At 39.2% G+C, this 144,179-nt stretch overlaps 2 protein-coding genes and 2 non-coding genes across 9 annotated transcripts; 2 read left to right on the plus strand and 2 right to left on the minus strand.

Moving 5' to 3' along the window:
• The first annotated feature begins 12,396 nt into the window (after positions 1 to 12,396).
• On the plus strand, positions 12,397 to 12,504 carry LOC131250203 (small nucleolar RNA R71). Its single transcript, XR_009173132.1, has one exon. It is a non-coding gene; the product is annotated as a small nucleolar RNA R71 (small nucleolar RNA).
• Positions 12,505 to 17,579: 5,075 nt separating this feature from the next.
• Positions 17,580 to 17,687, minus strand: LOC131250188 (small nucleolar RNA R71). Its single transcript, XR_009173117.1, has one exon. It is a non-coding gene; the product is annotated as a small nucleolar RNA R71 (small nucleolar RNA).
• A 24,275-nt stretch (positions 17,688 to 41,962) lies between these two features.
• On the plus strand, positions 41,963 to 101,895 carry LOC131248831 (nuclear transcription factor Y subunit A-10-like). Of its 4 annotated transcripts, none has more exons than XM_058249308.1 (6): positions 41,969 to 42,217; positions 43,011 to 43,449; positions 73,466 to 73,608; positions 74,006 to 74,074; positions 98,264 to 98,338; positions 100,894 to 101,895. In XM_058249308.1, exons 2-6 carry the CDS (start codon positions 43,173 to 43,175, stop codon positions 101,299 to 101,301), a joined length of 972 nt encoding a protein of 323 aa, XP_058105291.1. In that variant the 5' UTR covers positions 41,969 to 42,217; positions 43,011 to 43,172; the 3' UTR covers positions 101,302 to 101,895. The 4 variants fall into 4 exon arrangements, with proteins under 4 accessions (XP_058105292.1, XP_058105291.1, XP_058105289.1 ...); XM_058249306.1 differs by having other exon boundaries at positions 41,974 to 42,217; positions 98,198 to 98,338; XM_058249307.1 differs by having other exon boundaries at positions 41,983 to 42,217; positions 73,490 to 73,608; positions 98,198 to 98,338.
• A 3,982-nt stretch (positions 101,896 to 105,877) lies between these two features.
• On the minus strand, positions 105,878 to 140,028 carry LOC131248832 (outer envelope protein 39, chloroplastic). 3 transcript variants are annotated; one of them, XM_058249310.1, is made up of 11 exons: positions 139,795 to 140,026; positions 139,618 to 139,687; positions 126,801 to 126,836; positions 126,567 to 126,711; positions 125,311 to 125,469; positions 124,501 to 124,571; positions 124,282 to 124,360; positions 124,050 to 124,165; positions 123,820 to 123,967; positions 115,181 to 115,250; positions 105,878 to 106,136 (listed from the first exon to the last, which is right to left on the minus strand). In XM_058249310.1, the coding sequence occupies exons 1-11, from the start codon at positions 139,826 to 139,828 to the stop codon at positions 105,979 to 105,981; spliced, it is 1,086 nt and encodes a 361-aa protein (XP_058105293.1). In that variant the 5' UTR covers positions 139,829 to 140,026; the 3' UTR covers positions 105,878 to 105,978. The 3 variants fall into 3 exon arrangements, with proteins under 3 accessions (XP_058105293.1, XP_058105295.1, XP_058105294.1); XM_058249312.1 differs by lacking the exon at positions 125,311 to 125,469 and having other exon boundaries at positions 139,795 to 140,028; XM_058249311.1 differs by lacking the exon at positions 115,181 to 115,250 and having other exon boundaries at positions 139,795 to 140,028.
• Between the last annotated feature and the right edge of the window lie 4,151 nt (positions 140,029 to 144,179).

Raw genomic sequence — 144,179 nt, forward strand, 5'->3', positions numbered from 1 at the left:
GTAGTCCAATATGTCGGCCTAAAACCTGTGGCAAGATAATTTGCAATGTCAACAAACCAAGGTAATTGGGAGAGTTTAAATAAAGTTCGTCAGGGAACATGTCGTTTATCTGTGTCAGCTCAAGGGAATCAAGAAAATCAAGCCTAGAGAGATGGTCAACCACTACGTTCTCTACTCCCTTTTTGTCTTGTATTTCTATGTCGAACTCTTGGAGTAGAAGGATCCATCTTATCAAGTGAGGCTTTGCATCGTTCTTAGAAAGAAGGTACTTAAGCGCCACATGATTAGTGTAAATGATGATTTTAGATCCGAACAAGTAGGACCTAAATTTGTCCAAAGCAAACATTATGGTTAAGAGTTCCTTCTCCTTAGTAGAGTAATTTACTTGGGTAAAATTTAAAGTTCTACTCGCATAGCGAATCATATAGGGCTTCTCTTTTCTCTGGCCTAACACTACCCCAATAGCATAGACAGACGCGTCGCACATAATCTCAAAAGGGATGCTCCAATCAGGTGGCTGCATGATAGGTGCGGTAGTCAACATATCCTTGAGCTTAATGAAAGCTTCCTGGCTTTGCTCAGTCCACTCGTATGGTACATCCTTTTGAAGGAGATTACATAAAGGATGAGAGAGGTGGCTAAAGTCCTTTATCAATCATCTATAAAATCTGGCATGTCCTAAGAAGGATCGCACGTCACGTATACTCTTGGGTGGAGGTAGGTTAGAGATAAGGTCAATTTTATCCTTGTCTACCTCAATTCCCTTGGACGAAATTATATGTCCAAGCCCTATCCCCTTGGGAACCATAAAATGGCACTTCTCCCAATTCAAAACTAAATTCTTTTCTTCACATCGCTGTTGAGACATAAAAATAACAATAAATATAAATGTGATGATGATCAAGATATTATGAAGAAAAGCAAGTTGAAAGAAAAATATTAAAATAGTTGTGTTGCGCAAAACCGCGCAAAGGAAGTTGGTTGCGTGCACTCGCGAAACACCGGTTAGACTATAAAAGTTTGGATAATTAAGATGTTGTGCGAAGTGGGTCCCATGGCATGGAGATCGAGGATTCACACATGTGGAGGCCTATAAATACCCCACTCCCTCTCTCATTTGCACACAAGAATAGCAACGACGAAGAAGATCAGAGAAGAAGAAGAAGGCAAAGACTCCAAAGGTATTACAAAGAAGAAGAAGAAGAAGAAGAGGAAGAGGAAGTGGATTTTTATCCATTGTGCTGGACCGCGCAACAACATGTTATTGTGTGGGGATCGATACAAAGGAGCAGAGATGTTACCGGAATCCTTAAATTCCTTCAAATATACAAGTTTTTCTTCAAGAATACAAGCTTTTTCTACAATTCTAGCTCATATTTTAAACAAATAGAAGAAGAAGATGAAAGATGTTCATATCTGTGCAATATTCCTCTTACTGAGATGAACAAATCACAACTCAAAATGCTGTTGAAATCATCATTAAACTCATTCAATACCTGTATTCTTTTATCATAAGTATTTTATCTTGGAATAAAAGGATAAAAGGATGTAAATGAATTCAAAATAATACTTCATGATGATTGTTTTCTCCTTCTTTCTTTATTATTATTGAATGATAATTCCCCTATCGAAATACTTTTGTTTCTTGTTGAAACAAAATGGTGACTCTGCTGGGGAATTATTTATCTTACTTAATATTAACTTCAAAACTATTTAGAGAACTTCATCATTGTTTAGCGTCATATTTGATGCAAAAATGGCGACTCTCGACGGGAACATCCTCCCTTTAATCTCTAAGATAAAGTACATTTTTATTAAATACTAATCGATATCATTTTACGACCTCTGACAGAACTACAATATAACACATGTACTACAGGTACAATTAATGACAACCATTAAAAGTAGAACAATTTTCTACTTCACTCCAAATGGATTTGAAGTAGAATATGCTTATGATCAATCTCAGAACCCGAAGAACCAACTGATCAAAAAGGAGATGATTCTCATTAAGAACATTGCTCCACAAGTTGTCGCTAGAGTGATCTAGCATCACCACTTGCATAAAATAGAAAAGACGAATGGATCATCATTTCCAAAAGGAAGTCAAAGGTTTAATCTCATTCGGCCATCAAACTAACTCCACCACAAAGGATTGGAGTCTGGTAACAAGAAATGCAGCTAAGAAGAATCCTGCACTTGCTCTTCTAACACTTTACCCATGGAAATCTTCCTGCTCCCTAACGTCGCATGATTTTCCAGCATTGCCTGTCGTAAATGTCCGATGGACAAGGAAAGAAAAGGGCAAATCACTTATATATGGAAGAGTTACCATCCTGTGTATCTTCGCAAGCAAAGCCTTTGTAAGTTACATCGCAATCAGTCAAATCCTATGGAAACAAGGTAGAACTTGATAAAACTTCTCTCTTATCAAGCCCTACCACTCCAATACGTTTATACTCCACCCCGACAATAGCTTCGTTAAGGAGTAGAGAAGCCACTATGTATATGGCAGGAGCCAGTCAAGCTCGACCACCAAGTGTTGATGAGTGCATGGCCGAGATGGTACAAGCTCAAAGAACTTTAATGGAGGAGTGTCGAAGTCTCTGAGAAGCTTTGGCTACTCTTACTCACAACGTAGCCCAAGTGGCGACTCCGCCTGTGATGAATGCTATGAATGGACATGAACAATGACCCAAAAGCTTACAGCCCACCTAGAGTAGGATCACATGAGTCTTCTCCGGCTACCAGAACAACGATACAAGAAGAAATGTGACAAATGGTCGTAGAAGTTGTCGGAGAACGTGAACATACTAAGAGATTCTATTAAAGAACGCCGTATCCAAAGGAAGTGGAGGATGTGCCATTCCTAGCCAACTTCAAACATCCAGATTTCCAAAAGTTTAATGGAGATGGATCTCTAGAAGAACATCTTGTGCACTTCATCATGACAATGGGTAACTTCTCCACTATTTCACAATACTGTTTGTGAATATTCGACTCTTCCTTTACAGGTAAAGCATTTCAGCGGTACTCTAATCTGGCGCCAGAATCGATACGAACTTAGGAGCAGATGCAAGACGCGTTTATATCCAATTTCTTTTCATTAGATCGTGATGTCAGTATTGCGGAATTGGCTTCTGTGAGACAGAGAGAAAATGAACCTGTAGAAAAATTTATCAATAGATGGAAAACTTTGGGGGCTTCATGCAGACAGTTACCAAAGAAAAAGAACAAGTAAATATGTACCTAAACTCCATGGAACCAGGGCTTGCTTTTGGTCTCACAAGTGCTAATATAAGAACCTTCCGAGATCTTGCAACAAAGGTACATTCACTAGAGTTGATGGCTAAGAAAATGTCAGTATTTCAAAATAGAATAGAAAGAAGAGGATCAAATAGATCAATGGTAAGTGTTGTTGATCGGGAAAAGAAAAGAGATACCTTTTACAATAAGCGAGAAACGAGGAAAAGAGAAGATTCAAACCATTACAAAGACTGTGTGAATGATAAACGACCTCGATCATATGACTATCACAAAGAATACGATTTCAAAAAAGAAGATGTTTTGCTGATGATGGAATAATTATTGGCTGACGGAACCATCCAACTACCTCAGCCCAGACGCCCAGAAGAAGTTGAGATGACAAAAGAAAATAAATATTGTCGTTATCATCGTTATTTGGACATCCCATAGAAAATTGCTTTACACTGAAGGATATGTTACAAAGAATGATATAACAACATGAGATAGTAATGAAAAAGATGAAAAACGAGAAAAGAAAGTGACTGTAAATGCAACATCTGCAAAAGATCCGTTAAAGAGCTGGAAAGATAAAGGGAAAACTGTTATGACTAGAGAATTGCCATTTACGATACCTCCTATAGCAGATTTCATCAAAAAGATTCGCTATCATTCGCAACTTCCTGGGTCATCCTTTGAAGAAATCAGTTTAAATGACCTAGTTTCCATTTTCCAAGGAGAAGACAAATCGGTCAATGAATTCATCAATCGATGGAGAATACTGGAGGCATTATGTCTACAACTTGCAAAAGAAGAAGAACAAATCAAGCTGTGTATAGAATGTATAAGACCAGATATTGCATTGGGTCTTGTTGGCCCAAATATACAGACCTTTCAAGATCTAATTGTAAGAGCTTGCAATCTAGAAAAGCTCAGTATGAAAGTGTTCAATTTCTATATGAACCGGTTGTTTCAAGATTTTAAAAAGACTTTGACTGGTAATGTCAAGGAAGAAAGAGAAATGAAGAACTATCAAGTTATACAAAGGAACTTCGATGAAGGAAATATGAGCAGTTCTATAGTGGAGAAAGTAAAGAAAAGAGTTGGACAATTCAAGAACTGTGAAAAGTGTACATTTGAAGAAGCTGATATACTTCCCATGATGAATTAATTATTGGCTACAGGCAAAATCAAACTGCTATGGCCAAAACGTCCAAAGGAAATGAAGAAAATGAGAGAAAATGATTACTGTTACTATCATTGTTTTCTTGGACATTAAACTGAGAGTTGCTTCGTCTTGAAGAAAATTTTACAAGAAATGATGGACAATGGTGAAATAGTTATAAGGAAAACATACATTATAAGAGAACAAGTAATAGCACGTAATCCAGATTGAAGATAATTATGGTCATTGGAAATAAAAGCCATATTCTAATATGGACACGACTCTTCATATCTTTGAGATTAAAGTGTGGAACTACAAGTATGCATGACAATGCTCATTTCATCAAAATATATTATCCTTAAAGATCGTTGCAGTTTTGATTACGAAGATTATCAGTATAATACTTCCTAATCAAAAGGGGGCAAGACAACTAGAATGGTGAAAAAGCCTCAAAAGGCAATGCAATGTATTCTTCTTCATATATGAATGAATAAAAGGCAAATCCTCAAGTACATCAAAGTTATCTCAAGCAGAACAATATTATCACCAACCATCACCGAGTGTTGATGATATTATTGAAAAATCAATATTATTGCTGATGATTATCGGCAAAATATATCAAATTTATCGTCGATTATCGTCAAGCACCGAGGATTATTGCCAAATTGATATTATCACCATCGCTAATCGTCGCTGACTATTACTACAAAAGCCATTATCATTAGACTAATATTATCGCCAAGTTGATACACTATTTTAAACATAAATATTATTATCGGCAGTGGCGATTTATCAGTTACGGTAGCAGAATGTTACGCATAAGTCCTATAATAGTGATGGCGATTTATCACTTATGGCAGTGGAGTGGGCCTATACGGCCAATCACGTATAAGACCTATCACAATCGATGATACATCAAATATTATGCGGGTGGTAGTGAGAAGCCACTGGCCCTAAAAAGCCTACGAATTCCATCACATGCTTAGACCCATGCAGCCAGCAGAGTGCGCCTATACGGCCAACTATGTATGAGACCAATGTCGTCTGTATAGCTTCCGACAGCGCCACAGGGGAAGGTGAGAGAAAATGCCCTCCCATGAATGGGTCTAACCTTGCAAATGAAGAAAAAGAGAGCTACAGTGTGCGCTCTTTGGCTCGTTCATAGATAGGTCGACAATGCATAAGACCCCCTAGATTCTCGGCTTGATTTCAGTAGAAACTCATGGGGACGGGTCCTTTAAACGAGCTACCCCCTCATCGATGAACTGGCAGCCTTAGATTTAGTACTCTTAAGGTAGCCTTGCGAGCCTCATAAACTCTAGAGAGTTACTGTGGCCAACTTGAGTGTAAAACTTACTAAGTTCACTACCCTGGTAGCTTCACTAGACCCCTTTAATGGATCGTGGTTTGTGAACTCCCCAGTTGCAATAGTTTAGCGAACTCATAAGAGTTACAAAGACCACTTGCATAAGACCCAACTCCAACTACTTAAGAGTTTGAAAAATTGTGATTGCTCCACTTCTCAAGAGCTTAAACTGTGTGTGAAAGTTTCAGTTAAGTCAAGTCGAGTCGAGCCGAGTCGAGTCGAGTCGAGTCGAGTCAAGTCAAGTCCAATCAAGTCAAGTCAAATCAAGTTAAGTCCAGTCAAAAGTATGTTCAGTCAAACGTATATTAGCTCTACTACTCAAGAGCTTAAACTACTTATAGTATCAAAATGCTACAAATGCATATGTTCGCCTATTTTACTTAAGATATGCTCAAATATGCAATTGCCTGATATGATAAAATAAATCATGAAAATCTCAAACATTGATTAAACAACATACAGAAATGTGTTTCTCTTAAATTAGGTTTAAATTACAGTAATAGTAAGTTTGTTCAAAATACTTGTTACTTTCTATTCTAAAGTCAAAATTCTTTAAGATCGATTACGAGTCTTCAATTATAATATGCATATCCTTCCGAAGAGAACGACGATGTCTTCCTGTCTCTTACTTTTCTAGTGATGAAGGAAGGTTATTTCGTAAAATTCAAAAGGTGGAGGAGGATGGAATTACAAAGAATTATCACTCTCTTCTAGACAATCTGAAGATTCAGGTGTGCTCTCTGAATTCTTCAAAGGAGTACCAAAGGTTATCCATCCTTCAAGAGTATTAGCAGGTTTTACTTCACAAATATTATTTTTTGAAAAAATCTTTATGCAAAATTGGCTTAGAGAGGGGGCATGATTTGTTTCTTCAAAGTAACTAATGCCTTGGTCTTTCTGGTAATTTCTTACGTGAGGTGGAGGAATCCATGTGGCATGATCTACTGGATAATAATTTTGTATTAAATAATACTGATGAGCCCACCAACACATCCAGCAATAAGAAGCATGAATAGGATAGTTATAACCGAGAATTATGAAGCGTGATACAGTATGAACACTCAAAAGTTGCTTCCATATCAAGGCCCAGGCCCAGTTATATGGCCCAATGCCATAACTTCTCATCGATCTCATAACGATATCGCAGGTCTCTGGCATAGTCTAATCAAATCCAAATTGATGAGCAAATCTACTTGGATAATATGGTTCACGCAATAATGTGCTACCTTCCCTCAAAGGAAGAGTGTCAAACCTGATAGAAACGAGGAATGAATGCTCACCAGAAGAGATGGAATCATCATCAGTCACTTCGATATCTTCTAGATAGCTAGTAAATGGAAATTAAAAGAAGTCGATATGATCACTGTTCTCTATTTTTCTGGTAACCCAACCATTTGATTCTTTGATCACTTTCCTCAATTAATAATGCTAAAGCGGAAGCCGATGAGGATTTGAATAGGCTCTTTTAGAATCAGCAAAGGTCCAAGGAAAATACACTCCTACCCACCCTATGAAGAAATGTCAAGGAGCACAAACTGGAAAAGATCTGGCCATTGAACCTCTAGGGTCAGAAATAACATCTCCGAAAGTACGATATAATAAGCAAAGAACTGGAGGAGCTAACGAGTACTTCTGACCCTCTACCATTGCACCTATGACTATAAAGAGAGATGGTCTGATGATATCTATTTGTTTCGAGTCAGAAAATATCACCAAGCTCAATTAGTAAGCCAAGAAAGCGGCTAATTCGCAAGAAGAACTATATTCGGTGGTGCTCTTAAGATTCTCCCGAATAATCTTGAGGTCTCGATGATTATGGCCTGCAAAGCTATCAAGATGAGGATACAATTATTAAAACGAGATGATACGAATGTATAAAAGATGAAGACTCAGAAAATGAAAGTAGAAAGAGAGAAATATATCGTAGTTTTTAGGAGAAATGAGCCAACCAGTAAAGGGAACTAATTTCTTCAGGCTGTGGAAAATTAACCATTTCTCTGAAGAGTTCGAGAGTGGTCTTTAAAATCTCAGATCTATTATTTCCTATAGAAATGAGAGTAAATTCCTCATTCGAAGGAATATATGCATCGAAGATATTGCCCATGATAGGAAGGCCTACTATGTAAATAAGATCCCACAAGGTGATGTTAATCTCACCTAAAGGAAAGTGAAATGAATTGGTAATTAGAGACCAGTGGTTGAGGAAGCCTCTGAAGATAGCTGTATCTCCGCAAAAATGTTCTGATGTGGCTATAATCGCATCAAAAAGGTTAATCTGCTCCAGAACGGCAGTATATTTTTGAGTAATGGTTCGAGCCCAAGCACTATAGAAATTTTGAGGAGACAAAAGACCTATTGACAAGAATCTTTCTATATTCCAAGACGATCTTTCAGTAAAGAAGTGTTGTTGAGTAGTTTCAAAGTAATGAGCAGGAAATGATTACTAAGGGTCATAACATAGGCGTAAGAATCGCATCTTATGAATTCTACCGACTCTTTAATGGGATCCATTCTCTTCCAGATATCTTTCTAAAATCCTTGACTCTCTCATGATCTGGTTATCCATAGAAACTAAACTGTTTCAAGTCATTTAATTAAATGGTTCGCTACGTGAAATCGACTTATGATATCGCAAATTGATAGGGATGATAGTTATATCATTCTCTGAAGGGTCATGAAACTCCAAGACTTCTTCATTAATCTCTTTACAGTACCAAGTGTTCTGAAAAGTTTGTTTACATCCTAAAGAAGATGGGTGATTCTTTCTTCTTGAAGATAAAGTCTTTGAGTGCTGCATATTTATAAATCGATAGTTATCAGGCCAAATAGAAAGTCTTGAAAAGTAAAGGAAGCATTCAAGACTTAGAAGATTTTGAAACTTCTAAAGTTCTTTGCACAGAAGGGAAAATGAATGCGCGAGAGCGCACAACAAATGATTGTTGCACGGAGGCACGCAGAATGAAGAATTTTGTTAAACGGAAGATAATCGTTGCGCGAAGTATGCACGCAAAGATAGTGTGTTGTGTGGAGAAAGTCTGTTTTGCAAGAATTTAGACAAGAGAGTGAGAATGAAAAAGAATAAGTCAAGTCCAGTATTTATAGAGAGAATGGACCCGACAGTGATTGAGTGGGACCCGATTGAGTGTCACGCGGGTCTACATAATGACATATGAGCACGGAAAAATAGTAAGTTGATCGTATTTCTTTGTTCTAAAGGAGAATAACAAACAAAAGGATCAAGAGGGCATTTATAGAGACATAAAAATAACAATAAATATAAATGTGATGATGATCAAGATACTATGAAGAAAAGAAAGTTGAAAGAAAAATGTTAAAATAGTTGTGTTGCGCAAAACCTCGCAAAGGATGTTGGTTGCGCGCACTCGTGCAACACCAGTTAGACTATAAAAGTCTGGATAACTAAGATGTTGTGTGAAGTGGGTCCCATCACATGGAGATCGAGGATTCGCACGTGTGGAAGCCTATAAATACCTCACTCCCTCTCTCATTTGCACACAACAACAGCGACGATAAAGAAGATCAGAGCTCTAGAGAAGAAGAAGGAAGACTCCAAAGGTACTACAGAGAAGAAGTAGAAGAAGAGGAAGTGGATTTTAATCCATTGCACCGGACTGCGCAACAATATTTTGTTGTGCTGGCCCGCGCAACAACATGTTATTGTGCGGGGTTCGATACAAAGGAGCAAAGATGCTACCAGAATCCTTAAATTCCTTCAAATAGACAAGTTTTTCTTCAAGCATACAAGCATTTTTTACAATTCTGGCTCATATTCCAAATAAATAGAAGAAGAAGATGAAAGATGTTCATATCTATACAATATTCCTCTTGCTAAGATGAACAAATCACAACGCGAAATGCTATCGAAATCATTATTAAACTCATTCAATACTTGTATTCTTTTATCATAAGTATTTTATCTTGGAATCAAAGGATAAAAGGATGTAAATGAATTCAGAATGAATACTTCATGATGATTGTTCTCTCATTCTTTCTTTGTTATTATTGAATGATAATTCCCCTATTGAAATACTTTTGTTTCTTGTCGAAACAATAGCTTTAGCACATTTTTAAGATTTTCCAGACATTCACTAAAGGATGGCCCAAAGGCAGAGAAGTTGTCCATGAAGACCTCTAAATATTACCCTACCATGTCAGAAAATATACTCAACATGCATCGCTGAAAGGTAGCGGGGGCATTACATAGTCTAAATGGCATCCTCTAGTAAGCAAATGTGCCAAAGGGACATGTGAACGTTGTCTTCTCTTGATCTTCAAGGGCTATCTCAATCTAATTGTACCTCGAATAGTCGTCAAGGAAGCAATAGTAAGAGAGACCAGCTAGTCTTTCCAAAATTTAATCAAAGAAGGGCAAAGGAAAGTGGTCCTTTCTTGTGACAGTATTCAACTTTTTGTAGTCAATGCACATTCTCCAACCAGTAGTAACTCTAGTCGGCATAAGTTCATTGTCAGCATTGGCTACGATAGTGATTCCGAACTTCTTAGGGACCACCAGAGTTGGACTCACCCATTGACTGTCGAATATAGGGTATATGATACCCACATCCAACAACTTAAGTACCTCAGCCATAACCACTTCTTTCATATTTAGATTGAGTGAACGTTGTGGTTGTCGGGAGGTTTTTGCATTATCCAAGGGGTCCTTTATGCTCAATGAGAGTGGAAATAAGCACACTCTCCTGTTGTTTTCAAGGTGGGAAGAAATCACCACCAGGTATATCTCATCTTAACCTAAATAGACATATTTAAGATTAGCGGGCAAAGGTTTTAGGTCAAGCTTCAGTGCTTTGAAGCTAGACGATAGAGGCACTACATCAGTTTGGGGCAATTTCTCAAATTATAGCCTTCACCAGTTAACTTCAAGTACCGGCACAGCATCAAGCATGGTATCCATCTCCCTAATCGTGTCATCATCCAAATCAGGAAAATGGGCCAAGCATGTCTCTAGAGTGTCAGAGATAAAGTCAGAAGTGCTCTATCTTTCACGAAAGAATCGATCATATTAATGTTGTGGCTATCGTCCTCATCCTCTAGCTATTTTCTTATGTTGAAAAAGATTTTGAGGTCCAATGTCATATTTCTAAAACATAAATTCATAATTCCATTCCTACAATTAATAATGGTATTGGATGTAGTAAGGAATGGGCGACCAAGGATGACGAGGATCTGAATGCTTATATCTATGATGGGTTGAGTATCTAAAATGATAAAATCTATTAGATAGTAGAATTTGTCAACCTGGACCAACACATCTTCGATCATCACTCTCAATACATGGACTAAACGATCAGCAAGTTGTAATGTGGTCCAGGTGGATTTTAATTCACCTAAACCCAATTGTTCGTATACTAAGAAAGGAATCAAATTAACTCTCGCTCCTAAGTCAAGAAGTGCATGCTCAATCTGGTAATTTTCGATTATACAGGTGATGGTTGGGCTACAAGGATCTTTATATTTTTGTGGCACATCTTGCTTGAGGATGGCACTCACCTTTTCTGTTAGAAAAAATTTCTTTTAAATACTTTGTTGTCTCATAGTTGTACATAAATCTTTCAGAAATTTGGTGTAAGAGGGGATTTTTTTCACAGCATCCAGTAGAGGGATGTTGACTTTTACTTGCTTAAGCACCTCTATAATATCCTGAGAGTTAGTTAGAGGTTTTGGTGCAATCAACCATTGGGGGAATGGTGCAATCGGCTTACTCACTTTTTTTTATTCTTCCTCGTGTGGGGCATTGTTAGGTCTATCATTCTCAATTTCTTCCAGGTCCTTGGGTTTTTCAGCCCTCGTTGAAATCGTTTAAAGAGCTTGGGTCCCTTATTTCATATTACAGTTTTGGGTTGGGGAGTGGCTGGGCCAGAAGGATCCCTTTCTCCCCAATCAAATTTTTTGTCTCAAGCCTTTATATGGCCTTTATAAGGTCTTGAAAGGCTTGCAGCATACCCTAATTAAAGAGCTCTTGGTTTTGTATATGTTTTAAGAACGGATCCTCTTGAGGTTTCCTTTGATTTGGAAATTGGTTAAGGATCCCTTAGGAGTAGCAGTTTGTCCATTCCTCCAACTGAAATTTGGATGGTTCCTTCAACTTAAGTTATATGTATTTGAGGTGGGTCCACTAAAAGATCATTGGTAGTTGTTTACGGCATTTGATTGCTCATTCAATATCTCTTAAAAGGCAAGAATTGTTAGACAATTTTCAGTTGTATGTATGTTACGAGCACAAATACCACAAACAACTTTTGCACCCTTTCTGGGTTCTGCCTTCTTAAGTTCCATGGCCTCGACTTTTCTTGTGAGTTTGGCCAATCTTGTATTTATATAATCAGCATCTTTTAAGATATAAATTCCTCCCCTTTCCTTTGATTGAGTAGGCTTAGAAGTGGTAGTTCTTGACGAGGTATCCCATGATTGCACATTTTCAGCGAGTTTATCAAAATAATCCCACGCATCATTGGCTTCCTTGTTCATGAATTCCCCATTACACATCATCTCCACAAATTAGCACATGGATGAAGTCAATCCTTCATATATATATATATATATATATATAAAGAAAAAAAAGCTTGTTATCTGTCATGTTTTGTAGCCATGATGTGGACATGAATTTATTAGATCTTTAAATCGCTCCCAACATTGGAAGAAGGTTTCATTTTCTTTTTGTTCAAAATTCATGATTGCTTTCCTTAAGGTATTCATTTTATGATATGAGAAGAACTTTTTAAGGAACTTCCTTGTCATCTCAGCCCATGTGCTAATGGACTATGGTCTTAAGGAATGTAACCATGACTTAGCCTTTTCTTTCAAAGAGAAGGGAAATAATTTCAGTCTTACTATGTCCTCAGACAATTTGGGAAGTGAAATGTAGATATTATCTCATTAAACTCTTTCATATGCAAGTATGGACTTTTGGATTCTAGTCCATGAAACTTAGGAAGGAGATGAATCACCCTCGATTTAACATCCATAGTTCCTGCATTCAATGGGAATATCATGCAGGAAGGTGTACTCACCCCCGCCAGTTGTAAATAATCACGTAGAGTACGAGGTGTGGGTGCATGATGCACCTCATTCTCATCCTGGGCCTCCTCAACTGGGTGTTGAGGTTGATGTGCAGCCATCACTTCTACTGACTAAGAGGATCTTAAGTGGTGTCTAATCTGGTGATGGGTAGGCAACCCTTCAACTAATCCTCCTTCACTTAAGAGACAGAGAGTGTTATTACGAACCTACTTAGGCATGAAACACTCGCAGCCCTCAAATAACTAAACAACTAAAATCTAAGAGAAAGGAAAACTAAAAACTATGGTAAATAAGATACCTAAAGAGATAAGAGAGAGTTTGAGAGAAGTTACAATAGGGTTGCTATGTTAGGATTCTCAAAAAATAAAAAAAAGTTAGTTTCTAAAAACAATTTCAGAAAATCCTAACCTAAAAACAAAGCAGAAATTAACCCTAATCTTAACCTAATTCTAATACTAATTAACCTTTTAAAAAAACACAACCGTAGTCCTCGGCAATGGCGCCAAAAACTTATTCTCAACCCCCAGTGTAGGGTCGCGATGTAGTAATAACTCGGTGAGACCGAGGTCGAACTACAAGCGGATTAAACTTGTATGTATTCTGAAAATAACTAGAACTAGAACTAGAAGAAGATGTAAATCTAAATCTAGAATAGTTGAGAGTAATTGTGAATAAAGTATCAAATATCAAAGGAAACTAGAGCCCCAAGGATCCACTTATAACTATCAGGTTGCTACCTTACTTGATTCAAGAAACACAACTGCAATTAGAGTCCTATCTTATCCAATTAGAAGATGTAGCAATTAAACCAAATCTGAACTTTTCATTGACCTAGTCACACATGAAGGAGTATTGTGATTATTAGAAGGGATTCCATCATCATACCATGCCTAGGAGACGATGGTGAACAACAGGATTTACTGATCTCACAATCTCAGGATGGAAAAAGAAGATATTCAAAGCTATTATAGCATCTATTGTAATTTGAGTTATAATAAATCATAGAAAATTAAAAATATTCCTTAAATTCAAACTAAAAATCAATGAGGTTTAAGAAAAATAAGAATTAAAGTAAGAAAATCATCCCAACATGTTATAAGCTTCACCTCTTAGCCCTAGCTAAGAGGTTTAGTTAACCATATATATGATTGAAACTAAAACCCTTAAATAAAATATTAAAAATAAATAAGGAAAGAAGAAAAACTCTTGGGAGTCTACTCCACCCTTTGACTCTACTTTTGAAAACCTAATTCATGCTTAGAACTCCTTAAAGAACCCATATTTAAGCCTTTATCCGATCGTCTTTGAAAACCACCTCACATTTACGCACTCTGTGTAACGCCTTCGATGTCATCGAACAGCATTCGATGTCATCAAATGTAAATCGACTCTGGAAGTCATGCCTTTTCACACCATATGACGCCTTTCACACTGCGTAACTCTTCATGTCGTTGAACATACCTTCGATGTCATCGAACAGTCATTTGATGTCATCGAAGTGTGTTCGAGCAATCGAGAATATATCTAGAGTGTTCTAGCGAGTTGCTCCAAAAATCCACAAAAATCTCGACGTCATCGAACTGCCTTCGATGTTATCGAGCAGGTCTTCGAGCAATCGAACAAGGCTTTGATATCATCGAGAACTACATCTAATTTATCCAGCAACCAAACTTGATTTTTCATGTAATTCTTTGAAGTCATCGACCCGTGCTTGATGTCATCGAACACTGGCTTCGATGTCATCAACCGGTGGTCGATGACATAGATAGTGAAGTTCAAATTTTGTGAATTTCTGCACTTTGCACTTTCGACTTCATTCCCTCTCCACTTGGTTTCCTTGAATCTTGGGGTCTTGAAATCTTTAATCTTTGTCTCCTAAGATCCATCCCTTTGCCTTGGTGATTCTTGAGCATTAAATCCATGCTTTTAACATTCTTTTCAATACAAGGTCTCAAATTCAGCTTATAATACAAACATATATAAAATATACCCATTAAGCATTATCATGTTCATAAAACCAAGATATAAATAGGGAGAAATATGCAATATTTGACACTCAACAGGGGACATTCTAAAAGGAGTCTTGTAAGCTATATGGTAAGCCCATAATGCATTGGTCAATCAATTGACCAATCCTTACGATCGAGGTTAACCGTTTTCTCCAAAAAAATGATCTCCCAATTTAAAAATTTTGCTTAAATGCCTGTCTGTGGGTGATAGGGAGTACTCACTTTATGTGAAGTGCCATATTTCTTCATTAATGCCTTGAATGGCCTATTGCAAAAGTGAGATCCTTCATCACTTATGATGGCTCGAAGAGTTCTAAATTGGGATAAGATATTTTCTTTTAAGAATCTAATGACCGTGTGATGGTCATTATTCCAACACGAGATCACCTCGACCCATTTGGTGACTGTTAAGTGTCAAATATTGCATATTTTCCCCCATTTATATCTTGGTTTTATGAATATGATAATGCTTAATGGGTATATTTTGTACATGTTTGTATTACAAGGTGAATCTGAGAGCTTAGATTGAAAAGAATGACAAAAGCATGGATTTGATGCTTAAGAATCACCAAGGCAAGGGATGGATCTTAGAAGACCAAGATTAAATATTTCAAGACCCCAAGATTCAAGAAAACCAAATGGAGAAGAAAGTCGAAAGTGCAAAGTGCATAAATTCATAGAATTTGAACTTCACTATTTATGTCATCGACCACCGTTCGATGACATCGAAGCCAGTGTTCGATGACATCGAACATGGGTAGATGACATCGAAGAGTTACATGAAAATCGAGTTTGGTCACTGGAAAAATTGGAATCATTTCTCGATGACATCGAAGCAATGATTCGATTACTCGAAGACCTGATCGATGACATTGATATTTTTGTGAATTTTTAGAGCAAATCGCTAGAACACTCTGTACACAACATTGAAGGTATGTTCAATGACTAGAGGAGTTACGCAGTACGAAAGGTGTTACACAGTGCGAAAAGGCATGACGTTCGGATTCCAGTTACGTTCGATGACATCGATGGCTGTTCGATGACATCGAAGGCGTTATGCAGAGTTATGCGGAGTGATTAAATGTGAGGCAGTTTTCTGAAATTAGACGGACAAGGCTATAAATATAGATTTTTCAAGGACTTCTAAACATGAATTAGGTTTTAAGAAGCAAAGCCAAAGGGTAGAGCAGCCTTCCAAGAGTTTTTCTCCTTTCCTTTTCTATTTTTAATGCTTTCTTTTAGGGTTTTAGATCCAATCATGTCTATAGTTGGCTAAAACTCTTAGCTAGGGCTAAAAGGTGAAGCTTGTAGCGTGTTAAGATGATTTTCTTACTTTGATTCTTATTTTTCTTGAACATCATTGACTTCTAGTTTGAATTTAAGGAATATTTTTAGTTTTCTATGATTTATTGTGACTCAAATTATAATAGATGTTATGATGGCTTTGAATATCTTCTTTTCCTATTTTGAGATTGTGAGATTGGTAAATCTTGTTGTTCATCATCGTCTTCTGGGCATGGTAGGGTGATGGAATCCCTTCCAATCATCACAACACTCCTTCATTGAGGGCTAGGTCAATGAAAAGTTCAGACATTTGATTTAAATTGGATAAGATAGGACTCCAATTCCAATTGTGTTTCTTGAATCAAGGAAGGTAACATCCTGTTAGCTACAAGTGGATCCTTGGAACCCTAGTTCTCACCTTTCAATTAATAGATTTAATCAACACTATTCACAATTTCTCCATTATATTCCAGATTTAGATTTAGATCTTCTTCTAGTTCTAGTTCTAATTATTTTCAGAATACGTACAAGTTTAGTACTTGTGGATTCGACCTCGGTCTGATCGAGTGATTACTACATCATGACCCTACACTTGGGGTTGTGAACAAGTTTTTAGCACCGTTGTCGGGGACTATGGCTACGTTTTTCAAAGATTAATTAACATTAGAATTAGGTTAAGATTAGGGTTTATTTTTCTAATATGCTTTTAGGTTAGGATTTTTCTAATTATTTCTAGAAACTAATTTTGTTTTCTGTTTTGTAGAATCCTAACATAACAACCCTAATCAGGTAACTTCTCTCTAACTCTCTCTTATCTTTTCTAGATTGCTTATTTACTTTATATTATTTAGTTTTTTTCTTTTTAGGTTTAGTTTTGTTTAGTTGTTTGGGGTTTATGAGTGTTTCATGCCCAACTGGGCTCGTAATAACACTCTTCGTCTCTTCAGTGAAGGAGGATTAGTTGAAGGCTTACTTATCCATCACCGGATTAGACACCACCTGAGATCTTCTGAGTCAGTAGAAGTGATGGTTGCACATCAACCTCAACACTCAATTGAGGAGGCCCAGGATGAGAATGAGGTACATCATGCACCCCCGCCTCGTACTCTATAAGATTATTTACAACCGGCGGGGGTGACTACACCTTCCTGCATGATATTTCCATTGAATTTAAGAACTATGGATGTTAAACCGGGAGTGATCCAACTCCTTCCTAAGTTTCATAGACTATAATCTGAAAGTCTATACCTACATATGAAAGAGTTTGATGAGATAATATCTACATTACACTTCCCAAACGTGTTTGAGGACACAGTAAGAATAAAATTGTTTCCTTTCTCTTTGAAAGAAAAGACTAAGTTGTGGTTACATTCCTTAAGACCACAGTCCATTGGCACATGGACTGAGATGACAAGGGAGTTCCTTAAAAAGCTCTTCCATATCATAAAACGAATACCTTAAGGAAAGCAATCATGAATTTTGTACAAAAAGAAGATGAGACCTTCTTCCAATGTTGGGAGCGATTTAAGGATCTCATAAATTCATGTCCACAACATGGCTATGAAATATGGTAGATAATGAGCTTTTTCTATGAAGGATTGACCTCATTCATGCACCAATTTGTGGAGATTATGTGTAATGGGGAATTCATGAATAGGGAAGTCGATGATGCGTGGGATTATTTTGATAAACTCGCTGAAAATGTGCAATCATGGGATACCTCGTCAAGAACTATCACTTCTAAGCCTACTCAATCAATGGAAAGGGGAAGAATTTATGTCTAAAAAGATGAAGGTTATATAAATGCAAGATTGGCCAAACTCACAAGAAAAGTCGAGGCTATGGAACTTAAGAAGGCAGAACCCGAAAAGGCTGCGAAAGTTGTATGTGGTATTTATGCTCATAACATACATACAACTGAAAATTGTCCAACAATTCCTTATTTTTAAGAGATACTGAATGAGCAATCAAATGCCGTAAACAACTACTAAAGACCTTTTAGTGGACCCACCTCAAATACATATAACTCAAGTTGGAGGAACCATCTAAATTTCAGTTGGAGGAACGGACAAACTGCTACTCCTCAAGGGATCCTTAACCAATTTCTAAATTAAAGGAAACCTCAAGAGGATCCGGTCTTAAAATATATGAAAAACCAAGAGCTCTTTAATCAGGGTATGCTGCAAGCCTTTCAAGACCTTACAAAGGCCATATAAGGGCTTAAGATAAAAAAATCAATTGGGGAGAAATGGATCCTTCCGACCTAGCCTCTCCCCAACCCAAAACCGCAATATGAAATAAGTGACCCAAGCTCTTCAAATTAGATGGAGCAGGCTAAGTCTATCACCACTCTTAGGAGTGGGAAGATTATTAACAAAACCATTCCGGCAAGGGCTGAAGAGCCTAAGGACTTGGAAGAAATTAAGAATGATAGACCTAGCAATGCCCCACATAAGGAAAAACCGAAAAAGTGAGTAAGTCGATTGTGCCATTCCCCTAGCAATTGAATGCACCAAAACCTCTAACTAACTCTCAGGATATTATAGCGGTGCTTAAGCAAGTGAAAGTCAACATCCCTCTGTCAAACACTGTGAAACAAATCCCCTCTTATGCCAAATTTCTGAAATATTTATGTACAACCAAGAGATGACAGAGTATTCAAAAGAAATTTTTTCTAACAGAAAAGGTGAGTGTCATCCTCAAGCAAGATGCACCGTAAAAGTATAAAGATCCTGGTAGCCCAACCATCACCTATATAATCAGAAATCACCAGATTAAGCATGCACTTCTTAACTTAGGAGCGAGTGTTAATTTGATTCCTTTCTCGATATACGAACAATTGGGTCTAGGTGAATTAAAACCCACCTAGACCACATAACAACTTGCCGATTGCTCAGTTCGTATACCGAGAGGGATGATTGAGGATGTGTTGGTTTAAGTTGATAAATTCTATTATCCAATAGACTTTATCATCTTGGATACTCAACCCATCATATATATGAGCACTCAAATTCCCATCTTCTTGGTCGTTCATTGCTTATTATGTCAAATGCAATCATTAATTGTAGGAATGAAATTTTGAATTTATCTTTCAAAAATATGACATTGGAGCTCAATATCTTTTTCAGTATGAGAAAACAGTCAGAGGATGTTGTTGATATCCACGACATTAACTTAATAGATTCTTTCGTAGAATATGAAGCATTTTTTACTCTATACTCTGACCCTCTAGAGACATGCTTGGCCCACTCTCCTGATTTAGACGATGACACAATTAGGGAGATGGATGACATGCTTGATGCTACTCCAGTATTTGAACTTAACTAGTCGAGGCGACAATTTGAGAAATTGCCCCAAATCGATGTAGTGCCTCTACCGTCTAGCCTCAAAGCACTAAAGCTTAACTTAAAACCTTGGCCCATTGATCTCAAATATGTTTATTTAGGTCAAGATAAGACATAAGCGATGGTGATTTCTTTCCACCTTGAGAAAGAACAAGAGAGTGTGCTTATTTCCACCCTCATTGAGCATAAAGGAGCCCTTAGATGGTCGATTATGGACCTCAAGGGAATTGACCATTTGATTTGTACTAATCGCATTCATCTTGAGGATAATACGAAAACCTCTCGGCAACCACAACGTCGATTAAATCCAAATATGAAAGAAGCGGTTAATGCTAAGGTAATTAAGTTGTTAGACGTGGCTACAAAATACCCTATATCCGATAGTCAATGGGTGAGTTTAACTCAGGTGGTTCCTAAGAAGTCTGGAATCACCATCGTAGCCAATGCCAACAATGAACTCATGCCTACTAGAGTTACTACTGGTTGGAGAATGTACATTGACTATAGGAAATTGAATATCGTCACAAGAAAAGACCACTTTCCTTTGCCCTTCATTAATTAAATTTTGGAAAGGATAGCTAGTCACTCTTACTATTGTTTCCTTGACGAGTATTCGAGCTACAATTAGATAGAGATAGCCCTTGAAGATTAAGAAAAGACAACATTCACATATCCTTTTGGCACCTTTGTTTACCGAAAGATGTCATTTGAACTAATAATGCCCCCGCCACATTTCAGTGATTCGTGTTGAGCATATTTTCTGTCATGGTGGGGCAATATTTAGAGGTCTTCATAGACAACTTCTCTGTCTTTGGTCCATCCTTCAGCGAGTGTTTGGAAATTTTGAAAAATGTACTGAATTAATGCGAAGAAAAGAATTTGGTATTGAATTGGGAGAAATGTCATTTCATGGTTCCCAAGGGAATTGTTCTTGGACACATAATTTCGTCCATGGGAATTGAGGTAAAAAAGGTTAAAATTGACCTTATTTCTAACTTACCTCCACCCAAGAGCATACGTGATGTGCGATCCTTCCTAGGACTCACCAATTTTATAGACAATTCATAAAGGACTTTAGCCATCTCTCTCATCCTTTATGTAATCTCCTTCAAAAGGATATATCATACGAGTGGACTGAGCAATGCTAAGAAGCTTTCACTAAGCTCAAGTGCATGCTTACAACCGCACCTATCATGCAACCGCCCGATTGGAGCATCCCTTTTAAGATTATGTGCGATGCGTCTGACTATGCTATTGGGGCGGTGTTAGGCCAGAGAAAAGAGAATAAGCCCTATGTGATTCACTATGTAAGTAAAACTCTAGGTTTTTTCCAAGTGAACTACCCTACAACAGAGGAGCTCTTAGCCATGGTGTTTGCTTTGGACAAATTTAGGTCCTACTTGATCGGAGGTCTTACTTGATCAAATCCAAGATCATCATTTACACTGATCATGTGGCACTAAAATAACTTCTTTCTAAGAATGATGCTAAGCCCCTCTTGATAAGATGGATCCTTTTACTCTAAAAGTTCGATATAGAAATACAAGACAAAAAAGGAGTAAAGAACGTAGTGGCTAACCATATCTCTAGGCTTGATCTTCCCGATTCTCTTGAACCAACACCGATAAACAACATGTTCCCTTATGAACAATTGTTTAAACTCTCCCAATTACCATAATTTGCTGATATTGCAAATTATCTTGCCACAGGTTTCACGCTGGCATATTGGACTGCGCAAGATAAGAAAAAATTCTTCACGAAGTTACGTAAGTTTTTCTGGGATGATCCTTATCTATTTAAATATTGCCTAGGCCAAATTCTAAGGAGATGTGTACCAGACAATAAACATCAGAGTGTTATCTCATTTTGTCACTCTCAGGCCTATGGTGGTCACTTATCTGCTAAAAAGACTATGACCAAAATTCTTCAGTGCGGCTTTTACTAGCCCACTATGTTTAAAGATACTCATGAGTTTTGCAAAGCTTTTGAGCGTTATCAGAAATTAGGAGGATTGTCCCGTCAAAATATGATGCCACTAAACCCAGTTCTTATCATTGAAGCATTTTATTACTAGGGCATTGATTTCATGGGGTCATTCCCCCAATCCTTTGAAAATATTTACATATTATTGGCAGTAGACTATGTCACTAAGTGGGTTGAAGTGATCCTGTGCCAAAATAATGCTCATAGAATGGTCATTAGATTCTTAAAAGAAAATATCTTTTTCCGGTTCGAAACGCCTCGAGCCATCATTAGTGATAGAGGTTTACACTTTTATAATAGGCCATTTGAGAACTTAATAAAGAAATATGGCATCTCTCATAAGGTGAGCACTCCATACCACTCACAAACAAGCGGACAAGCCGAGATTTCCAACGGGAAAATTAAACAAATTTTGGAAAAAAAATGATTAACCCTGACCGTAAGGATTGGTCAATTTGCTTAACCGATGCTTTATAGGCTTACCGTACATCCTTTAAGACCCTCATTGGAATGTCTCCCTTTAGACTCGTCTATAGGAAAGCTTGCCACTTGCCTGTGGAGCTGGAACATAGAGCCTACTGGGCTATCAAAAATCTAAATTTTAACTTGGACAACGCTAGCTCGCTACACAAACTTCAATTAAATGAACTCGAAGAAATCTGAAATGACGCTTATGAGAACGCGAGAATCTACAAGGACAGGGTGAAGGTGTTTCATGACTGGAACATCCTTCGGAAATCATTCCCACCTGGTCAAAAAGTCCTTCTGTACAATTCTTGGTTACATCTTTTTTCCAGGAAAACTTCGATCTCGTTGGACTGACCCATTCACTGTTACTAATGTCTATCCTCATGAGGCTGTCGAGATAAAGAATCTGACGAATGGCAATGTTTTCAAGGTAAACAGACATCATCTCAAGCCATTTGTTGAGAAGTTCGATTCAGAGGATATGTCCATACCTCTGATTGATCTTGTGTATCAGGATTGACCTAGTCTGATAGAGGTGTAGTTAGGTTTATTGCTTTCATAGGAGTTAGGATTAGGATAGTTTATTTTTCAATAAGTTTAGTCTTCATGCTAACCTATCTACATGTTGAGAACTTTGGAAAAGCTTCAATTCTCCTTCTTCAGGTACTACCTTTCCATCACTTCTCCTTTCTTTTCGTTATCTCATGTGCATTGTATGCTCATATCTTTTACATTGAGGACAATGTAGATTTAAGGTTAGGGTGTGGATTAGGTAAACTAATCAATATTTTCTTAAGTCTATGAGTAAAAATTATTGAAAATCTTCAATTTCTCAAGTAAAAGAACTATTTAAAAAACAAAAGTTTACTTAATTAAGAATGACCTGAGTATGATGTAAGATAGAGATTGAATTTTAAATTGTTGGAGTTTGATCAACTAAGTAGACTGTCACTTAAGTTCCCTCATCTAATGGACTAAGAGGAAGTTTGAATATCATGTCGATCTAAATCACAAGACACCTTCAATCTATTTTCTGTGAATTGTGCTAGAATTTCTTATTATTAGTATGTGAATCATTGATAGATGTTGAGAATTAAGTCTGGAGAATTCCATCCACCTTAAAAAGATGAAAAGAACCAGTTAAAAAGCAGAGAGATCGACAAAAATGTCATATATGATGAAAAGATTGGAGAAGAATGAAAAGTCTGAAACGAATGAAGATGAAAAGAATGAATAAATAAAAGTGACCATCGATATAAAATCAAAAACTGGAAAAAGAAGAAAAGGGGGATAAGTTCGGCATCAGCACTTGATTATTCAATTAATCTTGAGGTGATGAGCATGGCTACCATTATGAAACGATAGTATTTTTATGGAAAGTAAGTTGGATTCACTAAGCATAGTGGAAAAAATGTGATATATGAACTCCTAACAGATTGATAAAGAACCTTTTTAATTGATTGCTCATGTGATTCAGCTCTAAGTTTTCTAATTTTCACTCTTGCTTCTTTGAATTATACTCATTCATACTTAATTGCACAAAATTTTGTTTTTTGAAAAAGGTTTGAACTTTGAGAATTGAAGATTATGTCACGCATGTTTTGCTCTGGACTAGAAAAATGCTTGTTGGGGGTGTGTTGAGTATCAAATATTGTATATTTCTCCCTGTTTATATCTTGGTTTTATGAACGTGATAATGTTTAATGCGTATATTTTATACATGTTTGTATTGTAAGGTGAATCTGAGAGCTTGGATTGAAAAGAATGTTAAAAGCATGGATTTGATGCTGAAGAATCATCAAGGAAAGGGATGGATCTTAGGAGACCAAGATTAAAAATTTCAAGACCCCAGATTCAAGGAAACCAAGTGGAGAAGGAAGGAAGTCGAAAGTGCAAAATGCAGAAATTCACAGAATCTGAACTTCACTGTCTATGTCATTGACCATCATTCAATGACATCGAAGCTAGTGTTCGATGACATTGAACACAGGTAGATGACATCAAAGAATTACATGAAAATCGAGTTTGGTCGCTGGAAAAATTGGATTCATTTCTTGATGACATCAAAGCCATGATTTGATTGCTCAAAGACCTGCTCAATGACATCAAAGACAGTTTGATGACATCAATATTTTTGTGGATTTTTAGAGCAACTCACTAGAACACTCTGTACACATTCTCGATTACTCGAAGGCAGTTCGATGACATCAAAGGTATGTTCGATGACATGAGGAGTTACGCAATGTGAAAGGTGTTACGCAATGCGAAAAGGTGCGACTTCCGGATTCAAGTTACATTCGATGACATCGAAGGCTATTCAATGACATCGAAGGCGTTATGTAGAGTTATGCGGAGTGCATAAATTTGAGGCGATTTTTTGAAATTAGACGGACAAGGCTATAAATATGGATTTTGAAAGGACTTCTAAGCATGAATTACGCTTTAAGAAGCAAAGCCAAAGGGTGGAGTAGCCTCCCAAGAGTTTTACTTCTTTCCTTTTCTATTTTTAATGCTTTCTTTTAGGGTTTTAGATCCAATTTATTGTTGGCTAAACCTCTTAGCTAGGGCTAAGAGGTGAAGCTTATAGCATGTTGGGATGATTTTCTAGCTTTGATTCTTAATTTTCTTAAATATCATTGACTTCTAGTTTGAATTTAAGGAATATTTTCAATTTTCTATGATTTATTGTGACTCAAATTACAATAGATGTTGTGATGGCTTTGAATATCTTCTTTTCCTGTTTTGATATTGTGAGATTGGTAAATTTTGTTGTTCACCATCGTCTCTTGGGCATGGTAAGGTGATGGAATCCCTTCCAATCATCACAATACTCCTTCATTGAGGGCTAGGTCAATGAAAAGTTCAGACATTTGATTTAAATTGGATAGGATAGGACTCTAATTCCAATTGTGTTTCTTGAATCAAGTAAGGTAGCATCCTAATAGCTTGTAACGCCCTGAAATTCGGGGGTCGAGCATAACTCAGCTCCCGAGTTCCAAAACATCACTTATGCAACACATTTAATGATAGATGTATGTTGACTGTATTAGTGCATAAAACATGGAATAGATTAAGCCAAAACACAGATATGATTCAGGGATAAGTGAATAAAGCAAGCGGAAGACTTATAGGAAAATATGTGTACAAGTGTAAATCCCTGAAGTACATATACAAGCCAGATCGTATGGAAGTGTTATTTAACAAAATTATAAGTATCAATTACATCATTTCAGTTTCCAAAATAATCCCAGAGATCCCGCGCATCAGACCGAGGCTCGCTAGAACCCGTCTGAAAACTGCATATAAGAGAAGGCAGCCTCGTCGTCATCCAGCTCCCGCTCTGCCTCAGACGTCGCATCCACATCTACAACATCAGGGCCTAAGACAGAGTCTGGTGGGTGTTTAACACCGCCCCAAGAACGTGGGAGTGAGTGATCAACTCAGTGGAACAATAAGGCACTGGTTAACATGTTATCAGTTCAATCAAACAGTAATGATAAAGCAGGACAATTAAATAAATCCTAAGTACTCTTGTTAATGCAAGGATGTATGCAATATGATGCGTGCCCTCACGCGTACACCCTCAGCGTCTTCATCTTACGTTACGCATGACATCGCCTCAAAGTGCGCCACATCTACAAAGCACATGCAAATGCAGTGCATGGATATGATTACCAAGTTGTTATTAGTCCATTTCACACAGCAGGATTGGGAAGCTAAGATACCTTCCTCATATCACCAGCCAAACAGTGATCCATACTAGGGTCGTCAATCCTAGACATCTCATACGATCATATATTTGAGGTCGTAGCAAAGGGCTCGTCACCAATCAATGCACGCCTTTGATGCCCTTACTACCACAGATCGGCTCGTCACCTCCTTGCGGTATCTAGGTATGCTCGAGGTCACTACAAAGGGCTCGTCACCAATCAATGTAGGCCGACAGCACGAATATAGTGTCCCATACCACCATAATCAGCTCACGAGTTTAATTGCTCATTGGTCACTACGGGGAGGCTCGTCACCCCAACATAGGCTGACAGCTCGACCACGGTATCCTATACCACCATGTCCAGCTCATGAGTCTTAGCGGATCAAGTACCATAGTTAATAGGATTTCACTGGTAAGTTCGGTACCCTAGATTCAAGCAATAGCGTCCATACATGGTAAACATACATTGGACAATCGGGTTACTTGACGAACTCGGCTAGCACGAGCGCACGTTGAATTGAGCGACATAGAGTGTGCAAACACTCCGCGTGACCAAACCACTGCCGACAACTCTAATACGACTCGGGTTCGTCTAATACGTCCTACATGGCGTAAGCAATCTCAACCACGAATATAGGGTCAATTACCGATTTCCTAGACTAAGGCATAGTCCCAAACACCTTACACTACTACAGATACTCATATGGAATGTAGAACAGTAATGGAACAACAACTCAAATCATGGTACATACGCATATGAAGAATATCAACTTAACATAAATGTAAGCATAGGTAATGCTTGAATTTAAATAACTTGGAATGTAACTGCATAAAGGAAATCATGCGCATCAATAGGAGTATTGAGAATCACTTCTCAACGCCCACAATAAGTGTAATAAGTTACACTTTAGATCATTCATGCATTTCTACAAACACTTAGCATACATAGAACAACATACATGGCGTATGTTGAAATACATGCATTTAGACAATTCCTTTTACCAAGGAGTTGTCATACATGCATCTAGCATACATACATGACAAATAATCATGGCAAACACAAGTGCATAATTTATACGTATACGGTACTTTATAAATACACTTAGAATACACAAATCTCAATATAACACATGCATATCAGGAAAGCAATGTAAACACAACATTTGGCATGTGAAATCTCATCCATAACAAGAATAAATCACTAACTGGCGTTGAAAGCCTTGAAAACCATAACCTATACACTTAAAGTCCGTACCTTAAGCGAAGAAAGAACCACCGAACTGATTTAGACGAGTTGTCTTCGTCAACGGCGCTAGAATACCCTAAAACAAGGATAGAAATGAGATACAACAACACCAAAACTAATCTAAGCTCTAACACAGGTTAGGGTTAGATTAACTTACCCCAAAATGAACTCAGAACCGTTAGAAGAACGATCCAAAGTGAAGGTTCAAAGATAAAGAAGAACAAGGAAGAATCCAAGATGATTCACCAACTTATCTCTCTCACTTTCTCTCTCTTTTCCACTCTCTTTCCAAGCTAGGGTTAGAGAAAATCGTATGGAAAAGAGGGCTAGGGTTTAAGGACTATAAATAGGCCTATTCTTGATGAAAATAACCCTAGGGACAAGGTATACTTAAGTTATAACCAAAGTAAGCCTCACTCGATCCAACGAAGCACTTCTGGTGGGCCTATAACCACGAAAGGTCGGACTTAAGCTCACTGACCATGGATCTAGGTCAGGCTGAGTTTTCATACCGACCGGCTCTTCAGATCAGCCGTGGCGGACCACACTCAATTCAACAGTCACGGAATCTCGATCAGGTCCACAAGCACTAGGATATGCCTAGGCCAACCATCCTGATCAGAGGGTGAAATTGGGTCAAAATCCAACGGTCAGATAGCTTAAAATCGTCGCGCAAGCAACACGACTCAGATTTCATAAAAGCTTATTAAATTCCAACCGTTCTCACACTCTTCACTCCGAGCTCAAACAAATCGACCCAGAACATCACATGGACTTGATTTTCGAGGTGATAGTCAAGCCCAACTCGGTGACCGCAACAGCCTAAGATCATCGCTATCGGACTTTCGACGCGCGGTCTAGGTCCGATTTAGATCTTCCAAAAATTCTCCAGAACAACTGGATTTAGCAATGGATCCTAGGTTTCAGAGTAACGTAGCGCTCATTAATCTACACGTTTAGAGCCATGCAGATACAATTTAAAGTGATTGATGCGAATTTCACAAGCAATTGAGTAAAGCGCTAATTACCCCAAAACAACTACTTAAGGAAAGATTAGCACAAAAAATTCCAAGGTCGTTACATAGCTACAAGTGGATCCTTGGCACCCTAGTTTCCACCTTTCAATTAATATATTTAATCAACACTATTGACAATTACTCCATTGTATTCCAGGTTTAGATTTAGATATTCTTCTTGTTCTAGTTCTAATTATTTTTAAAATACGTACAAGTTTAGTCCCTGTGGATTTTGACCTCGGTCTCACCGAGTTATTACTACATCGTGACCCTACACTTGGGGTTGTGAACAGTGACATAGTCTACCGCAAGCAATATATAGATATTTTCGAAAGATTGGAAGAATGGTCTCATGAAATCGATGCCCCAGCAATCAAATGCTTCAATTATGAGAATGGGGTTTAGCGGCATCATATTTCGATGAGACAATCCTCCAAATTTCTTACAATGTTCATAAGCTTTATAAAATTCATGAGTGTCTTTGAACATAGTGGGCCAATAAAAGTCACACTGCAAAATTTTCGTTGTGGTTTTCTTTGCTAAGAAGTAGCTACCACAAACGTGAGTGTGACAAAAGGAAATGACACTTTGTTGTTCATTATCAAGGACACATCTCCTAATGATTTTATCTGGGCAATATTTGAATAGGTACGGATCATCCTAAATAAACTTGCGCACTTCAGTGTAGAACTTCTTTTTATCTTGCACAGTCTAATGAATCGACATGATACCTGTAATAAGATAATTAATGTTTGCAAGCCAAGGTAATTAGGAGACTTTAAAAAGTTATTCTTTAGGGAACATGTCATTTATCGGTGTCTTCTCAATGGAATCCGATAAGACAAGCCACGAGATATGGTCATCTATTACATCATCTACTCCTTTCTTGTCTCTTATTTCAATGTCAAATTCTTGGAGTAAAAGGATCCATCTTAATAAACGAGGCTTAACATCCTTCTTAGGAAGAAAGTACTTCAGTGTCGCATGGTTGGTATAAATGATAATCTTGGATCCTATCAAGTAGGACTTAAACTTGTCAAAGGCAAATACTACAACTAGGAGTTCCTTTTCCATAGTAGAGTAGTTTACTTGGATCAAGTTTAGAGTTCTACTTGCATAGTAAATCACGTATAGCTTCTTCTCTTTTCTCTGGCCTAATACCGCACTAGTAGCATAGTCGCTCGCATCACACATTATCTCAAAAGGAAAACTCCAATCGGGTGGTTGCATAATGGTGAAAGGTTTAAGGCATTCTTCACTCCACTCGAATGTAGTGTCCTTTTCAAGTATATTACACAAAGGACGAGAGATAAGACTAAAGTCCTTGATGAATCTTCTGTAAAAAAATTTGTGCCCTAAAAAGGATCTCACATCTCGTATGCTTTTGGATAGAGGTAGGTTAGAGATCAAATCAATTTTAGTTTTGTCTATCTCAATTCCATTGGACGATATGATGTGTCCAAGGACTATTCCCTTTCAAACCATAAAATGGTACTTCTCCCAATTAAACACAAGGTTCTTCTCTTCACATCTTTTCAGCACAAGTTTGAGATTATTAAGGCATTCGTTGAAAGACGTACCAAACACAAAGAGGTCATCCATGAAGAAGACCTCTAAAAATTATCCCTCCATGTTTGAGAAAATACTCAACATGCATAACTAAAAAGTGGTGGGAACATTACATAATCCAAATGGCATCCTTCAGTAAGTAAAAGTTCCAAAAGGGCATGCAAACGTTGTCTTTTCTTAATCTTCAAGGGATATCTCTATTTGGTTGTAACCGAATACCCATCCAGAAAGTAATAATAGGAATGACCGACTAACATTTCTAAGATTTAGTCAACAAAAGGTAAAGGGAAGTGGTATTTCCTAGTGACGGTATTCAATTTTTGATAATCAATGCACATTCCCTAACTAGTAGTGACTCTAATTGGCACTAATTCATTATTGGGATTGGCTACGATGTTAATCCCGAATTTCTTAGGAACCACCTGAGTTGTACTCACTTATTGGTTATTAGATATAGGGTATATAACACCCACATCTAACAACTTAAGCACCTTCGCTTTAACCACTTCTTTCATATTTAGATTTAATCGACGTTATGGTATCTTGAAGTTTTCGCATTGTCCTCAAGGTGAATGCGATGAGTACAAATCACAGGATCAACTCCCTTGAGGTCCGCGATTGTCCACCCAAGGGCTCATTTATGTTCTTTGAGAGTAGAAATGAGCATATTCTCTTGTTCTTCATCCAGGTGGAAAGAAATCACCACTGGATATGTCTCATCTTGACCCAAATAAGCATATTTAAGATCAGTAGGCAATAGTTTTAGGTTAATCTTCGGTGCCTTAACACTAGATAGTAGAGGCTTTGTCTTAGTTTGGGGCAAAATTTCATTTTTTGGCCTCCACCGATTAGTTTCAAGTACCGATGCAGCATCAAGCAAGGTGTTTATTTCCTTAATCATCTCATCATCTAAATCAGGAGAGTGGGCCAAGCATGTCTCCAAAGTATCAGAGTATAGAGTCAAAAGTGTTATATCTTCCACGAATGAATCGATCATGTTTATTTCGTGGGCATCATCAACATCATCGGACTGTTTGCACATATTGAAGATATTAAGCTCTAATGTCATGTTCCCAAAAGATAATTTCATAACCCCATTCCAACAATTGATGATGGCATTTGATGTAGCTAAGAATGGTCGACTAAGGATGATAGGAATTTAAGCGCTTGTGTCAATGATGGGTTGTGTGTCCAAGACAATAAAATCTACTAGATAGTAGAATTTATCTACTTGCACAAGCACGTCCTCTATCACCCCCCTTAGTGTATGAACCGAATGATCATCTAGTTGAAGTGTGGTCCAGGTGGGTTTTAATTCACTAAGACCAAGCTGCTCATGAACCAAGTATGGGATCAGATTTATGTTTGCCCCCAATTCAAGAAGTGCATGCTCAATCCTATGGTTCCCAATCACACAGGAGATGGTTGGGCTACTAGGATCTTTGTATTTATGGGGCACATCTTGCTTAAGGATGGCACTCACTTTCTCTGTCAAGAAGATTTTCTTTTATATGTTTTGTCTCCTTTTTGTCGTACAAAGATCTTTCAAAAACATAGCTTATAAAGGTATTTATTTAATGGCATCCAACAAAGGAATATTGATTTTCACCTGTTTAAGCACCTCCAAGATATCCTGAGTGTTAGTCAAAGGCTTTGGTGAAATCAACCTTTGAGGAAACGGGGCAACCGACTTATATTGTGTTTCCATTTCTTTCTCATGTGAAGCATCGCTAAGCCCATCATTCCTCTTAGATTCTTCCGAGTCCTAAGGCTTCTCAGCCCTCATCGGGATGGTTTTGTCGATTATTTTCCCTTTCTAAGAGTGGTGATAAATTTAGCTTGTTCCACATGCCAATTGCTTCTTTAAGCTTCAACTGCTTGATTTCTCGCCGATGAAGAGCAACTTTGGTTTTAGCTTTACAAAGCGCAATCTCACCAATCAATGTGGTGTGTTCTTGTATGAAGAGAACCATTTGGTTAATTTCAGCCCTCTGACCTTGTCTATGCTCGATCAGAGATTTTCGCTCTTCCTTCACCAATTCAGTTTATCCTCCATAACTAAGATTTGAGAATCTAAATCGGTCAACGAAGCGTTTGACTCCTTTAGGTTGTTGTAGGCTACAACAAGTTGTTCCCTAGCATCTATGATTATCATCCTAATAGAGGAGGGGCGGTCAAATACTCAGCTTGAAGTCTATCTACCGTAGTGATTGTATTCCTGAATTAAACCTAGGAATTCATACAGTGCAGGTAGCTTGACCGATAAAGTTTCATCTGATTGAGTGAGACTTCAATATCGTTGAATGAGGCAGTTCAGTCTTTCGATCGATCCTGATGTCAGCATGTCAGTAGCACTAGATTGAATGAGAATTTGTAATTCCTCTCGTAGTTGTTGAATTTTCGTTAAAGGTACAGGAGACTCAACCACTAGGATGTCATGAGGAAAGGCTTAGTCAAATGAAGATAATATGTCTTTCTATAGGGATCGGGTACTCTAAAGAAGACAATGCATGAGAATCATTGGTTGATAGGAGCAAAGGAGGGAAGATGTCGACCATCACAATATTTGTACCTCAACCAGGAATAGTTCGGAGAGTTAAGTTATCTCTTTTTCAAGTGTTTCTGCTTCATCTGAAGTAATCCGATGCTCATCGACCATAATAATTGATTGATCAATCGGTTTTGAGGAAGAAGCAGGCTGAATGGAAGGTAAGGTCGTTGGTGTAGCAGACTTTATAATTTCTTGATCCTGAGTGGATGCAGGATTGCACAAAGATAATGAAGGACTGCATAGGCTAGTATACTATTACCTCCTCTTAGCCTTCAATTTGACCTGTGGGTTGCTAACTATCAGTCGTTGTTTTCTTTGAGTTGTAAACATCAACTGTCTCGGCTTGAGTTTGTACAGGGTCAATAGGAATGTTTGAAGTAAAAACCTTAGCCTAAGATGTTGATGTAGTAATTAACTTGTCAGCTGTAACATCCCGAATTTTTATGACTAAAGTTTATACTCGTGCCCGAGGAAATCAAGTGTTAATAACATAAGAATTTGGATGCCTCAAAGTCTTGCCTTGATTTTCCTTTCATCTAGATCACATCCAATTACATTCGTAAAGGTAATCATCCATAAAAATGAAATTAATTGTATATATCATTCCATAATAAGAGAATTGAATAGATTTGTCAAATGCTCTCTCAATGGGAGCTTATTACAATATCTGAGTTTGCAGCGGAAATATGAATGAAACCAAATTGTAAAACTCTTTTCTTTATTCAATTAGTGTAGTCCTTCGTTAGAGGATGGTCTGCTGGGTCTTCAACCTATATATCACCTGCATCATCTGTACGGTTAGAGAGGGTCAACATCCTACTCATAGTGAAGGTTATCCTTTAAGATTATTCATAGTTCAGGAGGTTCATAAAAGTAAAGTAATGGTTTTGATACATCTCGTATTCCACTACTACAATAGTTATCATTGTGCATAAGGAACCTACATGAGATGCATGTCTAGCAAAGTATACATGGTTTATCACACTTAGCGATCGTCACAATTTGGAAAATATTTGGAGTTATCCGGCTCGCCCCGCATCCCATTCTATGGAGATTCACCGGCGTGTCCCACATTTATGTGGATTTACGCCGGTATCCCAAGACGGCGACAATGCATGACTTGGATGACTTACGTGACATAATCTATTCATATAGTAACTATTTGCGACATCCAATCCCGGAGGTGATGTAACACGCATTGCAAATTACTTGCATCAATTTGTGCACCACTTCCCAAAATTCATGGAATTACATGTCAACCTAGTGGCCGCTACTCGAACCATATTATGTCCACGATATTCATTTGATTGCTAGAAGTGGGATTTCCACTATAATACTTGCGTGCAAGATGATGACATAGTGTTTTGAATTATGCATCAATATTTGTAGTAAATTTAGAGATTTGAAGTATATAAGATAGGTGCAAGTAATTTAAGTCAAAATTTAAAGGAAAGTAACCCTTACATGAATACAGAAAGGTCATGCATATCTATCATCACATCTTAACCATTATTTCCAAAGGATAAATAACTGATAGTGGTAAAAACATTTGAAGGAAGGATTCAAAACACATGAGGAACAAAATCAAATCAAGTTAATACAAGCTTAAAGGAATTCCTCACCTTTGGTTATTTGATCGGCCTATGGAAATTGTGTGATCGACCCTGTTTATCCTAATCCACATGGTTGAAGTATTAGGATTAGAGTTATGTTTAGTGATTCTATCAAAGGCATGGTTTAAGTGTACATTCTATCTTAGAATTTTCTGGGATTTTTGGCGGATGATTCCACCAAGTTAGCTTAGCTCATCACGGTGGAATCCTCTACCTCCCTTGTTGTGAAGAGGAAAGAAAAGTTCGGAAGGGAGGAGAAGGGAGGATTGGGTTTTGGACCTGAACTGAGTTCGGCAACAGCTCGGGAGTTGACATACGCAACCCGTCCGTTCTCCTTCTTCTGCATTATCGGCGACTTGCCGGAATAACTCCAACTTCCTCTACTTTCTCATCTCTTTTTCGTTCGTATTTCTCTCTCCCTTTCTTCTCCCTATTTTTCTTTTCTTTAGTTTTATAGTGTCTAGCCCCAGCGAGAGAGGAGTTGTAGTCAGATGCTGACTCTCCTTTAGCATTCCATTTATGCAAAAGCTTCCGCTACGAGTTGCGTGTGGGCCCATATTTGTGGGGTTTGTAGCAGCAATCGTCCCATTTGGTCTATGGGTGAGATTTCTTTGAAACAAGGTCATCCAACGGACATCTCTGATTGAATCTCGATCATTCGTGGTTGGTTCTGATGTTCTGCGTGTGATCGGACAGACAGGCATCGATCTTGCTGGCGGATTGCTTTTCTGCTCTCCTTGATTTGAGGTGATCCTTTCGAACAGCTTGATTTCGTTATCCGACGACCCCTAGCCCGTCGAATTCTTAATCTGGTCGTGTGGTCTTCTTATGCACGGGATTTTCGAAAGCTTTGCGGATGAAATTTTCGGAAGTGCAGCTAGTGTGAGGAAAAATGGTGGAATGCCGTGTTTATCTCTTCTTTGCGCTTCTTTCAAGCAGCTTGGATTGGATCAGAACTCCATTCCTCAGGCTTTGGATGGCTCAGATGTGTAAAGTTGCTAGCTTAGGAAGGATGGAAGTGGTTTTATCTTTGGATCTTGGGTTTGTGCAGCACTTCATTCGAGCGAGCTGTTTTGCACCATTTCATCTTTGTGCATGGATAGTTTATAGGGTTCTCTGATCATGGGGATCGGTTTATCCGATGGACGGTTTGGATCATCCCATGGGTGATGATGGTGGCCCATCATTTGATAAAACAGATGGTAGTCCGTCGTGGGTAGACGTAGGAGAGAGGATTCTCTTCTCTCACTCTTTTGTTTTTGATATATCTAGTCAGCATTGGGTTTGACCCTTTCCTGGTTCTGGTGGACTGAGGGAGCGTACACGTCCTGTGCACACTCACCATGAGTGTGGGGCCCATAGTGACGGTTAATGAGATCCGCACCATACATCATATTTTTATGAGTTCCATTGTATTATTTGACAATGGGTGGTGCCATTTCAAAACTATGGTGAGCTATGCTAACAAAATTATCCGTCGGTCTGATTTACGGGTTGTTCATCAACGGCCGAGAGTTCTCTGGTCACGAAGAAAAGAAGAGTGTAACTTAGTTTAAGGGACTACGTAATCACTGCAAGAAAAGAAAGGGTGTATTGTTGAAATAACATCCACTTATATCTAATTGATCAACAACGGTAATGAATTGATTGTCCGCTGGTGAAAGTTTGGTAGGGTCGATGACTAAAGCCAAAGCTCGGGTGGAGTGAGGAAAAAGAGGGGGATTAAGACGATATAGTTTGAGATATCGGTCAAAACGAAGATTGAGATCATTTAATCTTCTCTTTTTATGCTGTCATTTATTAAATGCCCCATTAAAACAAGCACCTTTATGTCTCTTATACGCCTCTTCCATCTCCCAAGAGTATTTAGCAGTAGAGACACCCAGCTAGAATTTAGTTTTATAATATTTCTCAAAATCTGCAATTGCTTTGGCCAAAGGAGGAATACTTGAAGCAGTTTGACTAGGCTCTATAGGTAGAGTAGGTTGAGGCATTATGAGGGGACTAAGTTCTGTAATCTCTAAAATAGTTGAAGGGATTGTGAGCATTGGAATTGGAGCAGTAGTCAGAGCCATTTTGACTAGGCCTACTATAGTGGCTTTATATCGCTTCAGCTCAGGTTGAGCTACTTTGTCTATTTTTATTAAAGAGAATGGAGTGACCATCTTTATTGGTGTTGGAGAAAGGTCGGGCAATGTGAATGAGGGTGCTTTCCTTGAGCATGTTTTTCTCTAGACAGGGGAAGGCATGACCGATGGAGCGGTTGACTTCTTGGTGCTTTCTTTATTTTTCTTCTTCTCAATCATATGTTTCTCCATCTTTAATGAAGAAGAATGCCAACTAATAATCATTTCATGAGATCCGCTGATTAGAGTCCCATAGTAATTCTGCCACTAGGAGCGGAATGACTCTATTTGTTGTTGGTGAATGGTGAAGAGAGGAAGTATAAAGGATGAACTGAGAGACTCAAATCCTTTATAGAGAGTCTAAAAGATGGTAACCAAATCTATAATCGGTCAATGAGGCGGTGGTTGGTTACAAGTTCAAAGCGAGAAATGAAAAGGAATACCTTGAGCCAAACCAAATTGGTGTGAAAGGAGATTGGTGCAATATTATTCAATGTCAGCCTTGGCATTAATGCCAGTATCGATGGTGCCACCATATGGTAAGTCTCTGCAGATTATGTAGCTTTTTCAGGCCGCATCTATGAGATCTTCCATATTGGTATCGGTCGATTCGAAATCTTCGCTAAACCAGATTGGGTTAAATTCCTTATACTTGAAAGGGCAGAAGGTATGGCTAGATTTATTTAGGAAAGAAAGAAATTCATACACTAAGCAAAAGAATAATTGAATTTGGAGCAAAAAGTGTTGTGTTTGGCGAAAGAAGTGAATTCAATATCCTTTGGGGCAGATTTGATGAGTTTTATTCCAAAATATTCATAAAACAACATCTACACAAGCCAGATAAGCCCACCAAATTGGTAGAATCTCTTAGTAGTTGCTTCATATATACTACGATAGAGATGGCTGAGTACAAAATAGGCAAAGGCAAGTTAATGACCTTGAGCAAGCGCCTCAATTAGGTGAATGTATTTTTTATTAATTTGCAGAGAACTCACACATAACAGAAAACAATATATTCACATCAACAGAAAATATTGTGTGTTCTTGTTCATTTACTTCATCTTGAGACTTGCATTGATGCGCCATGAAAGTAGAATACGCTCTATTGGTCTTACTTGGGAGAATGAAGGGATGCAGATTTTTCAGAGTGAAATGTAGATAGACATGCTCGCCAAAAGGAAAAAAGTGAGTAAATGCACATATATCCATGATCAATGGACCCATGGGGCCGTATCCAAAATGGAATGTTGTTCACAACCCCAAGTGCAGGGCTGCGCTGTAGTAATAATCTTGGTGAGACCGAGGTCAAATCCACAGGGACTTTCTACATGTGGGCTTTCTGAAATAAACTAGAACGATAACTATAATATAAACTATACTAGAATCTGGAGTAAATAGAGATTGATTGTTAATAAACTATCAATGATAATGGAAAACTAGAGCGCCAAGGATCCACTTGTAGCCATCTTAATGCTACTTTACTTAATTCAATAATAACACAACTAGAATTGTCCTATCCTATCCAATCGAATGATAAAGCGATTAAAGCATCATAGATATATCAAAACAAATTCTGAACTTTCATTGTTATGGTTCCCTTATGAAGCATCAATGTAATGCATGGAATTCAAAGCATCTATCGTGCCCGAAGTCAATGATAGATCAAGGAATTTTACGGATCACACAATTGTAAAATAGGTAAGAACATATCAACAAGTCTTCCTAAGCATCCACTGTGATTGGAGTCAACAATGGATTAATGTAAACCGAAAATACTTCTTCATTCAAACCAAAAATCAATGAATAATTTAACATGTAAACTAATAAACTTGAATCAAAGTAAGATAAACATCAAAATAAACTACAAGCTTCGCCATTTAGCTCAGGTAAGAGATTAGTTAACCATAAACATGATTAAACTAAAACTCTTAAAGAAAAATATAAATACCAACTAGAAAAGAAAGATTGGAGAAGAAGAAAGGACTTCTTTAAGTACCACCACTCCTTGCTCTACTCTTCCTACCCTAATTCATGCCTAGAAGAACTCAGGGAGCTTCGATAGCATCGAAGTCCGATCAAAGAGTTCGATTTGAATTTGGAAACTGTCAACAACCGTTTAATGAAATTTGTGTAAGTCCTTCGATGGGATCACCCGAGCTTCGATGGCATCGAACTGGCTTCAATATCATCGATCTTATCTTCGATGGGATTGAAAAACATCCCAAAGTGTCCAGCAACTAAACTTTGAAATTCATGATTTTTCCGATGTCATTGAACTGACTTCGATGGCATCGAACTGGTCTTCGATGAGAACGAACAGGTCCTCGATGGCATTAAGAATTGCACCCATATGTCCAGCAACCAAACTTGATTTTTTCTGATTTTTTCGATGGAATCGATCATCCTTCGATGGCATCGAACACGTACTTCGATGACATCGAACCCATGTTCGATAGCATCGAGCTATCAAGTTTGGTACTCCCAATTTTTGCACTTTACAACTTCGAATTTCTTCCTTCTTCACTTGGTTTCCTTTGATCTTAGACTCTTGAATTCTTCAATCTTTATCTCTAAAGATGCAATCCTTACTTTCGTAATTATTGAGCATCAAATCCATGCTTTTAGCATCCTTTTCACCTTAAGCTCTCAAAATCACCTTGTAAGAGAAAAAATATATAAATAGATCTATTAAGCACTATCATGTTCATAAAACCAAGGTATAACTAGCGGAAAATATGCAATATTTCATACTTAACAAATGTATTGGTTGATCAAATCCAAAAGGTAGAAGTCACTGTAAGAAGGAACTGACTGGACGGGAACTCATGCAAAGAAAGTAATACATTCATAAATTCATGCTTGCTTTAATGTATCGTTATGTTGTGCTTCCACATAAGAAAACCACTCAGCCTAGCCATTCATCGGTTTTGGCTAATGCTTGTGGAGACTTGAACATATTAAAGAGATTTGGAAAGTGATCTGATTGAACAATCAAAACTTTATCGGGAATCTATGTTCAATTTTGCAAAGGTGTTCATAAGTAACTACTGAATGGAAAGCAGGACTGAGTGTTAATACTGAAATGTCTGGATTATTTGGGGTTGTGAAGAGGAGATCGTTCATCACACCAAATGATAAAACGTTGAAATCCCTAATTAAAGATTTTAAATGAAAAGCGGGAACAAAAGAAGAAGATGCAACCATGGTGATGATTTGAAGAAGAGAAGCCGGGAAATATGTATAACAGTGAAAGAAGGAGATAAGCAAGTTGAGGCATGTCGCATGGACATCCTAGAGACATGAGGCGAAGAATATCTCTTGATTTAACATCGATCGGGTAAAACTCAATTGGTAAGCAACATGTAGATCAACAACTGATTGCATTTATGTTATCAGACAAAGGAACAATGTCGCAGTCACCTTTTTACCAAAGGCAAAGCAACGTGGGGGCAATGTTGTACCCTAATTCTAACAATTATGGGAAAGCCGATAGGGGAATGACATGTGACATTATATGAGAGATAGGAAGTGGATAAAAAAATCTTCAAAGATTTGGAGCACTTTTTGTGGGTTTACAGTTGGCGTAACTTTACACATCGGAGGATGGTCGACAAAATATTGTGATCGATATACAAGAAGCGCAATCGAGTTGTTTAAGTTATGAAGGGTAATCAAGGATATTAAAGACAAAAGATAAAACCTTAGCTGACAAAAGTGAAGCAAGTGGCCGAGAGGCATTTGGAAGAGGAATGATCGTAAAAGAGAAACATAACAAGAGAATGATCTACAAAGATGATTTTCAACTACTGTAACCATTGCAATAGTGGAAAAAGGATCTGGAGGAATAAGCTACAACAAAGCTCTATAAATAGTAGAGGAATATGATAGAGTAAGATATCCCAATTAAATCTCAAAACCAACAAATCAACAATCAAAATTATATTATCAATTTCCTTTATCTCAGCTTATTCTAGGAGTAGCAATAATTCAATAATAGTAATTCTTAGCTATAATATTTAGTTGTAATCCAAGTCTACACTCATACAATAGATTTGTTCTCTATCCAATATTAAACAGTTCTTTCAAGAGACGATTCTTGCAGTCGCTCCTAGTGATCGATTGTGAGTTTTTCTTTTTATTCGATTGTACTAGTATTCTAAAAGTCATTTCTTGTGGAAAGCATAAAGCAACCCATTTTTAGAGGAAAAACCCCACCCCCCAATTATCGCCTGATCTTTACCAAATTCTGCTAGCGGCTGAGTAAGCGATCGATCTTCTCAGAATCTAGTCATATATGGACGTATTTGCTAATTTTGGCACTTGGGGTCAAAGTTAATCGGTTTAGATCAAGCCACTATATCGATTCTAGCATGCCTACATAATAAGAAACAAACAAAGAGCTAACACCTATGATTCAAGTGACCTACATCATGGGAAACAATTAAGAGTGAGAAGTCTACACTTAATTTTTTTCCAGGGCCCATAATGATGATTATATAAAATCTACTCCAACCATTAGATGAAATACAAGTTACAAAATTTAGGCTCATCCGTGATTCAAGCGAGCCACGCCAAGGAAAATAGTTTGAAGGATGAGCTTTATCCTATACACTGTTTTAAATTGTGTGGTCCACCTAAATCACTATGAGCTAATTTTTGAGCCCTAAGTTTAACATGGGGTGATGCACCTGCTCGTTGGGCTAGGTCTAACATGGGTTGATGCATCTGTTGTAGTATATTTAACATTAAAATGTTAATGTCGTGGCGGGGCTCACCTGAGCGTCAACCCCTTTGTCCAAAGTGACTTGAAATAACTGGTATAATTGTTGACTTGATCGGGCGGGGGTTGTTTGGACAAGTTAGGCAGATAACTTCAATCTTCCATATGATTAAGGCATCCAATCTGTTCAATAGGTTAGGTTCACCGTGAATATTGCCGAATGCAAAAATCAAGTGTACCCACTCATTAAGTTGACCACACATATATTGTTTATCTATCAATGGTCAGATATTGATTTGTATGATTTGGCCCACCCGATCAGTAGAGAGGGATGATTTTTGTACCCTAAGCTCCTCATGGTGAGGCCAACTTATTAAAAGGGTGGGATGTTACATTCACTTAATAAGCTGGAAGTAAACCCCTGAATTATGGTCCATTCAAGTTGAGAGACCTCTCACACCACTATGCGTGTGCGCACGTACACATGTAATCCAGTGCAAACGTTTTTACTATATTGTGGTGCAAGTGGTTTGTCGCAGGTTCCGACATCATATGTTGATAAAAATCTACTCTGGCCATGAGATATGCATTCACTTGATTGACTAAGCACCTACAAATTAGGTCAACCCATGATTGTAATGTACCACACCAGCAAGAATAGTTGAGAGTGGATGCCTACCCTAGATTTTTATAAAGGGCTCTCTATGTTGTATATATGCCATCCAATTCATTGATATCAAACATCTGACACAGATGATGCACAACTCAAAATCAACCTATTTTGAGACTTGGGTAGAGCACAACAAGAATCAAGGATGGACATCCCTTCCCAACCGTTCCTACTCATGTGGCCCGCCCCCGAGTCATTGATTAGCCTGATTTTTTAACCCATGGCCAAATGAGGATGCCGTGCATGATGGTCAGAGCGAATATTATCAACACACATAAAAGTGTTCACAACAACCGTTTGCACCTGATTAGGAAGATTTTTATTTTATTTTTTGTTGAGAAAACTTTTTCACTAAATAAATTTTCACACGCATACATGTATATATTTACACAAAAGGTGGACGGTTACCGGATTGCAAATGGTTGGCCACACTCAGAACTGATCGCCCACAGTCCGCTTTGTGCTGACGTTGGAATTCAACCCCATCATTCTGGCCAGCACGTCATCTTCCAGGTACATCTGAGCTGTGAAATTGGTGGGCCCCAAAATGAAGATAAGCTAGCGCAAAAATCACTGTGGCCCACTCATCATCTGGGCCACAGTGTTGAAATCAGTGGATGGCCGACTGTCCGGCCCCAAATAGAAGCATAGGCCACAAAAGGCGTGCAGTGGCTTGATTTTGAAAAGAGATGACACACATGGTGAGGCGGGCCTAGTTGAAGGGGTCTGATGTGGTAGACGGAAGTTAGAAAGCAGACGGCTGTAGGGGGACAGTTGTAACTTAAGATGCTTTGGTACGCCTAGGCTGGGTTCGGTGGGTGTTTATACTGCGCTTGTATTAAAGTTTAGGAAGAGAAAAAGAAGAGGCCAGCATGGATTAAATAAATGAAAGGAGGATAAGCCACTCGCATTAGGAAATTACAAAGCTTTACGCATGAAAACCACATCCCATTGGCTGCTCCCCTTGTATTTCACTACCCCATGCCATACACTTCCCTCTCTCTCTCTCTCTCTCTCTCTCTCTGCTTCTTGCTCGTCTGAGTCTGGCAAAGGAGGGCCGCCTCTCTTGATGGGTAAGATTCCAAGCAACTTCTCTACAACTGAATTGTGTCCTCTCTCTTTCTCTATAACACTTAAATTTCATGAAGGATAGTCATGTTAGAGTCTTTAATAATTGACTTTGTTGGGTTCTTTCTTCTTCCTCTTCTTCTCTCTCTATCTCTAGTTTGTGCGTGTGTATGTTTATTTTTATTTTTGTTTACTGTATTGGGTTGTGGTTAGTTGATATTTCCCTCTTGCACTATGAAATGTGTGAATTTAATGGCATTTACTTAATTAATTAATTAATGAAGTGGCGAGTGAAATAGGTTGTTTCTTTCAACTGATAAGGTTATGTGGAGTGTAGAATTTTGTTTTGTTTTTGCAATTTCTTTCTTGTTGTTGAAAACGGTCAGTTATCTTATAAATTTGCAAGGATAATATATCTGGGTGTTAAGATTTCTCTCTTTTTTACTCTCTCTTCCTCTTTTTTATTTTTTCTTAATTTAGATGTTGTTGTTTGGGATTAGGACATTGGTTTATTTTTCTTTTGTTATCAATTAAAGCAAATTTTGTATAAGAAAGCAAAGCACTTCTACAGTGTGAATTGGTTGAGTGGGACTCTTGATTGCTAGAATCCTTTTTCTTTTAATGATTACTCTATCACGAAAAATTGGGTGACTGTAGGATTATCTTTTTATGTATATGAATTTTAGTAATTCATGGCTGAATAACTGTCTATTGTGATGTGTTTCATTTTGCAACATGGGTCTTGGTTGAATTCAAAGCCCATTAGATGATATTCTACTGAGATATTTGAAATTTCAGGTAATTCATTGTTGCTGTGGTGTTCCATTGGTTCGGCGCACTTGGGGGCAAAGCATAATTGATGAAGTGGTTGGGTATGTGTTAATATTGAAATAAGTGGTAATCGTGAAACAGAAATAACCTCGCAAACTGTAATTTGGGTCTTTTTGGAGGGTATTTATAATGCAAACTGCATGCTTCAAAGATCATGGAGGCATTCTCCAGAATCCAATTCCTCAGTCCACGGTTCCTTTCATGCCTTGGTGGACCACAGCTGGGTCCCAACAGATATTTGGTGAATCCTTCAGCCAGTTGAAGTCTATAGCCAGGGACCACCCAAATGGAGAAGATCATTCGTCAGCCACTCCACGACAAGGACATCAGGCTACAGATCATGGACCAATCCTGGCGATCCCAGAAAAAGAGGGTTATGATGCTGCTAAATTCTCTATATTTCCTGGTAATCATCTCCTTTCTTTCCCTTGAAGTCGTTATGATTGCTCGTTACTCATGAACTAGAAAGATTGCCCTCTTTGTGATGTAATTTTTCTTCCTTTCTTTCCCTTGAAATTGTTATGATTGCTCGCTACTCATGAACTAGAAAGATTGCCCTCTTTGTGATGTAATTTTTCTTTCTTCAGATTGTGGGTGCAGTATCGAGTTTCTATGTCAATGGTCATTGGTTAACACCTTTTTTAGGCATTATTTTAAGATTTTTTAACGACATTACTTCCACCAACCTATTTTACACGTACAAGTTTCTCATCACCACAACTAAGAAACACTTTTCTAACATTTTGTTCAACAAGAACTCTAAATTGTGGCTCTTGGAAGAAAAAATTTGTTTTTCCCCCCCACCTTCATAAAGAAAATAAATTAGAGGCTGTTGGTCAAGAAGATTGGTTAACGGAAATCATCTCCCAGTAACTCCTACTTCGGCTAGGACTCTGTAAAATTGTAAACATGAGAAGCCAGATAGTGGGAAATGATTATGAACCTAGTCTAGAATTGTTTACCTGGAAAATGGAACGTGAATTACTTCAGAATCTCTATTTCTCTTCAGGTGAATTGGAGATGTCAAGGTCTTTTGTGGATCCTTTGAGATCCAAGTAATCATTTGGAAAAGATTGCACTGTATAAAGTTGTATAACATGTTGTGTCAGCCTAAGACGTCCTATCAAAGGACCTGCTAAGGTCATAAAAGAGTTGTCTCTCAATAAAGAAAGAAGCTTGGTTTATGGATAGTTGCAATCACTATGCATCCTCATTCTAAACTTCTGCTCCTCCTTAATGCCTGGTAGTTTGCCCATGATGACGGTTGACAAGTTATGACATTATCAAAAGGCAAGAGTGGATCTACCAGTCAAGTGTCTTTGATGGGTTGTAAACATCAAAAGTTTATTCAAAGGTGTGAGTAGCGGACCGGAAAGGAGAAGATCAATGATGAAAGGAGTGTGTTGCAAAGACAACTTATTCATCATCATCCAACCCTCATCCCAATTAATTGGGGTCAGCTACATGAATTCTATTATGCTATTCCACTCCATTGAGGGCCATACCTTCAGTTAGATCATAGGTCATCGAGTCTCTTATTGCTACGTCCATCCACATTCTTTTGGGCCTTCCCCTTTCCTTTTAGAGCCTTCAACTTGGTGGTGTGTGTTTGTGTAACTTATTATTGAGATTTGAGATCATAAATTAGCTGTTTGTTTCTGTAACTTATCACTGAGATCATAAATCAGGTGTATTTGAGTTTGTGTTGCAAATACTTAAACTTGTTATTGAGATCATAAATCAGGTGTTTGCGCGTAAGCATGACTTATTTGTGTGGGCACATGTGCATGTATGCATTTGTGTGCACGTGCTTCACATGCATGTGTGCATATGCATACACACAGATGTTTGTGTGCAAGTGAGTGTGCATGCTTGTGTGTGTGTGCACATTGTGCATGTGTGCGCGCACACTCGTGTGGAGGCAACACAATCTATGATTGAAGGATACTGGGACTTTTTTCGTCACTCAATGAACCAGAAAAACTACCTCTGAAGAATCCATCACAACTGGAATGCATTAAGTGCAATGAGTTTAGTTACATTGCGTCTCATTGCAGAAAGAAGTTTGCATTTTTTGCAACTGTGCAAGACATCATCTGGATCTGTCCTGAAAAAAGGAACTCCTCAAGACAACAATTTGCCTTATCAAAACAGATCCACTATTAAGGCATATCAGGCCATTGACGATATTGCTAAAGCCATGTTCGGAAACATGGATTTCTATGCAAAACAATAGAAAATTGTTTTTCTTTGATGTACAATTTGTGTTGTTTGGATAGCAAAGAAAGAGTGGATTCCAGCAAGCAATCATTAAACTTTTACATAATTTGGATTTTTGGCGCAAGAAACTAGGTGCTTTTGTGAGAGGAATATGAGACTTCCACTTTCTATCCAAACAAGAGCTCTAAAATTGGAATCCATGTTTTAATAGTTCTCATGGAACTCATCATTGAGTATTATTATTATTTCCTTTTCCTTGGATTCCATGTATCCAAATATGTCCCAACACTGCACATGAAGTTCAACAAAACACCGTCAATCTCACTTCATGGATCAATTGCTACTAGTTCGCAAACAAATGCCATTTCTGAAGATATTTGACAATTGGTACAAAAATTCGTTTCCCCAATTATATCTTTTGCATGTTTTGCTATGGGATTTTCTGGTAAGAATTGCCATCTCTTTCAGTCTATTAGTCCGCTTTGGTTTATTTGACTCAGGTGCTTCCAATCACATGACTGGAGTGCACACTAATCACTCTTCTTTCAAACCATGTCCAAGTGATAGATAGATTCTCATGGCTAAGGGTGAGAAACTAGATATTACTAGAATTCAAACCTTTCACCATCTTTTGGAGTCCCCTTTCCACTGTCAAATCTTTTCTTACTTATGGATCTTACTAGATCAAATGTTCACTTTTCTTAGTCCCTTTTTCCATGCAAGTGTTAGAGGAGCTTTAGTATGAAAGTACTTGAAAACTATATTGGTTGTCCAGATTCCTTTTTGGGTTTGATGTATAACTTAGCTTTTACATTACAATACATGATAGCACAGACACCAATATAACAATGCATGATTGACTATGCCGTGTCTCCAATGATATGAGCAGTTGATGTATGGTGTGAGGACTTGTGGGCTCTACCAAAATAATCCCACACTTCTTTTTGATAAGAGACCAGTAATTTGGATCTTTCTCCTAATATGGTGACACTCGCAGAAGTTACATCCACGATAAAATGATAAAATATAATAAAGGATCAGTATTGGATGTGGGATGTGCCTGATTAGCCAAAAGTGGAAAAATCATCATTGGAGAAGGACGATAAGATGTTTGATTAACCTAGTTCTGCTTGTTGGTTGCTATTTATTGGTTCCATTTCATCCTTTACAAGCGAGGGTTATTTTTTCAATGGTAGTTAAGAAATTGTTGTTTTGTGTTGCTAGGAGGAGGAAACTTATGAAAATTGTGTGCTAGGGAGCCCAAAACCTATTTTATTGATAAGAGAATATAGAATAATATGGTGTCCCAAGGGAGCACAAGAATCAAAGAAAATGTTGTCTCAACACTCCCCCTCAAATTGTAGCATAGATATAACACATGCCTAGCTTGCCCAACAGATCACAAAAATGAGAAGAGTCAGATTTGGTAAGAATATCAGTGAGTTGATGCTTTGGATTGAACATGAGTCGTGGAAAGAAGATTTGAGATATTTATGCAAATGAAATAACAATCTACCTTGATATGCTTTGTTTGTTCATGGAATACTGGATTGAAGGTAATAAATAGCAGTTTGATTGTCACAATATAGTTGGACAAGCAGTGAAACTACAACTCTAGGATCTTAAAGAAGGGAATGAAGCTGAATGATTCCACATGTAGCATGACCCATATGGTGGTATTCAACTTCAATGGAGGAACGAGCGATGATAATTTGTTTCTTGCTCTCTAGGAAAGTAACCCTCGACGAAGGGACAATATCTGTTGTGGATGTTTGATCATTAGATGATCTTGCCCAGTCTACATCAAAATGTGTTAATATGGTGATGACCATGATTTGGGTACAAAAGGCCCTTTCCATGCAAACATTTTAAGTAGCAAAGTTCTGATGGAGAGCTTTGAGTTGATGACTACAAGGAGCTTGCATGAATTGCCTCACAACACTAACAATATACGCAATATATGGATGAGTGATGCATAAATAAATGAGTTTTGCCACCGAGTGGCGATACATGCTTGGGTTCGTGAGCCCTTTTGATTCTCTAGAATGCACGTGATGATTCACTTCTATTGGTGTCTCACTAGGACATGTACTTAGCACTTCTAGTCTCTCGAAGAAGGTTAAGGGAATATTTATGTTGTAATAGAAATATCCCATTCTTAGACCAAACACCCTTTATTTTAAGAAAATATTTCAATGACCCTAGGTCTTTAACATCAAAAGTGTCTGTAAGGAACTTTATCACAGTGGTAGTATCATTGGCATTTTCATAGATATGATGATATCATCAATGTTTATTGCCAACACGGTCATGGAGAATCTTCACAAATAAAGAATGTTCACACAAATTACACTGGAAGCTAATTTGAGAAATGGCTTTGCTAAATCACTCGAATTGGACTTGAGGAGATTGTTTAAACCCATATATGTTCTTGAGTGAGAGATAAGGGTGAAATAGCCTCTCACGACCCTAGCCGCTCTATTTTATTGTTAGGGCTTTCATAATAAAAGCACAATTACAAAAATACCCCACACATAAGTTATTACATAAGCAAAGCTCATGGGCCTAAACTCTATTCTAACTTGTAACACATTTTTTTTTCTATGTGTAACACATATGTCAACCCAATAATAATTAGAAATCACATGTGAGATCATCATAGTCCACTAGTGAGATTATCACTGTCCAGCAACACTCCTCATGAAGCTAGAGCATATATCTCATGATTGCCCAGCTTGATGTAGAGACGATCCAAATGAGTGCAACTAAGAGTCTTAGTGAACACATCCGCCAACTGATCTTAAGACTTGAGGGACGCCATGCAAATTTCCGTACTTGCAATGCTCTCTAATGAAGTAACAATGAATTTTGATGTGCTTGGTTCTCTCATGATAAACCGGATTGTTGGCAATATGAGAGACAACTTGATTATCACAATATTGCCTTATGGGAATATCAATATTAAACCCCAACTCACACATTAACGTCTTTAACCAAACAAGTTCACATGTAGCCAATGTTTGAATATCAGTTTCTCGTTATGTATCACATCCTTGGGATACAAATGCGTATCAGTTATCGCATAGGATATATCGTTTGTATTAGGTAATTTATCGCACTTTTTGGTAAACATGGAGAAACTTTGGGAAAATGGTTGAATTTTTCAATGAACCTTCATGAATTGTTAAAAAAAAAAAACCTTAATACACACTTTTAAATCATAACATCTCAAAAAAGAAGTGCACATAATATGTTTCCTTTGTATAGGGTCGTAAGTTGTGCGTTGTCTGACTGAACTAATGCAACTATATTCAAATTGATTGCATAACATTTAGTATATATGATGATCATTTCATCAAACACTCGTAAATACTTCGAAATTAGTCTCGATTGATAGCTAGATGAAGGGAAATTTCAAGAAAAAATATTTTAATAATTTTTAATTAAAAATGTTTATTATTTTCCAAAAATTGACAAGGACTTAACAAATCAGTAAATCAGCCCTCATACATGCTTGATTTCATGTTTGGAGTGCAACATTGCAAGCAATTTGGAGAAATTGGGGAAATTTCGATTTTTCCCCAAATCGGACCACCTACACTCAAATTTCGAAATTAGAGTGTATGTGATGATCATTTCATCAAATACTCCTAAATACTTTGAAATTAGTCTTAATTGACAGCTGGTTGAAGGAAAATTTTGAAAAAACCATGGAGAACATGAAGAACCAATGGATATCGAAATGAAAGCTCCAACTCCATGATTTTTCATGCAAAACATGAATAACCAATGGATTTGTAACCATTTGACACTAATTTAACATAATTTCAAAAAAAAAAAAAAAGTGATCAGAAATTGAAAATGCTCACTGGATCAAACATATGGATATATCAGCACTACCTGTACGTTTCGTCTCGCACAGGTGGAATACAAGATATATCGTGAGATATATCAGCCGATATTGTTAATATTTAAAAATTAAAACATTGCATGTAGCATAATCCATCTCCCTGTACTCTGGCTCTTTGCTTGAATGGGGCACCACACTTTGCTTCTTACTCCATGTAACCAAGTTACCTGCTTCAAAGGTACAATAACCTATAGTAGGTCACTTATCAAATGGATAACCAACCGAGTCCACATTTGAATACTCTTCTATTTGAAGATGGCCATTACGCTTGTAGAGAATACCACGACCATGAGCTCCCTTCAAGTACTTGAGTAGATGAAACACAGTTTCCATATGAGGAACCTGCATAAACTAATCACACATAGGAAAAGTGATATTAAGTTGAGTGATTGTTAAGTGGATTGGCTTTCCAAGTCGACGATATCTTCTCGGATCATCAATCAATTCTCTTTGCTCTACACTAATCTTCTGATTTGGTCAATAGGAGTTTCGACTGGCTTGGCTCTCAGAAGACCCTTCTCAACAAACAAATCTACCACATATTTTTATAGTGACAAATTAATGGCCACCTTAGATCTTGCTACTTCAATATCCAAGAGGTATCAAAGATGACCCAAGTCCTTTGTATGGAAGTGTTGCTGTAAAAATCTCTTCAACTTATTAAGACTCTCAGTGACAATGATATAAGCTACATACATGACCAACACAATGACACACGTCTCACTTCTCTTCACAAAGACAGAGTGATAAGCCCGACCACATTTCATCCAATATTAAACATCACTTTGCTACATTTGTTGAACAAAGTGTTTGGAGATTGTTTTAGGCCATAAATTGACTTCTTAAGACAACACACTTTGTTTGACTCTCCCAAGCAACAAAGTCAAGTGATTGCTCTATATTGACTTATTTAATAAGATCCTCATAAAGAAACACATTCTTCACATCAAGCTAGTATGGGGGCCAATTCAAAATTACGCAACGGAAACAACAACCTACATAAAGTTAAGCTTTGCCATAGAAGAAATGTCTTTGAATAGTCAACTCTTAGGGTATGAGAGTATCATTTAGCAATCAATCAAGCTTTTAACTGATCAACTAAATCATCTGGGTTGTACTTCATTGTATACACCCATTGACAACCAACCACACGTTTTCTAGCAGGTAATCCAGCCCGAGTCCAAGTTTGAGTTTAATATAGAGCAACCATCTCTTCTTCTATAGCTCGTTTTCATCTATCATGACTAAGAGCTTCTTGGAAAGAATGGGGAATAGACATGATCAACAAGGACAAGGAAATTTTTCGATAGGAAGGAGATAGACCAACAAAGGAAACAAATTGAAATAGGATGTTGAGTGCAAGAACGTATACCCTTGCGAAGAGCAATTGTTAAATCATCTTCATTAGATGTTAAAGACGAAGATTTAGGAGGACACTGATCTTCTGGCATTGCAGGAGGATTGTTGGGAAGCATGATGGTATGAACTTCATTAACATGCTTGGATTGTCTGGAGTAGACTTGCAAAGGTATAACTAAATGTTTAACATTGAATGTTGTGTTAGGTACAATGGGAAGAATAACAGAAATCTCTCTGAATTGTAGTGACTTACCAATTACCACCTTCAGAAAAAATGAGTGTGTTCAAAGAATGTTACATTAGTTAGATATATAACGTTTACGAGAGATTGAATTATTGTATTTGTATCCTCGTTGAGTAAATGAGTATCCAAGGAAGATGCACTTAATAGCCTCCAGTTCAAACTTGTCAAGAATAGGATCCAACTGAGTACAAAACACACAACCAAACACTTTAGGAGGAATAGAAAGCCTCGTAATACCAGGACAAAAAAAGTGGATTTACTATCTAAATAGATGAAGGCATCCGATTTATTAAATGACATGCAGTTAAGACTGCATCACTGCCAAACATTTTTGAAACCTTCATATTCAATAACCACGCCCTAGCAACCTCAAGTAAATATTGATTCTTATGTTCGTCTACACTATTTTATTGTAGTGTGTGTGCACATGAGGTTTGATGAATAGTGCCTTGAGATAAGAGATGAATTAAATTCATGAGATACATTTTCCCTAGCATTATTCCAATGTAGAGTACACACTTTAGCATTGAATTGTGTTTGCACTTCCATATAAAATTCGTTAAAGCAAGCAGACACTTTAGAGCGATAATAATCATCCTTTTTTTTTTTTAAGATAACAAACTAATTTATTAAGACGCTCACCAAAGGCAAGAAAAGAATACAAATTAACACTAAAACAAAGGGACGAGCAAGGGAATAGTTGCCTTAGCTTCTTTTACAATTGAGGCCCACTCGAGAACAAGGTCCTTGTTGTTACCCACCACCCTCTCAACTAGAGAGCTCTCATTCCTGAAGCGCTGCCCATTCCATTCTTTCCAAATGGCCTAGAGGATAGCCATGATGAGAAGCCTCCAAATTGCTTTAGGCTCTTTTCCCCCTCCTTTACGCTGTCACGCCCACAAGAGAGCCTCCAGAGATTTTGGCATCACCCAAGGTGTATTAGCCGCCTTACGTAAATAACCCCACACCTCATGAGCAAAAGGGCAATGAATAAATAAGTGATTGATCGTTTCAGCGCTCTCTATGCACAGAAGGTAGACATTTGAAAGAATGAGAGACCTACACTGCAAGTTATCAACTGTCAGCACTCTCTTTCTGGCCACCAACCACACAAACACTGCCACTCGAGGAGGAGCCCTGTAAACCTAGTGGTGAAAAGGGTGAGGAGGTGAGGGATTATGAGGGTCCATAAACAAAACAAAGTAGAAAGAGCGAATCTACTAGAGCAATGAGCGGACCAAATCATTAAGTCTTCTTCTTGAAACGAGGGGCCTATGTTCTTGAGAATGTTCAGAAGGCGCAATAACTCCACAATCTTGTCCTCCAACATATTCCGACAGAAAGAAAGGCTCCACACAATTGAATTGCCACATAGAGACAATGCTGAACAGGGATGAAATAGTCCGAGGCCAACACTTCAATTTTAGGGAACAAATCTTAAAGTGGCTTATCACTACACCAAATGTCAGCCCAAATACGTATGCGCTTTCTGTTACCGAGATTGAATGCAACACTTTGACGAAAGAGATGATCAGTCGCCACTATTGCCTTCCATACAGTAGAAGCCTGATACAGGGATGAGGACTTGACCATCCAACCTACCCCCTTCAAACCATACTTGCTCACCATGATATCTTTCCAAAGCCCGTTCGAGGTGGTTCCCAATTTCCGAAGCCACTTGCTAAGAAGTGCAGTATTAGTTAGACCAAAATTTTTAAGCCCCGCTCCCCCTTCTATTATAGGCTTGCAAACCTCATCCCATTTGGGGTGGAACTTGTGACCATCACTAGCCCCTCTCCAAATGAAGTCTCTCCTCATTTTTTCAATTATGTCCAACACCAATTTAGGGCACTTAAAAAGAGACATGAAGTACACCGCATATTGGAGAAAGTTGCTTTAATGAGGATTAGATGACCATGTAAGAGAGGAATCGACACTCCTTCCTCTCAATTCTTTCAAGAACCATATCCCAAAGATGCTTGGCTGGCTTTCCTATAGAAAGAGGAAGACCCAAAAACGAGGAGGGGAAAGAGCCTGATTTACAACAAAAAACATTCGCAAGTCGGACTAATTCATCATTAAGAACACATGGATTCCAAGCATCTCACTTTTTACCACGTTGATCGTAAGCCCCGATAGAGCTTTAAAACAAACCAAAATCTTGCGTAAATTGTCCACACACCTTTTATCCGCATCACAAAATAGTGAAGTTTTGTCTGCATATTGAAGATGACTTACTTGAATGTCATTTTCAGCCACTTTGAAACTTGTAATATGACCCCCTAAACAACCCCCCCATAGAGCATTCTGCTTAAAGCCTCCCCCATAATGATGAAAAGGTAAGGTGAAAGGGGGTCTCCTTGCCTTAATCACCTCGAGGCCCTAAAGAAACCTTGAGGTGTCCCATTGACCATAATAGAGAAGCGAGCGGATTGCATGCACGCCGTCATCCAACCCCTCCACTTGTGGCCACACCCACCCGATCTAACACATAGTCTAGGAACTTCCAGCCGACATGATCGTATGCCTTTTCCAAGTTTAGTTTGCAAACCACCCCGCTATACTTTTGTTTATGATAGGAATCAGTGCATTCGTGCGCGATCAAGGCAATATCGAGAATCTGTCTCCCTAAAACAAAGCCCCCCCTACTTACTAGCAATGATGCTAGAAAGGACTCCCCTGAACTGCAATGCTAGGACCTTGGACAAGATCTTGTATGGGCCCCCAATTAGACTTATAGGATGGAAATCTTTCAGTTACTCCACGCCTTCCAACTTCGGAATAAGAAAAAACAAACAAAGCCCCCAAATCTTTCAATAGATGACTCCGCTTGTAAAATTCAAATATGAACTCCATAACATCTTTCTTGATTGTTTGCCAATTTTTTTGGAAAAATGTCATAGGGAATTCCTCAAGACCAGGAGCTTTGTCACCACCTTAGGAATCAATGGCACATTTAACATCATCTTCTGAGAAAGGTGCCTTAAGCAAAGAGGATGAGTCCTCGGAGATCATAATGAAGTCCAAATTGTCAAGCCGCGGCCTATTCCGTTACTCCCGAAAATAGGTTCTCATAGAAGGAAACAATCGACTCGTTAACCTTACCCTTGTCCTATATTTTGTTAGCACCCACTAGCAAGCTGCCAACACAATTGCATCTAGCCCAAGCGCTAGCAATACTATGAAAGTATCGAGTATTTGTCTCACTCCATTAGCCCTCCATTAGCCAAACGTGTTTAGAGCATTGTCGATTCATCCTCTTTCGAGTGATTAGCGTATTTGATGTATAAATCTTCTCGTTTGTCCCTATTCTCGTCTGATAGTTCGCCTTGTTCTTCTAATAGGTCCAAATCATGAAACTCTAAAGCCATACTATCAAACTCTGCCTCCCGTGTTTCAAGAACATCCTTTTCCACCCTTTTCATTTTTTTCTTTTAGCCATCTGAGCTTAAGCACAACCTAAAGCCAGCATACCCTGACACCCGCAACAAATTCCACCAATCAACAATGAGCTCCCTGAAATCTTAGATTTCCAACCAAGCTAACCAAAATTTGAACAGTTTGGGGCCCCAGTTCTCATTGGCTGCCTCGATGATTATTGGGCGGTGATTGGAAATAGGTCTCGACATACCCTGGTTCACATCAACGAATACTTCTCAATCTAGTTGCGAAGACTAAAAATTTGTCTAGTATAGAGAGAATGGGATTCTAGTGCCCATTGGACCAAATAAATATAGCACCTTCGAGAGGCAAATCCACCATTTTGTGTCTAGCAACCCAATTGACAAACTTCAATATGTCGGTTGCCCCCATTTGACTTCTCATGCAGAAACCGCACAACGTTGAAATCATCCCACACACACAAAGGGAAATCCCGTTTCTACTTGTCATAATCTAATTCAGCCCAGAACTAATCTCTTAAGTTGCTAGTGCATGGGCTATAAACTATGGTGAACCCCAACTCTCCCGCTCCCCAAAAAAAAAAAAAAAAAAAAAAACCATATCATGCAAGAAAAACCGTCCACAAAAAAATAATGAAGTGTTTGAAATCCAATAAACTAATAGTACAAATTGGACCTCAAACATTAGAATGTACTAAAGAGAAAGGACCAGAACTCCTTTTGTTCACATGAGGTTGAAAGAAGACTCTATGATGCTTGCTTAACTTGTAAGCTTCACACTGTAACTTAAACATATAAGTGATGTGGACATCAGTGGTGCACCCTTTAGAGTGTACTAGAGGAGGAGGCATCGCTGACAGAGTACCGGAGCGGAGGAGTTGACGTAGATGGACGTTGGGTCCATCAGACCTATTTTCTGGTGTTTTAATTTTAGGCGTTTTTGTTCTTTTTTCTTTTTTCAAGGGCTTTATTGCACCTTCTTTATTTTTTCGTCTTTTATGTTATTTTTCTTGTTTTCAGGGGCTTTAGTGCACTTTTACTTTTTCCATAGTTTATATATACGTTATGAGAAATCCTATTTTCATTACTATTGAATGAATAAAAATTCTTATCTTTCTTCCTCTTTATTCAAGAGATTACGATTTCAGGATTGGCCCTTGGGAGTTGATGATTCCACCCCGATTTCAGGTTTTCTTCTTTCTAGATCTTCGAGGTGTAGGAAAAGGTAAGAATCATCCTCCTTTTCTTTTGACGACAAAAGGACCCGTACTTTCTTCATCTCGATCCCTTCATTCTTCACCCCTTTCGTTCCTCTCTGGATACCCCCTTTCTAGTTTGAACGGAAAGGAGGGATGGTTAGTCAGTAGAATTAGAACCAAACTTGATTGTGGATTGACTTATGATAGATCTGGGATATCCTCATATCCTTAGGTCTTCCGTTTTTGTTGTTTACGCGATTTTATGCTAAGGGGCATGATCTTGACGGAATGACCTTATCTTTGTGTTGATATTTACCTAATCACTTTGATTGGAAACGGTTAGTTGATTCGTATATTTATTTGAACATTCTTTAACCTGATTATACATGCATCTAGGATTAGTCATCACATGTCCCTGCATCAATAAGACAATGATTGTACAAGACTATAAACTACTCATGGAAGGATGACCATGCTTGCAATGCCATTAATGAGGTGAGATATTTGTCTACAGTGCAACTCTACTTATTCCACTATCGAGATAGTAAAGACCATTTGCTTCATGTCCTCCATGAATCATCCTTCCCGTCTTTAGCTTTTGAAATTCATAATACAAAGGATAAAATGTAAGAGAACAATTTAAGGATACCCAATCTAGACACATGAGTTTTAGTGCCATCAACTAATGTTAGAGAGGAAATAGGAGTAGAATTATCTAATTGAGACAAAACACTATGCTTACTAGTAACATCATTTGAAGCTTCAGAATCAATAATTCAAGGAACACTTTTAGAGGAAGTAAGGCATATCATACTTTGATGGAACAGGGCAGCAGTGGAGGGCGTAGGTGGAATGATCCTTAGCAATTTGGTGTACTCATCCTTAGACAATGCAATTGTATTACCTGGGCTACGATTCAGAATGGTTTGAGATGGGCTTGGAGATAGCTCTCAGAATTGTCATTAAAAGATCTAACCTTATTTGCTCAAGCTGGTCTTCCAGTAATCTCCCAACACGCATTGACAATGTGGTTAGAAAGACTAAAATGAGAACACTGCCAATTATCATGACCGCGACCACGACCACGACTGCCACTAAAATATGTACCATGGCTTTCCCAAAAATTCTTACCTCCAAAATGACCTCCCCTTGAATCTTTCCCATCAAATCGGCTATCACGACCATGGCTACCACGACTTCATTCATCTCCTCTACCAGATGAAGAAACAAATGCTGAGCGATCAGATGTAGATGAAATCTTTCTATTTATACTAACTGCTGCACGTTGAACATGGGCCAATACCTTTGTAGCGGAAGAATTTTTTCTAATTGTAAGAACTTGAGCTCACACAGGCTTGATCTCAAGACGAAGACTTGAGAGGAATTTGGTAACATAAAATTTCTCTTTCAGTCATCTTATGTTCTCATAATCAGTTGATTGAGGTTGATATATATTCAATTATTCCCATGTACCCCACAACGCTGAATGATATTCACCTACACTTTTATCTCCTTGCTGTGGCACAAAGATGTTTTGAAGCAACTCATTTATGAGTTAAATTCTTCTCAACTGAACACATTTCTTTCAAATTATCATACACTTAGTTTGTTGTTTTGAAAAAAGATAACATTTACACCAATATGCAGTTCCATGCTATTTCATAATAGGGCTCTAATATGAGCATCTTCCACTACCCAATCTTCATAATATATTGAACCTTTAGTAGGTTTATGGATGTTGGATACTTCAATTTTCTTTTCCTATAAGAAACACTTCTATCAATATGTCCATTGTAAATAATTTACACTGTTAAGTTTGGTTAATGTAATTTGAAGATTCATTGACTTAGATGGAGATAGAAGACTATTCTTGGGATTATTCTTGACATCATATATAGAGGAGAGAAATAATCAAACACACGGGGAGGAACTTGAATTTTGAACTTACCCCACAATTTGCTTTATGAGAGCATCAATCAATGATTACCACCATACATGTACGAACCAATTGATCAAGAATATGAAAAATATTCCACATTCATTCATGACAACTAAACACACTTGATCTTCAAATCTGGCCATAAACACATGATGGCCCACTTTTAATCATTGCAGTTGGTTGTATGCATAAGTGGGCCTCAAGTACACTTATGGGACACAACTACACGACCCACTATATAGTGGTTAAATAAAGAGAATGTAATTTGTGTAAACCAGCCCCCAAATGATTTAGGATTTTAACATATAGAAATAAAAGAAGGGAAGAGAAAGGGATAAACGGGAATGGCGAAAAAATGGAATTACAACAATGAGATTGAAGGGGTGATTACTTACAGAGCTTCAACCAGGAAGCGGTTGAAGGGAATTGAGGAGAGGAGATTGGAGAGGAAGACGAAGCAAGGAGCGAAGTAGAGGGAACATTGAAAGAAGGGAAGTTGACCGGTTGGACGGAAGTCAAAAATAGGAAGGAATTACTAGAGAGGGGAGGAATGGGTAAGAAGGACTTGTCGGAGCTCCCGATGTTGTTCAATATTGGTTTCCTCGATAGTTGTCTTCCTATTAATTTATGTAGAGTCTTCGACAGAGTAGGAAAGGTAGTGGAAGTGATCATCCATCACAACTGAAACTCGTATTCGTAACAAGCTTACATAAAGTGATGGTAGCGGGAGCCAAGTTCAAAGGACTGGTAAAACAGCTTTGAAGATGGTTGGAAAAATTGCACATCAAGAAGGAAGAGGTCTAGTTGTTGATATGAGGAATCCCTCTTAAACTGTGGTTTTGTGATTTATTTTTTTTAACGACTGGCTCGTGTTTGGGCTAAATGATCGCAATTGACCCTGTGATAAAAGATGAAGAGGAGCTCGGGGCAGCATAACTGTACGTGAAGAAAAATATTTGTTGATCCTGCTTTTGTTAAAGTGGTAGTTGGGGAGGAGAATCTAGAGCTGAGGGTGGAGAGGGAAGCATCTTGGGGTTTCTGTAGAGGTGGGGGAGGTATGGAGTAGTAGAGAGGGTGGAGGACTGTTGAAGAGCAACCTTCGTGGTCAGGCTCGGGAAGGAGCAAAATCACCATGCTTCAGCGTTCTACCGAATGTAGAGGAGGATAGGTATGCTTCTCCCATTGGCAAAAATCGGTTAGGTGGGGAAAAATCGAATATGGCAGTGACATGTGGCTCTGGGTGTTCTGCGGGTGCACCGAATTTTCTCTGCTGCCCAGACCCTCCTAGCAGTAGTCGATTCAATTTCCGAACCTATAGTAGACGGTACATGTGCGCCTGGAGGTGGCAGATTTGGAGCGGATCATATCTTGCTTCAGGATACGTGGTAGGATGAGAGGGAAATCATGCTAACTCGGCGGCTCGGACTTTTCTCAAGACATCTCTTCCGACAACTATCTTAAATGTTGCTGGCAAAGAAGCATCGTCGATTAACACGTGGCAGATCGATGATCAAGATTCTGAAGGAAAGGTAACCAGATTAATGACATATGGCAGAGGTGGGCCCAATACCACACTAACTTGTCATTTCTCTCACACGTGCTTCCAAGACGGTCTCTCCGGCATAGGCGTTTAGTCATCACACGTGGGAATTTTTCCGACTTGTTATTTATCAAAGGCAACAGACTCTTCGCCTGTTAAGGGATGTCAGGTGTGTCGAGCCCCCATTTCAACGAGGTCCAACCAAATGTGGAATCCTCTGCGATCAACAGGCAAGTTGTTATACGACAAGCTTGAGAGACATTATGGTGGTGAATCGTACGGAAGAGGACATCCATGGAGGTCTTTAGTCACAAAGCAAAGGGGCCGACTGCACAATTCTAGGAAGAGAATTGGATGTCGATTGTCAGGTAGCGAATAGTGTAGAAGAAAGGGCTTTGGTGATGGAATATGTGAATCCTGAGTTGGGTCCTATAGAGGAGGCTTTGATCATCATGCCACTTCAACCTACAGTTATGAGAGATGATGTAGGAGTTACCTGTTAGGTGATGTCAGCAGTGTTTCTCGAAGTCAAGCTATTCTCATTGGGAATAACACTGTAACTGAGGAACAAATCCGATGGTCCAAAGACGTCAAATCCGATGTTCCAAAGACGTCTTGGAATGAGGAGGTATGGTTGGCCTTTCTTTCGGAGCTAGGGAGGAAGACATTTACTATTTTGTTCAAGTTTGTTCCAGGAAGAGGAGCTCAGAGGCAATAGGAAGTTCAGATAGCAAAGAGCAGAAAATCACCTAAAGGATGGAGGGAGCTTCTCAATCTAGAATGTTCAATCAACTACAACTTTGCAAGTAAATCTAGTGAATGAAAGAGGATAAAAGGGGGAAGAGCAGGTAATGATTGTTCTCTCATAGAACATTAGGGGGCTAGGTTACAAAGTCGGGAGAGCCTGGATCAAGAAATTGTGCAAGAAATCAAAAGCTAATGTTATTGCCTTACCGGAAACCAAGCTTTAGTCCATGGACAAAAGGTATGTTGAATTTGATTTAGTGTGTTAAGAATAAAGATTGGGTTGCTTTAGAAGCAATTGGTGCTGTGGGAGTTATTCTGGTGGCTTAGAATTTAGATACCTGGAAGAAAGAAAGTTTCTGGTAAGTGTTTTTAAAAAAAAAAAAATTTAATTTTTTTTTTAAATTTTAAATTTCAGTTGTCTTGTGGGATTCTTCTTTGGGGCTTCAATGGGCTTTTTCTGTGGTTTATGGTCCCTGTATTTCAAGTCAAAGAGAGCAATTTTGGGCTGAGCTAAACGGAAGCAGATAGAGATGGGATTTGCCAGGGTGCATTGGAGGATATTTTAATGTTAGTTCTTTCTCATTTAAGAAGTCTAACAAGGGTAGAGTCACTCACATTATGTAGGGTTTTGTCTGATTGGGTGAATGTGTGATGTGGTGGTTGATCTCCCTTTAGGAAGGGAAAAATATACATGGACAAATAACTAGACAAATGCTATCTTTTCACATCTTGATAGATTCTTAGCTTTTGTAGATTGGCTCAAAAAATTTCCATTGGTTCATCAGTGGGGTCTGCTTGGGATATGCTTTTGTAGATTCTTAGCATCTTAATTGTTTTGGAGGTGATTAATGAGGATTGGGCTCCAAGACCATTTAGATTCTAGTTGGTTTGGTTGGAAGTTGAATTCTTTGAGCAATTTATCACTGCTTGGTGGCCGTCATTTGCAGTAAATGGTTTTGCTGGTTTCCAACCGACTCAAAAGCTTAAACTTTTGAAAGAAAAGATAGAACTTTGGAAGAAAAATGTGCTTGGTACTAGACAGGTGGAATTTGACACTATTTTAAAAAAGATCCATGAGTTAGATTTAAAAAAGGAAGTCGGTCAGCCATTGGAAGAGGAGAAAGATGTAAGATCAGCCCTAGCTACGAAGTATGCTACATATTCAAAAGAAGAGGAGATTGGGTGGCAGCAAATATCTAGAGCTTTGTGGCTCAAAGAAGGGGACAAGAATTATGTGGTTTTTCCATGATATGGCTAGCGCTCAGGCTTGGGTTAATAGAATTACTAGTTTAGTGGTGAATGGAGTTTTCACCACAGAAAAAATATCAAATCTATGATTCCATCATTTGCAACCATTGGAGAAGACTGCGTTTAGATAATTTGGAGTTTCTTCATTTGTACGAGTGAAGAGGCAGCCTCCCTTGAAAAATTAATATAAGAGGAAGTAAAAGTTGGTCTTGAATCAATGTGTGGAGACAAGGCCCCAGGCCTAAATGTTTATCCCATGTTTTTTTTTTTTTTTTTTTTTCAGGAAATTTGGCTAGTGATTAAAAGAGAGGTGATGAACTTCATCTCAGAATTCCATGAATGCAATTGCCTCTTAAATGACCTAGGGGCGACATTTATAGCTCTTATTCCTAAGTGTGAAGGGGTGGAGATGTTGAATGGTTTTAGGCCCATTAGCCTAATCGAGGGCCCATATAAAATTTTAGCCAAAGTTCTTAAAAAAAAAAAACTTTAGTTTAAAGTTCTTGTCTTAAGATTTCAAGGAATTTTAACAATGATCATTTCCGAGAATTAGGGAGCCTTTGTTGCGGGTAGATAGATCCTTAAAGCACTCTCATTGCCCACTAATTTATCGATTCAAAACATAGGGTGAAGAACTCAACGAGGTTTGAGCGAATGGTCTTCATCGTAGGTTTGCTCCCTATAGGTGAGGGTTTGATTCCCCTCCTTGGCTTTACCCGATACACGTGGTTGTGAGTGATTGCGTGTATCCGCAGGGATTAGTCTCACTTTAAAAAGAGATGGGGACACCTTGTGTCTACAAAAACAAAAAACAAAAAAAAAGAAGAAAAAGACGTAGGGTGAAGAAAAGCGGGTTAGTTAACAAGCTCGACATCGAAAAAGCCCAAGTTAGTTTGCAAGCTCGACACTGAAAAAGCCTACGACCATGTGGATTGGGAGTTCTTAGATTATATGCTTGGAAGCTTGGGCTGTGGCCTAAAATGGAGGAGATGGATTTAATCTCGTGTGCAATCCCCTTCTTTTTCCATCTTCAATGGATCTCCAAAAGGTTTCTTCAAAGCAACCCAAGGCATTAGACAAGGTGACCCATTATCTTCTTACCTCTTTGTTGTGATTGGGAGGTGTTTAGTATGATGCTTCAGGAAGGGGAAAGAAACGAATAGGTCGGTTTCAATGTGGCAGATGTAGGAATTCAAGTCAGTCATCTCCAATATGCAGACGACACTCTTTTATTCTATGATGCGGATGTGAACTCAGTAGATAACCTTTGGAAAATTGTTGTTTGCTTTGAAGTGGTATCAGGTTTACATATTAGCATTTCAAAGAGCGAAATGTTGGGAATTTGGGTGAATAGTGAGGAATTAATGTGGTTGGCGAATATTTTCGGTCGCAAAAGAGGTATTTTTCTTTCTATGTATTTGGGATTGCCTCTTTACATAGGGAAGCCAACAAAACACCTTCGGGATAAGGTCATTGAAAAAATTGAAGGGAAGTTATCCTCTTGGAAATGTCGTTATCTTTTGTTGGGAGGTTGCTTAACTCTTATCAAAGCGACCTATTCTAATATGCCAATCTATTTCATGTTGCTTTGTAAATGCCCTAAATCAGTTATGCTTAGGTTGGAAAACATGAGAGGAGAGCTCTTGTGGAAAAGGGCCGAGAACGAATGTAAGTTTAACCTTTTAAGATGGGACGAGGTGTGCAAACTAATTAACGAAGGGGGACCTGGTTTAAAAGACTTCCACATCATGAATTTGGCCCTCTTTGGAAAGTGGCATTGGAGATTTAGGACTAAATTGGGCAGTCTTTGGAGGGGAATTATAGCAAGCAAATATAGTGTGCAGATGGGAGGGTGGAGTGTCAAGAGTTCCTCTCTATATCGTGCCTCAACCATTTGGAAGTAAATAGCCTTGATTGAGCATTTGTTCCGAAGGGGGATCACCTTCTCGCTTGGAGAGGGAAATCATCTTTGATTCTGGATGGATGTTCGGTGCGGTGATCGAGCTCTTCAAGACCTCTTTCCTAGAGTGGTTTGCCTGGCTCTAGATTGTTTTATCTCCGTAGACCATTGTTATTCTATATCCGACAATTTGGTGGTGTGGTCTCCCCCTTGCCGTAGGAACCTATCGGATGAGGAAACTGTGGAGTTGACTAGATTATTGGATTATCTGAAGAATGTGAGCCCCTTCACTCAAGATGAAGATTCGATGATTTGGTTAGCTCAAGCATCCAGATTTTTTTGTCCGCTCACTTATGGATTGATTTCTGAATCTCCTCGTGCCATTAGATCTTTATATTCATATCATCATCGGTATTATGGAGCTCCTCCTAGAGTCGTGGCCTTCGTTTTGTTAGGATGAAGAAAAAGAGGAAACCCCTTGTCCCTCCCTGTTTGATGTGTATGGAGAACATGAAAACTACAAATCATCTTTTCATCATTGTTTGTTTGCTCGACAGGTGTGGAAGCGCTTCTTTGTCCTCTTTCATACTCATGGGGCTGGAATCAGTTGAGGAGCTCTCTTTGTTAAGGAAAATATGGAAAAGAAAATTGGATGCTTCTTGAGTATCAAATTGCGCTGACGATCAAACTCGATTCGCACGAACAATTCAGTCGATCCGCACTAGCTGTCTTAAGGTCATCATGCTGACAGTCTCAATGTGCTGCATTAACTATCCAAGGTCAGGGATTATGGTTCTTGAATTTTCCATGTCCATCTTGCGGGACTATGGATCTCAACGTATAGTCATGCTGTGCCAACATCATCAGCATCCCGCGCTAAGGTGCCAGGCCTACTAGATCAAGTTCCTAAATCTTCTAAGTACTTATTATGCTAACTCCTGGTGGCGTATGGACATAGTTTCCTCTAGATAGATAGCGCGTAACCGACCCTGTCAAACTTGCAACCAACACACACTCCTCGAGGCTAGTGCGGGCATTGTTTAGAGTATCCCTGATATTATCGAAATATCCCCGATATTATCTCTATCTCCAGCTTGGCGATACCGATAACACTGGTAGCGATACTGATAACATCGGTAGTATCAGAAATTCCAGGTATCGATGATGTATGCTTAGTATCGCCAATGTATCGCCAATATTTTCAATTATGTAAATTCTAGGTTTCGCTTGTATCACCAATGTATTGAAATCTCCAATGTATCACCAATATTTTCGATCGTGTAAATTCCAGGTGTCACTTGTATCGCCAGTGTATCAACGATATTTCGATAATATTGCTAATGTATCAATATCGCCAAAATTTTGTTTATTAAAAGAAAATTCCATTTGTGCATGGTTGTATGCAGTCATCCAATTGTCGACGATATTATCATTAACACAACACGGGCGATATTGAGACCACATTCTTTTGTTTCCTTTCCAGTTGTTGATGATTTCTCAACGAAATATCGTGTGTTGTCGATATTTTGAAGTACTGACGTTTGGATGGAAGGTTGGATCGATAAATGGGATGGTTGGACTAAATTCTTCCAACAAGACATGCTTTTAAGTAACACCCTCCCACTAAATGTAAACTTATTATGTATGCATTCTTTTTGCATTTTTTCCCCCTAAATGAACAAATATGTGTATTTTAGCATCTCCTGAAGTTTCAATGAAAAATTCCACCATTTTCCCATGTTTCCCCGCATTTCAGTTATCAGCGACATTATCGAAGATATCGATATTGTTTCTATATCCCCAGCTAGGGAAATTTGTAGCGATATCGATACTTTAAACGTTGGGTGCGGGCCAACTGCGAGGTCCATCACATCGAGAACTTCTAACTTTGTGCTAAGTGCGTGGCGGGGAGCTCTAAATTTCCAAGTCTGGATCACACTAACGTTTTGACAGCTAGTACAGGTTGGACAGGGAAGCAAAAAGAGTGAAATGAGAGTGGCTCTACTATTTATATATGTGCTGGGCAGCCAAAATATCAAACTATGTGTCACCTGTGCTAAATATCCTATCATGCTGTCAAAATTCATGCCGCCCCTTCCACCAAAAATTCACACTAACGCCCCAATTGTAACATGCTGAAAAGTGTGGGCCAACGTGAATAGGGGGCATATGTTGACATCAAAATTTGGCTAAGTACAAATTATGCTAACAATCAATGGCTAGCATGAGGCGTACAACGCTTACCTACAAGGTCAGCACGGGATCCTTTCTAGCCCTTTATGCCAATAGTTTAAGCCAAAGTGTGTCCATCATTCTTCTGATTGTGCTCACTACCCAAGGCTAGCGTCGCCATAATGTTACTTTCCATGAAGTATATGTTCACATCGCACCGACTGTCTAAGGGAAGCATGACACCTATTTCTACAAAGGGATCTCATCCCGTGCTAACGACCAATGATCGCACTTAGCACACGGGTGGGAAATACTCTGAGTCATCCAATGGTGTCGCGATCGCTTGTGACCGCTTAACAACTGATGCAGGACATGAAATTCAAATATGATGTGCAAGATTTTCAGGCTTTAAATCTCACTAGTTTAGAGACAATTACACAAAATTCCACATCACACACAAAAGTTCAAACGCTTAATCAAGGGGAATCTTATGCGGATCCAGGCCTACACATGCTACAGCCGGATCAATCAAAATTATGGACCAAACAAGAATCAAAGGAGGGTAAATTCATGTACACATGCACAGAAATGATTCCCCCAATCCAAGGGATTCAGAAATTTCAATTCAGGGAACCTAAGGTTGAAGAAAGGACATAAAATTGGGGATTTGAATAATTTAGGGTTATGTTTAGTGATTTTGGGTGAAAGAGAGCAGAGAGACGAACCAGAGAAGTACCACACGTGTGGACAACAGCATTGGCCTAGACGCACGTGCGTGTGATCTCGGCCGCACGTGTGTGGGGCCCACTATTCAGAAAAAGGCCAGCTTGGCCCTAGTCGGCCAGGGGTGGACTCAAAAACCTCCAAATATCAGCTCGATTTGATGCACGGTTTGTGCATGGTGCTCCACCGAAGTTTCAGCCCTCCTGCAAGGCCAAATCCTAGAAATTTGCCGTAGAGAGAAAAACGTCTGCAAATATTGATGGATTTGTAGATGGAATGCTTGTAGGAGGAGAAATATGGATGGAAAAAGGTGGGGGCGAATCGGGATAGGTGTGGCTTCACACCACGGTAGTTAACCCTTCGAAGAAGGGAAGGCTTCACACCTAATTAGGTTTTCATAACTTGGAAAGGAGCAGGAAAACGCATAAATTTTATTAATCTTCAATGAGGGGAAAAAAAAAAGAAGACTACAAGGGGTGCCTATTTATAATAAAACCCTATACTCCAATACTTACGCCCTGTGCGCAACCTATTACTTAGAGACGAAGCAATAAAAAATAACAACTAATCAAAGTAATCTAAACTGTCCATGATATTCCTAATAACAATAATAAGCAAAACCTAAAGTCCTAGGTCACCTAGGGTAGTGGACCACGATCATGAGATCCAATTATGGGATCCACATGATGAACGGGTCCACCCCAAGGAACCAAAACAGTCCTCTAAGTAGGAGGCCCTCCATGGATGTCGTCATCGATCCAGATCGAAGGTGGGGCCCTCCCTCTTGCGTACGTGCGTAAGGGGGGCGTGCGTGTGCGCGAGATGTCCCCATCAACTACCTATTGAGCGGGAAATAACCGTATAATCACCTATAGGTAGGAAATAACTGCTTCTGCCACATATAAAAACCCCTTCGGGCATTCATTTGAAACATTGACACCTCTTAGTTCCTCAGATTGCCCTAAAGCTCTCTAGATCTTCTCTCCTCTCCTCTCCTCTCCGCGCCAAGGCACAAACAAGGTGAGGATGAGGTTAAGGACTTTTCTCTAATGAGCTATGTCTTTGCATTAGCTATGGAACCCTAGTAGTGGCTCTATGCCAACTGCTCGATTTCCAGCATCAACTCCACGTTGACTATCTGAGGTGATTGAGCAAAGGCACAACATTATTTGCTCCAGACCCTAGAAGTGGCCCATAACTAATTATTCAGAGCCCCATGCAGTGGTTTCATGCTAACTGTTTGGACAATTGAACAACACTCCCTAGTGGCCTCACGGTAATTGTCAAGGCAGTATGTGTGTGAACTTCCTGGTGCTATTTAAGACATGAGCGTTAAGGCTATCTGAGTTCTTGAAGAACTGGAATGTTTTGCATAACTAACGATCTTGACGCTTTGAATACAAAGGATTGTGCATTAGGACCCTTATGCATCATTTACATCCCATGTAACAAACTAATTGTCTTTAGTTTTACCTTTCAATCAAGGTCTTTCCCCTACAGATTGTAACGAACACAATCTAGCATGTACTTTTTTGTTCCTAAATTAATCAAAGCCTTTCGACAGGGTGTATTTTTTGGTTCACGTCTTAGTAATATCAATTTCCATCTTTTTATGCATTTGTTGTTGTATCAAAACCATGTGTCCTCCTCCATTGCTATTATTGCTCAATCAAGTATGATATATCTTGCTTCATCTAAAAATGTTTCCTGGATTATTGATTCTGGAGCTTCAGGCCATATGATTGGTAAGCATATGGTCTTGTCTCATTTAGACGAGTCTACTTCTATTTCCTTTCTAACATTACCTAACAGAACTTCAACTCATGTTTGGGTTGGGTACTATTTATCCTACACCATCCCTTCCATTGCCATCAGTGTTATATTCTTAAATTTCCTTTGAATTTATTGTCCACAAGTAAGCCAACTAGATACTTGAAATATTCTATTACAATCTATCCCTCATATTGTGAATTTCAGGATCTAAATACAGGGAGAATGATTGGTGAAGGACATACAGGGAATGGTCTTTATTATCTTGACAATGGAATAATTGGAGCTACGTGGTGGACATATGTTTCACTTTATCAATGACGTTACAAGCTTGGTCATCCTTCATTGAGTAGTTGAAAGTCTTGTTCCATCTTTTTCTTATATGTCCGAGTTAGAATGTGAAGTTTACGAGTTAAGTAGTCATCATAAAGTCTTGTTTCCTATTCGTGTGGACAAAAGAAGTGATAATCCTTTTGCATTAGTACATTCTGACGTGTGGGGTCCAATTTGTATTCGTAGTTTATTTAATTTTATGGATGATTATTCTCGCATGACATGTTATATTTAATGAAAGATTGCTCTGAAGTATTTTCCTACTTTAAAGATTTTCGTATGGGAGTAAAAACACAACTCAATGCTAAGGGGTGTACTCTACATTCAGATAATGCTAGGGAATATACATCCAATGAATTTAATTCATATCTCTCATCTCATGACATCATTCATCAAACCTTGTGTGCACATACACCATAACAAAATGGTGTCACTGAGCATAAGCATCGACACTTAATTGAGGTTGCTTGAGCTTTGCTAGTTGACACGAAGGTTCCTAAAATGTTTTGGAGTTTTAACTACATGCCATTTAATAAATCAAATATCATCATCATTGTAGGCAGTGTTTTAAATATCGACAATATCAACCGATATATCCCACAATATATCTTGTATCCCACAACGCACAGGTAGTGTCGATATATCCCACCTATTTGATCCAGTAAGCATTTTCGATTTTTAATCCATGTTTTTGTTGTAAATCATGTTAAACCAGTGTCAAATGGTTACAAATGTATGATTCTTCATATTTTCAATGAAAAATCATGGATTTGGAACTTCGATTTAGAGATTTAGGGGAGATGGGTCAAGTTGTGGAAAATTGAGAAATATCAAAATTTTTCAATTTCTCGCAAATCAGTTGCAATCTTTGTATCCAAACACAAAATTAAACTTGTATGTAACCTGATCTAGTGATTCTTCTTTTGCTTTTGAATGTATTGCTTATGTTTCAATGCATATCTTCTTACGTTTATAAATTATATGAATAGACTTTGAATATACTTGCATCAGTTCAGTTGGAAAGCGCATATATTAGGACCCCATACAAAGGAAACCCCTATTATGTGCACTTTTTTTGTAATGTTTTGATTTCTAAGTGTATATTGATGTCTTTTTCAACAATCCCTGAAGTTTCATTGAAAATTTTGACCAATTTCCCAATGTTCCCATGTTTCCCAACAACAGAGATACATTACGCAATACAATCGATATAGCCCATGTGATAACCGATGTGTATCCATATCCCAAGGGTGCGATACATTACGCGATAACGACATTTAAAACATTGGTTGCAGGTCAACCTGATTTTTTTTTCCTTGGACTTAATGTGGGATTACTCATCTAATGGTCAGAGTAGATCTCACATACACATCAAAGTGGACCCCATCAAAAATCAAGGACGTGAGTACCGCAAGATATGTGTGCACGCGCCAAAATCTTTGAACAGTTGGGAGAGGGATGCCCACCCTTGATTTTTTACGGGGCCCACTATGATGCAGTTTGTGAAATTGACTCTAACCATTAGATGTGTAATCTCACATTAGGCCTAGTGTAAAAAATCAGGTTAACTTGTGATTCAGGTAGGCCATACCAAAGGAAACAGTTGGGGGAGACATTCACCCTTGATTTTTACAGGGCCCATTGTGATGATTATATGAAATCCACTCTAACCCTTAGATGACACAACAAAATTTAAGCATGGGGCCCAAAAATTAGGCCCATCCATGATTTAGGTGGGCCACACCAAGGGAAATAATTTGGAGAGTGAGCGTTGCCATGTTTACTGTACATTCATGTGGTCCACCTGAATCACAGACATAGATGATTTTTGAGCTTAGGGCCTAACATGGGGTGACACGCTTGGTGGTTGGGGCAAATTTCACGTAAACATCATGGTAGGACCCACTTGAGCAGCCAGAGTATTAAATAACCTCATTGGAGTATTAAAGACACCTTGCAGGCCTTTTTATTTTGAAAAGTCCAGTGCAGTTCAGCCACGTAGGGGGGAAGGGGAGAGAGAGGAGGAGAAGAACTTCTATGATTTTTTTAATCTTTTTGGATTTTTTTTAAAAGAAAATGTGATACCTGGCTGTCAAAATCAACATTATCACTGAATTTTTTATTTTCTTTTTCTTTTTCTTTTAGTAAAGGTAACATGGGCTCAAACCCATGACCTTAGTGTTGAAAAACACTCCGTCTACCACTGAGTCATGGGTTGGAACCCATATTATCGTCGATATCGATATGGGATCAACGATATCATATAATATAGTTGCGATATATTGAAAATACCGCATTGTATCGTGGTATCGTCAAGTCATTGCAATATTTGTCAATATATCGATCGATGCTTGGAAGTCTGCAAACTTTCAGGTAGTTTCGCATCCCTCACATGTGATACTGATAGTTTTGATATCACAAACACTATGCATGAGACAACTGTATCAGAAAATCAGTTTGGTTTCAACCAAGGTGGTCTACCACTGAAGTTATTTCCTAATTGATGGAGAAATATAGGGAGAGGAGGATTTCTACGTGGTCTTTATTGAGAGTTAATCTGGTGGGTGTTGGGAAAGAAAGGAGTTTCAAGAGGATATATTAACATGATTAAGGATATGTATGAAAGAGTAGTAAGAATTGTGAGGATTACTAGTGGAGAGACAAGTGAGTTCCCAATTACTGTAGGCTTGCACCAGGGCTTAGTATTGAGCTCATACCTTTTCACATTGGTTATAGACGAGTTAATGAGGCATTTGCAAGTAGAGATCCCATGGAGTATTTTGTTTGCATATGACATAGTTTTGATTGACAAGACAAGGGAGGGTGTAAAACAAAGCTAAATTCATAGAAGGGTGCTTTAGAATCTAATGGTTTTTAAATTAATTGGACTAAAATGGAGTATATGGAGTGCAAATTTTAGTAACAATAGGAATGGGAACAAGGAATTAGTTAAGATTGTTGACCAAGAAGTTTTTCAAAATGACCACTTTCGATATCTTGGATTGATAATTTATGAGTGGAGAGACTATGAAGGATGTTGTCGTAGAATTCAAGCTGGGTGGAAGAAATGGAGATGTGCGTTTGGTGTTTTATGTAATCGTCGTGTACCACTCAAACTAAAAAGGAAATCTTATTAGACCAGCCATGCTTTATGGGTTTAGGATGTTGGGCAGTCAAGGAACAACATATTAATAGGTTGAGTGTAACTGGGATGAGGATGTTGAGATGGATGAGTGGCAAGACCAGGAAGGATAGAATTAGAAATGAATGCATTTGAGGAATTTAGGAGAAGCACTGATAGGTAATAAGATGAGGGAAACTAGACTTAGATTGTTCGGTCATGTGCAACGGACACCAAGAACAACGCCTTAGTAGTCGGCACAAGTCCAAGGCTCTAAAAGGGGGCATTTTCACACTAGGCTCGAGTGGGGTCGCTTGTGGGATGCAGGAGCACACTCGGGGTGGGCGCGGCCCACGGAGGAGGTCTCGTGTTCGAGACTCCTCACCGGGGGTGATTAATGCGCATTTCACACTAGGCTCGAGTAGGGTAGCCCGTGGGATGCGGAGAAACACTCGGGGTGGGCAACCCATGTGATTTGGTGCCCACGAGGGGGGTTCGGCCGAGGTCCTAACCCATGCGATGTAGGGCCTGGGCTATGAGATAAAAGGGATTAATTCGCCATACTCTAACAGTTCGAGCTTTTAGAGCAAGTGGTTAATTATCCTACATCAAATTGGTATCAAAGCAGGAGGTCTCGTGTTCAAGACTCCTCACTGGGGGTGATTAATGCAGGGGCATTTTCACACTGGGCTCGAGTGGGGTTACTTGTGGGATGCAGGGGCACACTCAGGGTGGGTGCGGCCCACGGAGGAGGTCTCGTGTTCGAGACTCCTCACCGGGGGTAATTAATGCGCATTTCACACCAGGCTCGAGTGGGGTAGCCCGTGGGATGCGGGGACACACTCGGGGTGGGCAACCCATGTGATTTGGGGCCCACAAGGTGGGTTTGGCCGAGGTCCTAACCCATGCGATGTGGGGCCTGGGCTATGAGATAAAGGGATTAATTCGCCATACTCTAACAGTTCGAGCTTTTAGAGCAAGTGTTTAATTGTCCTGCATCAGGAAGGCCCAAAAGGACATGGTGGAGGTTGCAAGATAAAACCTGATTAGTGGGGATTTATGTAGCTTACCCCAATTAGTTGGGATAAGCTTAGATGATGATGATGATTAGATAAATGGTTAGGATTAGAACTAATGAATTGCTAAGGATGAGATTAGCCTTTCTTTCGCTCTGAGAAAAAAACATATAAACATGTAAAGATTCTTTTATGAATAGTTGAAAGAAAAATACACACACACACACACACACACACACACACACACACACACACACACACAGAGCATTTCTGCAAAACCTATTTGGTGTACAGTACTATGTTTTTACAAGGTATGATACTTTCTATTTGATTAGCGTGCTATTGGGTGGTTCGATGCCATCCCACAAGATGCTTTCTATTTGATTAGCGTGTTATTGGGTGGTTCAATGCCATCCAACTAGTGATAGGGAGCATTTCTGCAAAACCTATTCAGTGTACAATACTATGTTTATACAAGGTATGATGCTTTCTATTTGATTAGCGTGTTATTGGTTGGTTCAATGCCATCCCACTAGATGCTTTCTATTTGATCAGAGTGTTATTGGGTGGTTCAATGCCATCCAACTAGATGCTTTCTATTTGATTAGTGTGTTACTGGGTGGTTCGATGCCATCCAACTAGTTATATAAGACCTAAATCTGCAAGTCTAGTCATTCTTTTTCTTTTTTCAAAATTATCGCATTTTCTGTTCTCCGAGTATTGAGATTAAGATTGCAGCCTGATTGCGACCATCTGACACCCCTATTGGAATCTCCACCTTTTTCTATTGAAGAGCATGCGAGCATGCAAGTTAGTAGGCCATCTACCTGAGATAATGACTAGCTGACTGCCATTGATATGGAGCCCGTCATCACTGCCTTGATTTGATGCAGTTTTTGTGTTAAGGACCTTTTTGGGAGCATGGATTCATATTTGGGACGAAAATATTTTCCAAGAAAGAAGTAGTTTGTTTGGGAGAGTAGAAGAGGTATGGAAATGTTTTTCAATAAATCCTCATTTTCCAAGAAAAATTTATAAAGACTTTCTCACCTCATATCTTGATTTTTTTTATTTTTTATTTTATTTATTTATTTTTTAAAGCTCCATCTTCTTTCCCAAAGCATTGGGGCCAATGCACAGTGGGACACGTGGCAAGGGGGATGGTGGATCTTTATCATCTATCTACTAAGACATAAGTCAGGTGGCCCATAGTTCAAGCCCCCAAAGCTTGAAAGTGATCCCACCCAATGTTCTTTTCTCACTCTAGATTTTCCATGAAGTGTTTTCCAAACAGCATATAGGTTGCTTTCCAAGAAGTTGTGCTTCCTCTCAAACAGAGGAAAACACATCTCTTTTCATCTTTTTTTCAAGAAAGGAAGGAATCAATGAATGCACTAGTTCCCTTACATTTTCTTTTCAAGTGCCCAAACAGGCTTTAGAAGTCTGATTTAGACCAATATTTCTGATGTTTAAACGTGATGCCATTGTTGACCAATGTGGCTGTGTCAGTCTTCTTTTACTGATGTCCAGGTCATTTATATAAATATTTCCATTTCTGTGCTGCGACTTGGATATTCTAGATCATCTGGGAGCTTTTGTTTCAGGAAACAACAAGGATTCTGGGAAGGGGCAGAAAGCTCAGCAACTCTCTACAACTATCTCTCTTCTGCCGTCTCCCCCAGAAAACCAAGCTTGCTTTGAGCTAGGACTTGGTCAGCCTCTGGTAAGATCTTGATTTGATTCACCTGCGAATGATTCGACTTATTTGCAGTGACTGTTTGGTACTGTGTGATATGTTTGGATGGACTGAACTGAATTGCAATAATTAGTCTTGCAGAGAGGAAATAACCCAATCTTGTTATGTCCTTAGTGTTCATAATGAGGGAGCAACCTCAAATTGCAGTTACTTTCCTTTCGACTCTGACTTGAAGTAGCATGAGTGCAATTTGGATCTTAATCACCCGATTGAATATTAAGAAGCGTATTGCTGTTTGTTCATTTCACCATATTGAACTAATTATTGCAATTCCTTTGGTAGAACATCTAGTGTGCCCTTAATTTGGTCTTTAGGCAATGAATTGTCTTTGTACTATCATTGATTGCTGCAAATGACTCTGCAGGTTTGTGCAAATTATCCTTACATGGATCAGTGTTATGGTCTATTTGCAACTTATGGAGCTCAAGCCACGGTTTGTTCCCTCATGCTCACTATTTTCTTGGAATTGCTTTTCAAATTGGTAAACAGTGTGAATTATTACTGTTATAGTTTCTTGGAAATTGCGACGGGTAATGTATAGGGTAGTTTGGCATTTTGTTTTGCATGTAGTAACATATACTGAAGTTAGGATTCTGAAATCTAATAACATTTGTTCTTCTGGGCACGTTGAATACATATTTGTGTGGATATTCTGTTGAAATGTGTGCTTATCAATTCCACTTGTCATTTTGGGATGGCATGGATTTCCATGTGTTAAAATATAGTCCAATACGATCAGGAATTGTCTGAGTTGCATCAGTTCTGGTTGGTACAGGTCTGATACAGACCTCCTGTAAAGTAGGTGACTCGGCCTTGCTTGGTGTTGACTCGGGAGGACATCATGTCCTTTGAGGAGTTCTTCGAGAGAAGAAGATTAAGGATGTTGGTGCCTCCTTCATTTCTTTATTCCCTAAGTAGGAAAGGGCGAAGTGATTAAAAGACTTTGGCATATTAGCCTCATTCAGCCCCACACAAGGATCTAATGGGAATCCTTGTGTCTAGGCTTCATAAGGTCCTTGGGGAATTATTTTGAAGGTGCAAGGTGCTTTTGTGTTTGAAAGACAAAATCTGGATGGGATCTCATTGTGCATGTTTGCATCAATGCCAGTCATAGATCTGACAAAGCAGGTATCATATGCAAGCTTGACATTGAGAAGGCTTATGCTAATCATCATCATCTAAGTCTAATCCCAACTAGTTGGGGTTGACAAAAGGCTTATGATTATGCTGATTGGAATTTTACTTTATACATGCTCAACCTATTAGGATTTGGTTCTAGGTGGTGAATTGGATGCAAGAGTGTATGAACTCAACCCATTTTTATGTCTTTGTTTATGGTTCCCTTCAAGGCTTTTCTTAGGGGTAGCTGTGGCCTAAAGACAAGGAAACCCCACCTATCCTTGTTCCTGTTTGTGGTCTTCAGCAAAAATGCTTGGAAGGACAAGCGATCATGACTTAATCAACACTTTTCCCTGGAAAATGTCAACTTCCAAGCCATCTTCAATTCACTGATGATGCTCTTCTACAACGCGAATTAAACTCGAGTGGAGAAGCTTCGAAAAGTTATATGATACTTTGAGGTAGTGTTTGGGCATAAGCTTGACCTCTAAAAGCATGAGCTGTTTGGAGTTGAGTTGTCTACAGCCAGGGTTGTTGCCTTGGCTATCATTTTAGGATGTGGACCAGTGAAGCTTCCATTCACCTACCTTGGTATGCTTGTGTGCACTGGATAGCTGACTAAGCATCTATGGGGAATATGGAGAGGAAACTATTATGTTGGAAAAGCCACTTTCCCTTGGAGGGCGGATTACTTTGATTAAGTCCACTCTTGCTAATATGCCCTTGTCCAATGCTTATAGTGCATTAGTAGGAGGATACAAGGGGATTTCCTTTGGCGCAGTGCTAAAAATAAAAAGAAATTCCATTTTGTTAGCTAGGACCAATGATTTTAGTATCAACACCGATGCGTGTATCGCACCGTTGGGATACGGAGACATGTCGATATCATAGGGGAAATATTGCTTGTATCATGTAATGCATTGCTGTTTTGGGGGAAACATTGGGACAATGGCCGAATTTTTCGATGAAACTTTAGGGAATGTGAAAAAGTAAATCATTACACACTTTAAATGATCACAAAAAAAAAAAAAAAAGCACACATAATAAGTTTCCTTTATATAATGTCCTAAGCTATCCACTTATTTGATAGAAGTGATGCAACTATATTCAAAATCATATAAGATGTATGAAAAACACAACTAGTACATTTAGAAGCTAGAAAAGAAGTAAAAATATACTTGTATTGAGCCCTCAATATACCCGTGCCTTCAATTATTTATTTAAAATAATAAATAAAGCAATCACTAGTATTTTCTATAATTCATATCATTTATTAACATATTCAATGTACTAAATACCAGCACTGTCTTATAATGTACAATGCATTTATTTAAAAGTATATTTTCAAATTATTTAAAAAATAATAATAATAAATTTATCCTGAAAATAAATAAGCGTGGCTAATGTTAAGATCAACATACACTTATAAATACATAAATATTAGGCATATTCAAGAAAAAACTGTTCAAATTTGCAAAAACTCACTGATTTGGTTTTCAATATCACACGCTCTCTAAGTTTGATTTCCGCACGCAAATCCCATTTTCTCTCCAAACAAATGAAAACGAGTGGTCAAAATCCCCATAGGAAGGTAATCAAAGCAAAACAAATCAGAAAAAAGGGGATTTTGGAGATTTTTGCAAAATTTTCAATATTTTCGCAACGGGACTGAAGCACTTGAGGTTTCCTCAATACTTATCGAGCGTGTCAATGATACAGAGTAATTTATAACGGCAAAATGTATCAATAATATATCAATGCATTGAGATATTTTGGGAAATATCGCACGATACAAGGAAGTTCATGAACTTAAGCCCTGTTTCATATTGCCTATGTGCAATGCCACTACCGGCCAATAGTGTCAATATTTAAATCATTGGCTAGGATGAGGTATGCAAGCTGAAGGAGTTTGGCAGATCAGGGATTAGGAGCCTTTAGTCCATGAATGTGGCTCTATGAAGTAAATGATTATGAAGGTTTGGGGAGGAGGATCATAGCATTAAGAGAAGGGTCACCACTTCACAAGTATGGTTTGGAAGGAGGGGCCTTGTGTTCATAACAGAAGTGTCTTTTATTCATTGGGATTTTGATATTAGATTGATATTAATGATTAATTACTCTATTGCAAGGATATGCACAAAAAACATGCCATGTTGAGGGGCTTTCATTAATTCGGGAGTAAGATACATTCTAGGCTGTGGTCTGGCACAGACCCTTAATTATAATCCCTAGGAAAAACCCTTGATGCAAAGGTAAAATCTAGAGGAACTACTTTGTTGCATGTACAAAAGAGCATAAAAGGGTCCCCATGTATGGTCATTCATCTTTAGAGTGTTTTAAACATCGATCAAGCTGGGAAAACTCAGGGTAGCCTTAGCATACACAAGTATACTTCATTACAGCATTGCCATGGGTCTCACGTGCCAGAGATGATGAAGAAAGTGGGATGCTAAGACTTACCATTTGGTGACAGGATACTCTGCACCTGGCACAAATGCTACAATTGGTTTGTGGCTGGGAGCAAAGAATCAGGCTAGGTGAGAGGCTGGTCATGTTGCACCTATTATCTTCAAACAATGGCCTTAGGGAAAGTGCTCCACGCCAAGCTTAGATGTTGTAATAGGTCTGTGCCTCGGCGTAGAGCTCTACACCTTGGAAGCCTAGCGCCTAGCACCTAGCACCATGGCTTCCCCTAGAAGGCCTAATGTAATAGGTCCGTGCCTGGGTGTAGAGCCCTGCACTTTGGAAGCCTAGCACCGAGCACCGTAACATCCCCTGAAAGGCCTAATGTCTAGCGTCTATTGCAGAGCTCAAGCGTTAGTGCCTGTGCCTTGGTAGTCTAGGCGCTAGGTGCTCTACACTTGATGTAGAGACTTTGTTGAAAGAGGTTTCTATAGAGTAGGCACCTAGGAGGATTTTAGGCACTAGTCATCTGGAGTGGGGCCAGATATGCGCTAGGGTGCCATTCGATGCATGGAGGCATGTTTAGGGGAGTGGCAAACTCCATGTCAACATACGCCCCCTAAACATGCGACGCAGATGAAAGTCGCTCGGTGTCATCAGGAATGTTTAGCATTAGGTAGGTGCTTAGCACCTGATGGCACTTCAACTTTCGACGGTCGGCTATAATAGTATGCCGCCTCCAATCATTTGTTCAATCCGATTTTCACTCTCTACTTGGCGCCTTCTAATTAACAGGCACAGAGCAATCCTTTGCCATGTGAGTAATAATGCTTATGGCTTCAAAGATGAAGCCTTCCTTTAAAGCAGCCACTAAGGCCTAGCAAGCCAAGTGATGCAAGACAATTAACCACTTGCTCTAAAAGCTCGAACTGTTAGAGCATGGTGAATTAATCTCTTTATCTCATAGCCCAGGCCTCAAATCCATGGGCTCCGCCTCACACAAGCCCCAAATCCATGGGTTACGCGGGCTACCCACCCTGAGTGTGCCCTGCATCCCACAAGCCACACCACTCAAGCCCAGTGTAAAAATGCCCCCGCATTAATCACCCCCGGTGAGGAGTCTTGAACACAAGACCTCCCGCTCTGATACCAATTTGATGCAGGACAATTAACCACTTGCTCTAAAAGCTCGAACTGTTAGAGCATGACTAATTAATCCCTTTTATCTCATAGCCCAGGCCCCAAATCCATGGGTTAGGTCCTCAGCCGATGGAAAGAGTAGGTTAACGAAACCTGAGGAAAACTGATCTTAACTAGGAACCGACCTTGATCCCGAGTAAGGATATCCACCAGCGCTAGATGAATAGCCATACTGCTACTCGTACTACTAAGATTGTGATATTGATGATGAATAATTTGAATTTCGATCCAGATATCCATATCCATACCAAGGTGTCCCGTATCGGTATCGGTTGGCGTAACGGTGACCTCCAAAACCGATACGGATACGGGGGCGTAACGGCCCGTAACGGTGCAAAATTTTTTTTTTGTCAAAAAAATATGAAAAAATATGGATTAAATCCGGAATATTCTAAGCATTCCAAATATGCATTCATTTATAAATTGGAACATGTTTATGGTGGTGTAACGGTCCACTCTTTGGTGAGAAGTTGTATCGGACTATCTGATGAATTTATGAACCAAATTAACCTGAATTTGACTACAAAATTCATATATTTAATTTTCTAACTATCTACTATCAATGATAGATATATTAGAATGAATGTAATATGAAAATATCTTACATTTAGGTGTTTGCAATTATTTTTGAGGGCCAAAATTCATGCGTAAATAGAACAAAATATATATAAAAAATATAAAATGGCACCCCAAATATGTAAAATGCACATTAACATGTTCTACTATGATTAACACATCATATGACATCATTAAAACAGCAAAAGAATCATTAAAAAATGATTTTTCGAATTTTCAAAAAAAGGGCCAAAATAAATGCGTAAATAGAAAAAAATATAAAAAAAATATAAAATGGCACCCCAAATATGTAAATTGCACATTAACATGTTCTACTATGATTAACACATCATATGACATCATTAAAACAGCAAAAGAATCATTAAAAAATGATTTTTCGAATTTTCAAAAAAAGGGCCGAAATAAATGCGTAAATAGAAAAAAATATAAAATGGCACCCCAAATCTGTAAAATGCACATTAACATGTTCTACTATGATTAACACATCATATGATGTCATTAAAACAGCAAAAGAATCATTAAAAAATGATTTTTCGAATTTTCAAAAAAAGGGCCAAAATAAATGCGTAAATAGAAAAAAATATAAAAAATATATAAAATGGCACCCCAAATCTGTAAAATGCACATTAACATGTTCTACTATGATTAACACATCATATGATGTCATTAAAACAGCAAAAGAATCATTAAAAAATGATTTTTCGAATTTTCAAAAAAAGGGCCAAAATAAATGCGTAAATAGAAAAAAATATTAAAAAATATAAAATGCCACCCCAATTCTGTAAAATGCACATTAACATGTTCTACTATGATTAACACATCATATGATGTCATTAAAACAGCAAAAGAATCATTAAAAATGATTTTTCGAATTTTCAAAAAAGGGCCAAAATAAATGCGTAAATAGAAAAAAATATTAAAAAAATATAAAATGGCACCCCAAATCTGTAAAATGCACATTAACATGTTCTACTATGATTAACACATCAAATGGCATGATTAAAACAGCAAAACAACCATTAAAATTTGATTTTTCGAATTTTAAAAAAAGGGGCCAAAATTCATGCGTAAATAGAAAAAAATATTAAAAAATTATTAAATGGTACCCCAAATCTGTAAAATGTACATTAACATGTTCTACTATGATTAACACATCATATGACATGATTAAAACAGCAAAACATATTAAAAAAAGTATAAAAACCTATTTTTGACGAATTTCTGAAAAATGGCCCACCGAGCTTTGATTCAAAAAAATCTATGATATAATGTGTTTTTATCTCAAATACCTAGCTAAGGTTGGTCGAAATTAGTAGTAGAATGAGTGAAAAACAGTTTGGAAGCAAAAGGTTTCAAAAAAACAGCAAAAAATGAGCTAAAAATGAAAAAAAAAAAAAAGGTTACCGTTACGGGCCCGTTAACTAGGAACCGACCTTGATCCCGAGTAAGGATATCCACCAGCGCTAGATGAATAGCCATACTGCTACTCGTACTACTAAGACTGTGATATTGATGACGAATAATGAATTTCGATCCAGATATCCATATCCATACTGTTGATCAGGAGGATCGCTCCAACACGAAAGTGGCGCAACCGACTCTATGTATTCGTAACCATATTGATGCAGGACATGAAATTCAAATATGATGTGCGAGATTTCAGGCTTTTAATCATGTTAGTTCAGAAACAATTACACAAATTCCATATCCCACATGAAAGTCCAAACCATTCAATTAAGGGGAATCTATGCAGGTCCAAGCCTACACATGTTAGGGCTGGATCAATAAAAATTATGAACCAAATGATACTCGAAGATAAGAAATAATCATCCACACATGCACAGTAATCAGTCTCTAATTCAAGGGATTCACTAATTTCAACTCAAGGAACCCTAGGGTGAAAAAAGGGCAAATAAATTAAGGGTATGCAATCTAGGGTTAGGGTTTATGAAAATGGGTATGAAAAGGGGAAAATAAGAGAAAACCTGAACCGGGAGACAATTCCCGCTAGCGGATAGCGGGCCAGGGCCTAGCGCACGTGCACACTAGCCTAACCGCACGTGCGAGCGGGTCCCACACCCGGAAAACGATTCCTTGGCCCTGGTCGGCCAGGGGTGGGCTCTAAACCCCCAAAGTTTCAAGGTGATCCAAGCTACGGGCTGTGCGCGGTGCTCCGCCGAAGTTTCAGCCCTCCTGCAGAGCCAGATTCTAGAAACTGGCTGTAGGAAGAAGAACTGGTGTAAAAACTTATGGATTTGAGGCGAGGATGACTATAGAATGTGAGATATATGGATGGAAGAGGGTAAGGGCGGATGAGGATAGATGTGGCTTCGCACCACAATAGTTAGCCCTTCGAAAAGGGAGGGCTTCGCACCCACTTGAATTTTTCAACAACTCGGAAACTCAGAGAGTAGAAAAAAACTTGCATGAATTTTTATTAAACTTCAATGAATTAAAAGAACTACAAGGGGTGCCTATTTATAAGAAAACTCTATACCTCAAAACTCACGCCATATGCACAACCTATTACTTAGCAATGAAGTAAACCAAAATAAAAACTAATCAAAGAAATATAAAGCGTTCATGATATTCTAAATAACATAAATAATCAAAACCTAAAATATGAAATCAATCCGACTAGTGGGCCCTGATCATAAAATCCCATGATGGGCTTTACTTGATTATCGGGCCCACTCTAATAAACCAAAACTCCGTCTTCTAACTAGGAAGCCCTCCCTGGACGTCGTCATCGAGCTAGATCGACGGTAGGGCCCTCCTTCCATACGTGCGTAGAGGGCGGCGTGCGCGCGCGCGCGTGTGCGCGTGATGTCCCCATTAATTCTCCCCGACTGTGAGTCACCACTGGCGAAATAAAACTCCTGAACCACTACAGGATGTTAGAATCAAGTCTCTGAAGCTCCTCAGTGAGCCACGTGCTGTCTGAAGCTGGGCGTGACTTCCATTTAATCAGGTACTTCTGAAACCTGTCGTCCGACGTTGAAACTATCTGATGGTCAAAGATATCCTCTATTTCCTCTCTGGGCATCTGAAGGCTAGGTATGGGAGGTAGAGGCTGGGAAGAAAGGTCGGGAAGAGTAGGTATGGGAGGTAGAGGCTGGGAAAATGGGTCGGGTCAGGTAGGTATGGGACGTAGAGGCTGAAAAAATGGGTCGGGAAGGGTAGGTATGGGAGGTAGAGGCTGGGAAGATGGGTCGGGAGGGGGCCATGGATCAAGGTAAAAGTCTAGGGAATCAGGATGGTTAGGCGAAAGGCTGGACAATGCATCAATGGCCCCTTGAAATGCAACTAGATCCTCCACATTGAATGTGGAACTAATTCCCATGGAGGGTGAAAGATTTGCCACATACATATTGAGACTGTTTCGTTTTATAATTTTGAAGGGTCCAGCGCTACGCGCGTGTAACTTACAAACGGCCCCCGTAGGATACCGCTCAGGCTTGATGCGGACCATCACAGGGTCCCTTACATTGAATTCCTTGAAACATTTATGCTGGTCTCCAGAAAATTTGTAATGTTCATTACTAGTAGTGATCTTCTGCCTGATTTCTTGATGCCATGAATGAATGTGATGCACAAAAGATTCTGCAGGCTCTAACGGCCTATGGGACAGTGACATAGGGACAAGATCAATAGGTTTCTCAGGTTTATAACCAGTAACGACTTCATAAGGACTGAGACCTATGGACCTATCGACAGAACTATTAAACGCAAACTCGGCTGTAGGTATTACAGTGTCTCATATTCTAGTGTGCTTTATATCCCTCCTAGGGGGAGACTCATCACGAAACTCATCCACTATCGGAATGGCCTTAGTGGGTAACTCTACACCAACCTCTGGTGCACTCTCTCCAGCCACAAGGTCGCACATGTTGTACCCCTCAAAATAGTGGTCTTGATGCCCCTCATGGGGTGGGTGCACGGGTGCACGCCCATAACCAATTCATTGGTCAACTGCATTCATTGGTCTATCCTCCTGACCACTTGCCTGAGATTGGACATCCACCCCAATGGTGGGGTTTGTCCCGGCGGAGGCCTTTAGTTGGGTAATGCGCACATCAAATTGATCAAAGCGTTGGTCTATACGTTATTCCCAACACTTACCCAAAGACTTGATCTATTGGGACAGTTTGTTTAATGACTCTAGCAGTTGCTCCATGTTTAGTGTAGGGTGCAAGCCAAAACCATGACCCGTACGTGTGGGCATACACTTGCTAACTCCACCTAAGGACTTTCTATGATGACTATATGCAACTAAATAGGACTAAATGATCCTATGAGACTCTATATGAGGGAAACTACGCAATGCTACTAAAATCCAGCAACATAGTTGTCGAAATAAGGTAATAACAGAAAGTTACAACAATGTGAATTGCTAACTTCCTGCTAACAGAAATTTCAGCAACTAATATCAAGGACTACGGACTTCTAACAGCTATATGCGATGAACTGGATGCGATGAACTGGATGCATGAAGGACTCACACAAACTAACCTTAACATGTAATGTATTCCCCTATAAGAACCCTAAGCTCTGATACCAAATTTGATGCAGGATATAAAATTCAAATATGATGTGCAAGATTTCAGGCTTAAGATCATGTTAGTTCAGAAACAATTACACAAATTCCATATCCCGCATGAAAGTCCAAACCATTCAATTAAGGGGAATCTATGCGGGTCCAGGCCTACACATGTTAGGGCTGGATCAATAAAAATTATGAACCAAACGATACTCAAAGATAAGAAATAATCATCCACACATGCACAGTAATCAGTCCCTAATCCAAGGGATTCACTAATTTCAACTCAAGGAATCCTAGGATGAAAAAAAAGGGCAAATAAATTAAGGGTCATGCAATCTAGGGTTAGGGTTTATGAAATAGGAATGAAAAGAGGAAAATAAGAGAAAACCAGAATCGGGAGACAATTCCCGCGAGCGGACAGCGGGCCAGGGCCTGGCGCACGTGCGAGCGGGTACCACACCTGGAAACCGACTCCTTGGCCCTGGTCGGCCAGGGGTGGGATCTAAACCCCCAAAGTTTCAGGGCAATCCGAGCTACTGGCTGTACGCGGTGCTCCGCCGAAGTTTCAACCCTCCTGCAAAGCCAGATTCTGGAAACTAGCTGTAGGGAGAAGAACTAGTGCAAAAACTGATGGATTCGAGGCGAGGATGGATGTAGAAGGTGAGATATATGGATGGAAGAGGGTAGGGGCGGATATGGATGTGGCTTCGCACCACAGTAGTTAGCCCTTCGAAAAGGGAGGGCTTCGCACCTACTTGAATTTTTCCACAACTCAGAAATTCAGAGAGTAGAAAAAAACTTGTAGGAATTTTTATTAAACTTCAATGAATCAAAAGAACTACAAGGGGTGCCTATTTATAAGAAAACTTTATACCCCAAAACTCGTGCCATGTGTGTAATCTATTACTTGGCGATAAAGTAAACCAAAATAAAAACTAATCAAAGAAATCTAAAGCGTTCATGATATTCTAAATAACATAAATAATCAAAACCTAAAATATGAAATCAATCCGACTAGTGGGCCCCGATCATGAGATCCCATTATGAGTTTTACTTGATTATCAAGCTCACTCTAATGAACTAAAACTCCGTCTTCTAACTAGGAGGCCCTCCTTAGACGTCGTCATTGAGCCAGATCGATGGTGGGGCCCTCCCTCTCCTTTCGTACGTGCGTAGGGGGTGGCGTGCGTGCGTGTGTGTGCGTGATGTTCCCATCACATATCCATGATATCCGTAAGCCTCCTGATGTCCCGGTGCTCCATGAGTGCCATTGGTGCTAGCCTCTCCATGCTCCTCCCCCCTGGCTGGCTATATCGTGACTCTATAAACTCGTAAGTCTGGCCCTGTGTACCACGTCAGTGCTCATCAACCTTACGATCTATAGACAGTTGTATGGTGTGTTGAGCAACACGAGCAGAAGGTGCATTATCACCATCATTGGCACTGATATGACTATTAGTATTAATCACACTACTACTATATTCACCTTCGTCATCTTCTTAAATAATCTGCTCTGGATCACGGCTCTTAGCAATTTCTGTAACAAGTTTTGAGTATTCAAGTTCTTCACTTTTGGCTGCTTCTTTATCTCTCCCTTTGTTCAAGTCATCTTCAACAGAAATAGTCCAACTTTATTGGACAATATTGCGCTTGGTTGTCAGCTTGCCCTCTCGATTTCTTCATGTTTTTCAAACGCAACCTTTCATTTTAATGGATAAACACATTTCTTTGCACCTTTAACTTTTTCAATCAATTTTGCTACTTAGTGTGGATGTGGGCAAAAGTTCTCCAATTTCTTTTACAACTGACAGATGAGGTACACTGACTTAAGATTCTTATTACAATATTCTGCAAAATAGGTGCACTTTCTCCATAATTAACCCACCGTTGAGCTACATAAATAAAGAATCTATATATACATATATATATATATATATATACTTTATATATATATATATATATAGATACATATATATATATATATATATATATATATATACATACATATATATATATATATGTATAGCTTATATTTTATACTTTATACACTTGCCTTTTGTTCTTTGTATTGCAGCTCGTGCAAGTGGATCTCCAAAGCTACCCATTGCCAGTTCATACATCTCTATCTGTGAAAGGGTAACGAATAATAAGTACCACTAGTCTTAGCCTCTACCACTCAATCTACATATGTGACATACGTAATGCATTTCAAAATACATATTTGTAAATAATGGTTAACTTCATTAATAGCATTAACATGTCGACTAATGTTTAGCTCCAACCTTTTTATGATATTCTTCAAACCGGCAATCTCTATAGGGAGTGTAATGTAATGTATTTTATTAGTGTGAGTGTGCACTCATCCCTGTGTTCCTCAGGAGTATGTAGTAAAACTCTTTTTTAATATTACAGAAGGGTGTGTTAGGGCTTTAAACCCTACACACGATTGTCCCTCTTTCCTAAATCTTTTCCCTTCTTTCTTTTCTTCATTTCTTCTTCCTTCCTCTTCCAAACTGCACCAACCTACTTGGTATCAGAGCCTCGTAAGTCCACGCTGATCAGCGCTACAGGATTTTGCTGACGTCAGTTGTTATACGATTCGTCCAGCTTCTTTTTTGATCGGGGAGAACATGGTTTGATAGATCTTGAATTAAAAGGAATTATGGTGATTTTTCTGGGATTTTTAGAGCATGTTTAAGGTATGTTTTACTCGTTTTTCTTCTCCGACAGCAAAGCCCATAATTTCGATTTTTTTTCCAATTTATCCTAAATCGGTAGTTGTTTTCTTGGATTCCCTTCACATGTTGGTTCGGATTGGCTATGTTTAACTCCTAATGGTGGTATTTCTAAGAAAGGATGGGATTTGGGGGTGCAATGATGCCAAACAGGGTGCTGTTTTTGAGTCTTCGGGGGCCTGGTTGTACACTGGATCTCTGTGTATGTGCTACTTGTTGAACTTCATGCGTGAGGTGATATTTGGACTAAGTTGAGTCTGTTGTGACTTTGGTTGCTGAATAGCTTCCTCTTTCTTGCTTTTGGGCCCTTGGCCCCCCATCTGGCGTTACTTTTCTTCAGTCTAGTGATTGTCTCTACGTTGTGGCCTTCCTCTTGAGTTGCTTTTCTCTTAGGTTCTTATATGTGGACCCGCATGGAGGACAAGATGTCTTCAACATCTGATCGATTTGCGTATGCTGTTGAGGACCGGTCTTCATTTAGCTATGACTCTCAAGTTCCTACATGGAATACTCAAGGACGGGGACGAGATTCTGGATCAAACACTAGGGGCAGAGGCCATTATGTTGATCATGGCGGACGTGGCCGTGGTGGACGTGAATGCGGATGTGGTCATGGTGGACCTCGTTGTTTCATTTATTTTGGGGGCACCAACCATTCTGTTGACACTTCCAGAGCCTCCATAGCCCAATCAAGTACCACACTTCATGTAGCCTCTCCTTCCTCTTAGGTCATTGACTCCGGAGCCACCTCCCACATCACCAATAAGACTCATCTATGTGGCTCCTATTTTCCCTCTACTCGATCACATTCTGTTACACTTGTTGATGGAAGCCAAACCTTTGTATCTAGATCGGGTCTCATCACCATCTCTCCTACTATGCACTTATCATTAGTCTTGCATGTTCCTAGCTTCCCCTTAAATATATTTTCTGTAAGCTATCTTACGAAAATTTTGAATTGCTCGGTGACTTTCTTTCTGTCTTATTGTGTGTTTCAGGACCTCCAAATGAAGCGGATGATTGGTGCGGGCCATGAACGTGGAGAAATTTATTTCCTTGATGATGCACCCACTATAGCTTCCAGTGCTTTGTCCTCGGATAAGGAGTCTGTGTCCCGATGGCATTGCCGTTTAGGGCATCCATCATTGTCTAGGCTCAAACTTTTATTCCCCTCCATATCTGTATCAAACCTTTCGCATGTGAAACTTGTGAGTTCTCTAAGCATCACCAAGCTATGTTTCCTCCTAATGTATCTGAGGGGAAACCCATCCCCCTTTGAGTTGGTTCACTCGGATGTTTGGGGACCCGCTCCTGTCACCTCTCTTTTTGGATATCGATACTTTGTTATGTTTATTGATGATTGCACTAGGATGACTTGGGTTTATCTTCTAAAATTCAAGAATGAAGTTTTTGATATGTTCAAACTTTTCTACAATGAAATAGTGACTAACCAATTTCAATGCCCCATCAAAGTTTTGTATTCTGATAATGGGGGTGAATATCTGTCGAATGCTCTTTTGTCCTTCTTGCAAGAGCATGGTATCTTATCCCGCACATTATGTCCTCGAAGAACTCAACAAAATATGGTAGTTGAGCGAAAGAACTGTCTTCTCCTTGAAGTCACTCAGGCTCTCCTTCTCGGTATGAATCTTCCAAAATGGTTATGGGGTGATGCCTTACTGTTGTCTTCTTGATTAATCGTATTCAGTCTCGAGTACTATCTCACAAATCTTCATTTGAACTTTTGTATACACGGGACAAACCTTTTCCCCTACCCCCTAAAGTATTTGGGTGCACATGTTTTGTTCAGCTCCTAGATGGGAGTGATGACAAGTTGAGTCCTCGGGCCATAAAGTGTGTATTTTTAGGTTATTCCAAGTCTCAGAAAGGGTGCATGTGCTATGATCCATTGACCCATAAGAGGTTTGTGTTCGTGGATGTCACCATTTTTAAAGAAATTTCATACTTTTCTGCTGAAGGGAGATCTATGCATTATTTGCCTCCTAGTTAGGGGGAGCTTTTACACTCTAATTCAAACTCCACTCCTCTCCTAGCTGTATATCTCGATGATGATGCAATTCTTCCCTTGCTTGCTCCGAAGCCTATACTTGTTATCATCAGCGAGCTAAACCTTCTACAGATCATCAACCTACCACTTCATTTGCTCCTCCTAATGGTTCTAGTATAATCCCTTCATCTCAACTTCATGGCGACCATCCGTTTGCTTTGTGTAAATCTTCCTGCTCATGCACAAAGCATCACATTACTAATTTTGTTTCCTACCATCATCTTTCACCTTCCCTCTAGTCTTTTGCCGCTTCCATATCTTCCTCTACCATCTCGCATAATCTCAAGGACGCCTTGCATAGCCCTGACTAGACTAAGGCTATGATGGAAGAGATGCAAGTACTTGAAAAGAACAAAACTTGGGAGTTGGTTCCCTTACCTGAGGGCAAAAGAACTGTTGGATGCTGATGGGTATACACCACCAAGTTTCGCCCTAATGGTTCTGTTGAACGGTATAAGGAGCATCTTGTTGCAAAGGGCTTTATTTAGACATATGGTGTGGACTGCTTTAAGACATTCTTTCCAGTAGCCAAGCTTAACTCCGTTCATATACTTATCTCTATAGCAGTGAATCTGTCATAACCCTTATTCCAACTAGATGTGAAGAATGCCTTCTTTCATGTGATCTTGATGAGGTCTATATGGACCAACCTCCCGGTTTTTCCATGCCTCATGATCCTCACGATTCTCCCCTAGTATATTGACTACGAAAGTCTATTTATGGTCGCAAACAATCTCCTCATGCCTAGTTTGATAAGTTTAGTCGTGCTCTTATGGACTTTGGATTTTTCCACCACTAGGCCGGTCACTCCCTTTTTATTTGTCATCGACCCATAGGATTTATGGTCCTGATTGTCTACGTGGATGATATTGTATTATCTGAAGATGACATTGAAGGAATGGTTGTTATTAAATCTTTTCTCAAAACCCGATTCAATATCAAGGACCTAGGGACCCTTCGGTACTTCTTGGGAATTGAAGTTGCTCGATCAAAATCGAGAGTGGTTCTCTCTCAAAGAAAATATGCTCTTGACTTGCTTTCAAAGACTGGTATACTAGGCTGCAAACCTGCCACCAGTGTTCGAAATATCGGTATCACATTACGTATCGCACCCTTAGGATATGGATTCGTATCGGTTATCGCATGGCATATATTGGTTGTATCGCGTAATATATCGTTGTTGTTGGAAACATGGGGAAACATTGGAAATTGGTCGAATTGTTAATGAAATTTCAGTGATTGTTAAAAAAGACATCAATACACACAAATCAAAACATTACAAAAAACAAGTGCACATAATAGGCTTTCTTTGCATGTGGTCCTAATCTATGCATTGTTTAACTGAATTGATGCAAGTATATTCATATAATTTATAAATGCAAGAAGATATGTGGAAACACAATAAATACATTCAAAAGCAAAAGAAGAATCGCTAGATTAGGTTACATACATGTTTGATTTTATGTTTGGACACAAAGATTGAGACCGATTTGTGAGAAATTGGGAAAATTTTGATTTTTTTTTAGAGTTTTCTGCAACTCTGTCCTTCTCCTCCAAATCTCGAAATCGAAGCTCTCAATCCATGATTTTTCATGTTTTGTAACAATTAGACATTGATTTAACATGATTTACAGGGGGGAAAAAAAGGAATCAAAAATTAAAAAATGCTCATCGGATTGAACATGTGGGATATATCCCACTACTTGTGTGTTTCGTATTGCACAGGTGGGATACAAGATATATCATGGGATATATCGGCCAATATCATCGATATTTAAAACACTGCTTGTCGCAACGCCTGGGGATGCTACTATGAAACTTGTCCCCGACGATGGTGCTTCTTTCTCTGATCCTGAGATGTACCATCGATTGGTTGGTCGACTTATTTATCTTACTATTACCCGGCCAGATCTCTGTTATGTTGTGGGGGTTGTTAGTCAATTCATGCATACCCCTCGTACAACGCATCTGATGGCCGTGTATTGGATTCTTTAGTATCTCAAGTATGCTCCTGGGAATGGTCTGCTTTTTCAGCAACATGGTCATCTTCATCTTTCGGGTTACTCTGATGCTAACTGTGCTGGCAATTTACATGATCGGTGGTCCACTTCTGGGTATTGTACGTTCGTAGGTGGCAATCTTGTCACTTGGAAGAGCAAGAAGCAATCAGTAGTTTCTCGATTGTCTGTTGAAGCTAAGTGCAGGGCGATGGCTCATGCCATGTGAACTTATTTGGCTTCACACCCTTTTGTAGGAACTTGGCTATGGTCCTTCCCACCCCATTCCTTTGCATTGTGATAATCAAGCTGCCCTCCACATTGCCAGCAACCCAGTATTTCATGAGTGTATGAAACACATTGAAATTGATTGTCACTTTATTTGGGAGAAGGTGGCTAACAAAGAGATTGCTACTCCCTTCGTTCTCTCTAGAGAACAACTAACTGATGTCCTCACCAAGTCTTTTACTCACGATGCTCTTATTCGTCTTACTGGCAAGTTGGGTATGATCAACATCTATACTCCAACTTGAGGGGGAGTATAAGGAGTGTAATGTAATGTATTTTATTAGTGCGAGTATGCACTCTTCCTTGTGCTCCTCAGGAGTATGTAGTAGAACTCTTTTCTAATATTACAAAAGGGTATGTTATGGCTTTAAACCCTACACACGATCGTCCCTCATTTCTAACTCTTCTGTCTTCTTTCTTTCTTCTTCTTTTCTTCTTTCCTTCTCATTTCTTCTTCCTTCCTCTTCCAAATTGCACCAACCTACTATCTCATCAGCTTCTTTATATGTTGTCGCATGTCGGAATTGTGGGTTTAAAAAGAAGCATACAAGTTGATTAAAAAAGAGAACAATAGAACATATCAATACTACATAAAGAACCGAACCAAGGAAAAAGAATAACTAAATTTAATCACTGTAACTTATGTTTACCTACCACATGGAGATCATGGTGAAGCTATTTATTTCAGCACCTATCTATGAGCTTCCAATAATCCTTGTAGTGTTTACAATCACGTTTAATTGACAACTTTGTTCTGTCCATAGCTTCATAAAGAAAGCCCACCATTGGCGTATCATCATTTTCCACTAGTCGAAGAACCTTAATCAAAGGTTCCATTGCTTTCATAATTTTTAGGACTTTCTTTCGATACTTTTTGTCTCTTATAATCGCACACATCTTCTTAAGCGTGCCACTCGTCTTTTGTTCATACTTTGAGTTAATTCATTGCTGAGATGGAATCATCGTTAAGTGCCCCTCTATGAGTGTACAAACTCTCCATGGCTATGAAATTTGGGGTGAATCTAGTCTCCCCATGCCTCAACAATTCTCGCCCACCTGTGAATTTCTTCATAAGAGCAATTATCCAATTGTGATTGTAAATAGATGTCATGATCAACCATGCCTTTTCAACCAGTGTCGACAGATTAGGCTTCTTCCCAATATCCTGAAGGAGGAGGTCAATGCAGTGTGTTATATGAGGTGACCAAAATAGATGAGGCCTCTTTTCCATAAGAAATTTTTCTGTCGCCTTATATGATGTCTCATTATCAATGACAACCTACACCACATTACTCCTCCCAATTTCTTCTATTATTCTATCCATTAGGCCCAATATATAACTAGTATACTTAACTTCATTAGATGAATCGATGGCTCTAACAAAGACTGTACCCAAGTGGGAGTAGACCATGAATTTATCATACTCAATCTTGTTGGGCCAGTCCAACCATCACACCTGATTGTGCATCCTCTACTTGCCCATATCCTTCTAAATGATTGTACATAAGTCAACACTTCATTGTACACCATTTGAATACTTCAAATCTATGTCATAAGAATTGAATGCTTTAATCCCAGGTCCTGCATCCACAAACACTTGAAAGTATGGGCAATTACTAACATGTTGAGGAATATTATTGTGCAAGAACAACTTTGCAGCTGTCTTTCCAAGATTATCCACGATTTGTTTTGACCATGTGTTTCAATTTCTTTCATGTGCTAGTGGCCTCTCTAAACACTATCTCATTACCAGGCAATGTTGTCAAATGTGATCGCATATTCGCATATTATGGAAGAGATTGCATTTGCCATGATGGCATATGCGACCATGGCAATATGCCATGGCATACTTTTATATGCCACTAATATGCGATCGCATACTTCATATGCAATCACATAATGGCCCAATGGTCAGAAATATGACCGTTAAGACTTTATTTATTTTTATTTTTTTGTAATTTCAGCCACTTTTGCCTACAAATAGGCACTCAAATCCCTCACATTTTCACTCTTGATCTCCACTCTAAAGCTTACAATCTCTCACTCTCTTAATCTAATCTCTCTACAAGGCTACATTAAGTTGTAACTTGTAACTTGTAAGTTGTTTCAAGTTATCAAGTTATCCATTTATCAATAAAAATTTCTATGTTTGAATTTTTTTAATAATTAATTCTCTCTTAATGTAGCTTGTTGATTGTTTTGTTAAAATTTATGTAAATATAATACAAATAATTAAATATATAACGAAGTGAAACACTCAAACTATAATGAAATAAGTAAAACACGTTATCCAATCACCTAGGCAAGTTTTCCCTAATTTTTAGATTTTGTTATGAAATTTTTTCAATTTTTTCATTTTTATTATTATTTTTATTTAAATAAATAAATTAAAAAAACGCGATCGCATATGCAAATAACATATGTTAATCGCATGTGATTGTATATGCAATTTGACAACATTATTACTAGGAGGTGCTCGTAGCTCCCTTTCGTCATCAAGATTGTGAATATGGGGGGTGGGGGTTGGGCGAAGAAGATTGTGGATCTTGTTGTCGCATGCGAAAGGCATGACGTAACCCTGCCCTAGCGCCCCCAAAACATTTGAACCGATCCAATCCTCTCAAACATTTGACACTGCTCATCTTCCTGTCGAGATTGTAAACTTTCCCTTCTCGCAATCGTCACCTCCCATTTCGAATCCTCCCCTGGGAACCCCAAACACCTTTGCTCTACATGCATCAAGCATAGCCTTCTTCTCTCTCCCTCATCGCATTTTTACCTTTGATTTCTTCTTAGTTCTTCTTCATCTCCTCCCTTAGTGCCTGAGGGACGCTTGGACACCCTAAAACTTGACCCTTTTCATGGGCCACGTGTTGTTTTAATTAGGTTATGCCCCTACTCACGCTCCTGCTTCAAAACTTGCACATAATTTGTTGTCTATTCCCACCTATCCTTACTCCATACTTCCACCCTACATCTCATTCTCATTCCCAACCATCACCCACAAATACAACGATGGTCAATCAAATTCAATACACAATAGTAGACTAGACAAGACAATGCCTCTGCAGTCTGCACAAGCCACAAAGCCACAAACACCATAATAAAGAAAATGTGTTATCAATTTCCAACATCAATTAAGAAACTAAACATATTTAAGACAATAATTTTTACAAAGAAATTTTGAATTGAATATAACTAATTACAAAATAAATTTAAAATTTTGAACGAGGAAAAAAGACTTAAAAATCGGTCAATTTTCTAATTTTCCCCAAATCGGGTCCCCAACAATAACCAAGTCACCAATCAAATATGATGTTGATATGATGCAAAATAACCCCACTAGACCCCTAAGCATTACATTTCAACATATTTTTTAAAAAATAAATAAATAAATAATAAAACATAAAACAATTAACAAAAAAAATGAAATTGAAGAAAAATAAACATAATATTTAAAAGACAAAAAAAAAAAAAAAAAAAAAACCCTCCTCAAATCTATGTAGATCTTAACAAAATTAGCCCCCAAAGCAATATATTTGAATAAAAAAAAAACTTTTTCTAGAATTTCCAGAAATTTTGACGAAAATTCCCCCAAAAAAAAAAATTTCCATCCAGATAGGCGTTAGGTCGCCATTTGATGCGTGGAGGCTTGTTTAGGGGAGTGATAAACTCCATGTCAATAGATGATTTACTCAATAATCATCTTTATACAATTCTTTTGGTCTCTGTAAAGCAGTATTCAAAGTGTGCCTTCCCTTACGAAGGGAGTGACATTTATTTGGGGGATGGCTCTTGAATTCGATTATGTAGTGATAGGTAGTGTGGAGACAAGCCCCTCTCTTTGGCATATCCTAGACTCTTTTAGAGTGGCTTAAGATGAAGAAGCATAAAGGGTGATCATATGGTGTGGGCACCGAATTCGACAAAGAGATGCAAGAGTTTATGGGTCTCATGGCGCTACCACATGGCCAAGTTCTTAATTAGACGGTCCTTCTAACTTGGTGCCTCACCCCACTTCAAACTGGTGCTTCTACTCCTGCTCCTGCCACTTACCCATTTATATTTGGAAACATTTTGAAACAGATGCATCCTTGCTCTTGCACCTAAATCTATTCTCAGTTCACTTCACGGTTTGTGCTACTGTAGCCAAGATATTTTTGTGGCTAAGAGAGGGTCAGGTAGGTGGTCTAGAGTCCTAAGAAGTTGGGTCATTTCTCTATGAAATCCTTTTATGCAATCTTCTCCACTTGCTAATCCTCTAGGATCCATGACCCAATTTATCACGTTTGGAAGGTCATGAGCCCTCCTTGCATGGTCGCTTTTACATGGCTAGTTGGTGCAAACAATTGACCAACTTATGAAAAGGTAGATGATGGTGCCAAATTGCAGTTTTATGTGCTCATGGGGTGAGGAATTGGTTTGACCATGTGTTTATGCATTGCCCCTTCGTATGGGTGATTCCTCCCCTTTGTATGATCGGATGATGCCTTTCCATCCTTCTTGTATCTATTGTTTCTTTTCTTTCTAATAAAGTTTTTTTTTCTCCTAAAAAGAAAAGGTATGCATTGAGGAACTTTGTAGTCCCAATATCAAAATCAAATAGCAATGTCCCCTCTCTAAAAAAAGAAAGTCTCCCCCAAAAAAAAAATCCCATGAAGTATAATGTAGAGCACTTCGTCTAGGCCTACCATCTTCGGGTCCTCATTTTAGTTCCTTCGATTGTATAAGATGATTTTAGCAATGTTGTTAATTGGGCTTCTTCTTCAAATTCAAAGCCATAGGAGTCGGAGACTAACACTTTTCAATGTTTTCAATATCAACATCGATGCATGTATTGCCCACCCTTTTCAATGTTTTTAACATCAAAATCGATGCATGTATCGCACACCCTTTTTCAATGTTTTCAATATCGATATCGATGCATGTATCGCACCCTTGAGATTTGCAAACATAACAGTATTATCACATGGGAGATATCGCATGTTTGGGGGAATGCATCGCTGTCTAAGGGAAACATTTGGAAAATGGTGGAACAAAAATGCGTAATAAGTTTCTTTTATATAGGGTCTTAAACTATGTGTTGTTTAATTCACACAATATGAGTTCCAAAACACAATATATCCGAACCCGCCCCCCCCCCCCAAAAAAAAAAAAAACATTTGTGCCCCCAACATTTGTGCCCACTACATCCTACATCCACACCCACTGTCTCGATATCGTTGATATGTATCACATCTATTAACAATATCAGGTAAGTTTAAAAGTAATCCTGACAATATCTCGTGATCATTGTTTTAAATAGCTACGCGTGTAGCTTAGCCTTAACACTATGTAGCTCATGCAAATAACTTAAGTCGCGAGTAGCCTACTCTACATGATAAATAGCACACGCTCCACGCTACATAGATTGAGGTGGCCAACACCCTTGCTAGGGTCGTAGTTAATGAGAGGGCGCCACTTATAGTTGGAAACTCTTTGCCTCTCTTCAAAGTTTGCAAGTTCCTTTTCCTTAAAAATTGTCGTTCTTCAAAAAGGAAAAAAACAAAGAAGAAAAAAAAAAAGAGAGACACCCATGTGTCTTCATCATCATCATCTAAGCCTTATCCCAATTAATTGGGGTCGACTACATCAATCATATTCCGCCATTCCATTCTATCAAGGGTCATAACTTTAGTTAGACTATAGGTGATCAAGTCTTTTCTCACTACCTCCACTGATGTCCTTTTTGGCCTTCCCCTTGCCCTTTTAGAGCTGTCAGCTTGTACCAACTCACTCCTAATAGACACAATTCTTGGTCTCCATTGTACATGACCAAACCATCTAAGTCTACTTTCTCTCATCTTATTACCTATTGGTGTTACTCATAAGTTCCCTCAAACACATCCATTTCTAATTCTATCCTTCCTTGTCTTACCACTCATCGTCTCAACCTCCTTATTTATCCTATGAACATTTTGTTCCTTACCTGCCTAACATTTTGTCCCATAAAGCATGGCTAGTCTTATAGCTATCTTATAAAATGTTCCTTTCAGTCTTAGTGGTAGATTATGATTACATGAATCTCCAAAGGCACGTCTCCATATCTTCTACCTAACTTGAATTCTATGGGCAACATCCTTCTCAATCTCTCAACTAATGAATTATCAACTCAAGATATCGAAAGTCATCATTTTGGGAAACTTGGTCAACAATCTTAATTAATTCCTCACTTCCACCCTATTGTTACTAAAATTGCACTCCTTATACTTTGTTTTAGTCCAACTACTTTTAAATCCTTTATATTCAAAGCACCCTCCACAAATCTAGCTTTGTGTTTACACCCTCCTTTGTCTTGTCAATCAAAACTATGTGATTTGCAAACAACATACACCATGAGATCTCTTCCTACAAATGCCTCGTTAACTCGTCCATAACCAATGCAGAAAGGTAGGGGCTCAATGCTAATCCCTAGGGCAAGCCTACAGTAATTGGGAACTCCTTTTGTCTCTCCACTAGTGGTCCTCACATTTGTTACCTCTCCCTCTATATATCCTTAATCATGTCAATATATCCTCTTGAAACTCTTTTCTTTCCTAACACACATTAGATTAACTCTTTAGGGATCCTATCATAAACTTTCTCCAGGTCAATAAAGACATTTTGCAGCTCACATTTCAAAATCCTGTTTTTCGAAAAATTCTGAAAATGTCAGAAGGTAGGAAAGCACAGATGTATATCCAGGATTTGGATGAAAACTAGTGGTGACTTGATTTGATCATTGTTGACTTTGGTTAACATTCATGGCTTGCTTTGGCTTGTTTTGGCTTTGACACATCTATTAATCTATTAGCAACCCAAGTTTGCTAAGTTCTGGCTTTAGGTTCCTTGCATGCATCACTAAGTTACATTAGGGCTCTAAATGGCATGGGCTTAGGCTTGGCCAAGGTTTGTCCAAGCAAAACTTGCAAAGTAAAACTTAGGCTCGAGCCTGGCACAGACCCTTGATGGGCCAGAACAAACAATCCTAAGCTTTTCCCATGATTACTATGCACTGCTTGAGCGTCCAGCCTATGCCCGAGCCCAGCCGTCAACTTCTGCATGAGATCCAAGTTGTTCATTAGGGTGCCCACCATTCATGATATATGAAAAACATGCCATTGAAACCTTAAACGGGCTGAACCAACAGGCTCTTAAAAGCAGCCTAAGCCTGTCCTGATTGATAACCATGCTTTAATTTTAGGCCCGGGACTGGCCATTGAGTCTAATATTCCAGCCCAAGCCTGGCCGAAGCAGGCTGGCACAAAATCCAGATGGCCTAGGCCCGGTCATTGACAGCCCTAAGTAGTGTGCCTTTCAGTTTATTTGGTAGAGCACATTTTCATCTGGCGATTGGTTGTCAAACTGTGACAACGGTGATTAAAAGAGAGCAGAGAATCAGACCATTGTCAGTCATCCATGCCATACAAGTGAAAAAAAGAAAAAGAGAGAGAGAGAGAGAGAGAGAGAGAGAGAGAGAGAGAGAGAGAGAGAGAGATTAAAAAAAGATTCATTTAGTTCATTACTAATCAGTTAAAAACAATGAAATGAAAGATTTGTTGAGGCAGTCTTTTATCCATGTGTATTTCTGTTTTTTTTTTCCATGAAGCATGGTCGGATGCTGTTGCCGTTAAACATGACAGAAAACGGGCCAATTTTTGTAAATGCTAAGCAGTACCATGGGATTCTTCGGCGCCGACAGTCTCGAGCAAAAGCAGAGCTGGAGAACAAAGTGATCAAAGCTAGGAAGGTATGCATCCATTCACTAGAATCTTTTGTATGGACATCAATATTGCGGAAATATGACAAACTATTTTATTCTTCATGTAAAATGGATGCTTCTGCCCTTGTCAAAAAAAAAAAAAAGGACAGTCTGTATGTATGTTGGGTTCAGCCCACAGCGACATAGCTCTTTAGACAGAACCTTAGTATGTCCTTTTTTCTTTTGGCTATTATTTATGTGATATTTATATGGTTCTCAATTCTCATTAAGTAGTTATATATTGAGAGAGAAATGATCCTGTGCTATCAGAGCACCATTAGTTACAATGCTCCTAGTTGCATAGTCCAATCTATCAATCCAGACTATGGATGATGCCCATAACACATTGCTTGGGCTACTGTGCAAAAACCACACCAATCAAATGATTCTAGCTGATTGATCAATCACCAATAAAAACGATATCGTGATCATTTATGTAGAAGTAGATCCAATCAATCATTTAAGCCATCTATTTATTGGGGATCATCTTGGATCGCTTATGTTCCAAAGCATCACTTTTATCAGACAACCATCCCATCCGTGGCCTAGAAAACTGACGGCCGGAAAAAGAGAGGCAACTTTGAATTCAGGCTGTAAATGGGTCAACAGACCCGATGAGGGACCCAGACCTGACCCATTTGTTATATGGTATGGTTCTGGGTCCAAGAACAGACCCAATTGCTAAACAGGTCTGGATCTGGTTTGCTTTATATTAAGCCCGACTGGACCCAAACCCATTTAGTAAATGGGCGGGTTTAGTCTATGTTGCAAGGGACCCATCCGAACTCAAACCCGTTCAGACTCGGTTTTAAACCCAGAAAAAATGCTTGCATACCTTGACAAGTAACATAGGAAAATGAGACCCGTTACACCCAACCCATTTATAAATGTCTGGGTGGATCTCCTTCTACCAGACCTAGACCCATTTATAAATGGGTTTGATGGCTTAACTCAAACTCGACCTAGACCCACCCTTTTATTAAAAGGGTCTGGGTCTAAAATTTGGACCGACCCATTTAGTAAATGGGTCTGGTTTTGTTGGCTATACCCGACCATTTACAGCCATACTTTCAATGGTCTGGATCATCCAATCACTTTGATGTTTGCATAGTAGCCCATGAAATATGGGTGGGATGTGATGGACAACACAGATTGATCAATTGGATTGTACAGTTGTCCAGATTCAATTGGGAGCACTATATGAAAGCACTGGATCATCAAACACAGTAGGAATGCTAATGTCCCCACCTTCATTGGGACATTAGCAATGCCCCCATTATTTTGAGTGACAAAGTGCCAATTCCAATCACCGATCTAGACCGTTCATTCATTTGTACAATTGGGGGAGAGCCATGGTGAATGTCGAGAGAGAGAGAGAGAGAGAGAGAGAGAGAGAGAGAGAGAGAACATGTGGAATTGAATGAGGCTTGGAGCGCTTAATGCTCCTCTCTAATGACCTTTTATTTATAATTAAGAATTGGTTACAAAGATAAGCTTGAACAAAATATGAATTGGTTACAAAGATAAGCTTGAACAAGATCAAATCAAATAAAATCCTAGATGATATACATAGGCATGATGAATTGTAGGTGTACACAAGATTGTGTACACTAACACAATTATGGTGCTCTCCATTTACACACAGAGCTGTGTACTCTTAACAGTGAAAAATCATGCCAATCGGATGATCTTAACCATCTAATTAATAGCATGAGAAATGGATAGTCAATATATGGACGTCGCATGTGCCACTTGAAAAAGAAAAAATCACCGATCGGATGATAATGCCAATTGTATGTGGCACGCGTCATGTAAAAAGTTTTGGGATGTTAGCATGCCCATCTAAACACACTTGTGTGCACACATTCAATATATGTATTTGTGTGCATGCAGATGCGCAACGTGTGTATCAACATGATGAAAAATGGATAGTCAAGACACGAACACGCGCAGGTGTGTGTGTGCGCGCACGTGCATGTGTTTTTATACTAGTAGGATAATATTATGTAAGGAAAATACAATCTTGTAATATTATCATACTGAGCATGCACACATGCTCAGTATTGGATTTTCCTAGGACACACGGCATCCGAGTCGGTCCAATATGAATAGAATGGCCATGTTTTCTACATGGCCAAAGTTCCAGCTTCCATTTTGCAGAAAATTCACCATGTATGATCAAATTTCTTTATTTTTAGAACTTCAGAATTTTCAGGATACAGTGAGGATTTTTTGTTTATTGAATTAACCCGCATTGATCCAGAGAAAGCTAAATTTGATTTTTCCACATAACATGCTGCTGTAACCCAACCCATCTTAAAGCTTGCAGAACTTGGAAGAAACTCAATTAGGAACATAACAAAATTTAAGATGCGTCCACTTCAATTCCTAGCACTTGCAAAAAGAACGTGAATGCGACCACTTCCATTCCTAGTTAAGTCTCAATTTCTTAAATAGTAATGTGTACCTTGGTCATTTTTCCATCTCTCTCAGATCCCATATCACACATGATTTATATTTTTTATTTTCTTATTTATCCTCAGCCTTATCTGCATGAATCCCGTCATCTTCATGCAATGCGTCGAAAAAGGGGATGCGGTGGTCGGTTCCTGAACATGAAGGAGGCGAGCAGTGGAAAAGGTGGGGGTGACAGTGTCAAGATGAGCGGTGGGCCTCTTACTCAGGCTGTTGGCTCTCCAAGTTCCGAAGTTCAGCAGCGATCTGATAGCGGGAATTTGAATTCAGCAAAGGAAGGATGCAGCGGCTCGAGTCTATCTGGATCAGAGGTGACTAGTATGTATTCACGGGGTGATGTAGATCGCTTTCAGATGGAACATCTCCGCCCCTCTGCTTTTCATCCTCTCGCAAATGTGATGGATGGTGGGCCGAGCATCGGAATCACTAGCAAGTGGGTCACGGCAGATGGCTGCTGTGACTTGCTAAAAGTTTGATCGTGGGGACATAATAGGGGGTTGTGAGTTGTAGCACTTGCTTACTGAAGAGCTGTGCGACAGTCTGCACGAACCCTGTCCCTGTGGCAACCAGATGGAGGGGCTCATTGGATCATCATTTATGATTGGTCTGATGGGCCTCGGTCGATGGCTTGTCCACACCACCATGTGGTTGTTATGAAGGCAAATCATTCTTGGCTTAAGTGGCATTAAGGCCTTGCATCGCTTGAAAAACAGTCCTAAAAAATGCTAGCAGTTTCCAGGACAGTTGTGATGTTCAAAGTCCTAAATGTCTCTTGTACAAAAAATGCCTATGAAGGGGCTTGGCCCTGTAGTAGGCAAGTAGTATTAGTACTTTACTAGCAACGGGCTTGCTTCTCGAGCTGCTCGGGTTTGTGATTTTAAGGAGTCTGTGGACATTGTTCAGTGTGTTTTGGAAGAGGATCTCTTCCTACTTTTAATGTTGTGTTGTTGTATTACTAAATGTGCCACAACCTAAGATTTAAATGTGTGTGAAGGGATGTGAAGACGAGCTTGGATTGCTTGTGTTTGTGATTTTAATAAGAGTGTGGACAATGGTGTGATTGAAACTCAGATGTGCAGTTAGAGCTTGGCTTTGTAATGCAATTTTGTGCTGCTGCCATGCTTATGTCTCTCAGGGATTGCATTCTTCCGTTTAAGATCTTGCAGGTTTGGTTTAAAAGGTTAGCATTGAGGATTTTGGCTGCTGCATGTCTTTCCCATTTCAAGTTGAAAAGGTCAAGCCTAGAATTCTTCCAAAGGAGCTTTGGGCGTGGGCCATGCTACAGAATCCTGGGTAAAGGCTCTTAAAGGCTATTGAGCTTGAAAAAACAGCAGGATGGTGATTGGGTCACCAGGATATATCCCTGGTGACCAAGCTGATATTTGTGTTTTCCAGGTTTATGTGACCTTATGAACATGTTGGATGGCAAATAAACATCAAGGTGGGTGTCATTATTGGCACTGTTTCCTGTGCCTCAAAAATCAGGTTGATCCAACCATTAGGTGGGGTACATCATAGAAAAAAATGAGCATCCACATAAAAAGCTCCACATCCATGTGGAGGGCACACATCAACTGAGAAATGCTTACACACAAGTACATCCAACTAGTGCGGCTCAACATGGTGCTTGGTATGACATCTTGCCCATTCAGTAATTTTATCCTACAATGAAAATGAGATGTCCCAAAAATCAGGTTGATCCAACCATTAGAATGTTAATAACATGGTTGGACCCACTCACCAAGGTGTGTGCGTGCACTCAGAACAGTGCGTTTAAAAGACTTGAGTCGCTACTAGCTGAGGAAAGCTTAGAATCTACAATCGGATAGATCTATAGATTCTCCTTGGTTGGGAAATCAATTACGCTTCAATTTAAGTTGAATCTTGGACAAGGTCTGAGATTGGAGATGTTAAATAAGGACATCGGTGATGGTGAGGGAAAAGATTAGGCATCTTTAACCACCCGTAGGGTATCTTAGGGATTTTCAAGGTTTCGAGAAGGCCTTGTGCCGAAGGGCTAGACTAGTTATCGAAAGGTCAGAAATTAACTAGCGGACCACTATTTCAAAACATTACCAAGGAGACCACACTGTATATTTGAAAAAAAAAAATGGTAACAAAGCAAAAAAGAACAAAGAGGCAATGATGCAAAATCCAACAATGAAAATGGTAAAAAGTGAAGGGTCGTGGTTCAAGAAAACTTGGCATCTGGTGCACCAAGCTTAAAAAAGACTAAGAAGGATCCAAGATTCACTTAACTAAAAGCAAGGGGTATAGAAAATGAGGAATATGCAGAAGAGAATAGAAGTAGGAAATGTCTGAATACGTCTGAATTCAATCCTGGCCACAACCAGTATTACATATGGGGCTCAAATTGGAGTGATCGAAACTGTTGACTTGATGGTTCCCACATGGATTGGGTGATGCCTGAATAGCATGAACCCTTCATTAATGGACTGCGAACAGTTTGCGTTAGCTGTCATACTCTTCAGCACCAATCAAAGGATTTTGGTAATAAAAATAAAAATAAACTAGCGAGGCATAACGTATGCATCACCAAACCATTAGCAATACGTGTACCCAATCCTAAGAGCCTGTTTTCATCAACAAATCAGTCAACTCGGATCGGTTTAGGGCTCCAATTTGTTAAGTGGAGCATTTATATTAGGTTGTGTGTTTTTTAAAGTGTTTCTGAATGCGGAAGCCAAATTGAGAGGGTTTTTGGCTCAAAACCCCCTTTGGCGGTCCCTAAATATTCTATCAAAGTAAAATATTTTTAAAACATGATTTTCTACCATGACCATTTTTAAAATCCTGGAAGAAGGTTAACAACATCTGGTGGAACTCTAGCTTCCTGCGTTTAGACACCATGGCCTGAAACTAGGAACCATACATCCACACATGCACGTTGAAATTAGACGAATTCTGTAGGGATAACAGCTTACATATATAGAGTTTGAGCTAATTTTGAGACAAGTTTATCCCTAAACTTTTTAGGTAATTCCATCTTGCCCTCTTCTCTTTTCTTTACCTTCTCTCTCATAGGTGAGCCCACATGATGAACAACACATATTGTGTTGGGGCCTCACATTATGGATGGCCCACATCAAAATGTGGCCCCACATGATGGACGATCCACATCAAAATGGATGACATTGGAGTTTGGCCCCACATTATGGAAGGTTGCCGTCAAAGGTGGGCCCACACTACGAACGACCCATATTGAAGGTTAGGCCCACAAGATTAATTGTCCACATCAAGGTGGGCCCTCATGCATCAAAGGTGAGCTCCACATGATGGATAACCCCCATCAAGGTCTATTCCCATATGATGGACAATCCACATCAAGTGGCCCCACCTGATGTACGAACCACATCAAAGGTGGGACCCACATGATGGATGGCGGACATTGAAGGTGGGCCGACATTGTGGACCCATGTTGAAGGTGGGGCTCCACATAATGAAAGGTCCACATCAAGGTGGGCACACATAATGGACAAAGTAACTTCCAATGATGGATGGCCGACGTCAAAGTGTGGCCCCCATAAGATGGATAGTTCACATCAAGTGGGCACCACCTGATGGACGCCCCATATTAAGTGACCCAACATGAAGGTTCGCCCCATATGATGGATGGCCCGCGTCAAAGTGTGGCCCCACATGATAGACAACCCATATCTAGGTGGATCTCACAAAATGGACAGTCCCCTAATGATGAATGGCCAACATTCAAGGCCGGCCTTGCATGATGGAAAGCCCACTTAGAAGGCGAGGCCCGCACGATGGACACATCAAATGTGGGCTCCACATGGGGCAATGTACATTGAGCGGTCCCACATGAAGGACAATTAACATTGATGGACCCCACATGATGGATGTGGAAACCCAAATAATGGACAGTGCACATCAAAGGTCAGCTCCTAATGATGAATGGTGCACATCTACGGTGGGCCGCACATGATGGACAGCCCATTTCAAAGGCCAGGCCCACACGATGGAGGGTCATCAATGGTGAGCTCCACATGAAGAATGATCCACATCCAATGAGTCAACATGATGAACGGCCCACATCCAACGTGAGAGGTTGATCCCAGGTACACATGCACAAAAGAAATAGATATTTTAGAGGAATGAAACCAAGGATCGCCAGAGGATGGAAATGACGTCCAAAATGGGGTTGAGCTGGGCTAAAAATGACCTGAGCCCAAGCCTGACAAGAAAATTGCTCAAGCTTAGCTAAGTCCAAGCCCAGCAAATAGTTGTTGGGCAGGCTACCTGGGCCATTGCTACCCTTACTTTCTAGTGAACCTACTGTCTTATTTTCACCCCTACTTTCCAAGGAAAGTCCTGAATCAGTGCTTGCATCAATCCCCATTCCAAAAAGGAGATTTCTATAGTTGTTTCAACTGAGAAAATAAGGATGTATGCACATATGCTAACCGCATATGCATTCATTCAAATATATGGATGCACTACTGCAAACCCAAAAGACATAGCAGTCGAAGGTTATTTCAAGTTCTTAAAAAAGGTTAGACCCATTGCTCAATCATCCACTGTTCTGTCTCCTGCTACTCGCATGGATGGCCCATGCCACAAAATCACTCATTTGGGTGATCCTAGCCACAAATCTTTTGCACTTTTTCCATATGAATGCATTGTTGCATCTTCATAGCTGTCTCTCTATTTGCACTATGTAGGCTGCAAAATGGAAAGTCAGGATTGACCTTCAAAGATATTTTTAGGGGATGGTGCATCCATGAGGCAGTCCCCTGAGACAATCTGGATCAGTGAACCATGAGCCGGCCCACTTGTACAAAATGAATATACTCTGGTTGAGGATCCTATAATTTCTCCATTTTCCTTGGAGCAAACTCCAGTGTTTTGGTGCTAACAACATCCAAATCACAAGAGAACATTGTATCAATTGTCAGATTGTTGTGCTGCCAACACCTCCTAGAGATTTTGGTTTTATTAATCATTGGTGATCTTCTTCTTTTTTCTTTCTTCTTCTTTTTTCTTTTTTCTTTTTTGAAGATTGAATCATGGTTATCATTGAAAACAATGCATGCTAAATTTCATTGCATGCAACATTTCGCATTGAATTTTGAATTTTGTTAATATGAAATGGATTAGTTGTAGGCCTTTCAAAACTTTCATGAGGTGACATTGCCAATGCCAAAGTAAACAGTTTTCTGTTGGAACGCATTCATTGCATAGTCAATCCGGAACTGACCTAAACTTGAGTTGAATCGAAGACCATACCCAAAACCAAGTCCAGACCCAGGTTTGCCTTTCCTGAGAGCAGGATTGCCTGAAATTTCAAAAAAGAAAAGAAAAAATTCCCATCAGGACATAAAAAATGATAAATAAATAATATATGATAAACTCTTTGATTGTAATCAACCTATGTAATAGATTGTTAGATAGTGCTTGGTTGTAATCGACCTATGTAATAGTCTATTACATTATTCTTTTGGGAGTTTTGGGCTCTCATTGCTGGTTCCCAACCTGGATAAAGGAGGGTTGCGTTAGGTTGGCATCTGGTGTTATACGCATGCCATAACCTCCTTCCATCATGAAATCCAAAGAATACAACATCCCAAACTCATACTAGGGCATTCCCTGCAAGCGACATGCTGCATCGGAACTCAGGTACAGTGAGAAATGCGCAAGGGTTGGCTAGGGTGTCCCCCGGAAGCAACAATGCTCGATTGTGGTGAGAAGTAAGCAAGGTTTCCCACGCCATTTTGGAAGCGCAGATGTAAAGAAACCAGTCTAAGAGAAAAGGATTCGTCTGGCCACATGAAATATAGGAAGACTGAGAGGGAAGAGTGTGGACTTCGTAGATACGATAGAACAGAGTACAGTTAACATATCGTATTCAAAAAAAGAAAAACATATCATGTTCAAGAAACCAAGTGGTAAAGGACTAAAACTAGTGTTCGAATTATCTCCGATATTATCAAAATATCTCCGATACTATCTTTATCCCTAGCTCAGCAATACCGATAACATTGGTAGCGATACCGATAATGCTGGTAGTATCAGAAATTTCAGGTATTAGCAATGTATTGCTAAGTATCGCCAATGTATCAATATTGCTAATGTAATCGTCAATATTTTCAACTATGTAAATTCTAGGTGTCGCTTGTATTGCCAATGCATCAATATCACAAATATTTTCGACTATGTAAATTCTAGGTAATGCTTGTATCATAAATGCAATAATATCGCCAACATATTGATATCATTAAAATTTTGTTTATTAGAAAAAAAAAAAAATTCAATTTTTTTTCATGGGCACATGGTTGTTTTTGGTGTTTAATTTGTCATTGATAACATTGATAATATCTTGATATTATCGATATCGAAACATGTGAGATATTAAGACCACAATTTTTCATTTCCTTTACATTTGTTGACGATTTCTTGGTAAAATATCATGTGTTGTTGGTATTTTGCAATATCGATAGATGTTTGGATGGTCAAATAGGTCGGAGGGTAAGCCGGATGGGATAGTTGGACTGATTTCTTGCAACAACACATGTTTTTAAGGCCCCATTAAATGGAAACTTGTTATGTATGCATTCTCTTTACAATTTTTATTTTTATTTTTTCTAAATATGCAAATATGTACATTTCAACATCTCCTAAAGTTTCACTGAAAATTACACCGTTTTTCCTATGTTTCCCCGCATTTCCAGTTATCAGAGATATTATCGGCGATAACGATGTTGTTTACATATCCCTGGCCAGCAAAACTAGTAGCAATACTGATACTTCGAACACTGACTAAAACTACAGAATTTATTTATATAAACTATGTCATAGGAAAGGACAATAATATAAATGGGGTAGGGATTGTGGGTAGATAAAGATTTGAAGGATAAAGTTGTAGATGTTAAGAGAGTGATAGAATTTTATTACAAATACTTGTCTTCGGGTCAGGCTTGGGCTCAAGTAATGTGCCTTCAAAGTATTCACGAGCTTATTGAATTTTTTTTTTGGATCCTTACTGTTGCTCGGGTGGTAGACTCTAAGAAGTTTCAACACCCGGTCAAGGGTTCGAGTATCCATAGGATGGTGAAATTCCACTAGCGTGAGTGTGGGGTGTGTGTGCGTGTGTTAAAAAAAAAATGCTTATTGAATTTTTTTAATAATATGTGGTACTTCATCACGGGTATTCATAAGATATAACCAAGTACAGCCAGAGAAGTCTTTTACAAAAGACATGAAATATCAATAGCCATCTACGGATACAATGGAAGCAATATGGGTAAGTCTCACAAAGAAGTTTGGAGGCTTATTGCAATGGGAATCCTTTGGCTTACCTGGAAGGAGCAGAATGGTCAATGTTTTCAGAACAAGGATTCCTCCGTGGAAGGGGTTATTTGTAAAGTTAAATGTGCAGTGGTGGAATGGGTTGCCTATGTTAAAGCAACAAAGTCTGTGTTGACCTTTCCTCCTTTTTTGTGAAGTTTTCAGGCTGCATTTTTCCCCCGCCTTTTGACAGTTTTTTTAAAAACAAATTTCATGTTACCTCTTTTAAATAAATAAATAAAGTTGTTTCCCAAAATGCCCACTTCCAATATCTTATGTCCATAATTCATGAGGGCGAAGAGTCAAGAGAGTGAGAAGGATGTTGCCCATAGAATTGAAGCAGGGTGGAAGAAATGGAGACGTGCCACTAGAGTCGTGTGATCATCGTGTACCACTCAAACTGAAATGGAAATTTTATAAGATAACTAGAAGACTAGCCATGCTTTATGGGACAGAATATTGGGCAGTTAAGGAAAAACATGTCCATAGCATGAGCATATCTAAATGAGGATGTTGAGATGGATGAGTGGCAAGACAAGGAGAGAATTAGAAATGAATGCATTTGAGGGAATGTAGTAGTACCAATCAGTGTTCATAATATCGATACTATCGGCCGATATTATCGTTATCGATGGCCAGCGATACGAAACCCCTATGAAATCCCTTAGGGCGTGTTTGGTCCGTGGAATTGAATGGCATTGAAATGTATTAGATGGGATTAACATCATTATTGCACAATGATTGCATGTCTAGAAATCCCATGGTATTGTAGCCATCCAATCCCATGTTTGGGATACATTTTTTGCTATAGGAAAACACTGGATTAAGCAAAATCATGTTTGGTGGGCCATGTAATTGTAATCAACGGACCATATTCACAACGAATGTCATTCACTTGTACACATATATAACTAGAATGTCACGTGAAAACGGTGTATATGGATAGACGGCATGGATAAACACATGCATAAATGTGGGGCCCACATGTGTAGTGGATTTCAAAATCCACGGAGATACTGCATGGAACTAGATACAATTCCATGGGACTAAATGCAATTCCATCCCACCTAATCCCAACCTTTCCCATCATCTCCAAACGTTGGATGGAATTGCACGAGACCTAATGCAATTCTATCCCACCTAATCCCATCTAATACCCTACACCAAACGCCCCCTTAGAAATACAAAAAATCACGGAATCATGTGTATCATGTGATATATTGCACAAATATCGTAAAATATCATGCGATATCGCCGATATCGATTATATATTGCCATTTATAGTGATTTTTCCCTTGATTGTATACATGATATCGTCGATATCCATCAATATCTTCCTGTAGCCACCTACCATTCCACAAATTCGGAATATATATATATATATATATATATATGGGTGGCCTTCGACTGGATTTGGTGGGCCAATCGTCGATGACGCTAGATAAGCCTAAAACCTTTTTTCCCCATCCAAAGAGAATCGCTTTGAAAGAAACTTCCATCGAGGTTTTTGGGATTTGGGTAGGGATTTTGAAAAAGAAAGAAAGAAAGAAATTAGAGAGAAATTTTGGGGATTTTGAATGGATTCGAAATCGCAGGGCTCGCGGGCTGCGCCTTTAATGAAGAAGAAGATGAGGGTTTCGTCTTTTGATTCGAGTCCCTCCTGGATTCGGTGAGACTCTGTTTGCACTTAAGACGGTACAACCCTTACGATGGGCCATATTTTATATCCATTCCGTCCATTTGCTTGAAGAGATCAATTTAGGTCATGGGACAAAGAACTATGCATATCCAAAGCTCAAGTGGAACCCATCATAGAAAACAATGGGAATTGAATGCCTATCATTAAAAACTTCCTGAGGGCCACAGAAGTTTTCGATCACGCTGATATTTGTGTTTTCACTTGGTCCATATCTCCATTAACTTATGAGCAGGTTGGATCTCAAATAAACATTATGGTGGGTCCCACCGTAAGTTTTCAAATTTCAACGGTGGGCATCATTGTCCCCACTATTTTCTGTAGTGGGGTCCACTTAAGCTTTGGATCAGCCTCGTTATTTGGTTTATGCCCTAAAATGATCTCTCCAAATGGATGGTCGATGTGGATACAACACATACATCATGGTGGGGCCCACAGCCAGGGTAACACCCACATCATTGGTTCCATGTGCAACGCAAATTGGGGAGTACCCCAACTCACTCCGAGCGTGGTTTTGGTGGATCCACTCGATGGATCCCTAACTATGGGGCCATCTGCAATGTATGTGTCTTACATCCACAACATCCTCCATTTTGAAAGCACATTTTAGGGCATGATCCCAAAAAATAAAGCATATCCAAATCTTTGATGGACCAAAGCACAATTAACATTAAGGATTGCATCTCCACCATTAAAACTTCGTGGGATCCACCGGAATGTCATCCAAGCTTTTAATCAAGTTGATATTTGTGTAGTCTCTTCATCCAAGTCTTTGTGACCTTACCAACAAGTTGGATGGCCCATGAAAAGTTTTTAATGGTCGACTACCATTGTTTCTTGTATTATGGTCCACCTGGGATTTGGGATCTGCTTTAGTTTTGGGACCATGCTCTAAAATGAGTTTTTAAAAAACAGATGGATGGCGTGGAAATGAGCAAAATAAATCACAGTGGGCCCCACGGCCAGGGATCCCACTGGATTCACCAAAGCCGCGCCCCCAACTCTGTAGGAAGGGGATTACGTGTTGAGTAACTCATACTAAGTTGTGAGGCCCAACATGATTTATATATTTTATCCACTCCATTCATCCATTTTATCAGATAATTTTATGGCTTGAGCTAAAAAAAGAAGCATATATAAAAATCTAGTGGACCACACCACATGAAATAGTGTGAATTGAATGTCTACCTTTGAAAAATTCTTAGGGGCCACAAAAGTTTTCAGTCAAGCTGATATTTGTTTTTCCCTTCATCCAGGTCTGTGTGACCTTATGAACAGGTTGGATCTCAAATAAACATCATGGTGGGCCCTAGGAAGGTTTCAACAGTGGGCGTCACTATCCCCACTGTTTTCTATGGTGGGGTCCACTTGAGCTTTGGATCAGCATAATTCTTTGGCTCTTGCCCTAAAATGATCTCTCCAAATTGATGAATGGTTTGGATACAACGCATACATCATGGTGGGGCCCACAGTCAGGGTCCCACCCACATAGTTGTTTCGTGTCGCATGTGGATTGGGATGTACATAGATTACCTACTGATGTTGCCCATGCCTAATAGTGAGGTGGCTACTAACACTACTCTGTGGGCCCCACCATGATGTATGTGTTATATCCATGCCATTTATCTATTTTTCTATATTATTTTAGAGCATGATCATAAAAATGAGGAAAATCCAAATCTCAAGTGGACCACACAACAAGAAATAAGTTGTGATTGAACGACCGCCATTAAAAACTTCCTAGGGCCCATTGTAATTTTTATTTGCCATCCAACCTGTTGATTAGGTCATAAAGACCTTGATGAAATGAAAACACAAATCTCAGCTTCATCTAAAGACCTGTCATTCAACAGTTGTGGCCCTAAGAAGTTTTTATGGTGGGCGTTCAATTTCCACTATTTCCTATGGTGTGGTCCACGTGAGATTTTAATCTGCCTCGTTTTTCGCATTATGGTCTAAAATTATTTGGGAAAATGGATGGATAAAGTAGATAAAAAAAAACATACATTATAGTGGGGCCCACAGAGAAGGAAAATGGATGGATAAAGTAGTGGATACTGGCTACTGACAGCGTCAGTAGGCAATCCGCGTCCCACCAGGACCTAGCTAGAGATGAACGGTCCTATGGGGCTTGTGGTGGGGCCCGCTGATGTATATAAGAAATCTAGTCCATCCATCCATTTTTCCAGAGTATATTAGGGCATGTGCCACAAAATCAAGCAAATCCAAAGCTCAAGTGGGCCGCACGACATGAAATAGTGAGGATTAGACGTCCATATTGCCCCACTGTTTCTTGTGGTGTGGTCTACCTGAGAATTTGATCTGCTTCATTTTTTGGCCCATGCCCCACAATGAGTTGGAAAGAAGGATCGAGGGCATAGATATACAAACACATACATCGAGGTGGGACCCACATAATAGTAATTGTGTCTAATGGCCTTATTTTAACAAGTGCCCACTAATCAGAGGTTAGAATTTTTTTTCAACTAATTAAATATCCACTAACTATATGTAAAAGTTATAGCTGCCCACAAATTTAGTTCTATTAGTTCAGTCAGACAACGCATAGCTTAGGATCCTATACAAAGGAAACCTATCATGTGCACTTCTTTTTTGAGATGTTATGATTTAAAAGTGTATGTTAAGGTATTTTTTAACAATTCTTAAGGTTTCATTGAAAAACTCAACCATTTTCTAAATGATTTCCCATGATTCCCAAAAAGTGCGATAAATTATCCGATACAAACGATATATCTTATACGATAACCGATACGTATTTGTATCCCTCAAGTACGATACATCGTGCAATACCGATATTTTGAACATTGGTACCAATAGGTAACAAAATGACGGAAAGTAGACTTAAGATGGTTTGGTCATGTGCAATGGAGACCAAGATCTGTGCTGGTTAGGAGTGAGTTGGTACAAGTTAAAGGCTCTAAAAGGGTAAGGGGAAGGCCCAAACAAACGTGGGTGTACGTAGTAAGAAAAAACTTGATACCTATAGTGTAATTGAAGTTATGGCCCTTGATAAGAGTGGAATGGCAGAAAAGAATTCATATAGCCAACCCAAATTAGTTGGGATAAAGCTTAGATGATTATATAGAGCTTCACTAACAATCGGGGGATTAAACTTATAAGCCATACTATGAAACTCCATGAGAGCAACTAAGAAAAAACTAAAGCATGAGATGAACATATTGGAAAATCAATTTGGTCTCAAGCCAGGGAGGTCTACCATTGAAGCTATTTTCCTACTCAGACAATTGATGAAGGTAGAGGAAGGAGGATCTCAACATGGTCTTTATTAACTTAGAGAAAGCATATGATAAGAGGTCCCTAGAGAGTTAATCTGATGGGTGTTGGAAAGAAAAGAGTTTTAAGAGGATATATTAACGTGATTAAAGATATGTATGAGGGAGTGGTGACAAATATGAGGACCAATAATGGTGGGTTCCCAATTGATGCAGGCTTGAACCAGGAATTGGCATTGAGCCCATCTTTTTTTGCATTGGTTATGGACAAGTTAATAAGACATTTGCAAAAAGAGATCTCATGGTGTTCCTCTAGAATTAGGTCAGATTGCTAACCAAGATGTTTCCCACAATGACCACTTACGATATCCGAGGTTGATAATTCATGAGAGTTGAGAGATTGAAAAGGATGTTGCCCATAGAATTCAAGCCGGTGGAAGAAATGGAGATATTCCTCTAGAATTTTATGTGATCATTGTGTACCACTCAAAATTGAAGGGGAAATTTTAAAGGATAGCTATAAGACCAGCCATGCTTTATGGGATAGAACGTTAAGCAGATAAAGAACAACACATTCATAGGATGAATGTAGCTGAAATGAGGATGTTGAACTTCAGCTGCCCTCCCTCTTTGACTTGCTTTTTTGTGTTCTTGGGGCTGTATTCTTTTCTCGCTTCTTGCAAGCTTCTTAATAAAATTTTGTTATCTCCCAAAAAAAAAAAAAAAAAAGATGAGAAGGATAGACGTAGAAGCGAATGCATTCGAGGGAAGTTAGGAATAGCCCCAATAGGTGTAATGATAGGAGGAAAAGTAGACGAAGATGATTTGGTCATGTGCAACATAGAGCAAAAACTACGCCAGTTAGGAGTGATTTGGTGCACAAGTTGAAGGCTCTAAAAGGCAAGGATGGTGCAAAAGGGCATGAATGGAGCTAGTAAGAAAAGACTTGATGACCTATAGTCTAACTGAAGGTATGGCCCTTGATAGAGTGGCATGGCTGAACAGGATTCATGTAGCCAACCCCAATTAATTGGGATGAGGCTTAGAAGATGATGATGACGATGAATCACCATCTCCACGTGTTGTTTAACCGGTCCACCCATTCTTTCTACTGGTAAGAAGCACAACGTATGATATTACCAAAAGTAGAATAATGGATGTCGCTATAATAGTGGGTTGGAGATTCCCTATGCATCTATATGAGGATTAATCCTCCATCATGCACAAACAGGGAAGTTGCCAATTTACTCCCAGAGTCCTACAGGTCTCCAAATGTTATGGGGATATACACTGATGTTTGAAAGTTGAACAAACTCAGGCTAGACTCAATTGGATTCGTAAGAACCTGGGAAATAAAAATAAAAAATGAAACTTGATTTGCTCACAACTCATTCAAAACTTGCTTAACTCCATCCTACTCGATTCACAAAAAATTGGAAAAGTTGAAAAAAAAAACAATTTGGACAAAACTAAACTCAACTCACCAAGACTACAATATTTTGTAAATTTTAAATATTAAACATTCCTGACTCTTTAGTGTTCAAGACTGCCAAAAACAACTGAGATATTCAACACAACTGACTTTCGAGCTGAGTCGAGTTTTCAAGTTCAAAAAATATGTTCCAGATCACTGACCTGATGGACCAACTGTGGATGGATAGATCATGCCCAAGCAATCTCCAAGAACTTAAAGCCATATTATCTTCTGCCTCATTTTCAACCAAATTTAGATCGTTGTTGCATTTTTCTCTTAAGTGACTATTTGCAGTTTGCAGGCTAATAATCAAAGGATCATGATTGACCAGTCCGAAGAGTTCTCAGGGATGAATCCATCCAGAGGATGCCAATGAGAAAAGCTGGAGACACTAATACTGTCATACATCAACAGGGGTTATGAAAGTCTCAGAGCATTCAGATATACATTACTTACAATTTACAAAACAATAATCCACTATTATGCCCACTGATTCGCAGAGGCATAATCCACTATTATGCCCACTGATTCGCACAGGCTTATTGTGTGTGCATATATATTCCCCAAAAAATAATTAGCAAAACAACTGCTGCTATGGTAATGAAACTGACCAGGGACATGGTGACCAGAGCCCAAATCTGTTCCACAGTCCATAAAAATGGCACCTTCCAATCCCTTTGCCTTCAACAAAATGAAGCTTGCAAGTGTGAGAATAATATAACTTACGAGTTCTTTATGGCAAAGTAAAAAATAGAAGATTGCATTATGCTGAATGACAAACAACAATAGCAGGTACAGAAAACAGCTTTGGCTATTCATTAACATAACAGTGCTCAGAATTTCATTTGAGAAATCTAACCAAATTGGCAAAATATTGAGAATCCTAAAACCTACGTGAACGTTTGGATGCGTAGACAACCCACTTAAGATGACAATGTTCATGAATTGTGTTCGGACACATGGACAGGGTTGTCCATGGCTGTTGTTGTTTTGAGTTTGGATGACACCTCCTGGACAACCTTTTCCTGAGAAGTGGACCACAGGTGCATAAATGGAAGAGGCGTTCTGTGGCACTTGCCAATATGCATACCCGCACGAGACCCAAACCCTGTAATAGTCAATTCTAAAATGTGAACATGCTCTCTTAAAATTTGGTCCATGTAGAGTTGGGTTGCATCTAACTGAGTATGGTTGCAATTAGGGATGCAGAGTAGAGAACTTTTTTTTTCTTTGGGAACACTTGTCTTGGATAGGTGAATGCCTGATGCAGGATAAATGCTTTATGATGTGATTGACTAGAAGATATCAAAGTTCACATTTTCACAAAATAAATCAAGTATAAAAATCAATCATTCTACCACAAAATCAGAAAATTTCAGATTTAACTATATAGGTTCCAACCAAAAATCATCATCCTATAATACATAATCAATATAAAATCATAAAAGAAAAGGCCCTACAAGATGTAAGAATCTCATTCTAGCATCAATGTTGTCAAATGGCATCAGCGATCCTATGCGATCAAGTATGCCTGATCACATAAGCGATCGCATCTGCCATATGGAAGGCATTACACGATTATGCGATCACATAATCGATTATGTGATCGCTTTTGACAACATTGTCTAGCATATCCCAACATACCAATAGATTCAAAATTTCAGGTTTTGGGACCCAATTAGGGCTTAGGTTCAAAATTAGAAACTTAGGATTTACAAATTGAGGAAATTTAAATTAGGCTTTGGATTGGGATGGGTTAGGGTTTCATGGAACGGGGTTTTGTGAGGAAACAAAGAGAAAAGAAAAAATAGCACAAGGGTTGCCATGTGTGCACCCTCACTCGTGCATGCGCACGTGCGTAGGGCCCTGGGAGAGGTTGTACGGATGGGTTCTCTTGGGTTGTTTAGGATGAATGAAGAAGATGATCGAAAAAAATGAAAGGTTTCCAGCGTTCTTTTTCCGAGGGGGGGTTGATGAAGAGAAAGAAGAAGAATGAAAGATGGAGGGCTTCGCACCCACTCTAATCCTTGGAGATCTTCAAGAATGAAGGAAGGAGAGAGTTCTCTCTTTGTATTTTCTCAAAAAAAAAAAACAAAAAAAAAAACATGCATCTTCCCAAAGTAGGGTCTACTAGATGCACGTACTATGCATGTAGGGTATTCAAAATGACCCGTTGGTGGGCCCCATGTAGGGATCATCCATCCACAATGAAACTGGGACCCTCCTCCTCTGGTAGACCCTATATGAAGGTCTAATGTCCTCATCAATCGCCACCCATCTCACACAAGCTGCCCACCCCAAGTGTGCCCCTGCATCCCACAAGTGACCCCACTCGAGCTTGGTGTGAAAATGTCCTTGTATTAATCACCTCTGATGAGGAGTCTCGAATACAAGACCTCTCGCTCTGATACCACTTTGATGCGGGACAACTAACCACTTGCTCTAAAAGCTCGAACTGATAGAGCGTGGCGAATTAATCCCTTTATCTCATAGCCCAGGCCCCACATCCCATGGGTCAAGTCCTCGGCCGAACCCCCTCGTGGGCCCCACTTCACATGAGCCCATCTCACATGGGTCTTGCCTCACATGAGCCACCCATCTCACACAAGCCGCTCACCCTGAGTGTGCCCTTGCATCCCACAGGCCACCCCACTCGAGCCCAATGTGAAAATGCCCCTGCATTAATGCCCGCCTCCATCCTCTCAGAAAGCAGTAAAGCACAATATTCAATTTTTCGGACAACCTTGTCAAAGTGGACAAGCTTATCTTAAGTGAATTCCACATCCAAATGCAATTCAAGCTTTATGCATCCAAACAACTCCTAAGAAACACTTAGGAGCGCAAATCATCACATGCATGGTTATAAGTACAGGAATCAGTATCAACAGAAACAAAGAAGCCACTACGATGCATGAATGACAAACCTTGTCAAATTAAAGGTTTAGAGTCATCAAAGGTTGCTACTTATAATACTGAACTCACTAAAACAAATTGCTTTTTAGGCGTGTGGGTTTTAATTGGTCAGGAAAAAAGATCTATCAAAATGAAAGTGATTTGTAGAATGAGATCACTTGGTTACTTGTATCAAGGCCAAGGTATTCCAAAACGGTAACGGCGTAACAGCCACCACCATTACCGTTATGATACGAGTCGTAATAGCCGTTACGGCCCTTGTAACGGCCGTTACAGCCCCCGTATCAGCCGTTATGGACCTTTAAAAAAAAAAAAAAAAAAACTATTACTAGACCGTTACGGTCCGTTACGGGACCATTACAGCCCGTTTTTCTATAACGGCCATTTCGACCCCGTAACGCGTAACAGTTTTGACCGTTACCGTTACGTAACAGCCGTTACGGCCATTATTTAACCGATTTTGAATACCTTGATCAAGGCGACAAGTGGGGCGTCGCTCAATCAAATATAAAGATTTTCTTACAAAATGATGGCAACTCAAAGATGAGAAAATCACTTGATCTAGTTATTGATATATCAAAAGATAGATTTGCTAATTCCATGCAAGAGTAGGTTCCAGCCTCTAGGCCTATATGCACCATCACATGTGCCAACATGGCACACCTATGTGAGATCCAGTTGACGATCAGGTGAGTCCCACTTTGTATGTGCCCTACCCCAACATCCGGCCCTTGTGGTGGAGCACAATGCATGAAGAAGCAAATAGGTGGCTAAAAGAACTTGGGCAAAGTTTTATCCAGCAGTTCATCTGCTTTGTACATTATAGCCCACGTGATAACTAGACCAGCCTGATTCTTAGGAGATGTCATCTACGTGGTGGTGCCAACCTGATGGACAGCTCACCTGTTCCACATCAAGCTAGCTAGGCACATGCGGCGTGTGTAAAGTCATTGGGATTTACATATGTGTGTTGTTTACAAACCTCCCAAAAGATGAATCAAAAATCATAAGCACACAAACTAATACAATTTTTAAAAAAATGAATGCATTCGGGGAAACAGAGTAGCCCCAATAAAGTAGACTCTGATGGTTTGGTCATGTGCAATGGAGAACAAGAAGTCAAGAACTATGCTGGTTAGAAGTAAGTTGGTGCAAGTTGAAGGCTCTAAGAGGTCAAGGGGAAGGCTTGAAAGGACATGGGTAGAGATAATAAGAAAAGAGACTTGATGACCTATGGCCTAAACTTATGGCCCTTGATAGAGTGGAATGGTGGAACTGAATTCATGTAGCTGACCCCAATTAGTGGCAATAAGGCTTGGATAATGATAATGAATGTTGTTGGAGTTTTGCAATAAATTCATTATAAAGTTTTACTTAAGGGCATGTTTGATCAAACTTATTTTCAGTGATTTTCCTTTATTCAAGGCATTTGGTAAATCTACATAATTAAATTATTAATTTTGATTTCCATTGAAAAAGGGGGTTTTTTTTTCAACTCCCCTCTCTTGACTTACAACCAATGTTCGAAATATCGGTATTGTGTTACGTATCACACCCTTGGGATACGGATACATATCAGTTATCACATGGGATATATCGGTTGTATCACGTAATGTATTGTTGTTGTTGGAAACATGGGGAAACATTGGGAAATTGGTCAATTTTTTTCAATGAAACTTCAATGATTGTTAAAAAAGACATCAATAGACACTTATAAATCAAAATATTACAAACAAAAAAAAAATGCACATTAGTTTTTCTTTGTATGGGGTCCTAATCCATGAACTGTCTAACTGAATTGATGCAAGTATATTCACAGTCTATTCATATAATTTATAAATGTAAGAAGACGTGTGGAAACACAAGCAATACATTCAAAAGCAAAAGAAGAATCACTAGATCAGGTTACATATATGTTTGATTTTATGTTTGGACACAAAGATTGCAACCGATTTGCAAGAAATTGGGAATTTATTTTTTTTTTCAATTTCCACAACTCAGCCCATCTCCTCCAAATCTCGAAATCAACGCGCCCAATCCATGATTTTTCATGCAAAACATTGCATGAAAAGTCACGTGAAAAATCATGGATTTGTAACAATTTGACACTGATTTAACACGATTTACAGGGAAAAAAAAAAAGGATTGAAATTCGAAAATGCTTACTGGATCGAACATGTGGGATATATCCCACTACTTGTGCATTTCGTATCGCACAGGTGGGATACAAGATATATTTTGGGATATATCGGCTAATATCGCTGATATTTAAAACACCGCTTGCAACTTAACTCGAAATGTGATAAGTGATTTTACTCCCTATCAATAATTTAAAATGATAACAATGCCCTTCCTCTTCTCAAAACATGGCAACACTTTTTTAGCTACCTTATGAGGTTTGATCACAAATGTAAAACGTTAATCTTGAAGTACTCATCAAGTGCTTCGAAACGAGTGGTCGCTTGCCCAGAACGGAGATCAGAGCGTTGAGATCTTCGACGTTGAATTGGTATGTTGTTGTACACCAAGCCACAGGTGCGGTAATAACGATTTGACGTTGTGGCCCAATTTTTGCGGTGTTTCTGGACTCCTTTTGTGAAGTGGACCGCACATCTTATATTAATCATTGATAGCTTTGAAACAAGTGGTCACGCATCCCGAACGGAGATCGGAACGTTGAGATCTTATACATCAAAGTTGGTGTGTCACTGCACATCTGGGCCCCATGTGTGGTAATAACAATTTAACATTGTTGCTCAGATTTTGAGGTGTTTCTAGACCCATTTTGCAAAGCGAACCGCACATCCTTGATATCTTCAAAACAGGCAGTCGCAAGTCTCGAACAGAGATTGGAGCATTGAGATCTTGTACGTCAAAGTTTGTGTCACTGCACATCAGGCCACGTGCAATAATGATAATTTGCCTTTATGGCCAGTTTCTGAGGTGTTTCTAATCTCCTTTTGAGATGTGTACTACACGTCTTGCAATACTTGTTTATTGCTTCAAAACAATAAGTTATCTTTCGAAAAAAATTAAAAAACTTCAACACAAGAAGTTGCACGTTATGAACAGAGATATGAGCGTTTAATGCAGGGGCATTTTCACAACAAGCTTGAGTGGGGTGGCCTGTGGGATACAGGGGCACACTCGGGGTGGGTGGCCCGCAGAACCCATGGATTTGGGACCCGTGTGAGGCGGGTGGCTCGTGTTAGGCAGAACCCATGGATTTGGGGCCCACGAGGAGGTGGAACCCATATATTTGGGGCTCACGAGGAGGGTTCGGCCGAGGACCTAACAAATGGACTTGGGGCCTGGGCTTATGAGATAAAGGGATCAATTCGCCATGCTCTAACAGTTCGAGCTTTTAGAGCAAGTGGTTAATTATCCTGCATTAAATTGGTATCAGAGCAGGAGGTCTCATGTTCGAGACTCCTCATCGGGGGTGATTAATGCGGGGGCATTTTCACACCGGGCTTGAGTGGGGTGGCCTGTGGGATGCAGGGGCACACTCAGGGTGGGTAGCCTGCAGAACCCATGGATTTGGGGCCTGTGTGAGGTGGGTGGCTCTTGTTAGGTGGAACCCATGGATTTGGGGCTCACGAGGAGGGTTTGGCCGAGGACCTAACCCATGGACTTGGGGCCTAGGCTATGAGATAAAGGGATTAATTCACCGTGCTCTAACAGTTCGAGCTTTTAGAGCAAGTGGTTAATTATCCTGCATCAGCGTCGAGATCTTGGATGTACAAAATTGTGTGTTGTCACACACGCTGACAAGAAATTTAAAAAATTCAAAATCTGAGGTCACCTGTTTGTGGCCCATTTTTGGCGTTTTTTTTTTCTCCTTTGGGAGATATGAGCCTTCCATAACGTCCAATGCTTCGAGCTCCATGAAATCAAGAGGTTTCTCATCTAGATCAAGGCATGGACCGCGACATAAATGGATCTTCAAGATGGCTTATTCCTTCAATGGGCCACATCTCCTCATCTGCTGATCAAATTTTGACAAAATTTGGTCTAGGTGGGTTTCTCAATGTGTTCTTCAAGATGATTTGGTTGGTTTGGACCATGCCTAACTAGATATGGCCAAATGAAATCATGGCCATTCAATCTTTTTTTTTTATAGATCTAATTCAATTCAAGTCAAATTGGGCTGAAAATCGTTTTTTAGATCATTGAATACCCACTGAACACATCTGATGGTTCGAAATAATCAAATGGCAGTCCAATCAAGGAGATGTAGGCCATAAACATCTAGGATTATTGCATGGCGAGATCAAAGGATCACCTATCAAAATCAGCTCAATATCTAGGCAGTCTGATTGGTATGGCACACCAACCAGATATTTGAGCCATTCATGAAATATTCGACACGTCTCGCCCGTGCCTCTAATTGACCTTCAATCTCTCCTTACCCACAATTCACCATTTAACTTCTTAAAATAGTGAGGATTAAAACTTGTAAATTGAGTGATATTCTATTGCAAGAATGCACAGAAGAAAATATTAAACTTTTATTGTATTGGGCAAGAATATTTTTTCTAGCCAAAGCATTTTGTTAAAATTCAAGGTATTTTTATTTGTTGAATGATGGATGATAAAAATTTGGTGGCGTGGCACACCTATCAGAAAAAAAAATTTGTATATGTATGGCCCACTTATTCGATGAGACCATAATTTTTTTTTCATGCCAAAACATGTTTTTTTATTGAAGGTCATTGAGCCAAAAGCATGTAATGGGTGGGATCCTAGAGATGAATGGCCCAATATCGTGCTAGTGTGCCACGTCATGGTCCACCAATTCAAAGGCTATGATTATTCTATCAAGAAGAGTATAGTAAATTTAAAGGCATGGCAACAACAAGTTTCATTTCATACTCTACAAAAGATAAGAAATTGAGGCAATAGGGGCAAATAAGACAAATTACCAATTTTCAGACATTTATGGTTTGTGTTTACCAAACAAGTTTTTGTGAAAAAATGCTCATTTTCAGATATCAGGACTTTTTTCAGACAAATTACCAAACAGGATTTTCAGCACTTAAATTAATTTTCAGACCTTATTTTCCAGTTTACCAAACAGTGCCTAAGGTAATGCATGAAGTAGGAAACACCTGATTTCATGGAGTGAAAGCATCAAGAGAAGCAAAAGAAAGATGCGAGGACCTACTCTCAACTCTTCAGAATGGTTACAACAAAGGCCCCAGTAGCATTGAAAAAAAAATTTGACCCAGGTTCTTTTCAGAGGCAAGAAGGAATCTTTTGACTAAGGATTTTGGGTTCACGGAAACAGTTAAGAGGTATCTATTTTGGTATGGTTGACATGGTTTTCATACTTACTAGGAGTCTTTTGAGTAAAGATTTTGGGTCCGCGGAGGCAATTATAGGTATCTATTTGGTAATGGTTGACATGGTTATGATACTTGCGCTTGTAGTTGCACAAAGCATGAAGCGAAGCAGCAACAAATTCGGGTGCGGGAGTGGGGAAGTATCCCCTTCAAAATGTAAATAGGTGTAAATAGATAGGAAGTAGGAGCGAGAGCGAGAGTCAGAAGTGGGGATCTAAAGCGGAAGCAGCGCCTAGATAGAAGGATCCTACAAACAAAGCTTCCTACACAACCTAGAGATATGTCAACAATCTCTTCAAGAATGAAGTCTCATAGCTTGGAGCGAAGACTGGAAACCAAAGAAACCAAAAAAAAAAAAAAAAAGAATCTCCCTCCAAAAAAATCCTAGTGAAAGAAGAACATAAACTAAAAAATCAAGCACTCCCTTGGAGCTTAGCTGGTCCAGCAAAAGACTTCCAGGTGACCCAGGCATACCTTCCCCATATTACAAAAATGACTCATCAAAGTTAAGTTCCACCAACCAGTTGAAAGCAGATAGGAAAAATGAGATGCACCACACCCACCCCACCCCAAATATCTATTTCAGTAATCCAATTCTTCGAAGGATCTGCATCATTGCTATAATCTGCCTGAAAACACTCCACTCACACAACTCAAACTTTCAATAATAGTTAGTCTCCTAATTTCATAGTATCTTATTTGATAATTGAGGATTTTCTTTTAAACGTAGCTAACTGCAGATTTTATACTGAAGCATATACAAAAAATGAGTATTAGATTACAGGTCTTGACCTCACTTTGAAGATATATGTAAGCTTTCCATGCTTCATTAGTTCCAGTTTATTTCACCTAACATTCAGGGGGGAAAACATGGTGAAAACATATAAAAGCAAATGAAGGATGGTGCAAAACTAGACCTCTAGCAAAAGACCCAAGGCATTCATTCTCAAATTTTGAGTTCCGCAAATGTAAACAATGTGGATATTCCATACCATAGGAACTTTTATTTCACTGTTAACAATTAGGCATGATCTCCCAGAGCCAACTGCACCCTCACCATACCCTCGAATGCTATTAAGTCCTCCAATTGCAAATGCTTGATATGGAGCCATGTCCCCTACAATGGAACCACCTGTCAGGCTGTCAGATGAAAGTTAAGGGTTGCATGTGACCGCATAGGTGTAAGAAAGGGAGCGAATGAAAATCCAGAAACATTTATCACCTTGTCAAGAGAAATGCCGGTCCCAATTTAACTCCCTTTGATACAACAAACTTGAATCGGTTGAAAATCAGCCACTTCGATAAAAGAGGAATTCCTTGCTCTATTTGAAAGTTCAGCTGAAACAGATGCAAAGTTCATGAATAGAAAAGAGGGAATATGATTTCCCTTCAGAGGGAAAGAATGTAAAATTGAGTCAGTAACAGTGAAAGAGACTGCCATTTTGCATCATTACTTGAGAGAAGGTGTGATCGTTGGCAATTGCATAACTCGACTCTTGCTTCAAAACCACCATGCTATCATGGACATTTCCACTGCATAAGTTAAATGTGTCCAGGTAAGACTAAACTAATAACCATGTGTCACAATTCTAAGAACCCATGCTCTCTCTCTCTCTCTCTCTCTCTCTCTCTCTCTCTCTCTCTCTCTATATATATATATAATCTTCAATTACCTGCAAGTAACTGGAAACCCATCAAGGTCCCTTGTTATCGAACGGCCATCATCGTTGATTGGACGAACATGCTGATATAAAACGTAAGAACAAATTATTACAATGACTTCTGTTTTGAAGAGATTTTTTTTCTCTTTTTGGAAAGGGCTGTTTTGAAGAGAAGTTAAGGGCTAGATTAAACTAAGGGGCTGTCTAGATGCAAGATAAATTATGGCTGGCACAAGCTGTCTGGGGTAGATAGTTTGTCCATAGTTTGCCAAACCCATTAATGCACAGGAATTGAGGAAAATTCAGATAACCTATCCCCAAAATTTGTTTGTTAGAAAAGATAGCATGTCTTTGCAAAAAGGTATAATAAAGATAAGAAAAGCTTATCATAGTTCGTTGCATGAAACAACACAACATTCCATGTACATGCATTACATATGCCAAATGTGCCACAAGTGTGAGATCATCCATGTTTAAGTGACCCACATGTGCCTCATGTTCCACCATAAATCTTCAAGCGCCTTACATTCACTACATGTATCAACGTGCACATGCACCATAAATGCTAAATGTGTAACCCACCATCTTAAGCTTCCCACATGTGCCACATTCTATCTTTACTCTATGTTCCAAGTGTTTAACAAATAAGGAATAAAATAGCTAATACAAGACAGCACGACCTAAACAGCCTATCCAAGACAGCATGATTTGGATAGCCTATGTGGACACAACTTTGCTTGCATCCAAACAACCCCTAAGTGTAAATTGAATAGTTCATTGAAGCGTGTTTCAAGGCTCATCAGCACTGGTAAGAGATACCACCTCAAATTTTATGCTGGTGGTGCTGCACCAATTGGAAGTCGCAGGCTCATTGAGATCTATGCCAGTAGAGAAACGGCACAGATTGACACCCCCACTACCCGAACGGGAGAAATTGTCAGCTGGCAAACCATGGATCCCGATCTCAGGAGTAATCGAATGCTGAATGCACCAAAAATCCAAGTAAGGAACCATGCATCATTGGACGAACACCTAGTAGGAACTGAAAAATGGCCACAAATTCCAAGTTGGTTTCTGATAGTATGTCATTAGACACAAGTTTTAGGCATGTGAGTGGACTTGGCTCCCAAAGCTTTCTCCAAAATTTTCAACATGATAGCCCACATACCCAGGTATGGCATTGGATACGGCTCATATACTGATTTATACATATTTCAAGTGTTGGAAATGAATATGTGATGCAGGACCAATCTGGCCATAGAAATAGGGCTCAAGTGGAACCCACAATCTGCATGATAAACGGATCAGGCTGTCGGACCTGTCTAGGGGACTGATAGGGTCCAATCACTTTTTGGGCAACCTATCTTCAACTGAATGGCCCAAACATAGTTTAGAGTCCCCAGTGGGCCCCACATGTGATCCAATAACACATGTGTAATTGACGAAGGGTCAAATAATAGGCCTCTACAAGCCATCAGACAGATGACTTATGAGACCCTTTTTTTTGTTTCTTCACGTAATTGCTTCTTTAATTGCATTGGACAGTTAGTAGTTAGATTAGATAGGTTATATTATTATTAGATTAGCTCCTTTTATGATTAAAAATCCTAATTGGAGTTTCCTTCTATGTGCTGCTGTAAGGCCCACTTAAGTACCATATGTATGAATAAAAGGAAAAATAATAATTATTATTCAATTATTTTCTATTTTAATCTTGCAACTGGATTGTCTTGGGAATGAACTCCTATAGTGGTGTGACTCCACTAGTAGAGAAATTAAAATTTCAACAGCATTTCCTGCATATGAACTATTGGAGCCCTGAAGTGCTTAGCCATCGAACCTGCTGATCACTTCAGATTTTACTTTAGGATTCCAGTTAAGCATCTAATTAAATCTCAAACTGAAAACTGAATCTGGAAATTGTTTCCACACTGAGTTTTCCATTAGTATGGCATCCATTCTGGAATGTGTGGGTAGCATAGACAACAGCAAGCAGTAAATCCATTTCCAACACCCTTGGCAACAAATGGGAGAAAGAATATAGAAGACAATGAGAGGACATGAAGCATTTGTCAAACCTGAATAACAAAAGATTGTTGGGCAAGCCATTCGGGCCTTGGCTTCCTGTAAGCTATCAAGATATTTGAATCATAGAGTCCCTTGTCCCATGACACATCCAACTTCTCACTTTTACCAAAAAGGTTAGGGTGCTTGATGCAAAGACTACAATAACAAATCATACCAGCACAAGAATGAAGCAGCAGCAAAGCAATGAAAATAGAGGCCGCCAACCACTTTAAAACACGTCATACCTTCCGATAACCTGTGAAAAGGGATTGCTCGAGTGCCTGAAATGATAGTAAAGTTCCAAAAGAAAACCATTAGATTATTTTGTAAATTGCATTTATTGTTCTTGCAAGAGAAACTAATAAAAACCCATAAAATGAATGGTAAAAACTAGACTTATTGCAGCTATTTGGGAATTATTGAAGATCTTTCATTAATTATCCAAAAGGTTATAAAAAATTATCCTACAAAGGGTCAACACAATCCTCATTCAAATTCAAATTTGAAAACTACTTATCAATTTCATGAACCATAATCCACATCAATGTTTCAAAAATTCATAAACGGTAATCTTTATTAATGTTTTAAACCGAGTGAGGCCTTACGCCTCAAGGCAGTTGATGCAGGACATAAAATTCAAGTATGATGTGCAAGATTTCAAGCTTTAGACACACTAGTCAGAAACAATTACACAAAATTCCACATCCCACACAAAAGTTCAAACACTCAATCAAGGGGAATCTTATGCGGATCCAGGCCTACACATGCTAGGGCCGGATCAATCAAAATTATAGACCAAACAAGAATCAAAGGAAGGTAAATTCATCCACACATGCACAGAAATAATTCCCCCAATCCAAGGGATTCAGAAATTTCAATTTGGGGAAGCCTAAGGCTGAAGAACAGGCATAAAATTGGGGATTAAAATAATTTAGGGTTAGGTTTAGGGATTTTGGGTGAAAGAAGAGTGAAAGAGAGGAGAGAGACGAACCAGAGAAGTACCGCACGTGTGCACAACAGCAATGGCCCAGACGCACGTATGTGTGATCACAGCCGCACGTATGTGGGGCCCACTATTCAGAAAAAGGCCACCTTGGCCCTAGTCGGCCAGGGATGGACTCCAAAACCTCCAAATCTCAGCTAGATCCGATGCACGGTTTGTGTGTGGTGTTCCGCCGAAGTTTCAGCCCTCCTACAGGGCCAGATTCTGAAAATTTGTTGTAAAAAGAAAAACGGCTGCGATAGAGGATGGATTTGAAGCGTATATGATTATAGGAGAAGAGAAATATGGCTGGAAGAAGGTGGAGGCGAATCGGGATAAGTGTGGTTTCGCACCACAGTAGTCGGCCCTTCGAGGAAGGGAGGGTTTCGCACCCAATTGAATCTCCACAACTCGGAAATTTAGAGGATCAAAAAAATGCAACAATTTTATTAATCTTCATTGAATTAAAAAAGACTACAATGGGTGCCTATTTATGATAAAACCCTATACCCCAAAACTCGCGCCATGTGCACAACCTATTACTTGGCGATGAAGTAATCAAAAATAACAACTAATCAAAACATTCTAAACCATCCATGATACTCCTAATAACAATAATAAGCAAAACTCAAAGTATTAAATTAATTGGAATAGTGGGCCACAATCATGAGAACCCATGGTGGGATTCACATGACCATCGAGTCCACTCCAACGAACCAAAACGCAACCCTCTAACTAGGAGGCCCTCCCTGGACGTCGTCATCAATCCAGATCGATGGTGGGGCCCTCCTCCTCCTTGCGTACGTGCAGGGGGGGGCGAGCATGTGCGCGAGATGTCCCCATCAACAGTTTTCACAATATCATTATTTTTACATGTTTGATGACCTAGGCTATGAAAACATGTATCGATATTTGTGATATCGTAGGTACATGGAAATGCATCGCTGTTTAAGAGAAACATTGGGAGAAGGGTGGAATTTTTCAGTGAAATTTTAGGAGATGTTGAAAGACACATGTTACACAATTAGGACTCAAAATATTATTTATTTTTTAAAAAAAAAACAACTATCATAATTGGTTTCCAGTTTAACAGACTTACAATGTGTTGTTTGATGAAATCAGTGCAATTATATGCAAAATGAGTTCATATCACTCAAAAATCGTATAATGCAAGTAATAAAAACATAAATGATACATTCAAAAAATAATTTCCACTTCATGAACATATATTTCCATAATAAACAATCTTCTTGTGTTTTTAATTTTTAAACAAGTAAAAATTTTGTAAAAAGGAAAAAACGTGTGGCCAATCGATAAATTGGTGAATACTCGTGAATATATCACATTACCATATTCGCAATCCCATTTTTAAGTTTCCATGACTCAAAATTTGAATTTTCCACCTCATATCCATGCCAATGCATGAGAATCATGCATAGACATGGACTTCTATTATAATCCACGATAGCATGTGTAAGCAGTGTTCGTAGTGTCAAAATCATTACATGTATCACTGGCTAGGGATATAGATACGTGTATCGGTATCACCAATATTATCATCGATTCTTAGAAATGCATCGCTAACCGAGGGAAACATTTGGGAAACATAGGGAAAATGGTGGAACTGCTCAATGAAGCTTCAGGAGATGTTAAAATACGCTATTTGCATATTTAGGAATTAAATAATTGCAAAAAATACGCATGCATAATAAGTTTTCCTTTAATGGGCCTAAAAGCATGTGGCGTCGACTCAGAGAAATATTAGAGAAACACGGGGGAAAGGGTGAAATATCTCAATGATACTTTAGCAAATGCTAAAATACACATATTTGCATATATAGGAATCCAATAATAGCAAAAAACATACATACGTAATAAATTTCCTTTAATGAGGGCATAAAAGCATGTATCACTGGCTCTTAAAAAGTTTACCAATCAACAGTGAGACAATTACATCACCGAACAATTCGCAAGGGTAGCTCACGACAACAACATTACCAAGTACGAGTTGAAGTTCCGGACTTCACAAGTCATCTTGATGCAAAGGCTCTTGTCAATTGGATTAAAATCCTTGAGGATTATTTTTGCATGGTACAACATGGACGATGTTCAGTGAGTGGCCTTTGTCAAGGTTAAGCTAAAGGGTCCAGCAAGAATCTAGTGGTGTATCATTAAGACAACAATCCCATCATGGATCGCCTTACTATCACTAGGTGGGCTGACATGAGAGAGAAGCTAGAAAGTATTTGCCTTCATATTACATGGATACCATTCTCCAAGAGCACCTCACATTCAAACAAGGAACTTTGTCAATGGACGACTACACCGAAAAGTTCAATGTGCTGATTATCCATTGTAAGCTTACAGAGACCAACCATGTAACAGCTAACCGCTATCAGGTAGAGTAACACCATGAGATCCAGCACAAGATGGTCGTACATGATTTCGAGTCAGTCAACAATGTTCATCAAAAGGATTGACTAGTTGAGCAACAGTTACGACAGCAAACTCTTTGACGTTTTGGCCCTTTAGCTGGGGAGCCTTCTGTGGGAGAAGTCTGAATCCACATCACAGGACTCTACCACAAGGCTACCAACCACCTCCCTATTGTGGCCACAAATGCAGAATCCGCCTATAAGGCAACCACCAGTGTTCCGAGTATCAATAATATTGTCGATATTATCAGTATCACCAGCTCAGCGATACCGATAACATAAGTAATATCAGAAATTCTAGCTATCGGTCATATATCGTCAATATGTCACAATTATCACCAATGTATCAATATGCCAATGTTTTCAACTATGTAAATTCTAGGTGTCACTTGTGTAGCCAATATATCAGCAATATTTTGATACTATTGCCAGTGTATCGATATCACCCAAAAAAAATTATTTAAAAAAAAAATCCATTTCAAAATTCTTTTATGAGTGCATGGTTGTATGATAAAATGCATGTTTGTATGTGTGTATATACATGCATGCACAAATGGATGGGTGTTTGGTTGGATGGATGTATAGAAGGTTGGTTGATGGATGGATGTATATATGTGTGTGTATGTGTGTATGCATGGATGGATCATGTGTGTGTGTGTTTCAATGTATGCATGCATGGATGGTTGGATGCATGGATCGTTGGATGCACTGATGGATCATGCCTGTGTGTTTGTACGTATTTATGTACATACATGGAAGGATGGTTGCATGGATGGATGGATCCACCATTTTCCCCATTCTTCCATGAGTCAACGATACACCTCATTAAAAGGAAACTTATTATTTGATTCCTAAATATGCAAATATGTGTCTTTTTTGACATTATTTGATTCTTACATATGCAAACATGTGTATTTTAGAATCTCTTGAAGTATCATTCAAAAATTCCACCAATTTTCCCCACGTTTCCCTCAGTAAGCGCGTTACATGCATTTAAGACCTTATTAAAGGGAATCCTTTTTTTTTTTTTTTGCAATTAGTTGATTCCTAAATGTACAAATATATCTATTTTAACATCTCATGAAGTTTTATTGAGAAATTCCACCATTTCCCCAATGTTTCCCTCTGTTAATGATACATTTCCAGGTATTCACAATATCATACATGTTTCTGTATCTCCAAGTAGCGATGCATGTAACAATACTAATACTACAAATGCTAGTAAGTAGTAACCACAACCTTTATGACATCCTTCGCCGGAAAATTCATACTAGAGACAACCAACGCTATAGAGGCATGACACCAAAAGGTGAGGTCCTCTTCTTGATCCTCTCCTTACGCATGATTGGCAGGATGTTGACCATCACCGTTGTGTAGAGAAGTGAAAATATTCTTATGAATGTTCCTAAGCCAAGAATAATGCAGGGGCATTTTCACACTGGGCTCGATTGGGGTCGCCTATGGGATGCAAGGGCACACTCGGGGTGGGTGACCCATGCGATTTGGGGCCCACAGGGGAGGTCTCGTGCTCAAGACTCCTCACCAGGGGTGATTAATACGCATTTCACACCGGGCTCAAGTGGGGTAGCCCGTGGGATGTGGGGACATGCTCAGGGTGGGTGGCCCATGCGATTTCGGGCCCACGAAGGGGGTTCGGCCGAGGTCCTAACCCATGCGATTTGGGGCTTGGGCTATGAGATAAAGGGATTAATTCGCCATACTCTAATAGTTCGAGCTTTTAGAGCAAGTGGTTAATTGTCCTGCATCAAATTGGTATCAGAGCAGGAGGTCTCATGTTCGAGACTCCTCACCGGGGGTGATTAATGCAAGGGCATTTTCACACTGGGCTCGAGTGGGGTCGCCTGTGGGATGTAGGGGCACACTCGGGGTGGATGACCTATGCGATTTGGGGCTCACGGGAGAGGTCTCGTATTCGAGACTCCTCACCAAGGGTGATTAATGCGCATTTCACACCTGGCTCGAGTGGGGTAGCCCGTGGGATGCGGGGACACGCTTGAGGCCAAAGTCCTAACCCATGCGATGTGGGGCCTAGGCTATGAAATAAAGGGATTAATTCGCCATACTCTAACGGTTCGAGCTTTTAGAGCAAGTGGTCAATTGTCCTGCATCAAGGAACCTCATTACTGTGATAATGAAGATGACCCATACTATCAGGAAGACCATATGTATTATGACGAGCACGTCGCGATGAAGCAATCCTATGTAGAGCCTATAATACAATCAGAGGATCCCCCTACTGAAACCATAGTCAAAGATGAGGTTGATGGTCTCAGTCTTATCATACTCCGCCTCCTTAACATCACTAAGGAGGAAGCAAAAGTCTAGCATTGAACCACTAGTTTTCGTACGTAAGTGCTAGGGTAGGTTATGTCACCCACATCCTTCTCAATTGACCTTGATTCTTTGACTAAAAGGTGTAAAGCAACGGTGAAGCTAACATGCATACTTTCTTATGATGAGATTATCAGATCCACCTTTGCCCGTTGCAGCCCTTTATCTCATGGATTCGAGAGAGCCAATGCCAAGAGATAAGGAGGGCCCTTTGTCGTCTATAGGAGGGCTCCAAGTATAATTTTAAAAAAAAAAAAAAACTTCAACCAACTCTCTCTCACTCAATTGAAGCAAGACAACTAACAACTTGCTCTAAAAACTCAAACTGATAAAGCGTGGTGAATCAGTCCCTTTATCTCATAGCCCAAGCCCCACATCCCATGGGTCAAGTCCTCGTCCAAACCCCCCTCGTGGGCCCCCACATCACATGAGCCACCCGCCTCACATGAGTGGGACCCACCTCACACGAGTCGCCCACCTCGAGTGTGCCCCGCATCCCACTGGCCACCCGACTCGAGCCCGTTGTGAAAATGCTCCTGCATTAATCACCCTCGGTGAGGAGTCTCGAACACGAGACCACCCGCTCTGATATCACTTTGACGAAAGACAACTAACCACTTGCTCTAAAAGTTCAAACTGCTAGAGCATGGCAAATTAATCCCTTTATCTCATAGCCTAGGGCTCCACATCGCATGGGTTAGGTCCACGGCCGAAACTCCCTCGTGGCCCCACATCACATGTTTCCGCACCACACAAGCCACCCGCCTCACACAGGTGGGGCCCGCCTCACACAGGCCGCCCACCCCGAGTGTGGCCCTGTATCCCATAAGCCACCCCAAAATGCCCATGCACTATCAATCCTTCAAGGAAATGAGAGATAAACCCCAAACAAACAGCAATCCTCCAAAACAACAACAAATATAGTTAAATCTGACTCAAAAGGAGCAAAAAATAGCATGGTCGCACGTCCGTTTGAGGGTAAAACCCACTCAAACAAGAATCTTAACTAAAAACTCAACCATGATTAGCTTGGGAGGAAGATTTCGGTCCATCTTGAGAAAAGAAACTGGAGAAAAACTTACCGATTTAAGATACATCGAAGAAAATCTTATTGGGGCCCGATTTTCGAATTTCTCTATTTCAGCCAAAACAACATAAAATGTCTCAAAAAATCGCAAAAATAATAATAATAATAATGAAAAATCCTCTAAAATTAAGATCCATCAAACTCCTAAACTTTGAGCTCAAATGGGGTCTATGCGTCCGTACAACGCTGATGTCAGCAAGTTGACGTGTCGCCTCTCAACTAGTTTGATGCGGAATGGCCTGATCTGGGCTCTGATACCAAGTAGAAGATGATTTGATGACTAGGGTATTGAGAAGAGAAGAGAGAGAGAGAGAGAGGAAGAGACTTTGGGGAAAATGTTGTGTGTATAACATGCCCACACACACAATGTTTTATTAGAATAGAACATATAGTACACTGTAGGAGAAGAAGAAAGTGTGCACAAGCACTTACATTAAGAGCCACTTAACACAAACTTTACACTCTCTAGAGCCCATGCCTCCTAATCTAATTAGCCAGCCTTGCAATAAAACTCATCATATCTTTTTATCTATTTAGCATCTTTCTTTAATTAGCTTTCTATTTTTAAAATAAATCTTTGGTTGTCAATGACACTAAGGGCCTATTAGTTAAATCTAAAGTCTGAAGCCTGAATCTGAAATCTGAATCTAAAGTCTGAATTTGAAATCTGAATCTAAAGTCTGAATCTAAAGTCTGAAAATTAAGTATTGAGTCTAGAACAACCTGTTTGTTAACTAACGTCCAAAATGTCTAAAATATGTTTTTTTTTTTTTTTTTTTTACACACACACCCACGCACGCCGTTAGGGGTGTACACGAACGGAGCTAGCTCGGTCAACTCGCTCGACTCGACTCGAAAAAGCTCAAATCAGCTCGATTCGAAGTTGAGTTCGATCCGAGTCAAGCTAGTTTTTAGAGCTCGAAAATGAGTTCGAGCCGAGTTCGAGTTGGCCCCAACTCGACTCGACTTGGTTCGATATATAGCTCAAACCCGCCTCGACTCAGATTGTCTCCGATCGACTCAGGTGTTCTCTAATATTGCTCACCAAGTGTTTGATGAAATGACTCAACGAAGTGTCGGCTGGTAACAAGGAAGGTATGTTTCATCAAACAAATCCCCTTTTTTCTTGATTTTGATGTTGGTTACAAGGTGTTTAATGAAATACCTGTAAAACCACTGCTGGTGTTTTACATTCAGTGAGAATTTGAAGGTGTAGTCCATGTGTTTGTGAAAATGCTGCATAGGCGAACTCGGCTCGAACTGGCCCGAGCTACTAACCAAACCGAGCCGAGATGGCCAGTCAAGCTCGAGGACCGAGCCGAACCGAGTACGAGCTGAGGTCAGCTAGTGGCCGAGCCGAGTCGAGCTGAGGCCAGCTCGACTCGGTTCGACTTGATGTACACCCCTATATGCCGTAGTGGGATTTCACCACCTATGGGTATCGAGACCTCGTGTTGAAACTCCTCAGAGTCTGAAATATGTTAATTTGACACATTTGCCCTTGTCTCCACAGGAAATAGTCGTGATTGAAGCCCTACCATTAAAAACTTCATGGATTCCACCAAAATGTTTATTTGCCATCCAACCTATTGATAAGGTCAAAAAGATCTAGATGAAGAGACCACACAAATATCATCTTAATCCAAAGCTTTTGTGGCCCACAAGAAATTTTTAACTGTCATTTACCACTATTTCGTGTACTATGGTCCATTTGAGATTTGGATCTGTTTCATTTTTGGATCATGCCTAAGAATGAGCTTTCAAAACAAATGGATAGCATGGATGTAGTCACAAACATCATGGTGGGCCCCAGAGTCAAGGGTCCCACTCACCTAAGTGGATCCGGATTGCGACGATGTTAGTAGCCCCTTGCTATTGGATGGTGTTATGTGGCCCACATCATAATGTATGTGTTTTATCCACACCATCCATCCATTTTTCCATATCGTTTTAGGGAATGATCCAAAAAATGAGGAAGGTCCAAATCTCATGTGGAGTGGTGATTGAACGCCCACCATTAAAAGCTTCTTAGGGACCTCAAAAGTTTTGGATGAAGTTGATATTTGTGTTCTCCCTTCATCCAGGTCTGTGTGACCTAATGAACACATTGGATGGTAAATAAACATTACAGTGAGCCCTAGAAAGTTTTTAATGATGGGTGTTCAATCACCATTGTTTTCTTGTGGTGTGGTCCACTTTAGATTTGGATGTCTCAATTTTGGGCTCATGCAATAAAATGATTTGGAAAAATATAAGGACAGCGTGGATAAAACACATACATCATGGTGGGGCCCTGTCCACTAGCCTGCTACCTACTGCATCGTCAGTAGGCAATCCTCATGGGGAGCCAATTAGGTGACCTCTGTTGTGTGTTGACGTCAACAAGTTTAGTGGGCCCAACCATGATGTATGTGTTATATCCAAACTGTCTGTCCATTTGGTGAGAACGTTTTAAGGCCTGAGCCCAAAAATGAGACAGATGCAAAGCTCAAGTGGACCACACTTCAGAAAGCAGTGGGGACTGAACATCTACCATTGAAACCTTCTTGGGGGTCACAAAGTTTTGGACCTATCTGATATTTGGTTTTTCCCTTCATCCAAGTCTGTATGACCTTATGAACAGTTTGGATGGAAAATAAACATCATGGTGGACCCTATGAATGTTTCAACAGTGGGAATCATTTTCCCCACTGCTTTTTGTGGCATGGTCCACTTGAGCTTTTAATATGACTCATTTTTAGGATCATGCTCTATGCTAATCTTGCCAAATAGATGAACGGTGTAGACATAACATATACATCATGATGGGCCCCACAAAACTTGGTGACATCAACAGATATAGAAGTTGGCTTGTGGCACACCACACAATCCGCTTCCCCTGCAAATCTAGGCGGGGATTCGGTACTACCCCCGTCAGGATCTAGCTAGAGACAACAGTCTTGTCTAGGGCTATGTGGGGTCTATCGTGATGTATATGATTTATCCACACCATCCATCCATTTTTCCATATCATTTTAGGGAATAATACCAAAATCCAAGCGGATCTAAGGCTCATGTAGGCAACACTATAGGAAACAGTGGGAATTTTGTGCCTACCATTGAAAACTTCTTAGGGCCACAGAAGGCATCAAGCTGATTTTTGTGTTTTCCCTTCATCCAAGTTTGTGTGACCTTACGAAGAGGTTAGATGGAAAATAACCTCACGGTGGACCTTAGGAGGGTTTTAACAGTAGTCATTCCATTCCCACTACTTTTTGCGTTGTGGTCGACTTGAACTTTGGATGTGCATGTTTTTTGGGATCATGCTTTAGAATGATATAAAAAAGTTGATGGACGGTGTGCATGTAACACATAAATCACGGTGGGCCCAGAAAAGTGTCACACAATTAAAAGTTGGGTTGTTTATTACATAAACAATAAAATCTTTGTTTGCACGGGGCAATATTGGATTTTAAAAAAATATTTGCAGAGCACTTTCTAGATTCACCGTTAAGCTAGACCTCCTTCACCGAAAAATTTCGGCATAAAATAATGGAACGCTTTCCTCGTCCAGCGTTAACAAACACCGCTAAACATCGATGGCTTTCCCGATTTCTTATTAAGTGAAAATTTTCAGCGTTAACAACACGCCCTAAGAATGGAAGAAAATCTCATGCAAAACATAAAAAATAAAAACTTTCATTCCTTGTACATCCAAGAGGCCTATTTAAAGGTCTCACATGAGTATTATCAAGACACTTCTGAATTCAATTTTTAAAATAAAAAATCTGGATTTTATTCTCTACTTTTGTTGTGGTTTTAAGCTTAGCTTGGAGGTGCCTACATTTGGGCAGATCTTTCCTATCAACCAGCTGCACCACTGTCCAATCTTCAACTAAAGGAATCATGATATTCCATCCCTCAAACCTTGTTTCCAAGGTTGAGATTTGATAAATTCCTTAATGATAAAATGCACATCACCAAAGGAATCACTACGGAGTGTATCATTCACCATTGATGAGATCCACAGCCATGGTTATCCTTAAGGATGAGCAGATCTCATTGTACAGTCGATTCAACAAATCAAATGCAGTATCATTGAGTGGGCCCCTCAATTCCCCAATATGATTTGGTTTTGATTTCAGATTTGTACACAAAGTGGAGTAAAGAGGCAGGGGCCAAGTGGTTGTGTTCCCTTCGGTAGACTGTCCTATGCCTTGTTGGTTGTGGCCTATGTATCTTGGTTAAATATATTCATTCGTGCCGTGGGATGGGACATCACATTTCTGTAGCTTTTCTTCTTTTTTCCTTTTTCCCTTTTTTGCTTTTTTCTATTTTTCTTATTCTTCTTCTTTTTTTGGGGGGGGGGGACAAATTTTTGTTGGCTGGTTTCATGTAATAAAATTTATGTTGGCTGCTTTTTTTAATAATTTTTTTTGGTAAACTGTCTTGCATCTCGTTGGTTGTGGCCTCTCTGCCTCTTAATTAAATATTTCATTAGCGCCAGAGACGGGAAATCTTATTTTTGTAGCTCGTTTTTTGTCTTTTTTTGGGTTTGCTGAATTGGGAGTTTTCCCACCTTCTGTTTTTTAAATAAAATTTCTGTTGTGTGGAGATGGGATTGGAGCGGGATGCTAAAAGATCATGGAAATGAGAAATGAGGAAGCAAAGAAGAAACATAGGAGAAACAGATTGGCCACAGATATGAAAATTTTGAGTTTCACTAGCACTTGAGAAATGCTTCACTAATGTTTCACAAGTGTATCACAGATGATTCATAAGAGTTTCATTTATCTTTCACTCACATTTCACATGAGTTTCACAATAGTTAGTTTCAAGTATATCACAGATATTTCAAAACACGAATGGTTTCCATTTTAAAAAGGCATTTCAGCTACTACACCCAAGACTTAGAATCTATTTTAAACATCTCGCTTTGTTCGTGTGAGAAAGAGAAGCTTTTCTATAATTAAAATAATAATAATCATAATAATAAGGAATTCAAGAGTGTTTTAAATAATATTCATATCATTTGACATTTATAAAACAAAAATAAAAATAAATAAAAACTTGACAAAAAGATTCAAAGAGCTGCACTTGAATGTGATATCATTATTTTGATTCAATGCAGGTTAGCTCCAGCTATCAAAAACTAGCATGCTCTGATCAATTCTCATATGGCATGTGATGAAGAAAGAGAGAAATCGGATAAGCTAAGACCATCTTGGAAAGTGCTCCAATTCACCAACCAAAATGTACGGTGGGCCCATCTTTTGGGATTCATATTGGGGACCCCACCATGCATAATATGAGATAGCCCAAAAATTATCCCACATCAAATGATAGTAAATTAATGGCTTGCAAAGGGGCGGTTGCAGCAAATGTTTAACATTGAAAAGATGCCTTATTGGGTAGTTTAATGTTGGACATGGGCATGTGGGGCCCACTTGTGAGCAACCCCACATACCCACTTCTTCTCTCTTTCAGGACTTTGAAATTCAAAGAGAATTCGAAATTTCGATGAGGGAGAGATATCGAAGATGCTGGATTAAATAGGGATGAACTTTATCCTATCCAATCTCATCTGTTATCTCTCAATTCCTAAATACCATTCGATGGAAAAAGGCAATTATGAATATGAGAGACCTTAAGGAGAGAAGAAGAGATAGTGAGTTTGTGTCCATCCGACCCATTCATTAAACAATCCAAGCCGTAGATCGAAATCCGGGGTCATCTATACCATAGAATCAAAGGGGTGATTAGACCCATCTGCTCCAGTAGTGATTAGGTGGACCACTGGACCTGCGCCGTTCATCCTCGGCTTTGTGGAGGTTTTCTCCCCTCAACACTGGGGCCGATCATACAAAGGACTTTGATCACTGAAATACGGACCCCATATGTACAGTTTGTTGGGCCACTGAAATTGTTCAAGACGTCATCATCATCACAGCATTACCCCAGCTATTTGGGAAGGAATAGTCCACTATTCCTAATGATTTATTTATTTTTTTGAAGTAAAGAAAAAGAAACCGAGAATAGGTTCAGATAGAAAAAGAAAGGAGAAGAAAAGATCGTATCCCAGTTCAAATGCAAAACTAGTATGTTGTTGTTTATCGAGTTTTGCATCCGAATTCAAATAAAATGTTGGAACAAGACTAGCAAACAAAGATATATGATGTATGGAGAGAGAGAGAGAGAGAGAGAGAGAGAGAGAGAGAGAGAGAAACCTGAAAGGAGGAGGGAGCATGAGGGCAGTACAGAGCTTGTGAGTGAGATCAACGTTGAAGTCTATCTTTGCTGTCCGAACAACAACAGAAGCAGAATGAGGAATGTAGATATGTATGTATGCAAGTGGGCATTGTCATGCAAGTAGATGTATGTGTAGATATGTGAATCGAAGAGACCTTTGCCGGCATGGATGCTCTTCTGAGCTCCCATCCCATACCTCTCTCTCTTAATATATAAATTTTATTATCGAAGCAACAGCAGAGATTGATTGATGGGGTTGAATGAACAAATCTTATTCTTCTTCCTCTCGTTTGGGTGTTTATATAGGAGATGAGAGAGAGAGAGAGAGAGAGAGAGAGAGAGAGAGAGAGACTGGGATTGTGCTTTGCTTTGTGCGATGGAATGGAATCGAATTTTTCTCTCAGGTTAGGCTTTCAAGTCTCTCTTTTACTGTCTGGACCGGAAGCGGATTGCGTCCTGCTCCTCTCCGGGTCCACCGTTATGTATGGATTTTATCCGCGCCGTTCATTCCTTTTTCCAAGATCATTTTAGGGAACAAAAATGAGACAGATCAAAGGCTCAAGCTAGCACACCACATGAAGCAGAGGTGATGATGACACCCATTGAAACCTTCCTAGGGCCACCGTGATGTGTCTGTTCATAAGATCACATAGAGCAAAGGGTAAAAAACAAATGTTAGGTTGATCCAAATTTCTGTGGCCTCCAAAAAGTTTTTAACGGTGGGCAGCATTCAGTCCCTTGCCTTAGATTTTCCTCGGTTTAAGGCTCTCATATTCTAAAATTATATCGAAAATGGATTAACTGCCTCTATAAAACCCATACATCAGGGTGGGCCCAGAGAGCCATTGGCCGGTCCAGCGGGGCAGGACGCAATCCGCTCCCCTCTGGACCCACCTATGATGCCAATATTTATGGAAGGCGTTGAGTCCTACCCCGACTCTCGCCACCAATAACATATCCGTGTGGGACTCACTGTGATGTATATGTTTATATGCATGAGCCCAAAAAATAGCGGATCCAGCACTCAAGTGGACCACACCATAGAATACTATTTAATGCAACCAAGCTTACTATTTTGTGATCCATAGCTCAAGCGGTAGATTGAGTAAAAGATACCTCGTTTCAACACTGAGGTCTTGGTACCGATTCCCTTGTGGGGGGTGGCTAACAGTGAAGTGTGAACTGACAGTGGGTGTACTAACAAGCTAACAAAAGGGAAAAAAAAAAAAAACTTACTATTTGGTCTGGTCCACTTGGGTGTTGGATCGGCCTCATTTTTGAGCTCATACTGATGGCATGGATTAACGGATATACTGTAATGGGCCCTCATGCAAATCTGCCCATTGGTGACTAGAGACTGTCAAGGGTGGGATGCAATCTGCTTCCATTTTAATCCGGGATGCTGTTTGGGACGCGGTTTCACCAGTGATGCTGCCAAAGGCTTAGGTAGTTAGTGGCCGGTGCTCTGTAGGCCCTATCATGATGTGTGTGTTTTATGCACATTGTCTATCCATTTTTTTCAAATCATTTTAGGGCTTAATCCAGAAAATGAGGCAGATTTGAATCTTAGGTGTACCACACTAGAGCAAAATAGTAGTGATTGAACAACTACCATTAAAATCCTCCTAGGGCCACAAAAGTTTTGGATCAAGTTAGTCTTTGTATTTTACCTTCATCGAGTTCTGGTTAATCTTGTCAACAGGTTGGATGACAAATAAATATTATAGATCTACTTACAGTGGGCCTTGGAAAGTTTTTAACGGTAAGCATTCAATCATCACTATTTTTTGTTTCATGGTACACCTGAGATTTGGATATGCTTAATTTTTATGATTGTATTATAAAATTGGTTATAAAAATGAATGGACAAATTGGATATACAACATATGATCAAGGTCGGCCCTATGGTAAGGGTAACACCCATTAGTTGTTACCCGAGGAAAGCTTAGCGGGTGCTACTCTTACTGTGTGGGGCTCACCTTGATGAATTTGTTTCAAATAACTAGCCATCCATTTTTCCAACTCATTTAAGGACATTATTCTAAAACTTAAAAAGATCTAAATCTCTTATGAATTACACTACCGAAAAAGTTGTGAATGACCATTAAAAGCTTTTTGTAAGCTACAAGAGTTTTGGCTCAAGCTAATCTTTGTATTTCCCCTTCATCTGGTTCTTCTTAACCTTATTAACAAGTTGGATGGAAAATAAACATTATGGATATGCTTACAATGAGCCTTGGGAAGTTTTTAATGATAAGTATTTAATCATTACTATTTCTTGTGTTGTGGTTCATATGAGATTTGTATATGCTTAAATTTTTACATTGTATGTCACGTCCCAAACTTAGGAACCAAGCTCACAAAATTTTCAACCGTCAAATCCGATGCCAACTACCTCCGTAGTATCACATTCTCGACTCACAGCTCTCATATGTCAAGTTCCGATCATAAGATTCTACAATGAGGATTTTCAAGGTTTTTTTTTTTTTTTTTTTTTAAAGGAGCATAACCACAAGTGTACCCAATTCACGAAACATCATCACCACATAATCACCACATATCCACTAATATAATCTTAGAATACAGTGCTAAAAGGGAAATACATGATATAACGAAACTCAAAAAGATCAAGCACATGCTCCTGCCTCAATGCTACTACAATCTAGCATAGCCTGTATGTAACGAACATGCAAAACTTACTACGAAGCTTAGAGAGTGTGTGCATGTGCCAAGCATACAAATGTCATATTAAGCGGAAATGATGGAGGGCTAAACTGGCAAGTCCATAAATGATGTTAGTCATACCAAGGCTATGCAATGCAAGGCTTATGTAGCCGAATGTCATATGCTAGAGATGCAATGCAACACGTTGATTCTCAAATAGTCCACGTATCATAACAGTTTGTCACCAAAAACATCAGTGTGGTCTATTACACTCAAACACTAGTTGTCACCCATGACGCACACGACCAAGTGAGTGAAAAATACCTCACTATCCGCCTCGTTAGTGGTATGCCAACGCCCACCTGACTCATCGATAGTGAACCTATTTATAAGCTGGTCAGATTCAACCTATCTTACAACCCCCTACCCTCGGGCGAATAAAGTTACACCCCTTTTCAATTGACCACAACACAGTGGGAGATGCGATCTATTCGTATTTAGCACTCAGGTGCTCATGTTATCCACTTGGTCTCGACATTGAAGCATCCTACTAGTACCACAAGGGATTAGGAACTTTCACCCAAGGACATCCATAACACCCTAATGCTAGAACAGATATTTCTGGTATCTAATTAGTCATCCACAATATGCCTATGGAGGTCACAACCCTGATGTTGCTAGGGTGTAAAGTGATCGTCACATACAAGATGAGAAATGTATAAGTCATACCATCCAAGTCATGTACTAAACCTGCATGTACCGTGCAATTATGTGCGGTAACCATATCTCATATAGGGTCCCGTAAGTATCTCAGCCCAAAGGCATATGCTCTGATCAATCATCATCCACAACATGCATGTAAATGATGCGTATGGCCATATATTTGGGCATGATATTATTATACTAAGCATGTTCTCGGTGTATCCTACCATGACAACTGTAATGACCCGAAAAATTTCGTGCCAAGACCCAAGTACTACCTCTATTTTCCTTAGAAGTTGTGTGGGTTAATTAGCATTAAACTCAATTGCTTGTGAAATTTGCACTAATCACTTTAAATTTGATCTGCATGACTCAAAACTTGTAGAATCGTTAACACTATGTTACCCCGAAATCTTGGATTCAACGCTAAATCCAGTTGCTCTCGGGAGTACTTGGAAACTTTGTATCGGACTTGGACCACGCGTCGAAAGTCCGATAGCGTCGATCTTAGACAAATTTGGTCATCTTATTGGGCTTGACCATCACCTCAAAAATTAAGTCCAAATGATGTCCTGGGTCGATTTGCTGGAGTTCGGAGTAAAGAGTGTGAGAAAGCTGAGAAATTAAATATGAATTTATGAAATCTGAGTCGTGTCGCTTGCGCGCCGATTCTAAGCTTTCTGACTGTTGGATTCTAACCCAATTTCACCCTTGGATCAGGGAAGATGGCCCAGGCATGTCATAGCGCTTGTGTACCTGATCGAGTTTCGGTGACCGTTGAATTGAGAGTGGTTCGCCACGGCTGATTTGTAAATTCAATCGGTACGAAAACTCAGTCTGACTAAGATCCATGGTCAGTGAGCTTAAGTCCGACCACACGTGGAGAAAGGACCATCAGAAGTGTTTCGTTGGACCAATATAGGCCTGATTTGGTTATAACCTAAGTATACCTTGGCCCTGGGACTATTTTCATCTATTTTAGGCCTATATAAGGACCTTAAAACCCTCACTCTCTATTCCATACGAATTTTCTAACCCTAGCTAAGAAAGAGAGGAAGAGAGAGAGAAAGTGAGAGAGAAGTTGGTGAATCATCTTGAGATTCTTTCTTGTTACTCTGTATCCCTAAACCATTACTTTTAAATCATTATTCCGGCAATTCTAAGTTCATTCTTG

The sequence above is a fragment of the Magnolia sinica genome, chromosome 6 (assembly GCF_029962835.1).
Source record: "Magnolia sinica isolate HGM2019 chromosome 6, MsV1, whole genome shotgun sequence".
Classification (NCBI taxonomy): domain Eukaryota; kingdom Viridiplantae; phylum Streptophyta; class Magnoliopsida; order Magnoliales; family Magnoliaceae; genus Magnolia; species Magnolia sinica.

Bases quoted from the DNA above. Each gene is read 5' to 3' on its own strand.
- LOC131248831 (XM_058249306.1), top strand. From the start codon at position 43,173: ATGCAAACTGCATGCTTCAAAGATCATGGAGGCATTCTCCAGAATCCA. The intron at 73,609-74,005 runs GTAAGATCTTGA...ATGACTCTGCAG, and splicing joins TAGGACTTGGTCAGCCTCTG to GTTTGTGCAAATTATCCTTA. The intron at 98,339-100,893 runs GTATGCATCCAT...ATTTATCCTCAG, and splicing joins AAGTGATCAAAGCTAGGAAG to CCTTATCTGCATGAATCCCG.
- LOC131248832 (XM_058249310.1), bottom strand. From the start codon at position 139,828: ATGGGAGCTCAGAAGAGCATCCATGCCGGCAAAG. The intron at 126,837-139,617 runs GTTTCTCTCTCT...CTATCATTTCAG, and splicing joins ATGCTCCCTCCTCCTTTCAG to GCACTCGAGCAATCCCTTTT. The intron at 126,712-126,800 runs GTATGACGTGTT...TTGTTATTGTAG, and splicing joins TTTTCACAGGTTATCGGAAG to TCTTTGCATCAAGCACCCTA.